The sequence below is a fragment of the Falco cherrug genome, chromosome 5 (assembly GCF_023634085.1).
Source record: "Falco cherrug isolate bFalChe1 chromosome 5, bFalChe1.pri, whole genome shotgun sequence".
Lineage (NCBI taxonomy): Eukaryota > Metazoa > Chordata > Aves > Falconiformes > Falconidae > Falco > Falco cherrug.
The window spans coordinates 42,533,503-42,677,681 of NC_073701.1; the positions used below are offsets into that span (position 1 = coordinate 42,533,503).

At 38.4% G+C, this 144,179-nt stretch overlaps 1 protein-coding gene across 2 annotated transcripts; it reads right to left on the minus strand.

Annotated features, from left to right (window-relative positions):
* Positions 1–21,236: 21,236 nt before the first annotated feature.
* On the minus strand, positions 21,237–76,346 carry KITLG (KIT ligand). 2 transcript variants are annotated; one of them, XM_055712336.1, is made up of 10 exons: positions 75,960–76,342; positions 49,790–49,903; positions 41,167–41,229; positions 36,351–36,530; positions 34,326–34,488; positions 33,336–33,431; positions 26,543–26,652; positions 25,973–26,049; positions 24,415–24,498; positions 21,237–23,010 (listed from the first exon to the last, which is right to left on the minus strand). In XM_055712336.1, the coding sequence occupies exons 1-9, from the start codon at positions 75,972–75,974 to the stop codon at positions 24,459–24,461; spliced, it is 858 nt and encodes a 285-aa protein (XP_055568311.1). In that variant the 5' UTR covers positions 75,975–76,342; the 3' UTR covers positions 21,237–23,010; positions 24,415–24,458. The 2 variants fall into 2 exon arrangements, with proteins under 2 accessions (XP_055568311.1, XP_055568312.1); XM_055712337.1 differs by lacking the exon at positions 33,336–33,431 and having other exon boundaries at positions 75,960–76,346.
* Between the last annotated feature and the right edge of the window lie 67,833 nt (positions 76,347–144,179).

A 144,179-nucleotide genomic window follows, 5' to 3' on the forward strand; every position in this document is an offset into this window, starting at 1 on the left:
AATTATGACAAATGGTGCAGACTGTGTTACACAATGCTAGGTTTTGGCAAGGTGAGAGACAGGTTCGCAAATCTTTGGAATTTGGGCTCTAGCTCAGATCGAGCAGATAGCCATCAGGGGAGAAGACAAGCTGACAGTAGTTTCACTCCGGTTTCTCCTCAGGTCTCATCTTCTTTAGCGCATAATAAATATGTTAGTTCTCTCCTAAATTCTTGTTCAGAACAAACTAGTCAGTTCTCCCTCTGTGGCACAGCTCAGGGAGTGCTTTGCTCCAGTAATGATTTCTCAAAAGTTGCTCTGGACAAGATGAGTCTCCCTGCTTTGCACTGCCTTTAACACTGCCCCAGCAGGTTGAGAGTCCTCAGCTAACTCTCCTCACCTTTACTCCACATTTCAAGATGTGCAATGTCTACCGTCAATGTCCTACCATCCTGTTGGGCTTTGCAGCATTCTCTATATTATTTTAAGTACTTTCAACAGAAAGACCACTACAAAATCATACCTTTTTCATGCTTCAGATGGGTACCACGTGAGATTCAGAGGACATTCAGAGGAGGGATTTGGGCCAAATGTTACTCAGTGTGCACACAGCTTCTGTGCTTCAAAGAACATCACCATCAGCAGTGAGAACGTGACCCATGCTGCGCAACTTGGCCTGTACTTCAGGGAATGTTCCCAGGGGACAATGTCACAGGCATCATAGACATGGTTACAATCTAGTAATGTGTTCTCTCAGTAAAAACTACTCCTTCAAAAGTTGGGTGCTGTTTCATGGGCAGCTTCAGAGTTTCAGCTGATAAGGGTTGGGGTTGCGTGCACACTATAGCACAGCTCAAAATGCCAAAGTCACAGGTTACAGAAGCCAGTTGCTGCAATGGACAACAACCCCTAAGCCTCAAACACAAACACAGATATTTGAAGACTGAACCTGGGATGACTAATTTTTACGACCACCTAATCTCTAGTAAGCACAAACCCTGTATTAAGTGTGGCTGAATTAACCAAGGCAAGGCACGGAATTCTCCAAACTCCCCCATGTTTTCCTACAGATTTTAATAATCTTTTGATCTCACACAAAGGAGAGACAGACAGAGAGACAGAAAGAGGGAAAGTTAGTTCTGACTGAACAAAATAAAGGCATGAGAGAGACAATTTTGTTCAGTGAAACATATCCCTTCGGCTAAGGTGAATAATTGCCTTTAATAGTCCCTTCCCTGGGCATTAATGAAATGGATTTGGGCCAGCCTGTTCTCTTTTCTCTTTCATTTTCAATATCACTGATGTGAAATTTAACCTTATAAAACTTCTATGAATGTCTGTTTCTTAGATTTAACTCAATGTGTATGTGAATACTTGATGAGAGTTCTGAGTTTTCCTAAGATTATGAGGGAATTATTTCCATCTGGCATCCTCAAACTAATAGCCAATATACTTTAACAGGAAGTACATTTCACATGTCAAATGCAGAACTGCTCAAGCAATGAGTGAAATATTGCTAACTTCATAGGCTGAGTTCATATCAAATTGTATTTCTGTATATTTCAATGCTAAGTTTCATTTAGTGAAAGAGGGTGTAATTTTTGATTAGTATAATGTGGAGATATTTTTTTTAATCAGATAAGATCCTGTGAAAATTAAGAGCTTCAACAGAACACTTATACTCGTTCTAATGAAAATGATCTTATCTAGCTTGTTAGCAAGTAATGCTTGAATAAAATAAGTTACTTGCATTTGAGATGTAGTTATTTTTAGTCTGCCTGCACTCTAAGTTTATACAGCTTCATTCACTCAAGCAAAGTTCTTAAAGGTTTTTCTGAGGGGGATGGGAACAGGAGGGTAGGAACAATGTTAGTCATTTGTGGGCTTCCTTTCTGACTGTGCAAGATATTTATACACTAGCTGTATTTGTCAGTTTAACACATTATGGATTCATAGAACAATTTTGATTTTAAAAAGGATCCAATTATGAAAGCTGGCTACTTTTTTATATATATATAAATGCTTTTATTTGTGTTGACATACCTTATCCTTGAGTTGAGCAAGGGAAAAATGAGTTAACAAGCTAAATATATCCGAAGTGTCTACTGTTGGCTGTTTCTCACAGTATTTCAGAAATGTTCCATATGGAAGGAATCAGATCTGATAAGTTTTTTTCAAGAAGGAACAAAACAACGAGAAGATGAAAATAGATGGAGAATCTTCTATCGTAATTAGAAGCATTTGGTCCCTCAGGTCTGAGAACTAGTCTGCCAAGAGAAAAAGTAAATTTCCTAGGGAGGGACAGTAGGGAAGAAATAGAGATAACAGTAACATTATTAGTCTTAGATATGAGAAAAGGCCATCAGTCAGAATAATAAAAAATGTTAAATCAGTCTTTAACAACAAGATTTTTGAAGAATAAATACTATTGTGTGTGAGTTTTTTCCTTCGTCTTTATTTATTTATTTATTTACTTTGAATAATTTCTCCACTGGAAGAATATAGATTTAACATTTATATAGAGAGCTTATAAATAACTGGGTAATTCCATACGTGAAAAATCTCCTACAAATAATTATTATTTGCACTAACAGCATATCTTAATTCAATTTAAATTCTACTGCAAAAAAGTTTGATTTGATTCTTAACAGAAGGCTATGTGTCACGATCTCAGTTAAAGGACCTGGGTATTCCTCTTTCACCTAACCTCTCATGGCTCTTTTTCTCAGAAATTTACCCTGCTGACCTGTTGATATCACACACCTCTTGCAGTCTATAGGAAGTTTTGTAAAAACCCACACTTGGACCTTACACCTGCATCCCCATAGGCAGAAGCTGTATGTCTGCAAGCAGCTGAGTACATTCTAGCAGCCTGCCAGAGCAGATGGACGTTGGCTCCTGCCTCACCCAGCCCTCATCGTTCTCAGCTCCTCACACCCAGCCCTGCCTGGGAAGAGCCCTTGTGCTGCTGCCTGTGGGATTTACTGGCTCCTCCTAGCACCATTCCACTTACTGACCTGGCTGCTCCACCACTGTGGAGAGGAGAAACTTTCTGGGAGCTAGAAAGAGTTAAGTGGAAAAACATAATGGAGACATTGAATGTTAAACAGCTTGGTGGGGATGAGCAAAGGAGAAGGGCAAGGGGAGGAGTGGAGATGTGCAGGACCTGGGGCGAGTAGGAGATAGGGGTGAGGGGCGAGGGCTGGGCACACCACCACTGAGGATGGGGCAGACAATGGTCACTGAAAGCCTGCCAGAAACTTTCTGAGATTCTTTCAGTATTGCTGTGGAGACTCTTTCAGTGTTGCTTGTGGAAGGAGTGATACTGGGAGCCTGGGGCACACTGTGATGCTGCCTGATGTCCCCACCAGCCAAGAACTGTGCCAGCTCTTTTCTACCCACTCCAATGACCTGATTGCTGTGGAAAGGCTTCATTTTCTCCCAGCTCTCACTGAGATCAGTGAAAGCCTGAATATCAGCTGAATGGATATTTCTCTCTTTCTGTTTGAAGTCTACTAACTGCTAAGCTGTCTGAAATGTACTTTTGATCCTGCAAGCTTGGTGGAGGCAGGAGACAGGGCAGGATTACAGAAAGGCCTTGATTTTCTCTTGATACTTGGGTGTTACCTCACTAAGTAGATCACCAATTTGTAGATTCCCTGGTCTGCAACCTATCTCACCTATAAATGTACTGCCATTTCAGAGTTTGCCCTACTTCAGTGCTTGTTGTGGCTTCTAGCAACAGGTGATTTGTACATATTTTTTATTTCAATCAAAATACACTTCTTGTCTGAAAAGGTTCTAACTGTAAGTGACAGGTGGCTTACATGCTTATAAATACCTTGAAATGTGAATAGGAGTTAAAGTACACAGCTCAAAATCTGTAACCTCTGCGTTGTGCCAGGGTCTGCTTTTCAGAAGTTATGTAGAAGGATGCTATCTATGGTCTTCAGTGGGTGTTTTTGATAGTCAGTAATTAAATAGGGGTTTAAGTATCTAAAGGATGGGTCTTGTGATCAAGTTTGGCAGTTAGGATGTGGCAAGTTTAATCACCTTTTAACCCAGATATTTTAATTCCCTATGTCTGTATCTATAGTTAAACTGTATCTATAAATGTGCTTCTAGTTCACTTCAGTACTGAATAAAATAGATTAATTATTTTTTTTTTTTTGCAAAATAACATTGCATCTGAAAACTTTGCTGAAACTTTTGGTTCTAACACAAGTTAATGTTTTAAAAATATGTTTACATTATTAAAGCCTGAAATGGTGACCTGTTACTTTTTTTTTTCAATTAGGACAAAATGTTTATTACACGAAACAACAGTGTTTTTAGTAAAATCTATTCACAATATAAACACAGTGTCTTGCTTGCCTAACCAGAGAAATAAACAGCAATCAAGTACTTTTATTGCTCAGAAATACTCAGTTATGTCACCTGAGTAAACTTCTTGCTGAAAAAGCTTTGGCTTCTTTCCTTCTTCCTAGCATCATGCTTTAACTGTATCTGCCACTTTGCTCTCCCAGAAACCCACAGCTGGTGTTGATATCATCACCCCTACACTGAGTCCTAGATTAGATTTGGAAAAAGCTCATGATTAGAAGCTTGAACAGTAGCCCTTTTTGTCTGCAGCTTATTTTATTCTGGGCTTGTTATACAGTCATGATGGAATACCAAACTAAATGGAGACATGAAAATCTTCATCTGAGTGTTAATGCCTAACCTCTCAGTATTCTGGCATTTCCTTCCAAATTAGTTGTTGTTTTAATATTCAGAAGAGCTTAGTTGATCTTTTGTCAAGCCTGATGATGTGTGGCTGGGAAACTCGCTGGCTGTATGAATTGTTCCTTTCGGTTCAAGACTCGTATCATATTGCAGCCATTTCCTCCCTTCTGCAAAACAAGACTTTGTAAATAAATGTAGCCCTGGAAATACTGATCTGAATCTTGTGTAACATAGTAAGATTGATCACAATATGAACTTTGGTATGAGGTCTTCCATGGTGCCTGTCCTAAAATGGCTTTCTATACAGACATTCTGAATACTGGAAACTCCAATAGTTTCCACTGAGGAGGCAGGACATTCACTTTTATATAGGACATATGGAATTGCTGATAGAGAAAAGAGAATTCTCCAGTGATTATTCTAGGAAAATTCCACTCCACATGAGCTATAAATTTTCTCATTTTTTCTTCATTAGGCATCTCTCAGCCCAGGCAATTTTAGTCTTTCTTGCTACTTGGAAACCAGTAAACAATTTCACTTAGCTTCTCCTTTTCCTTCCACATCACCTATCATAGTGTTTGTGCATAATTTTTTTTGGGGGGGGTTGTGAGGGCTTTTTCACGGTGCAGTAACTAATAAGGAATGCAATCCGAGTTCCACATTGAAATCATAGTATGTAAGTAACTTTGGAGTAAGGCAGAACATATATTATTGTTGTAAGGATACAGAGCTAAACTTTCCTATGTTTTCTACACTGCAATGGACCAGAAAGGAATGTTTGCTTCTTGGGAAAATTAAGGTAATATCTGGAAAAAAATACAGGCTCTCTAGGCTTAGGTTTCTGATTCATTGCGTGGCCACTCACTGGTCATAGAACCAGCATAACTGCCACAATGCCACAGTACCTCACTCTCTTAAAAGATTGAAAGCCCTTTCTTTTCTCAGTATCCCTATTAAATTACAAAAAGTATTGTATATCTCAGTGCCTATGCAAAAGCAAAAACACCAACCCCAGAAAACTGACTTCAGGATAAAGCAGATCACACATTGGTTCTGAGCCTCCCAGCTGTTCTGAAGGGTGAAGCAAAAGTATTTAATTTAGTGCATCATATTCCAACAAATTTCCTATTAAACTGGAGGAATGTAAATACTGAGTGTATTTATTTCATTATTCCACATTTAATGAAGGGCACAGGGCCACACAGTATGCAGCAAAGAGCAACAGGTCCTAAAGAAAACACATAATGTGGGTAACATATCCTTCAGAAAGTGTGAGTATTGTTCTGTATTTTTTCCTCCATCTCTTTCCATTTCTAGCTTCCTTTCACCTCTGTATTTTTCATTTGTTCTTCTTCACATCATTTAGGTGTGCCTTCCCCTTGTAGTCATCCTGTTGATGTAAGTCAGGTGCTATACTTACAGCTCCCACTTCCAACACCAAAAAGTACTCTAACCTTCTCTGAAAGGTTAGAATACTTCTATCACTTCAGTGGTGGAGGTGCTAAATGTTGGCAAGTGTTAGACCAGACAATCTCCAGGCATCCCTTCCAACCTAGATTTTTATCCTATGTTTTTTATTTGATACTGGGGTTTAAGCATGGACAAGGGAGCATGTACCAGCAAATTCTCCCACTCTGGGGACCAGATGCACCTTTTATGGGACAACTACTGGCTCTGTATTTTTTTAATGTGTGGTAAAGCATGCCTGAGAAAATAGATGTTAACTTCCTTCCCTGCTAATCTTTCAGATTTTGTAATGTGCTATAGGAAAAAAATCAAAAGCAAAATAATCCACATCCCAAGCACTCTGCAGTGCCTCTGCCAACAATGGACAACTTGTTCTTTCATCCTCCCCTAAAATCCTTCACATGAGACACTCAGCTTTGCCTTTTTTTTGCCTTCAGTTGAGATCAGTCCATTGTGTCCAGCCACTGGAAGCTGGCATCTGCACAAGAATATTTTATGGGGCTGTGCGTGTTCAGCTGAAATATGCTCCACTGTGCTCTGCTGTGCTTGTGTGTCTGGGTGAGCATGTGCTGGGGCAGGAGGAGAGGAGCAAGGCACTCACAAAAGGCAAGCTGGTAGTTACCTAACTGCACTGAGTCTGGTTGAAACTGAGTTAATTCTAGTCATAGCAGCCCTCATGGTGTTGGGTAGCTAGAAAGGTGTTGATAACACATAGCCAGGACAGCTGACCCAAAGTGACCAAAGGGATGCTCCATACCATATGACGTCTACTCAGCAATAAAAGCTAAGAGAAAAAAAAAAGGGGGGGGGGGGGGGGGGGGGGGGAGGGGCGGCAGTTGTTATTATGGCGTTTGTCTTCCAGAGCAACCACATGTACTGAAGCTCTGCTTCCTGGAAAGTGGGCTGAACATCACCTGCTGATGGGAAGTAGAGACTAAATCTCTTGTTTTCCTTTGCTTCCTTTCGCGGCCTTTGCTTTTGCTTTATTAAACTGCCTTTATCTTGAACCATGAGGTTTTCTCCATCTTTTTTTTCTCCCCTGCACATCCTGCTGAGGAGGGGAGTGATAGAGTGGTTTGGTGGGCAGCTGGTGTTCAGCCAAGGTCTAGCTACCACACTATGCTACCTGAGCTTTGGACACTGGAAGCTGTGTACACATGGCTTTAAGCTTGAGTTTGCTGTTGCATAGGCTGGCAACCTACAGACTATAGACTAATGATGGATTTGAAACACCTCCCACCTTCCTGTGTTGCCATTCAGACCTGAACTTGCTCATTCCTTATCTCCTCTCTGCAATGGAGCTAACAACAGCTTCCCAAATAATCTTCGTTGCAATAAGAGAAAGCCCTACAGTTTGGGGGATTGTGTTCCTGGAAAAAATGTGAAAAATAAGGAAGTCAGAAAGGCATGTTCTGAATCAGAGTACAGTCCTAAGAGACTGTCTTATTAACAGTGCTTGCTGCCAAAGGCTGTTTCACTTGCCTTCAGAACTGTCTGCATTAATGACTACTTCCACTTGGAAGTTATTTACATAAAGTATTGTTCTTGTGTCACTGCTACAGGTAGCAGATCCTAGCTAGTTGAGATGAAAAAGGAACAGCTAGAGCAGGCTGCAAGCAAATTCATAGAAAGCTGGGTTTCAGACAGTGGTGGGAAGGATGAAGTATTCCTCCCGTAAATGTCCCCACCATGCACAAGGGTAAATACGTCACCACTGGGGATGCCTTTACAAGAGACCATCACAGGTAGGACTTCCCAGTGAAGGTGATGATCTGTGCTAAGGCAGAGTCTGTTTCACTAGTTCCTGTTGTTTGATGTATTTACCTGTTTCCCAGCCTTTCCTGGCAAATGGGTGGGTCTATGGAGGAGAAAAAAAAGAACATCCAGGTTCTTGAGGAGAAGTCATAGATAAGTGGAAACTGCAGGTCTTCTCAGTGTCTGGGCTGGGCAGCACTTTTGCATAATCTCTGAGGGGAAAAAGTAGCATCTAACTCTTGTGACTGGCAGTGGAGAACTTCATACAGCTAGAAAGCTCACCAGCCTATCCGCCAGTTCTTCTATTGCCACACTGCTCGCACCCATGTCTTGAATCAGCTTTAGGTGCCTGGTGGCAGGTAAGCAAATACAAGAGTCTGAAACATTCTATCCCCTCTTTGAACTTCAGTGGCTTCCCAAAAAAAAGGAGACCATTAAAATACGTAATGATACTTAGGTGTGATTTAAATTCTGCTCAAAAGTAACTGCTTTTGTGGTTTTGGCCAGTGACACAGAATTGGCTAGAGATGTTTTATCTGAAGAGCAAACCTTATCGTATGCATGTCAGTTGGTAATACAAGCCATGTTTTTTGCAGATGGTTCTAATATACTTTGTATAGGCTAGTGCTTCAAAGGGTGTTAGACTGATGCTATCATTTCTTAGTGAGTGACTCTTTGTCTAAGCAAGAGAGAAACAGTGTAAAACCTATGTCTGCTGCTGAAACAGCAGCACCTATTGATCTCATTCCAAAATTACTTAGAATGCTCTTAATTGTTTTTATTTTTTGCCCAAAAAGATAAAACTTGATGCCTTAGAATGGCTGTAATGACTGGAGCCCAGAAGTTGGTGGCATTTTTACTTAAATGAACAGATATTTAGAGACAGAATTGCAATATAACTTATAATATGCACATTTATTGAAGGTGGTGGAATAATATTTACTAATACTTTGAGAAAGTCCTGTAATAATAAAATATAATTAAAAGTTGGGTGAATAATTAGTTCCCAGACAACGTGCATGTTCTAGCTTTGCACAACTCATTTGTCTAATGGGTTTTGACACTTTTCCATTGCTGGCATTTATATTGCACCAGAAATGTGGTTCAGTTGGTGACTTGTTTATCAGCAAAATTAATTTCTATCAAAGCAAGGTTTAAATTAAAGCAACCCCCCCCCCCCCCCGCCCTTTTCCTCTTTACCTCCATTATGCAGTTAATTTGTACATGGCATTGGACATGCTGACTGAAAATAAGACTGTTTGTACTAAATGAATTTAATCCCTTTTCAAAATGGGTTAACATATTTGGAAGCAGACAGTATTAGCTCACATTTAGAAGACCCACTCCTGCATTTAATCAGAAGTAGTTATTCTGGAACAATTCCCATGTAGGGAAACTTTCATCCTCCTTCAGAGACAGCTGGAATTTCTTTCTTAAGGTAAATGCTGTACTATCCAAAAGATGCTTAGGTTTTAAAGTCACATGCAATTACCACTTTTTAGAAAGTCTAAGGAAAACTTGTGAACATTTCTGTTCAGTAGGTATGATGGGTTCTTATCAGAAACTTCAGTAGCACATCAACTGTTCAATATTTGGAGAAGCTGCAATACGGCTGCTGAGGCTCACAGTGACTTCCTAGCTGAAAACCAAATCTGAAATGGCTATGTCTAATTTCATCATAACACACTCAAAAAAAGAGAGCTTCTCAATATAAAACAATTTTGTTGATTGAAACCACTATATAGCTAAACTCACTTGTTGACTGCTGATTTACTATTTTCTCATGTGCAAAGTTCCCAACTTGTTTTGTTCTGGAACACTGCTAGTTGTAAGAAAAAAAGTTTCAGTATTTTGGGTAAGAGTACTTCATATAATAACAATAAACGGGAAAACCTACTGCTGTGTTCTTCAAAAGGTGATAGAGTTCACAGAAAGTAGTCCGGCCCAGAAAATATATCAGGAACAGGAGCTAACTCATATCTATGTTGTATCAGAGAAAAGTAAAATCCCTGATGTATTCTCTTCTAGTGTTTTGGCATCTACCGATCAAGTCCAGAGGAGTAATAAATCCCTTCGTCCTATTTCAAATAGCAGCCGCTTCAAGAATGTACTGCTAATTTATGGACAACACCTTCTGGATAAATTTGAATAAGTTGGAGAGTCCAGAGGACAGCAGCAAGTGGAGATTGCTGGAAACATGGGCTGTGAAGAACTGAAGCAGGGTTGTTTAGTCTGGAAAAGGATGAAAAGACCCAAGTTGATAGACTTCAAATGTATAGAAAACTTTTGAAGAAAGAAAGGGAATAGTCTGTTCTGCATTCTTTAGGGAAGTAGGCAACACAGTGCAGCTGTAAGAGAGACACTAAAGGACATTATTTCATGAGTAAAGACTGATGATCAGTTAAGTAGACCCAGGGAGACCATGGGCTCTTTCTTACTGGCAGGTAAAAGTGACTTGCTTCAGGACTGACAAAGAAACTGCTGCCTCTGTACTGGATAGAAGGATGAGTTATTCTTCCATCCTGTTTTCCTAAAGTACCAGAGTCAGAAACTGATCAATTGTAAAGCTTTACAACATAGTAGGAACTTCTGAGAAAATAGTTCATATTTCTAGACCCATTGGAGAGGAGAACTTACAGATAGCTGTAAGTAGGGGGAAGAAACCACATGATCAAGCTGGAATGCCTGCCTTTTATTGCTATGAGGCTTATTCATCTTTTGTATCTTTGTCATGCTACCTACTTAATATAATGATGTTTATCTAGATCCACCTTAGCATGCTAACCCTGAGTTAGATCCATATAAGATGAAATACTGGGTCTTTCAAAAAATCGGTTAACAGTTTTTTTGCTGAAAATGCTTTAGTATTTTTTTTAAAGCTTCCATTTCACAAAATGTTCTAGTTTGTTGTTCCTAGGGGTAGTCAAAAAAAATCAAGTAAGAGTTGAAGAGAGAAACAACCAGAAGTGGCTTAAATTTAAGAGAAAAAGATTGCAAATGTTTGTGAAGAAATAAAAGAAAAATAAGAAGTACAATAGTCCTTGGAATAAATGATGCAGATACTATGCTTGGCTGAACTCTAAATGGAAAATTTTTGTAGACACTAATCAGTTTTGTACATGGTAAAGTAAATATTCCCAATAGACTGGTAAAATGTAACTGGCTTTACTTTTCTAGGGCGCAAACTTGAATCTTTGTCCTCAAGGTTACAGCGGAAAGTAAATTTTGTGCATCAGTGCTTCCAGCAGAGTGACTCAAAAACTTTTTTGGAGCCCAGAGAAGTAATGTTTTAGAAATTGCACTTTCAAACTCCCTTCCTTCCCATACTCTAGCTGAAACAGCCAGTGGATTTGGTTATTTTTGCCCCACTAGTGCTCTGAGGTCCTGGCAGTTGTTGAGAAACACTGCCTGGAATGAATATGTGCCTCATATAACTGGAAATAAGGCAAGAAGGGAGGGTTTCATCTTCCTGATTATTGTAAATGTAAGTTTCTAGGGAATAACTTCAAAACTGGAGTTTGTGCTTTGATGTTTCTGAAGCTCATATGGTACCACCAAGTATCAGCTTCTGTGTTGCTATGCTCAGTCAACGTGTTTGTTCTCTGGATAGATGATTTGCCAGCTCACTCTGTTGGCATGTTTGTTTGCTTATGTTTAGTAGCAGACTGCAGTCAGATGATTGCCACTGGCTATGGTGTGATTTTTCACATTTGCAGGTGTCCGTTAGCAGTCCTTTGCTGGGTGTTGTCTCTCCCTCCAGAGCTGGCAGAATATATGATGAAAGAAGACCTCAACCCTTGCAGTGCTGTATCACCTATCTCAACTTCATTTTTTAAATAACATTGTTTTTTGAAGTGTTTCAAGTTGGCCTGGTTGATGTTGTAACAAAATGGGCAAGAAATGCTTACCTGAGCTGTTCTGCTAGCTTTGCTTTGAAAGCATTAACCTCAGGCAGAGGAGCTGTGATGAATGGTGGAAAATCATAACACACAACCTCTAGAGACTTCTCTGCAGATAATTTTTTTCTAGAGTTGTAGTTTTGGTTGATTTCCAGATGTGCTAACAACTAAAACTTGTTGAAACAGAAAGAAATTTGTAATGAGACTGTAAACAATTAATGAAGAATCAGTCATGTTCAGAAATGAAACCATTCATTTCAATCATATCCAGTGACTCTAAAGCGAGTTTCATACCTTACCAATAGGGCAGAGAAGTATTTAAGGTCATAAAAATGGCTGTGAACTGAAAGGTATCTTATATTCTTCAAAGAAAAAGCCTTGTGTTTTCTTGTTTTGCTGCTTCCTCCTTGAACAGATTTTTAGATATCCAAGAAGAATAATGTCTTATCAAGTAGGTGTCGTGTTCTCATACTTCAAATGCTTTATTTAATTGCCAGAATCATATGATGGCTGCCACTGTCCCCTGCAGTTGAACTTTTCCTTTATTAAAGCACTGCTATTGCTTTATGAAACCACACAGAAAAATCTGAAGTGGAAATAAAATTACTTTTAACATAATGACAATTTTCTGCATAGTAAATTTGCTTTCATATCTCTCTCCCTTCAGAGTAAATGGATTTTTGCAATGTACAAAGTCCATATAAATCAGCAGATTAAATTCAGTAATCCCTGTGTGAAATTCTTTGGTTTATATGCAAGAGTTTCATATAATTAAGTGGTAAACATGAATTAATGAATTGCTATGTTCTCCTGTTCTTTTATGGTTATTCTGGCCTTCCAAAGACGTTATAGAGTTCTAGGACCTGGAAAAAAAAATTCTAAAAAATAAATTACCTCCAAACCTCTAAAACCTGATCTTTTCAGTGTAGAGCTACTGTGCAACATGACTTATTTTTTTGACGTTGCTTTCTTAATTTTTTGGGTTGCTCACTGTCAGTATATACAGAGCTAGGCGGATTTAGTAGAACTTAAAACATTACCATTTTTGTGAAGGGTATTTATCTTTTTTGATGCTGTACAGTTTCTCAGAGTTATCACATTTTTCTAATCTCAGAAATGTAGAAAAGTCAAATTTTGCAGTTTATTTTTAAGTCACTGTCATGATATTTACAAAACCATCAAGAAATTTGACAACTATCTCAGGCTGTCTTCAGTTATACTGACTCCCTGCATTGTTGCTTATCTTTAATTTTCTTCAGCAATGTTGCTTTTTTTTCCTTTTCTTTTTTTTTTTTTTTTTTTAATATAAGGGATCAGACACCCACCTCCCTGTCACTGCACATGATGACAATGATGGATATTCCTTCTATTACCCAGTATCTCAATCATTAAAGAGTTTGTTTGGGAAGGAGGGTAAACGAAATAAAGGGCTTCCCAACCACCTGCTCACCAGGCTGGGAGCATGGCCACACTCCTCTCTCCCTTTGAATCTGAGTTGCTATGTAAAATATGGTGCAGTGCTCCTGGGACCAGGGCAGAGGGAAGCTAAAGACAGGCACGGCGTGGCTGCCCACAGCCTGTGGAGCAGCACTGCTGGTGCAGGGTGAAGAGGTAATGGGCACTGTTTGCCCCCCCAAGGGCCATATGCACCTCTTTTGGAGTCTGACTGGTCACAGCATGCAAACCTGGCTACTGGACAGCCGTAAGAAGGTACAGACGTAAGAAGGTACAGATGGTGCTGGGCTGGGTGCGCTGCCTGTGTTGGGTCAGGAAACATGCACTGCTCCTCAGCCTTGGTCAGCACAGCAAGGTTTGGTAGCGGACAGAGTCAGAGGTGGGAAGAGCATGGGGCTTGAGTCGACTTGCAGTTGGAGAGGCAAGGGTCGCAGGAGGCGGTGGGGATACAGCAAGATGAAAGGCAGCAAAATGAGCTCAGGCTATAATGGGTCTGAGAAACAAGAGATTCATCAGAAGGAGAGGCTGGACTTCAGTCAGTCTGTTCAGGCAGTTTTATCAACAGGAACCCTATGAGAACCGATTGCACAAACAAGCATCTGATTAACTTGACCAGCTGTTGCTATCTTAAATCTAATAGGCAGATATTTTTAGGGGAAAACAAGGTTAACATATTTATGCAGCATAGCCTTTTTTTTATTTTTCCTCTGAGGAAAAAATCTTGGGGACTTTCTGTGCTTGCAGCCTGTACGCATACAGCAGTGCAGTACACTTCACAGTCAGACTAGCAGCACCCCAGTTACAGCTGTACCATGTGCATGTCTGGTGGTCCTGGTGACTTCACCCTTCATCTGAGTTACAAATATAGCAACTTTTGAGATTTGGCCATCTGGGAAAATTTCAGAAGTCCAATCTTTTGTTAAACAATTTGAGTGTTTTCTTCCTGAATACTAACACAAATGTTTACTGTCTACATAAAACCTGCTAATGTCAGGGCTGCTAAGTGCAACTGGGATACATGAGGCTTTAATTGCGGTGTATGACTCAGCAGGAGAGCACTGGGAGTTGGGGTAGGGGCTGTAGGAGGGACTGAACAGTGACAGAATACAAAGGCGTGTGTATGCAAGAGAGGAAACATGGAGCTTTGAGGAGTTTCCAGTTATCATCCAGGTTGGAATGCAGAAGACCTGTTCGAGTCATGAAACCTGGAGCCAGATTTTGACTCTCAGTGAAATAACCTTGGTGGCCTATGTAGAAATACAGAAGGATTCATTATAGTTGCCCCCAGGGACATGGTGGGTGCATGCGGTTTGGCGTGTGCAGCCACGGAGCAGGAAGGCTGATGGTGCTGTGCTGCCGATGGCTGGGGAGTACAGTGCAGAGTGGGGTGCCCAGTGAGCCTTTTGATCAGCACATGGGACTTGGCACTCCTGTGGCTCACTCTTGCCAAAGGCTGAATTTGTGAAGTGATTCTGTAACGCGCAACCATTCCTTCAGGGTGTATGACTGAAGCAGTGGTAGTTACCTGTAAAGTTTGCTAAATCCAAGCACTGCCCTCCTCCTTCATCCCCACCAGCACCCTCCACACCACACACATGCACACACTACATTACAGGTACATTAGTATGCCTGCTTAAAACTTCGCTGTGTGTCAGTGATTCTCTTTGAAATGTAGTTGAGCATCTAATTATAGCATGTAACAGCATCATTCGTGTGCACAACTCTTTGTTTGATCAAAAGGTTAAAACATTTTAAACAAAATCAAGAGAACTGGAAAAGTATGAAGCAGGACTTAATAACAAACTGCCAAGTGATACCACCATGTAGATGGGATACTTCCTTCTCAGCTTCTGGCAAAGGGGTAGTTGCCCCAAAAAGCTCATTGCATTATTTTCAGGGATGCGATTCAAAAGATTTAGATGCTATGTCTTTGCATTCACTGATGCTATTAACTGGTTTTGAGACACATCCCCATTTTTGTCATTTCTAAAGGTGAAGGCTGTTCTGTGTTTTGTTAGTGATGACAGCATTGCTGAGAAAAAGGAAGGTCTAAAATATTTAACTTTAAGAACATGACAGATTAAATAACCTGTGGGGTCCTAATAATCATCATTCACAATGTGGGAGATGACAAGGTGAAATTTCTAAGATGACATTTTGTCACTTGGGGTAGTCACTTAAACTGACAATAGCTATACATTCTTCTCTGCAGCTTCTTTACTCTAATTGGGCCAATTTTACTATCATGTTATTACCCTGCATGGCAGAACTAGTGACAAACAAAGAGGCTTTTGTGATCTCAGTCGAATATTTTTCCATGAGCTCAAGAAAGTATCTTATTAGCCAAAAAAGAATGAAAATTGTCCCTGTATTTTGTGACTGGCCAGAAGCCCAAGGTTCGTGCCTGTCTGGAAAAAGTCTAATCTATATTTTTAGATCCTGCTTCCTTATCGTGGGATCTTGCAGAAAAGGCCACGATTCAGGGGAACTATAATTGCATTTGGGATTTTTCCTGTTACATGTTGAAAAAACTTTCCTCAGGATATGGTGGAGGAAAAAGAGGGCTAAACTTCCATTCCCTGACTCTTCACAATTTTGGCAGTCTGCTTTAATTTAGCATTATTTTCTGCTATACACCAGCACATAATAATTCCATTTAGGCATATAACAAAAAAAACTTGACTGTGTTAGCACATGCTACAGTGTAGTTACTGAGAAACTTAATCTATTTTAGAAACATTTGAACTTTGGAAGAAAATTTATCATTAAGGGCTACATGAAGAGTAGTAAGGAAGCGGTTCTATAAGTTGTTAATGTAGGGTGAAATCCTGAAACAACCCATCCTGTTTTAGTTTTAAAACTAAAAACAATTTATGTATAACCATTCAGAAATTTTGGGCAAAAATATGTTTAGGAACACACATTTGTTAACATGGAATAAAATTACGCTGGAGTGTAATCTGGAACGTATGTGGAGTGGGCATATGTCCAGCTGATCTACAATACTGTCATTTCACAGAAGCGTTTATTGTTCAAATGTATTGCTATCAGGAAATAGTAGTTTATTATAATAAGCATTGTTTTTCTGCATGACAGAAGTAGGAAAATGCCATTATTAATGCTCTCCATGCCTTGGACAAAGATTGCCTTTGTTTTCATCCACTGAATGAGACATTTATAGTCATTGTCTTGGAGACACAGACATTGAAAAACGAACGTAAGTACTTCTCTTGACTCTTTAGCACATTTAAGACTCCAGCTTTGAGATTAAGTGGTGGTGATGGTGGGAAATAATTAGTCAGCATTACGTAAGGCACTAAAACCTGTAAGTTAGGCTACCAAAAACATTTATGGTGATGTCTCTTTGGCTGAAGGGTTACATCTGTTGTCCCAAACTTTCAGTCTTACCCTTTACTCCACCTATGTATGTTTCAATTCATAGAATCATAGATTCATAGAAAGGTTTGGGTTGGAAGGGACCTTAAAAGGTCATCTAGTCTAACCCCCTTCAATGAGCTGGGACATCTTCCACTAGATCAGGTTGCTCAGAGTCCTGTCCAACCTGACCTTGAATGTTTCCAGAGATGGGGCATCTACCATCTCTCTGAGCAACATGTTCCAGTGTTTCACCACCCTCAACGTAAAAAAATTCTTCCTTCTATCTAGTCTGAACCTACCCTCTCTTATTAGTTTCAACCATTACCTATTGCAACAGGCCCTATTAAAAAGTCTGTCCCCATCGTTCTTATAACCCCCTTTTAATTATTGAAAGGATGCAATGAGATCCCCCCTGGAGGCTTCTTTTCTCCAGGATGAACAACCCCAACTCTCTCAGCCTTTCTTCATAGGAGAGATGTTTCATCCCTGTGATCACTTTTGTGGCCCTCCTCTGGACCAGCTCCCACAGGTCCATGTCTTTCCTGTGCTGAGGGTTCCAGAGCTGAATGCAATACTCCAGGTGGAATCTCACCAGAGCGGAGTAGAGGGGTAAAATCACCTCCTTTGACCTGCTGGCCATGATTTTTATGCAGCCCAGGATAGAGTTGGCTTTCTGGGCTGTGAGCGCACATTGCCGTTCATGTCCAGCTTTTCATCCACCAGTACCCCCAGGTTCTTCTCCACATGGCTGCTCCCAACCCCTTCATCCCTCAGCCAGTATCGGTATTGGGGGTTGCCCCAACCTGAGCACAGGACCTTTCACTTGGCCTTGTTGAACCTCTTGAGGTTCACATGTGCCCACTTCTCAAGTTTGTCCAGGTCCCTCTGGATGGCATTCTGTCCCTCAAGTGTGGCCACCTCACCACTCAGCTTGGTGTCATCTGAAAACTTGCCAAGGGTACACTTGATGCCGCTGTCATTGATGAAGATATTAAACAAGTTCTGGTCCCAATACAGATCCCTGAGGGCACCACTTGTCACCAGCCTCCACCTGGACATGGAACCAAATTACCAATTACCAGCTCTTGACTTCAGTGAGAGTTGATTTGTTAGCTAGGAACTCTCACATCTCATTTCCAGGTACCCTGCTGTTAGTTCTGCCTTCCTGAACTTCCAGGTCAATCCTGCCTCCTCTTTGTTACATTGGTGCTGCTTTCCACACAATGCATGCTCATGTCCAGCCTCTGCAGCTACATGGTGCTCACCCAGCCCTAGCTGAACTGAGCGCCCATCATACCTCCAACCCACCTGAGCCATTGGTGCTGCTTGGCAGGACATGGCTTCTGCTGCATCATCAGCGCAGAGCTCACCTGCTCCGTAGCCGCCTTCAAGCCCATCAGCTCTGCATTTCTTGCTGTGTCCAGACCAAGAGTCACAGCTCTCATTCTTGCCCATGCCCTAAATACTGCCATCCCCGAGTCCTGTTCCCCTGTCTCCCAGCCCATTAACCCTGCTCTCTGCTCTTTCTCACCCATCCTGACTGTACCTTGCTCCGATTTGTAAGCCCCCTGGTATCTCCCTACTGTGGCTTCACCTCTCTTTCTTCCAAGGCTCCTTACCTCTCTCTGAGGTAGGTTAAAGCAGGTTTACCTCTTCCTCTTCAGCTGGTGTTCTTCCATTCTCTCTCAGCAGTGGAGAGATGTCAGAGCTCCCTGATCAGTTCATTTTTTCCTCTCAGGCTTGTCCCCTGCTTCTTACTGAAAAGCCACAATAAACTGTTGCTGAAACCTGAAAGGAAGGATGCCATCCTTACAGGATAAACTCTGGTCTCAGCTGAAAAAACCCTGTTATTTGTAATAAATGTTTGAGTTGGTAAATGCCACTCACTGCAAAAGAAGGGCATCAACAACATTCAGACTTTTTAGTGGTAAATTAAATTAAAATCCCAATATGTGCCTAAGAGCAAGAATGGGATGTGGAAAACTGCCTAAAGTGAGGCACCACCAAAAAAAAAAAAAAAAAAAAAAAAAAAAAGGCACTTATTAGGGAGCTACAGGAAGCTTTTAGTTCTAAGGTTGGAATAATTTTCAAAATCACATATACACTATGGATCAGCACTGAAGGCTGATAATGAGGACATGTACTTTGGTGGCACAAGACTTCAAAAATGCATGATTAAGAAATAGAATGTATTATGAAGAAGTCTGCATCTAGTAGCGTACATTCCAGCAGAAAATTCTTCCAGGAGATGGCAGGACTTAAAAAAAGTCTTAAATGGGACTGACACAATACAATATACTAATTATTTGGCAGTGCATAATATCTTTATTTAGAACAATAAAGTATATGTATATAATGTAAATTCCAAATTTGAACTAGTATAAAAAAGGATCTGGGAAAACATCTATCTTTAAGAGGACACATATATACATACACATCACATTTTATAAACTTTGTTGATTACCTTCAGTCAGAATGTAACTATGCAAGACTGTGCTGACATTTACATTAAAATAAATGAATTTGCCCATGATACAACCAGCAAACGTCTGTGTCTCTATCACTAAAGAGTCTGAAGTTTCTGCGTTCCATCAATTTGATAACATAATAGCAACATGCCACCATTACTGTAGATCTGCATTTAATAGAGTTGAATCAGATTCCTGAATTGAAGAATGTTGGATAGTTCTTAAATGTAAATCTAACTCAAAATACCTGCATTTTATGCACATAGTTAGCTTTTCAATTTAATAGTTGTATTGTGTGTACTGAACAGTTTCAGCATATTCCAAAGAGAGAGCAACAGAGAAAACAGAGCTGGTGGAGATCAGATTCTAAAAAATGTGCAGGTTGTACACATACTCCATAGTATAGCACGTTTCATAAGCTTACTTATAAAATGACCTTGTGATGAAATAAGTACCATTAATTTCTTCAAGTAAACAAACATCTAAAGTAGCACATTGAGTTACTCAGTATATCACTATCTGCTTTCTATTCTCACAAGGCCACTATTAATTGCATGCAAAGTTCAACTACTCCAAAGGAAACCTAAAAATATTAGTTTCTCACAAAACCACAGGTATCTGAAAACCAAATTTGGTTAACTTCTGTATAAAAAATACAACACTCACTTTTCCCCAGTTACATTTTAAGTGAAAGGGTGTTCATTTTCTAATTGTGTTAATGCATCTAATGCATTGGGTTCCATCTACCCAAAAAGAAGACTGAGAAATTGATCACTCTTGAGAAGTTAAATAGCTTACAACCAGGTAAACAAGCAATTGAGGGACTTTTTCTGCCATCTCTACTCCCACTGAAAAGTAACTTATTCTATTTCCATTGACTTCAAAGATTACAAGTCAGTAGTCTATCAGACTTTCGCTATGTTCAAAGTAAGAGCCTCCTCAGTGAGTAGACAAATTAGGCACAGAAACCTTCAATTATTTCATGATCGCATTCCCAAGTGCCATGCCATCCACTCTATCCACTGATGTCTAGAAGTGTCCTTATGCTTTGCAAAATGATTGAGAGCAACCGATGTTTTTTTCAGATCTCTCTAAAGGGGGTGCAGAGAAGAGGAAAACCATGGGCTCCAACAACAGGTCTGCTACTCCCTGTGTCATACTACTTTGGTGCATATTCAAAGAACAATGTTTGTGATGTGAAGCTGGAAGGTTTATACATGATTTTTCTTTCTGTTCTCATGTAGCCTTAAATTTGCCTTGCTCCATGGGAAAGATTGGAGTAGCTGACATTATTTGAAAGTGACTTAGTTACTATTTCAAAATGTTACTCTTGAAAGCGAACATTTTGCAGCAGTCTATCTGGGTTTAATGTATTTTTCAATTTAAGACTGATATTTTCTATAGTATCAAACACTAGACTAAGGAGCCTAAAACATTGTGCATTTTAAATATCAAAGTATAATTTGGGGCATACCAATGTCCAACATTACTTGATTTTCTGGAAAAAACATGTTAAGGAAAATGAACATTCTTATGAAAAACCATTAATAAATAAAAGATTTTTGCTTAATTGAATGTAGGAAAAATACTGTAAAACTTCAAATGTATAAGCTTGCTTTGAGAATGTATTGTATAGCAATATGAAGTATTAAGGTTTTTGTAGACTGTGTAAGGATAATTGCTTCCATTTACTGTGGATACTTTTCCGCTGTCAAAAACCAATACCCAGTTATTCTCCACATTACCAATAAGGTACAAATTTCCCATCAGTTGGGTCATGCTGACATTTCTTCCAGGGTTACTCTTAAACAAGTCTAAAACACAAAGTCTGAGGGCCTTGTGAGTAAAGAACTACGCAGTATCAAATGAGACTGAGCTGCAGATGGGAAATTCTGCTGTCTTGATTTTCGCAGAGGTAAAATTTGCAATGCACTTGCATTTCGGAAGTGATGAGCAACCTTGATTATTTCTTATTAACTGGTGAGTGCTTCAAGATTTTCTGAAAAAAAATGAAGGCTAAATTATTGCACTAAGCTTCTTTTGATCTAGTCTAAGAGAAGTTCCTCAGATGATGCAAACCCCAAAGCTCTCTTAATGTAAATGTAACTAGCTGAGCAGGACTTGAAGGCCCTTTTCTTACAACCAAGAAGTGCAAAAAGGCCTCAGTATAAATAAAAATAGTTCCATGTGATCAAATCCTTGTATAAGTGAATTCATGAGAAGTTTTGACACTGATTTCAGTAGGGTAAAAAATCTACGTGGCGTGGCTACATGCACATATAAGCTCTGTCATCAAACACAGTAAGGTTCTGAGTTTTTTTCTTTTGGTGAGTATGAAAGAAAAATCAGTTTTACCATTACTACACACACACACACGCACGCACACACACACAAGTATATATTATATGTATGTCGTATTCTTTTTATGAGTGGTTCTCAACAAATTCAGCAGATGGTTAAAATTTCCACAAGAATTCCTAAAAAAATTAAGTAACTATATAATTTAAAGAGAACTTCAACTTTATGTAAAATATTAAAAGGGTGGTGGGGCTTTTTTTAAGTTTTCAAGTTACTTAAATGAAAACTCTTGCTGATCTGGTTAGTTTGATGACAGACAACAGTTTGTCATCTGAAGTGAGTCACCTTTACCTTCTGCAGTACAATACCCTAATACAGATTAATAATTCATACCCATTATTTGGAAAGAGCCAAGATGAAAACATGCACAACTACACTTGTAATTTTTACCATGGTATTTTTAGGATTTACTTGAAAATGCATGTCTGCACATCAGTCCTGTAAGGATTCCTGGATGCTATAACAGCAGAAGACAAGTGGGAAACAAAGCCTTTCTCTTTTGAGAGAATTAACTTTAAGAGTGGAGATCCAGATTATTAATGTTTAGTGATCACTTAAAACACAATGCAAACATTAATCACAGCTGATGTAAGTAAAAGCTAAATACACTCTCAGGATCTTTCAGATTTTCTATGCTGTACATTTAAAGACAAGTTATCAATGGCATGAATCTTCAGCATTTAAAATGCATTTTGTGGGTCTGTCCTTATTCTGATGTTTGAACGCAATTCAGACTCTTTACTCGCCCTTCCCTTGGCATGGCTGGAAATTTCACCTGTGTTCACACACCCAGCAGTTACTCTTTATGCTTTGAAGCTCCATGAGGTACATTCACCTCCTGTTTACTTTGTCTTCACCCAGTATTTGCTTCTCCTGAACAGCGACCACCAACGCTGATGAATTCTTGAGGCTTTCTAGGGTGGGCATCCAGCCACCTGGCACGTGACAGAGACCACATGTTGCTGTACACACGACCTTTGCCAGGTATAAACACAGCTCCTTATAAGTAAAAGGCTAGAACATGGGTCCATGGCATGACTTTGCTTTCAAGTTTTATATACAATATTGAAGAGTATGTTAGCTGTATCCATTTCTGCATTTTCTGTCAGTTCAGAGAACTCCATCTGAAGACACCAAGGTAAGGTAGAGGACACAGAACTTAAATTAAGGATGTAAAGGTATTTATGACTTTTAGTGATTACATATGGAGACATTTGAAAGATGCTTTTTGTTCAGGATATGTACTTTGTTTGCCAGAGTCAGCTGCAAGTACTAACGCAACTAAAACTCCTCAAATGCCACACAAGGTAGGTATTCACATAAGATACAGTCCTGCTAAGCACACACTCTTCTTGTTGTTCAATTCAGTGTTGGTTTCACAGTGACAAATTGTCCTCATTTCTGTATCATGTCTATGGAGTCATGGGCAGCAACAACAGATGCAGACTCAGTCTGTCACTCCAGAAGGAATACGAATGTGTTTAAAGGTGCTTCATTTATGAAGCGAACATGGAACTGTTACCTGCCTGAAGAGAAAAACATAAATTATAATTTTGCTGATTAGTTTTCCTCTCTGTATTACTAAACACTAGAACTTTTCACAAACATAAAACATAGATATTTGTCCTTATGTTTCTGGCAATAGTTAAGTTCAACAACACTTGCATAGACATTCCTTTATTCTGAAAGAAAAAAATATTTTTACAAGATGTGCTTTCCTGTCCAAGAACACACTTGCCTGCAAAAGTTCATTGATGTAATCTGTAGTGATGAAACAACTCTCATGGTTTTACAGAACTGTTATGTTTGTGCATTTTGGTATCTGGGCAATCTCTGGCAGGAAACTTCCCATTGAAGTCGTCTGGACATACTAATATCACACTGAGTTTATATCTTTGGAAAAATCAAATGACTTGTCCAGTGCAGTGATGATTTTCTTTCTCATTGAGCAGAACAAAGCAGTTAAGGAGACTGGAAATCTCTCAAGCTGTAGCTAACTTGATCACAATGGACAGCCTGGAATACACCTGAGAGTGACTGCTACAGGATGAACTGCAAAACCCAGATTGCCTGTTACACTCTTATGCTGCTTTTTCCCCTCATGATATAAAACAGGGGTCCTCAAACGTTTTAACCAGGGGGCCGGCGGGCGGATGCAGTGGCAGGCAGTCATCTGCGGCTGCTTGGTTTCCCCCCCAACCCCTGGCAGGGCGGGGCAGGGGGGTTCTGTAAATACCGGGGGCCTGACTGAGGACCCTGGGGGGTCGTGTCCAGCCCGTGGGCCATAGTTTGAGGACCCTTGATATAAAATGAAGCATTCAGTGATGCCTGAATCTTCCAGACCCTTGCCAGAGATGCTGTGAGTTAAGTACAACACAACTCCTGTGGTATGAACTCCCTTGCCAGAGACATGCACCATTCTGTAGAGGACAGCTGGGACCGAGAAAGCTCACTTGCCTTTGCTGCTCACTCTTACATACTAAAGCAAGAATGATGTATCTGATAAGGCTACAGAGACTGCAGACTGTGCTGAGTAAGCAACAATTTATAGAAGCTCAGCTTTACTTGGCCTGTTCTCTTACACTCATTAGTTTAAGGATTGTGTTTTTTAGGTCACTCTGCATTGAAGCAGTTGTAGGACAACAGCTGAAGACTTCTCTGCATCAGCTCTCATGCCAAAAAGGAGAAGCAGTAGCTGCCCTTCATTTTGAAATTCTGGCATATTTCATTTTGTAACATTCAGGTTAAAAGTCAAATGCTTAAATTAATGATACAGGATTAATTACATTAACTACTGAAGACCTTAAGTACAAATTAAGCCCACTGAGAAGTTTTATTTTTTTTCCATCATAAGGACCCTGAATCACTTTTTATTTCAGCAGCCAAAAGTTATTAAGCATCTGGTAAGACCCTCAACTGTAACAACTTACCAATACATGAAACAGTAACAGTGTTGAGGGAGAAAAAGCAACAGCTACACTTGTAGATGTTCCTTTTCTTTTTGCTGCAACATACTGGGGGAAAAAAAAAAAAAAGTCTTTATTACTACAATGCTAGTGTTTCAAAGAAATAGAATGGAAGGGTTTATCAGTTAGTTACAATAAAGGGAAACTCAAAGTATTAGATTTTATGTTTGCTATTAGGCCTTTCTAGTTAAAGAAGAAAATTACAAATTTCTCAGGGAGGAGGGCAAAAAAAAGCCTACGCCATATATTTAAGAAGATGTCTGATGGAGAACGTAACCTGTTTAAATTTCCTGTTAAAGGCCATCTCCTGCATTTAACTGTTTCCTCTTCCCTCTTTCCTATTTTTCTTCCTATATGGCAATGTTTTATATGTCCTGTGAAGTTAAAAGGAAGATGTATGTTCCATTTCACAAGTTTTAATTTAATACCTGTGAGGATGAGGTGCAGGATGAGTTATTTGTAGCAACTTATACTTGGTGAATACAGTGTCTTCCATTCTATGTACTGTACAAGAAAATTTCTTTTAAAGAAAGTATTATTCTAGAAAGTTTAAATACAGAAAATTTCAGGTCCTGTGACCAAACTGATGGGTCAGAGTCACCTATTTCTGCCTTCAACAGCAGGCAGCACCAGGCATTTCACAGTGTGAGAAGCCTATAGAGTAAGATGTGTCCTTCTGCCATCTGCATCAGATCTTTCCCTTAATCCCTCACAGTTAAAATTTGACCAAACACCCTGAAATGTAAGGTTAAATAATACTCTCAAATGCTTTAGCATGAATTATTCTGACTTAAAATATGCTGAAGTGCTTTTCTGAATTTCAGACTTTGCCCAAGTCATGTCCAAGAAACTTTGAATGTCTTCAACAATTTCTAAGGTATATTTGATTGACTGAGTTACCCAGAATTTTTTCTGTGTAAAAATCAGATAAAGTAGTGTTTAAGTATGCAGTGAGTGGTGAATCATATCAGGACTACCTTAAGAAGTTATTAGAATTTGAATGAGTTCTCATTAACTTTCTATGAACATTAAAAAAGGCCCAGAAAACACAGATGCTTATATACACATACCCTGGGGAATGTAAAAAAGTGAAAGAACATAAAAAATATCAATGTAGAAAATATTTAGAAGGATTTAGGAGCACAGCCAGGAAGACACTGTTTTCTATTTATTAACATAATATCAGCCTAGCTTTACACCATACAGCAAATACCAAAATTAACTTTTTTTTGTTGCTTCCCCTAAAGGACTCAGCAATCCTTTCTCATAGTGGGAGTAAGGACAGACAAAGCAAAGGTAATGGCTCTTTAATCACATTTTGTACACAGAAATCTCCTCCATATAAATTTTTATACTCAAACTAGAAGCTTATTTAAAGGACACACCTTAAGCACAAATTTGACATCTACAGGATGACCTTGTGTTTGAGTTTTTCTGTTTGTCTCAGAGCTAGAGAGAAACCTTCAGGAAGTAGCTCTCAAAGATACACTTGTACATAAGAATATGAAGTGAAACAATATACCTTATCTCATTTTCCTCTTGACAGTCATGACACTGTGTAGTTTCATCACTTTCTGGTCTGGATTTGGGATGTGTTTTCTAGGAAGAAAATGCATTACATATAAATACTGTAAAACCTGCATTAAGAACTCCCTAAACATATGTTGTATATTTCAGTTTGCTTCAGATTTTCAGTATCAAAATCATCTTGCAACATGTAGGCCAAATCTTGTCCTCCAACATACATTTACTACTGGTATAATTTTACTATCAAAGCCTTTGTATTGTAGGCAGGGGCACAAGGGGCAAAACCAAAATAATCCTCTTCTCAAGATACAATAGGAGAACTGGCAAATTGGGGCAATCCTATGTTTTTAATTTCCAATTAGACAGCTATCATGCTGATTAGACAGAATTTGCACTTTGGTGGTGGAATTCAAGCATGTGACAATATAAAATTTACGTTTGCATGCCACAGTTCAGTGAAGATCAAAAGAGACATCTCGCTTTCAAATGCAGAATGGTTCTGTTTTCCCTGCCTCCCCATAGCTACAAAATGTACTATCCCTATGTAAACAAATGTAATTCTTACCTTCCAGTATACGGCTCCCAAAATAAAGCCAATAAGAAGAGACAGCAATGATGTCAGTGCTATGCTGATCCCTTGCAGGCTGGAGCTGCTAATGAAGCCAAGTGCCTCTTCTGTAATTACAGATGTTCTTGTTAGCTAAGACAGATTTATAGCAGAAAACTATCTTCAGGGCAACACTACTAGCAAGAGCGCTTTTATGCACTACCTGCATAACAGCAATGTAGATAGCATAAAAGATACTTCAAAGTGCTGTGTACATGAGGTGCACTTCATACAAAACCTCACAGGAAAATTTTGACTACAGGGAAGCTCCTCCCATTTCTGAAATAGCTGTGTTGAAGAGCCCCAACACTAATTCTCTTTTCAACATTTCTACAGAATTTTTTTTCTTGCCTGCACTTCAAAATTTTCCGTTTATCAATTTTTGAAGGTCTTCTTTTGTAACATAGTAATTCTTTGGAAGACAATACATGTGTCACTTTGTGCATTCACTTAAATTCCATGAGAGACATCCCACTGACTGCAGATAGACGCTTTGCCTTGCCATCAACGGACGACTAGCTATGAGGCCTCTTGAGGGAGATTATAACAAAATAAGCCTGACCACACTTCTAATGATTGCCTGGAAAGGTCGCACTGACTTCAGTAAGATCAAACCCTTGTACCTTGCAGTCTAGCTGTGTGTTATTATGTTGCAACTATTTCTTGCTAGCTTTTTACATTTTATACGGAAGAGCCCCGATCCTAGTCTTTTATGTACACAAACAATTCCATTCCGCTCACAGGAAGCTGTACACATGCTGTGACTAAAATGCATTTAATTTTAGTTATTTAATCCAGTTATTTAATCAGAACCAGGATGTGAAAAGTCCTACAGAGTCGCCCTGGGATCCACCTTCTGAAATGCAAAGTGAGCCACAGGAGACTGCTGGTTTAGACACCATCCACCCAGTTTTGGTTCATCTCAAGATTTGGTGTCTGCAACTCAAATGGTGGGTGTATGTCAGATTCCAGGAAAAGAACCAGCTGTAAGCACTGGAAAAGTGTAGATGATTAGATACAGAAATGAAAATGGACTGATAGCATCAGAAATTTGTGTATCTCATGCAAACAGCAAATGTCTAAGCACACACAGTATGATATACTGTGTCAAGTAATGTGTATTTAGTATATTACTAAACAGCCCCTAAGAAAACACTTTAGAAAGAAGCATTCTCATAATTAACTAGCAATTCATTTTCAACTCAGGTTTTCTGGTTTGACATTTTTACACAAATTCAGCTGTTTTCTAGAGTCACAATAGACAGAACTAAAAAGTAAAACAAAAATTATGTAACATATACTCATACACTACATATATCTCTGCATCTCATACACTGTTTACAAACTCTAGGTTCTGACTTCAGGGGCTTGAATTTTACTTAGAGCTGGTAGACTCAGCACACTAAAAGGAAACATTGGTCATGCAGAACTGACGCTATCTTACCACGAAAGAAATTTGTCTACAGATAAAGGCAAGATAGCAAAGTTCTACAGACGTGAACATCAGCTGAAAAGAGAGGCTACTGATTAGTCTGCCTCTCTCTCCTCAGACATTAAAGCCAAGAGCAGAAATTCACTGGAGGAGCATATTTTTTCTCCAACTCTCCATCCCAGATTAGGCATAGAGGAGGCTTGCTTGCAGAAATTATTTTCATGTAATCTGGACAAACTCAAGTGGGGTACAGCCAGCCTGAACATCTAAATAAAAAAATTATTGCTATTACTTAATCTGATCTGTGTTCTCAGCATATTCTCAGAAGAAAATTCCTACATTGCTCTTGTGCTGTAGTCAGGAAAAGTGCAACATCGATTTGACTAATACCATTAGCCATTCTTCCCAGTGACAGACCACAGAGTTATACAACTGATTTATGTACATCCTATGAGGATCATCATGTTTTCTGGATTCTGCCCTGCAAACTTCAAAAATAAATGGAAATGTGACATAAAAATAATAATAAAAAAGTCTTCAGGTCACATATAGAGCATAATTTATTTGATAACGTGTTACAGTGGAGTGTAAAACCTCAAAAATCCTCTGCCTACTCTGCAATGCTGTGCGGCATGTCATGGCAAGCATGCTGATTTTTACATGAACTTCTAGAGACATGATCTATATGCAGGGTGATCAGTGACAGTCTAGCACCCTCATTTTTATTGTTATTTTTCACGATCTTTAGGGAGTCTTAGACAACAGAAGAGTTCCCTTTACAATACGGTACCTAAAAGTGGAAAAATCTGATTTCTGAGAAGGTATCTCCAATGTGGATGCTTTCTTCAGCATCTATGAAGAACTGAAAGGAATGCATAATTTAGCTTTCTATGTGGGGACCCGCAACCCAGGGACAGAGCCTAAATATAGTCAAATTGTGACACTTCCCCTAGCCTACTTGTGAAAAATGACAACAGACTTTTTTCATAACTTGATAGTGTATGAATTAATTTGAAAGTTAAGTAGCCCACAGGTACCTTAAAAAGTAAACAACAGATTATTTAATTTCACTTTCAAGTCCAGAAAAAAAGTATCTTGAAAAGTCTGTGCCTTTTATTTATAGTAACATCTAAAATAGAACAGGTTGGAGAATTTTCAGTCTGGACAACCTCCTGGGCACCTATGTCCTAACAAAGAAAAGGGAGATAATGAAAGCAACCTGGCTGCCAATAGGTTTTTATGCCTTCCATAGGACCTTTTCTTCTGTTAGAAACATTAGAGCTGTACACAGAAAGGTTCTCACTCCCAATAGTTGTAAAGGCAGAGTAGAAGGAATAGGAGGAACCAGGTGTGTCAGGAACTTTCTGAACTCCTTGAGCAATGCCAGAGGAACTGCTGGTTTTGCAGTTAGTGTATTATTCACTTAAAATAGACTCTATCCAGTAAGGTGCAAAAGAGGAGTGGAAGCAGGCCAGCACCTCTCAGAACTCTCTACTCTGCACCTTGTGGAAGATCCTCTAAGGAAATGAGCTCATCAGATGTTGATTTATGTATAGTCTTCGTGGACTTTGGGATGTTAAACTGTGAACACAATATATTTACATTAAAAGCCACAGAGCTACACAATGAAGTTATTGAGTTGCTCTCCACCTTGAGCCATGTGTGTAGGTTTAGCAACCAATTATGATTCAAAGCACTGACTCCATTTTTTTTTCCATATATGTCTCAAAAGAATTTTCAGTTTACCTCTGCTCAGCTCCAACACAATTACCACAAGATCTTATCTAAAAAAATGCAGAGCAGCTCTCACCTATTCATTAGGGTTTTCCATTAACTATGAAGTTGGAAAAAGGAACAAAGGCACAGAAGGGAACGCTAACTGCATTAAGCCATGGGTGAACATTTTCAAATTGTTGTGCAATTACTAAATTAAACCTTGGCATTCTTTGCTTAATTAAAAAAGGAGACCTTCTTTCTAAAAACAGTTACAGAAATCTCTGTTTACACATTCTTTGAGCTGTTCAGTACTGAATAATAAAGCTAAATTATTGTGAGGAAATTATAGGCAAAAATGCAATAAAGTAACACTCAACTTTCTGTGAAAATATAAATGATACTATGCCATTAAATGGAGTGAGAAGTGTTAGTAACAGATAGTAAGTTCTAGTAAGTTCAAGCTTTAATTGGAGCAACATGAGATTCATCTCATGGTGAAAAAAAAAAGGCTACTATATGTTGTTTGGTGCAACCACTGTAAGAAAAGATCAGGACTCAAGACTTCTTATCCTGACACTTGTTATTTACATAGGAACCATCTCATCTGAATTCTCTAGACTATGCATGGTATAATGATCCAGACAAACATCAATAAGACTGGGACATAAACAGTTAATAGGAATTTAAATTGGACTACAGTCATGCAACACAAAGAAGAAAACAAACCAGCCTAAATAAATTGGAGGTAGGAGTGGGAGTGTTTTGAGAATTTTATGGGGGAAAAGATGGAGTGGGAACATGCCACAGATATATATTCAGTGTTACAAGGATGAAAACAACACTATTGTCATTCAAGAAAAGTTAGAATGAGATACTTGTTCTCTTTTACATTTAGTTGGGATAAGATCCTTGGTGTAGATCTACTCTATTATAGTAGTTTAATTTTATTGTCATGTAATAACAATGAAGTCATGAAATATGACTCTTTGAACAGCTGTAGCAACAACATGAAAAAAAACGTAATTTAGCTAACTGATATTAATACACAATTTCTGTGATAATTATTTAACAAATTATTTTATCAGATGATGTACTTCAGGTTTGCCTAATTTGAATTTAGAATTAAGCACAGTTCAAGTCATCTGACTGCACAGACTTTATTAATAGATTCAAAATGTATTATTAATCTGGAGGGGTTCTTCTGCAAACAGTGAATACTTCTAAAAGGTCTAGAAACCATTAATTTTAAATAGCTCAATTTAAAACTGTGTAAAATTAAAGAGGGTCATTTAAAAAAAAAATTGCAGTAGTTTGTGTTTGAAGAAGCTTTTTTCAGATTTTCCTTCTTCTCCAAATGTTTTCCTTTTGCTATTTGAATCTAGGGGTGCTGTTTTCAGAACAGTACTGAAGCCACCAGTCAAGGTCCCCTGTGCTGGGGAGTCTGCACACAGGAAGTAATAAAGTTTATTCCATGTTGTTTCTTGCAAAAAGGTGGAGATTAAGCAAAAAAGAAAACTTTCTCAGCAATTAAGCCAAGACAAAACTAAAATCAGTACTGAAGACCGTTTTTAGTAAGACAGAGATGCCAATAAAGATGCCACAAGTCTCTCCCTGCAAAGAAACCTCCAAATAACGAAAGTGCAACCAGTCAGCATCCAATGTCCAACTTAATGTGATTTAATCTGATTATCAGTTCAAACTGTCCTTAGCACCAGACAGGCAGTCCTCATGTCATTTGTACGTAAGGCTGTTAACTGATATCCAATTTTCCAGTAAATTGCTTAACTGAACGCTAATCAGTTAAAACACACCTGTACAGCATATGGCCAGCCAAGCAATTTCTTTGACTTACTGCATTATTTTAATTAGGCTTTTTTCCTATGTGATTATCAGTTCCAGTTATAAAACAAGATTAATAAACCCACTTCTGTACTCCCCTCCACAGTACAGACACAGGTGCCACACTTCGCTGCGCTCCCTGGCCTCCCTCCTGTTACTGTACTGGGTCAAACTCCTTTCATCTGAACTGCTTCTGTAATCCATCTGCCTTTCTTTTGGCTCCTTGATCCATTCCCATTGCTTCAGGCTGCAGCTGAGTTTTCTTCCTCTAGCAGTGACAGCAAAAATTATCACATGTTGAGACCTGAGACAGATAGGTATGCACTCTTTAGCCCCCTCCTGGTGCCTCATAATTGGCCTTGGGCTCATCAGGCTATTTACAGCCAGCTCTGTGACCTCTTGGCAAGGAATTTATGGCAGTGAGACTTTTCTTTTCTGGAGAGGCAGGCTGGCAGCAGGACTTGAAGGTGGATTTTTTTCCAACCTTCTACTCAGATGATTCTGGGGAATGATGACTTAAGACCTTATCCTAATTAGAAAGCAATCAGGAAGGGCTTCAAATCTGGCAGCAGCTGTGAGCCAACTCGGAGATAACGTGTGTGGTGATAAAACCCCAGAGAATAACTAGATTACACATTCCAAGAAAAGGAGGGTGAGAAAAACCTCAATCTTAGTAGTATCTGTACCACCATCAGGAGTTACCGTTGTGGCCACCAGGCTACATCAGGCTGATTTCTTGCCCATGTTTTCTTAAGCACAAGGAGTACCAGCCTCACACTTCATCATCACACATTTAGTTAACATGGAGGCTTGTGAAGTGAAAGGGGGAAATTGTGAAAGAGATACATATTGTCAACCTGATGCGTCCAGCAAACAGCAAAATGGGAAATAACAACACGGTTAGGCTTCAATCACCATTTAAGGAACCTCTAAGGAAAATCCCCTTCTTTTGTTCACGTGGAAAGCTCCAGAGGGTATTCACCTTGTTGTACACATGCCACTAAAAGCCCCTGAAACTTCAAAAAGCTGTTTCTCTTCATCTCAGATTCCTATACCCCTTCTGACCCCCTGACGGGAAATGTTGAGGCTCTTACAGCAACAATTCTGGGCTCTCTTATCTGTCAGTGGCCAGTCAGGTAACACACTGACCAAGAGAGATGAGAAACACGGAGGTGGCCCACCAGAGAGAATATTACAGCCTGGCAGAAGTGTAGTGACTTTGTCCTTGACCTCAGCTGAGAGCATGCTGACCGCGGGAGCTGGCCCTACTGTGACCACAGCAAGCAAATGTGGAGACTGTCTTCAGGTTTGGTGTCAAGCTTGGGTTTGACAAAACACAATGTACAGACAATCTCCTTGCCCACGTGAGTACCCTCAACTCCTCAACTCAGTTTAGGATAGCTATTCTGTTCATTTGGAGCAACTTCCTTTTCTGAGAGTTCAAACGAGGTGTCTGGGACAGCCAAGTCTGCTGAGGCTGTATGACTAGCGAGACCTCATGACAGCCAAAACGAAGAGACTTGCCCTCTTCAAATTGTAGAGAGCTGTCACATCACTGTAACTTGATAGCGTCTCTAAATTTTGATTAGATAAGTTCATTGCATTTCAGTATGACAGCTGAGAAACACATGGTACACCATCAGGCACAAGTAACTTCCCATTAATTTGCACAATTAATGACATTCTTTTCCTCTGCGCTCTTGTAACAGCCAGCTACCAGAACAAAATGGAGACACATATATTAATTCAATCACTTGTACTTACTGTTACTGTTAGTGTTACTGCCAATGCTGTCATTCCTAAGGGAGCTGGCAGCAACAGGAGGAAACAAAAATGTTTTTGTGACAGCGACTCTGGAATCTAAATAGAAAATGAGTGTGTCAGCATTATGTAACTTAAAATACAGTTCCCTTTATATAAGATGATGGGCTATAGGGCTCCTCTGATGTGGCTATAGGGCTGTTTTCAAAATCTGGCCACAGGGCTGTTTACAAAGTGGATTAAGCCAAAAAAAGCAGTCTTATTAAGAGGCAGATATATCTACACACTGAGCTGCTGCTGAGTAGCTATTCTGGAAGAACAATTGCTTTGAAGAAATTCCTAGGTTATGGCAGTGATCTACTAGTTACTACTGGTGTAACTGTGCAACTGGATACATTGCCCTAATTAAAAAGCTAATGGCTGCCACTAGAGAGAGAAAAAGAAAAGAGAATACAAAACCTCCATTTACTGGAAGGATGAGAATGATCTGCAGGAGCCTGACTTGAACTTGTTAAATTTTTAAATGAACTAAACATGGCCCTTTTCAGGAGGAGTGGGATGAATTCAGAGGTGAGTGGAAGCTGCTGCAATTTACAACTTGTCCTAACTTCCTATCCTTTCAGTAGTGCAATCTTAGGCTCCTTTACTGCCTTATAAAAATTGAATAGAGCATTAATGGAAGATAAGAAGAACAATGTAAAAAGATGATACAGGATATATTTGGGATGAAAAGAAACAGAGCAGGCATATTGTGAGATTATTTGGATTATATTAAGTAATGATTTCACTAGGAATGATGGCACTAGTTTTACTGCCAGATAGAACTCAACTTAGAACAGAAACACAAGCTGCGGTATTGGTAGTAATTTTAACTGGCAGTAAAAAGGAGACATGGAGGTACAGCATCAGAACCTTAGCATCTCTGAAATCAAAGGAAAATCACCCATTTTATACCTACTTAGAGTCTGTTCCCCAAAATGGCAGCCATCTTACCATTTTCTGGTGTTTCTACTGTTGAAGGCAGAATGCAGTCATTCTTATACAATGTGTCTGCAAACTCCTTGTAGACCTCAATGGTACTATTGAAGTGCCTAAAAAAATCCTCAGGAATGAAGCGACCTTCTTCATAAAGATGACCATTTTCTTTTACAAAATCCTAGGGTAAAATATAGAATTCAGCTTGAAAGAAGGTCAAGAGAGAGGCTCATTTAGCACTTCAACAGATAATGAAAATATCCAAAGATGACACAAAATGGTTTTAATTTTTAACCCAAAAATGACCAGATTTGCTGTATACGACCTTCATAAAACATACAAGACCTCTGATCTAAGGATTCCAAATTAGCTTTGCAAGTAGAAATAAATTATTAATCCAGCGTTGTAAAAATGCCAAGGAATGAAAGGCAGTCTGCATCCTTTGCTGAAAACTAAGAGACTTTTTTTATTTCCCTCATTAAAAAAGTCACCCTGATTTCACATCACTTTGCAATGTTCCACATGATCCTTTTAATCTGAACACAGGAACACAACACAATCATAGCTATTGTCATAAAAGTACAGGGAACAGAACACAATAGGTGGGATATGTTACAGCACAGAAGCAGGCTGAGATGCCTGATAATGTACCTAAAAATAAGAGCAGGACTATAAACAAGGAAGCCAAATCACTCAGGTCTAACAGACAAGTGTGTTATGCCAGACTAAATCACAAGATTAAGATCCGTATTAAGAACATTGATGGTTATCTTCTTTTCGGTTTTTGTGGGTTTTTTTTTTCCCACCTGACTGGCTTTCCTAACAACTGTTTCTTATGCCAGTGGGTCGAATTTGGCCTGAGGTTAGTTACTCTGTACTCCCATGAAGGAGGACAGTGGTAAGAACATATGTTAAATATGTACAAAGAAAAACTTCCTGGTTTTGGCTCAAAAATTATTTTATGTTTAACGTTTACTTCTTCATTCTACAAAATAAAATTCTTCTTCCCCAGCCATATACCAGCTGGGTTCTTTGAAGCATCAGAACAAGAATAGAAAGAAAAGAAAGAGATACAATAAAGATTGGACAGAATTCAGTTTGAAATGGAAAAGTAGAGAATGTCTAAAAACTCTTAGCAATCTAATGCCTATATATGGCAGGGTTACAAGGTTATGCCACTCTAAATAAGATTGAGTGTTTTAATTCATTTGATTAATTCTGGATGTTTAAAAGGTGCAATTATAATAGCTAAGGACTTACTTAGCAAAAATAAACATATACAGGAGATTAAATCCTTGCCCTAAATAACATGATAGATTTTGCCCATTTTATTTAGTGGGACCAAACTTTTCACTACAAAACTTAATTTTAATTAATGATAGACTGGTTAGAGCTGGGTAAGGGATTATAAAGTTAATTTTTTATTCCCCCATCATTTTCACACAAGAAAATCAGACGTCTCTTGAGTGAGACTCCTGGAATCCTTCCAGCTGCTGTTGGAATCCAGAAACACATGGAAATAGGCTGGTATCCTCTAGTCTTTGCTGTGTCTTTGTATAAAAGAGTTCATTAAACCATGGTGAAGCTTTCAGAGCTTCACACACTGTGATACATACTAACAATATATTAATAACTTCAACAACATCATCTTTAAATTTAAATTAGTATCACTAGCAAAATGAATAATTTAAGCTGAATGCACAAGAAAGATTTCTGCCAGTTTCAAACAAACCAGAATGAATTAATGACCCTAAAGATGACAGTTACATTTTTGACTACTTAAATAACTGTATACAGGTCATTGTATATACTGTAATCCCTTGTAAGCCACTTTCCTTTGAAATATGAGATAACAAATAGCCAACATTAGCACAGTTTACCCAGTGCACTTATAAACAAAGTAGGATTTCTGATATACAGGAATAGAAATGAGAACAAATCTAATGTAGCTTTGGAAACTTTTAAACTACTACTGAGTACGGTGCAAAAGGAAGTTCAAATAAAAATATCCAGCGTACAAGTAGAAACTCCATATAGGAATACCTTATTTTTATCAAAAGCTAGGCATGCCATAAGATCATTAATTATCCTTGTGAGATTATTGATGATTGAATAATTGCTTAAAACATCAGACATATCTGAAATATCTGAAAATTTCTGGAGAAGATTATGTAGACTTCTTGAAAATTCAGGCACCATCAAATGCAACCAGCAGTGATTAGGCTGTCAGGAGATAAAAAGAGAAACAGAGAGGCAGATTAAATATTAGAACCAGTTTTTGCAAAAACTGGTTAAGCAGCTCAATGTGCAAAAGTAGATTAGATTGTTCTTTCCCATTTAAATTATCTTGAAAGTCTAAATTAAAATTTGTCTTTAGTGTGGCCAACTTTCTCCTCAGTCCTTTTGGTAAAATTTCTATTCTCGCTGATACTAACATATTTATGGTTGTCTGTTAAATGCCATCCCTTCATTAAATTCTTAATGAATGCTAAGCATCAGTGTGTTCAGAATTTGAGCCTTGGGACATACTACTATGAACCCCAGTCCATAATTTCATTAACCTACTCTTTTTTTTTTTTAATAACTACTGCTTTAACAATTTTCTCCAGACTTTCTTTAAACCAATTGCAGTTTTCATTTTATTATTATTACCCTACATGACTCAGTGAACCCCAAAGATCCTTGATTTAAATCTCTTCTGAGGAAAATTTCCATAAACATTTTGCATGAAATCCATGTATGCTTTTATTCACCTTTAAACTAGTTAGCTTAGCCAACTCCTTCTCTAAATGCCATTCCTGAGAACAGTTTCTAGATCTAAGAGTTTTTCTTTTCCTGAGCTTTTGCCAACAAAAGGGTTCTGCACAGCTTGTCACAGTATCTGCCACATCTGCGCCAGTGGAATAGAGTTCAAATCCTTTCACCAACAACTATGCAATTAGTTTGCAGATAAAGTTTGTACAGCTGTTCAAGTGACTGAAACACCGTCATTCACCTTGCTGCCTTAGAGGCAGCCATTAACTTCCTGTACTTAGATTTACATAAGAGTAGCCAAGTAAATAAAAATGCCACCCAGTCCAGGAAAAACCCTAAGTTAATATATAGGTCTGCAAAAATACAGGTAATGCGTTAGTCATACTGCAACATATACCTGGAAATCCCTTCCTAATAAATGCTGAATTTTTAATGGTAAGTGTTACGAGAATTTATTCCATATGAGAAGCTATTTTTTCAATGGTTAAAAATGTCTCAGCAACATTAAAGCCTGCCAGCTATGAAGATCTTGGCCCAGCAGTCCCAAAGTACTCTCAGTATCACTAAACCAGTTTCCAATTGTTTCCTAGTGGGTGGGCAGCATCCACTGAATCCACCCACTCCACCTTCTGTAATGCACAGTAAATGTTTGGTGATGTATCTGCTTCTCAGTTTAGTCTCATTTTACTCAATTTCTGCAATAAACCTGCATACAGATTCTTTATTAAAAAAATAATAATAATTTATCCACTACTATCAATATCATCACTCAGCAACAAATGACTTTCTCAACATAGATGTTCTGTCTCAATGTGTAAACGTTTTTGATGAGGTAAAACACACTTCACGCTTTCAAAGACTAACCAGACTATCAAGCATCCACGTTTAGAGAACCAAATGCAAATACATTGTCCAGCTCCACCTGGCTTTTCATTTTTGTGTATAACTCTCACACACCGATAACAAGCAGCAAGTCAGCATTATCACCATTTGTAATTATCTCATCAATGACTTAAAAAAGAATTAAACAGAATGTGAAATGAATGGTGTTTGGCTTGATTCTATTTCCCTGTTTTCCTTCAAGCACAAAGGGAAAGGGAGAGACAGTAGCAAATAAAACAGAGAAAGCTTGTTGAAACGTACTTCGTTCTAGCAGCACGCGTTGTGCCACATCCCCTTGCCCTCACAAGACAGATAATGCATTTTCCTCTGCTTTGGTGTAGGAACATGGAGACAGAACAGCTGTGATTCCCCAAACTGCAAACCTGGAAACCCTTTTCCTCTGAGGTTTTTGTGGGTATGCACTTTCTTCTGGCAGGGATTAGCAAAAGCTTGCTGCTTCTCCTAGTAAGCATTTGTTGATTCCAGCAGGGAGTCTATTTTGTTGCTCCCGTGGTTTAGCATGTGCGTGGGAGTCTCCTCTGACTGAACCGTTCTGACCCACAAAGCTGTATTTCATGAGCGCTTTAAGTTTTCTTTTCAGTAATATCAAGCTGTGCAATCACTTGCTATCTCAATACCTACCAAATGCAGGGATGAAACTGCTGAAATTGAGAAATGTGATGTTGTCTGCAAGGAGAAATGGAGGTTTAACTCTGCTTTTTTGTGTAAACTTTGACCAAGGTTTATGCTTCAGGGCAACTGCAAACCTGACTTCCTTTGTACTCCCAGGTAGTCCACATTTAGCTTTTTCTTTCTACACCTATCTAAAAGTTTGAAAGGTATCTATCTCGTCTTCTGAGTTCAGCTCCTGCTGCTGTCATCTCTGTCTTTTAACCTTCAGGTTAGATACACAGTTCACTCTATGAGAGACTACTTTTAAGCCACTCAGACGTCTTGAGCTAGTGCATAATGCAACAACTCTTCTTTTTAATGGATCGGGTCAGTCTGTTCCTGTTAGGTGCACTACACTGGCTTCCCGTCTGCTTTGCATTCACCCTGCCTTCCTACCTTTAGTCATCTACATTTGAGGCTTGCTATCTTGGGTACATCTCCCACTTCACACACACACTAAAGATTAAAATCTATCGTAAAAAAATTGCAGGGCACCGTTTCAATCCTTTCAGAGCTGAACAAAGGGCATTCGCCTTATGCAAAGCTGTGGGATTCCAGCTTGCAGGGACCTTGTAGAACCCAGAGCAAAACCTACTTTATTCAGTCAGCCTTTGCTGTGGTATGTATAACGCAACCTGCAATCACCAGAGAGGAATTTGGCAAATTGTGATATGAACACCCCCAATACTTCCTCCTGCAAAGGCATGTGGCCAAGAACTGCACCTTCCATCACCATGACTGAAAGTGGTGTATGAGCAAAGGGAATATGGAAATCCCAGCTCTGCACTTCACCATTTATTTCTTGGCTGCTTGTTGTAAATGTAAACTGGATCTGTGTTTCTGGGTATGATGCGGCAAGACGGCATGGCATTTAAACTACAGAAAAGAAACTGTACTGGCAGCCGAAACTAAACCACAGGGTGAGGTCAGAGTTAAGCAGTGAGAACAATCAGGACTCATTGGTCAAGCAGGCTCCCTGGCCACCTTCAACTGCAGTGCCAGACTCCCCAGGAGTGCAGTGGAGGGAAGAGTCTCGATCCAGTCTGGCTCTCGCCCATCAGCTGCCACGCTCATCCTGGAGGCTGGGGAGCAGCGCTCAGGCTACGACTGTCCTCCACAGACGTGAATCTCATTACATCAGGCACCAAAATAAATGAATTTCAAAAAGCACCACAGTCAGGGGATGGTGGCAGCTAGTTACACTTCCTTTTTCTCTGGATATTGGCTATTTTCAGAAATTGAAAATTTTCCATTAGTTTTAATTATATTATAGGGGATCTAGTACCCAACTTCCAAAGCATTTGTTTGCAGAGTTTTTCTGTCTAAAGAATCAAGATTAAACTGGGTTTTCTACAGTACTCTAACTTTTAGTAAAAGCCTCAAGTTTCCAACAAAACCTTTAAAAACATTATGGCCAGATCTGCCATAATACCTTGTAACTTCACAGCTCGGGGCCCTTCACTATCCCACAGCCTCTTTTTTTCTCCAGCCATCTTGTTATTCAGGACTGAGAAATGTTGCTTCTGGCATCGTTCTCCAGTATTAACAGAAAATATTGCTAGATTTGTTACAGTGCTAGGATAGGATGCATTTTTATATGTTTATCACACACAAGTTGGGTTTTCATAATGAAAACTGTACAGACACAAACCCAACTTCTTACATCTATGAGATGAAATACAATGACTGATGATTGTGTACAATGAATCATTCTCAAGACAGGCACAATATTGTTCAGTTTAACGGACAAACTAGTCCTTTTCTTGCTTTTTTAGTTTCCTTAAAACAATATAGTACAGTATAGCATTCAGCATAATTTCTGCTTTCACTTTGTTCCCTTCTCTCCTTTTTCTTGCACTGTATGCAACAACCAAGAGAGCATTTTCAATGCATCATTCTAAAAATATGTTTTTAAAATTAAGCAAAAAGATCAAAAATACTTAGTAGAGTAAGCAATAAGATAATATGAAAAAGTTTTTAATACAAAATGTTTTAAAACTAAAGAAAGTATGTTCTGTGTATTAACTATGGGATTATATAGAAAGAATCATACAAAGCATGTTTGAACCAAATAATGTCCTCACTTTCTACCAATTTGTTTAGTTACTGATGTGACCATTTGCTGAACTTAGGGTTCTCTCGGGATCTCTGTATTTGCTGTGCTTTAAAGGCATTTCCACTGCTGAAATGAAAAGGACATGCTATAGTACATACCAAAGTACAATTAGAAAGAAACTGCTTCTTTAAGAAAGCAACAATTTTCCAATGACTTGATGAAATAATACCATAGTTTGACTTTTTCCAGAGAAAATGTTAAAAAACTCATTACGAAGAAACATTTTTCTAAGTTTCCTGTAATTAAAAAGGTTCTAAGTGACTGCAGGAATCTCTACCTTTCTTTTAAATGAATATTTGAGAAGTGTATCAAAAGTGAAATACCCAGTATTTAACTGTAACTGACTAAGCCACAGGACTAGGTACAAAACGATATGGCCATCACTGGTCCCAGTGGGCTATTTTATTGGGATAAACTTGAAGTGGTTGTACATACCAGACTATCCATCTTCGGGACATATTTAAGAGTTATCATATAATCATTTGGGAGATTTCCAACCTACAACAGAACAGATAATGATATGTTATTACTGACCACACAAAGTAAGACTTATTTTCCATCACTGCATTCAATATTCAACACAAATTTTCAGTAACCTACCAGGTGCAAAAGCTTACATATTCAGTGTCCTGTGGAACTACTATTGACTCTTATTTGCTCACAAGTGAAGCATCTTTCCACACCTCTGTAACATACCCAGCTCCAATCTGATCATGTTCAATGCTACCATTTCCCCACAGAATTAAAGTCAGTAATGTGGTGAGAAAAAGTGATCTGACGTTATTTATTACTGCAGAACCTCCACTGCATTTTTGTCTTTTAATGACATGCCTTGAAGTGTTTCCATGACAATTCCTATGCAACCCCAACCACTCCAACAGTAGAGGACCCAGTAGTCTCTAAGCCCTTTTCCTTCAAATAATTTCCAACTTCAGCAGGCATTTGAACCTAAAGAAATAGTTGTCTGCCTTGTGCTTAGTTCTGTACCAGGTCAGAACACTTGAGCACAACTTTAGCTTTGAAGCTGTGCCTCTTACTAATGATGAGCAATGTAATTATATCATAGCAATGTCCTGGGGCAAAGGAGAGCTTCTCCACATGTTAAGATGAGCATGGTTTTGCAGATGTGGGTGAGTATGGGGCGTGCTGAAGCAAAAGCACGGAGTAGAAGAAGGGTTCTCAGTGAATTATACAATGCAATCTGCCGCAAATGGGATCCAACACTACTGTGAGACGTGGTTGATCAGCTGGGGAATGTGGTGAGTGGGGAGATGAAGAGGGAGATGCTGCCATGATCCCCAATCTCTTGCAGTACTTTTTTCAAAAGGTTTACCAATACCCTGATGCTTAGTGATACAGCAAATGTATTTTCTTTTGTATCAGTGAAAGGTTCAATTGATACTGCTCATCCTTGGTTTGAAATCCATTTAGTCAAAAGACAGTAACCACATACATATTTCCTTTGATGAGCCAGAATCTATACTTTGTTCAGCAAAGCGTTTCTACTTCTTTGGGTTAAAGATCATTCTATTATGGCTGCTTTTGATTCTGTTGCTATAGCAACCAACACAGGGATTATATTTTTTTCCCTGTGCAGTTTTTAGGTAGTATTTTGTTTGACGCAACAGAACATTTTTTTGTTAATTAAAGTTTAGTTTCAATTAAAAATTAGAACAGCAATTTCAAAATGTTGTGGGTTTAGAAATTATCAAGGACAATACTTATGCACAGTCAGTCACTAGTGAATTCCAAACATTTTTTTCATTTACAATGTGGGCTGAGCCACAACCTTTCAGTTCAGTGACATCTACCTTTCTCCTACAGCTTTAAGATAGTTTTATACAAATGATCCTGGTAAATTCCTTTCCGTTGATCAATTTTATTTTTTATTTTTATACCTACACATTCTCAAAGAAGTAGTTGCTGAAGTTCCACTAAAATTCTCTATATCAATTCTATTTACCTGGCACTTTGGGGAGTTAATGCAAGATGCTATAAACACTGAAAAATATTGCAATACATTTGTTCTTTCTTCAGAGCATCTGAATTATTCTAAATCCTCACCTGTAATTTTTTGTGTATTTTTTTCCTTCCTCTAAAAACACCCTGACATCATGACACATTAATAGGTAATGCAGTTTCTTTTCCGGCTCCCTTTGCGTGCTTAGAGAGGTAGGATTAGCAGCACTTCAAGCAGCAAGGATAGTGAAGATGCTACTGTATGTGCAAAGTTTCCCATACTCACTCTAGAGGGATTCAATACTTAGCAATGTCAGCAAAAGCACTGTTCTTTAAGAAAGGTCACTGGAAGATTAAATTTGTTCCAAATCAACGAACACTACAAGAGTTGATATGCATTATGTATACAATCTACTTTACCGGCATCAGAGCCTGTCAAGCACTTTTCATGCACAGTTAAAAAAATTTAACTGCCCAAGAGTTCTTACAGCTTCTCAAACAAAGCTGGAGAATACAGCTCAGCCTCAGATATTTTTCTCCTTGACAGATTGTGAATCAGAAAGGATATTTAAGGATTTTTTGAATTTACTACTAAAAAGGAAGATCACGGGCGGGGGGGGTGGGGGGGGTGGGGAAGGTGTCAAACACAAAATATATGCCCTGCCTCAAGACACGGCTGGGGGGGGGGGGGGGGGGGGGGAGGTGTCAAACACAAAATATATGCCCTGCCTCAAGACAAAATAACTTGTTAAACTTGTATTGATGAAATTCCACATGCCAGATGCTCTGCTGATGGTAAATGATGGAGCTCAGTCAAAGTGAGGGAGTTACACTTGTGTCCCAGTTGGACTTCCCAACTCATGCACATAAAATAGGGTAAAGCCTTTGATGTAAGAGTGAAGGATATGTTTGTACTAAATCTGTGCATTTTGTACTCTCTTGCTTTGCTGAAACAAATCTTGACATTTCAGTGAAGGCTAACCACCAAGACTACGATCCAAACCAACCACTTGGTTTTCAGCTGCTGAAATGATTCTGAAAGGACAGAAAGGATGCTGCATACCTGCTCTGTGCTGGGTGCCTGACTGCTGCGGCTCCCAACAAGGAGCAGCCAAGACTGCTCTAGACTGCCTGAGCAAAGTGGAATAGGAAGGGACTGTCTTTTGAAACTCCCTGAGTCCTGGAATGGCTTTTTCGGTTCCTGTGTTCCATTCCTTCAGTACAGTGACCTATTTTGGGGCAACAAAACACCTGCCTGCATGATTTACCTTGGTTTAGACAAAAGTAGCAGTTCTGATGATTATAAAGAACGTCAACTGATAATCTTGGAAAGTAATGTATAGAACTAAAAGAACTCTGCATTGCAATTAAAATGTCAAAAAAAGTTTCTCTGATTTAGTGGGGGTGTGTGGTTGTAGAAATCTTATCAGGCTCTGAGAAGAGGTGAAGAACACTGAATCTAGATGCATGTCTTCAAATCCATATAAAATCCACATTAGGTGCTATATTCCCAGTTGTAATAAAATCTCAAACTGGGAAATATAAGATTCCTTTTGACATAGAGAGGTCTTAATATTTAATACATCACTATTAACATTGGATAACCCAAATATACTTTTAAAATATGCGCATGGTCACGTAGAGGGGGAGATGAAATAGGGTTCTTGTGAAAGTGATTTGAGTTCCATAAACTACTCCTTTATTGCAACAGCAGAATATAATAAAGATGACCTCAATCTGCAGCCAAGTGCACTGAAATGAGAGCTGCTGCGCTTGGAAATTCTCTTTATTGTAACTTCTGAACATTTTAAGAAGACAAGCATGGATATCATTATTTTTTATACCCAGATAAAAAATGAGGTAATCTAATAAAGTAAAAAAATTACTGTTTACCATTGTCAGTGATTTCTCTTCTACTCTGAGGCATATGATGGGAAAACCATACTTCTCTTTTGGCTACCATTTCTACCACCCATTTCTCTCAGTCATCCCCCTTTTCCTACTCTTTAATACTTCTGCATCTCTCTTCTTTACATCCTTGGCTTTTCTTTTCCTGCAGGAGCTTCCCCTTTCTGTCCATCATCTCTGCAATCTACTCTATCTCATCTGCTAATCAAGCAGTTAATAAAATCCTCATCATGTGGCTTAAGACAACATGCTAACGATTTCCGTTCACACTTCTTACAGCCATAGTGGCAGATTATTTGCAGGATAACAACACTGGATCATTTTTTATAACCCTTTCTCTCAGGAGAGTTAAATCCATTTAAAAATAAATATCAAATGTTGCAAAGAGTGTAAAGTACACATTTACAGCAAAGATGCAATGTGAAGGCAAAGTGTTTGAAACAGCATGTCTTGAACTAGCAACTTGGTCAGTAAGTGCTGGCTATTGTTTGGGCTTCCAACATTCAAAAGAAAAAAATTGCTTTAAAGAAGTACATACAAGGAACAAGAGGTGAGTGCCTTAGATTTTGTTAATGGATGAAACCAAAATACGCAGTTACATTCTTTACATACTGAGCTGTGCAGTAAAAATTATACTTATATGTAGGTTTGCTGTTCATATTTAACAAACATATATACAAGAGAGTCCTAATCCTTATGCAAAATCAGAATCACAATTACAGCAATGCAGCTTTCTGCTGACTTACTGTGCTGAAAAGAACAATGGGGACAGGCTTTATTGACAGGTGCTGCAATTACAGTTTCATAATACGGAACATTTGTTCATCAAGTAATGTGTTCCCCTCCAGACATCTTCATTAAAAAACAAGCAGGAGTTCAAGTGATTAGTAATGCAGAATTAATACTCTCTAAATACTTTTGTTCCCTATAGGTATGAATTTATGCTCTTTTAAAGTTCTCACAATTAAAAAACAAACATAATACAATTGTTCAATTGTTCTTTGTGTCTTAAAATAATTTTACTTCATATGAAAACTTATGTTATAAAGATTTGAATAAATTTAATCTTACAGAAAATACAAGTAATTTTTGTATAACAGATACCAGTCTGGTTTTCTCTTAGGTTAATTAATGCTCAGAAACCTTACTGAAACTTTTCTTCCACTTCTAGCTTCCGGTACGTGTCTAGTATGATGCTAGTGAAGATCCAGATGAACACCACTGAAAAGAGTTACACCGTACACCTGTCCTCAATTTATTACTCAGCACAAAGTTGACTAGGCAAATGACCCACATTTTCAGGCACTGCACAGCATGCTTTATTTATTCTCCAATAGCTTTTAGGCTTAGTAGACATCCCTGGTCTGTATTCACAGAAAGTGTTGAGGGAGGCACATTCTCATATTCCTAGAATACAATATAGTCGAGCAGATGACAACCACAACCATGCTCAGGGGGTTTCTACCAGTGATATAGGTGATTACAGTACTTGGAACAAGAAGCCCTGAACCAAATAAATGCAGGCTAGGTTGTATCAAGCTACAGGCAAAAGAGTTTGCTAGGGAATTGTGGCACTGTTTTGCAAGCTGTAGGTGAACTGCAGTAGAGGTAGGGAAGAACAGAGTAGGAAAGAGACGTGGATTCACACTACAAAGAAAATTTAGCATGAGATAGGAAGAGCATGACAATCTGTCTGGAGTTCATCAAAGAGCATCCTTCCTGCAGCCATAGACAGTGTAACAGATACCAAGGAAATAATGAGAAGAAGCTAGGACAAGAGAGCAAACTCAGCATGTGTTAGGATATCACAGGCAATGTTAATGGTGTCTTTGAAGACAAAACCAAGAAGCTTGCTGTTGATAATAAAAAATAAAAGGAGGAACAGCTTGCAGGAAATAAGTAGATACACAGGGTCAGAGCAGCAAATAGACAGAATGGAAAATTATAGAAGTCGAAGCCAGAAAAAGACATTTCTGTAGATTGGATTTTTATTCACCAAGGATTTGGAAGAAAAGTGAATATGTATGGACAGAGAGCTACAAAATAATTTTTTCCTGTTATCACAGGAAAAAAACATGGAGGTTTTAGAAGTGAACTTACAAGGGTCTGTAAAGTGTCAAGAGCCAAAATGGACACCTTTGTTATAGACCTGAATGGCTGGGGGGGAAAGGTGATATACCTTTACAGTGAGGAGAAAAGGCCCAGGGAAGACCAACAATTGGGGGAAATGAAGAGATCATAATCTGCCTCAGTGGAGGATTCAGGCAATATTGAATCTAAGCTGATGGCTGAGCATTTGTGAAGAGAGGTCAATATCCTAAGCTAAATGATGGGACTTGTGTACTACTGTTGAGTGGCTAGTTTATCGCACACAGATACAGGACTATCCTCATGACTGTGGACAAAAGGGCTTAAAGAACATGACAGCATGGTCAAGAATAAAGCCTTTAAAATAACTGTCATACCACTCTGAGCAAGTGTGATAGAGCTTGTGGATAACACCACAATGAGCAATAACTGTACACATAACAGTGGCTTCTGTGAAATCCTTGGTGCTACAGTTTGTTCTCACTGTGAAAAGGGAGGACATTTAATACAGACATTATGTCCTACTGGCACAAACTCTTTGGATTAGAGGAGAAATAAAACTTTTAAAGGCCAACAGGATCAATAAAGAATCCAACCACCTATGGGTGCTACGTCTAATTTTGAAGCTGTAAGCAATCAGAATATCATTGCATAATTCAATGAGTATATTATGTTTCCAAAAAGCAGAAGTGGTACAAAAACTTTTGTAGTAATTTGTAAGAGTTGTAGGGTCTCCTGAGCTATATTTTTAAGCAACGTCATGCTGGAGTCCATATAGCATAAACAAATCATACCTTTTAGCAAAGTAATGTGATCAGTCAGTATTCTCTGTGAATTTCTCCCTTCTCATATTCACACGGTCAGCTAATGGTATTTTGTTTTTAAAGTAATTTAAGCCTAATAATATATATTTTTTTCATTTTGTTCTCAATGTCAAGTTGTCATAGTGTAGCATTTCAAAAGAGAATGGCCAGCTTGCAATATAGTTTGTTTAATTGAAACCAAGGGTTCTTATACTAAGTTTAAGGTAATAAACTTATTTCCATGTTATCCTTTCAGTCCTCAAGTGGCTTTATAGAAATTATTTCCACAAATATTAACACAGACAGACAAAACAGGGATACAGACTTTCGCCAGAACATTCTCAGATGCACAGCTCAAAACAGAGAGAATCCAGGTGTCTGTGCTTTGTCTTTTCTGCATCTCTCTGTTATTCCTCCAACCCAAAATATCTTTGAACATGCTAGTTAACTTCACCCAAATTTTGCATCTGGTAGAGAAATGTGAAAAGTATAGGTGTAAGTCAGGAGAAGGACCATACAGCATCCTCACCGAGGACTGTCTGGAGGAGCTCAGCTCTACCCCACTCTGCTTAGGTTTGGCCGCAGCAAGGTGCAGTGCAACCTGGACAGTTGCCAGAGGTTTTCTTCTGTACATACACTAGAACAGCTGCCACACAAAGCCCTTCCTGCCCAGCCAGCAGCCCAAGCAAAAGGGGATATAAATCCAGCAAGCGCTCAAAACATTGCTCAGGTAGGCATCATGCTTATGGGGCATGGGAGGGAACTAGCAACGATGCTGCATGTGGAGAACTAAGAGGAGATGTGGAGGAGGGTGGGGGTATGGAAACACAGTACTGCAGGAATATATGTGCAAGAACAGCAGCTGCCAGACTAGTCTGGAGGAAGATGTAGGAACATAGTATGTGAAGTCACAGCCAAATTAAAGAATAACTTAATTTTTATGATAATAGGTTTCTTTCATAATTTATCTCAAAAGCAAAGTGTGATTGCTCAAGCCGCATGAAAAGTTTTGTAACAGGTATTTATACATTCTTGAAGTTTAAATTGTAATAAAGGGAAAGTTAAAACAGTTTTTCTGAGGATACATATTTGACATATAGCTACTGCTAACCTTGTGCTAGACAGTTTCAACAGCACTCATAGGAATTATAGGAGTTCTGTTGCTCTGTCATGCTTTCAACAGGTTTAAATCAAAACTTAATACTCTTTCAAGAGATGAAATATTATCTTGAATAAACATGCTAATACTTCAGGATTCTGCCTAAAGGGACTAATGTGAAGCACTAAGTACTTAAGTATAGAGCACCCCCAGAGATTTAAACCATGTGCCAATGTATATAACAATGCCTATGAAAACAAGTGGAGAACACTGCACTGGCAGCAAATGCAAGGGTATCCAAATTAAGTGTTTAATAATATTAATGCTAGTATTGCAGCCATTTTTCAGTAATGAAGCCAAAATCTTCAGCTGAATTCAATACTTAAATGAAGGTATGTTTGTTAAGTGTTCAGTATATATTATTTCTTAAAACCTTTGGTGTTAGGTCCTTCACTACTGCAAGTTAGCATAACCACTGACTTCAGTGGAGTTAAATACCAACTGACTGCACACAAGAAGATGCAGTTTTTCAAGTTAATGTAGTGTGTAATGAAGTAACAGCTAAAATGTACTTAAATGAATTCAGTTCTCATATGAAGCCAAGAGTCCTTCAGACAAACTTCTAGGTACAGCAAGTAGAGAGAGAAACATAATGAGCGTTAGCCCACTCCTACCTAAAGACTGTAAAAGCTGTTCAATTATTATTGCCTGGATTGCTACAATGATGTCTAGTATCACACTATTTTTATATATAGCACAGGTTTCCCATAAGCCTAAGGTAAAGACTTATGGTTCATTTCAGTTGTGTTTGTTGCCAGTCTGCTCCATGCAAACTGGTAACACAAAAGACAATAATCTTTCATCTGCATGGGAAGCGATCTGATCCCAGACAATGTTTGAGGAAATCAAGACTTTCGAGAGCTTTTATGGAAGCTGGAGGGAGGAAAACATTTATGTACATACACTCTAGCTTGGTCAAGAAGATCATCTCTTCAATGAACTCTGAAACTATTCCCCAGTCTTTGCAACAAAGGTTTTTGTTTTATTCAAATGAAAGATGTTGAAGGATTTTTTTAATTTCTTTATTTAATTATTCCCCTGGTTCTAATACAGATTTGCAAAATTTGCTTAAAAATGTAAGTGCCATTAGCCACTGATTATTGTTTAACATAAAGAATAATTTTAAATAAAAGCTACTTACCAATTTTTCAATGTCATTCACATCATCTGTCACTGGATTCCCGCAGGAATTCTGGGCTTTGACAAGCGGATTAAGTAGGAGTAGTTGAAGACAAAAGCAGGTGATAATCCAAGTCTATTTAGTAAAAAAAATAAAAGATAAAAAAAGAAACAAGAAACCCCAAGTAAGCAACGTCTAATGTAGTAATGTTTTTCATATATGAATTCTATGGGCAGCAATACTCTTCATCTTTCATGAGGACATACTCATACCACTATAGTATAATCTCCACAGCAGGGATTCACACAAATGCACTTAATTGATCTTTTCTGGAAGCGAGTACCTTTAGGGTAATAATGAAAAGCCTGGTATTGAGCCATCAGATTATTTGTGCAGGATACTGCTTAGGTGACTTTCTGCAAAGTTTACAGATACCAACAAGAAAGAGACAAACTGCAATATTCTTAACTATCAACATAAAGCTAAGTACATACGTGTAATTCACCTGTGATATTTGTGATACAAAATTGTGATAAACCTGTGCCTCCAATGTGGTAATGGCTGGTAAGGAACAAAATGATACCAGACCACAGCAAAATAAAAGGAGAGACTTCATAATCACAGCCATTAAATTCGGGTACTTAAACGGCACGCAAAACCACAACTGGACTCTGCCCAAACACTGAGATCTCAAGCAGCAATAAAATACATTTTCTCTAAGTGATCTGCTCTGGCCTCTCAGGAGCAGCAGCCTGGCTTTGGCACTACAGTCCTATCCTAAATCCCATTAGGAACAGCAATGCAATGTACTCACACAGGCTTGTGAGACTCAGCCAGAAAAGCACCACATAACTAGCTGTGATGCACCTGGGTGTCTCCTTGGCTGAACTTCCTTGCCTTCTGTGTTCCTTGTGCTTCACTGGTTTCCCACAGAGCCCTGTGCCAAGTTTGAGCTGCAGATCTTTATTTCCAGAATGTTAAAGCATTTAAGTTATGGATAATCAAAAGTTGCCTTGGGTTGTGAAGCTTCTTGTGCCAGCTGACTGTCAGCAAGAGCCGATGACAATGTACATTTAGTGCAAGTATGGAATTTGCCTGTGCAGGCTCCTGAGCCTCCACGAGGGCGGGACTGAGATCAGAATTTGCGTTTGCACAAATCAAGATGCATCTCAGCCCCGTCTGTTCCCCTGTGACAGGTAGAGTGCTCCTGTCTCCAGCCTTGCCTTCAAAAGATATCCAACCTTTCAATTTAAGACCAAAGCAAATCAAACAACATAGACGAAGCTCTCTAGGAAAGCAGAGAGAGAAAAATCACAGATTTAAAAGATTAAGTATCATTATAGTAACCTAGAGGGGCTAAGAAAGCATGATGAAAAAGAACACTTGGGAGCTACATAAACATGACAGAACAATGCTGGGCACTCTACCTAGAGCTGTTAAATGACAAGTAAACCTCTCTCGTATCTCCTGTTTCTTAAATCTTGTATGTAGCTTACATTTCAAGTAAAACTGCTCATTTGCTTTCTTAGAATATGTCTTCCTGACTCATTCATGTAAAACCTGTGTGTGCTGCTGCTGAAAGCCTCCTTCCCCTGCCTCTTGCACTGGCACTGGTGAGACGGTTCAGTCAGCTGTACCAGGCAGATAAACTCCATTTTTTTTTTCTGTGCTATTTTTCAGGCAGACCAGCTTTCTGAGACAGCAGAAATGTCCCATTACAGATGGGACAAGCCAGGACTGCCTGATTCAGTGGCGCCTGCACTTGACTTTCCCTAAACTGTGGTGTCTGACAGTACAGGATCGTGATGATGGGTAGACTAACACAAAAAGAAATCAAAAATATTCTAAGTACATATCCAAGGTGCAGCACATCTTCTGAGAATGCCTCTTGATTCAACATAACCAGCATTTAGAAATACTTTTGATTTAATATTTGTACAAATAATTATTGAGAATAATTTATTATCTGTGTGAAGAACAGAGAATAAGTACTTAACTTGACATTAGGTACTTATAAAACCTCTGTATATTATGCTACAAAAAGCTTTGCAGTTACAAATATATGAAGCTCTGGGGAGATGCAACAAAGATGCTGCTGGTCTCTGAAAGCACCTTTGAGAGCTTCTTGCAGTGTATAAGAGTTCAAAGTTATTTAAGAACTAGCTTTAAGTGATCAGAAAAACATCTCCCTCTCCTAACTTAAGCTCCAAAGGAAATCAAAGGGGACCTCAAGTTAACAGACTACTTCTCCACTGCAATTTTTGAAACAAAATTGTTATAAAAAAGGCAAGAAGTTGACAATGAGCTCCAAAATGGACTAATTATACTGCTTTCAAGAACTAAAAAAAAATTAAAAAATTCTAACCTCAAAGTTAAACAGTATACTAGCAATTACACTCATTGGGGTTCAGGGACATTTCCCTGACATGTCCTTTGGAGATGGAGTCCACACCAGAAACCACTGGTTTCTTCATTGGGTTCCTCAATATTGACTAGTATGTAAAGGAAGATGGGATTTGTTCTCCTACTTGTGTCACAGTCAATAGGATAATGTTTAACCTAATACTCTAGTCATCCAAAAAGTTACAAAACTGTTTAACTGGAAATACTTTTTTGCCAAACCAGCCGAGTAAATATTAATAAAAGCAGAAGCACATTCCAAATAAAACCAGAACTCTGATGCATCTTGTCAGTTTTCATACGTCTGGATCTAAAGAGAACCCATATATGAAGCTTAACATCACTACACATTTTATAATTATGCAAATCAGTAAGATTAGACTTTTTCCTATGTAAATAATAGTATTTAAAAGGATAGTAAGTTTTATAACTGCTATTAAAAACAAATGATTTGTAAATTTTGAAATTATGTGAGGGTTTTCTTGCTTATTTGTTCCTTGTGTGATCCAACAGGAAGTGAAAATCTTTAAAATACTGCTAGCTTCAACATGCCTATTATCCAAAATCTTTTAATTATTTGCACTTACAAAATATTTATATCACACAAGCCTACAGGCACATTGTACATAAAGACTGTATAGATCAAAGAGCTAAGCTATTTTTGTGTTATTTATTAATGACCAAACCTGCTGTTTGAGCAAAACTCGAATAGACTGAATTAAATCAAGGACAGAACAAAAGGGAAACTTAAACAACAGCTTCATAAATAGAGATTCCAGTTTTACACTTTACTAAGCATAAACAAAACCCACACAGCACTCGTAACAAATTTCCATATATAATTACTTCAAAGCTAAAACGGGATTTTCAAAGCTGGCCACAGGATTTATTCACATACCATCTACTAGCATTAAATTGAAGATATATGGCAGACCTGTATAGCCAAGGACTGCTTCCTATTTTTGCCTCAGAAATTATTCAATTGGGTTTATATTCTGAAGTCTCTTAAATAATGAATATTTAAGTTGCTTTTGTGAAAGGGAGAAAAAAAATAATCACTAAACTGGAAAGGACAATTCAAATTAAAGATTTCAATGATACACTTTTAATCATTGTGCAAATGATTCTTACTATTGCTTATAAACCACCATCTATAATTTCAGTTATCGCCATTTTAGAGGCTTAGCTAGCAATCCAATGTGCTCAAGGCCACCCTCTCAGTTGTAAATCAACAACTTTTTCATTTATGTTCTTCACGATCTGGAGTGTTGACAAAGGCTGCTGAATGAATGCTTTAGCATCTTTTTCACAGTATGCTATCAAAGATACTCTATCATGTTTGTTAATGTGCAGCTAATTCCTCAAATGGAAAGCAGCAAGGGGAATACCACATTGCTAAAGAAGCCAAATATTGGAAAGTCTGGACATTTCCAAATACCTAGATTGTACTGATAAGAATTCTAATCATAAGTGGGGAGAAATTATCCGGGGGTGGGGGAAGGCAAATAATAAAACACAAACAGCCATCAAGCATAGGGAGAGATAGTAACTACACAGATGAATGAGTTCTCCATTACAAAACTTCTTGTATCCAAATCATGTTAGCCACGGAACTTTTCAGCCCAGTTTCTTGAGAAAATCATCCAATTAACCACAACCAAGCCATGGCTGCAGCAGAGCTACCTGGCAATGTGGAACAATATTCACCCTGGGCCAGACTTCCCAAATCTGTCTTTCACTTCTGCTAATGCTGGCATAGGAACATCTCTCAATATTGGCTCCTCAGGCAGTGTTTGCATGCTGCTTTGCTGAGGCACAGCTTGTGGACTTCTGCCATAGACAACATTAGCTGGACAGTCATGGATAGCTAACTTAATGTTCATACTTAAGCTTTAAAAAGTCTTTTGTAAGAAGATTCAAGAAAACAAAAGTATCAACAAAAGATATTTCTTGCATTATTTTTTTGAACCACAAAGCCTTGAGAAGCATAAAAGCACAATAATTCTTTCATATGTCTAATTATCTCTATCACAGCTAAATAACTAACTAGATTATTAAAATCATGGAAGAATTGTCTTTAGCCAATTAAAAAACCTACGTCAGCATAGAAAAATCTTAAAATGAAAGACCATTTATACAGAATGTAATCCAATTCCCATTTTCATGGTATTTAGTGATACCTTCACCCATGCAAATGACAGCACTAACTTTAGTATTCCACATGGCTGTGCCTAAATACTGCTCAAATGCTAAATATTGCTCAAGTTCCAAAAAATTTTTGAGTCAAGTTTGGAAGAAAAGTCACCCACCCATGACCACCTAGTTCTGGAAGCAGTGAAGTATTTTGGCAAGCACATTTGGAAATGGAAAGGTCCCTACATGCTCTCAGGAAATAACTTCATTGTAGCTGGAGGAACCACTGTGTGAACCCTGAATAACACGTAGTGGGAGCATTAAGTCCAGTGTACACCCATCACTGTCCTTCAAAAGACTAGCACCAGTCTCACTAAATACAACAGCCTATCAGCTAGGGTGTTCGTCAACAAGTGACAGACAGGGGTTAAATTTCCTCTAACCAAGGTAATTCCAACTCATGGGACTTGGGATCTGTTCCTCTGACATCAACCTTGTAATTATCACCAGAGGTACTTTCCCATCTATGATGGCTTCCTGGCCAGAAGAGACGAAATGGGGGTACACTGGTATTCCTGACCCTTATTTTGCAGAACATCTATGCATTTTACACTGGCGAGCCACTATGTAGAGGAAAAATACCCCAACATGCTCACTGCACAGGCATCAGAACATTTATGTGTATCCTCCTCTTGCACATGCTCCTCCATCTGGGCACCCTAACTTCTGGGAAGCTCCCCAGTCGTCATGTGAGTTTTCCTGAACAACCTTTTGGCAGTCCATTGAACAAAATGGAGTCTAACTCCAGTTCAGTGAGTCACCCTGCCAGGGAGAAACACATAAAGTCTCTGGATCACACCCTACATGCTTTGTTATGATTACAAAAAGCAGATGCATACTTTTCTAGTGACTGGTACTATTCTTCTTTTTTTTTTTTAACAATGATGAGTAGTAGGGAGAAGGATGATAAAAGTAAACAAAATTAGTCAGGGAGTATCAGAGTGATTTATTTGGATTCTGATTTAAACAAAGACTACAGAAATGCTGGTCACTTACAGATTAAAATTTGGAGTGCTTTAGACATGAATTATTTGAACATGTATTCAGATATTTACAAAATGCAGAATACTCTTCTACCCAGTTCTGCATATAATATCTAAAATATATAATACAAGGGTACTTCTTGGGGTAAAGGGGAAGGAAATTGCTGAGTTATTGTTACAAACATAAGCAGGGAAAGGTGCCATTGCCCCTTACATTCAAATGAGTTCAACATGCAAGCTGCTTTCAACAGCTGTTTGATATTTTTGTGACAATTCTGTATTTGCCTTTCCATGATGATCCCAACCCTAAAACCTCTCCCCCCTAACCTTTGCACACTTGCTTGCTTTCCCATGGGGGACTTCTGGAATGACTAATGACAACTTACAGGAACAGGATTTTTCAGCTAATTGTCCGTTTGGTGGCAGAATGCTAAAACAGTACTTGCTGGACTCCAGAAGCCACGTGTGCAAATGAAAAGCCAATTGTGCTGTATCCTGATGCTTATAGACCATGTTTCCTTCTAAGGTATGCTGTTAATCAATCAGAAATAACTCTGTTCAGGTCAGTGGATAGAAATAGTCCCAAACCTGTTAAATGCTAATGCAGAACTATGTTTTCTTCACTACTTTTTCTTCAGCTGGAAGGAAAAAACACTCTCTAGTTCTGCCGAGTTGTGCACATCTTTTTCCTGAGGCAGAAAAGTTTGAGATACATGGTCTTACTGTGCTGAGAAAATGATGAATCATACTATTCTTTCCCACCATCCGGCTCTTGGGAAAACTAAGAAGCTGCTTAGACTATATGCCAACTTCATTTCATGCACCCTCAGGCCAACTGCTATCATCCTCTACCCCTTCCAGCTCTCCTTGACAGATACAGAAGCAGCAGTCTGCTCCAGCCAATGTGCTATTGTTGCACTTGGTAAGGTCTAACCAAACTCCTGCTGTGTTTCGTTTGCATGTTTCAGCTGGAACCACAATGAACATGATAAGCAAGAAGTAGTGCAAATTGATATAGAGATTGCCTTGCAACTCAATGTAATGCAGGTACTTTGTAGTTACATTCAGTAAACTACAAAAAAGTGGATTTAATGTGTGAATTGTCTTTTTTTCCATCCCTGTAAGGATACCAATGTATAATATTTGGCTGTTCTAAAAATCTTGGCTTTGGCTTCTTAAAAATGTTATCTGATCCATAATAAATTTTGTCCACTCTAATCTCACTTGACAATCAGGGATTCAGGCAGTTTCCATGCATCCTAAATCTGTCCTGGATGACAGCCAGTTTGTTCAGTTCCCAAACGCTGGGAAGTGAAGTTACCAAGAGACAGGTAATTATATATGGATGTTGCCTCTGGAACTTGTGTTAATGGCATCCAAATGAATATTTACTGATAACCACTCATCAGGGGGCATTCTGCTTCTGCAAAGAACCAGGAGTTTTATGGACAGAAACATTTCAATTGGAAGAAAGGTTAAAAATAAAAACCCCACATATTTTGAAAGAAAACTTCCTGTTCAGTCATAAACAGAGGTAACAAGGACCTTCAGAGGTCCTGCACTTAGCACTGTCTTCTTAGGATATCTGTACTGGCAGGAGATATTTTTTCCCCTCCTTGTAAAGTTCCATTACAATCATCCAGAATTGGCACTGCAATTTTACATTTTTCTATCCCACTCCAGAGTGACAAAGACCAATATTTAGTTGTTCTGCTAACAGAGACACTGAGATCTAAAATACCTACACAATAAAAATGGAAATACGCAGAAGACTAGACTACAGTTGACTCAACAAAACCTCCCACAAACTCCAAAGAGGAAGTAAGTTCTCTTTTTTTTTTTTTTTTTCCCCCCCCCCCACACCCCCTCCTGGGAACTTACAAAAGAGTTTTCTAGCATAAATCCAAAGGCATTTTTAAGTAATTGAAAGGGGAAGGCAGATTATCTTGCCATGGAGGACAAGATTCTCACACTGTATGGAGGTGGATGATCTGACTTCTTCAGGGAATGAAAAGACATTCTCTTAAGTAAAATACTTAATTAAAGATTATTTTTAAAGATCTGTTTCAGATGTCTTGCTTGTTTGCCAAGTTTGTGCAAAAAAAAAAAAAAGCTACTGTGTTGAATATTCCTCTGAATTATAATGAAAATGTATATAGAGCCACACTTTTTTAATCTTAGACCTTCAAGCACCAGTAAAGGAAACAGAGTAAGAGTTGCTACAGAAATTCTGTACTGGATCTTTAATTCTTGCCATCTACTACAAAGTACATGGAATTTGGGTTGGGAGAACTATTGCACTGATAAAATTTAATAATAATAATAATAATTAATCAGGAACAGCGAAAACGTCAGCTATTTTGCTACTTGCCATAAAATGAAACTCATGTACATGATGAAATGTCTCTGTCCTCCCTAGTAATTCATTTGTAGTGTGAAGTAAAACAGGCTAAGTGTATTCTTACTCTTTTGTGCACATAAACTTTGCTAGAAAGTAAACTGTATCATAAATCTGAAGATTTTTCAGTTCTTGCTTGACCCTCTGGAAAGAGAACATCAGGAAAAAATATTCTTACACCAAATTAATAGATTTTTAGACTTTTTTCTTTTCTTTTTTCTTGTCAATCCTTTTATACTTTCTTGTACAAGCAGAGGATGATTTTTGTAATATAAATCACAGACTGGTCAATTTGGTCTTAAACCAAAGACAAGTCCTCAAGAAAAACACTGTTCTGTCTGAACTCTGAATTTCTTTGATAACATCCCTGATAGGTCCTTTATCTTTATAGGGATATATATTCAGAACTATTTTTTTCTGACCTGCTCGATATGAGAGATTTAATTACAAAAGGATAATTGCTGAACACAGACTAAAACTAGATGCCAGTACAGTCGAGATTAAGTGTGTTTCATCCACCTACCTTTATTGTATTACATCCTTACAATTACAAGCTTAGATGTGATTAAAGAACACTGTTTGGATCTCTTGGATATGCCAACACCAGCAGAAGCTTTAACGGTGCTGAAGGATATTTTTTTACATCGGTATTGTACTATATACTGTGAGACTATTAATTTCCTGAGTTTTCACAGCTGCTGTCTGCATCGGTGATTTACAAAAGCACCCAGGATGAGGTGAAAAATAGACATTGGATAAACGATATGGTTTGCATCATGATAAAGATCATGGGATTGAGCTTCAGCAGCTTTCCTCAGTCCCTCTGCCATTGTGAATATCTCATGACCAACATCAGGCAAATGTGGTACTCTGCAGTCCACCCAGAAAAGCTGTGGCATCATCTACTACTAAGGCAAATTATATCAATAACCTAAATTCCATCATACAGGGATGGATCTAGGCAGTCCTCCTCAACAGGCAAAACACCGGTGTTTCTGGAGCATAAATCTCTTGACTGACGTTATTTGCCCTATTCCACAGCAAGTATCAGCTTTCAAAGTCACTGTGGGCTTCAGGTAACCCCTGGAATAGGTAGGCTCCATATAACAGTTCTGTTATATCCCACTCTTCTGAAGTCACAGACAGCTTACGTTTGTAACGAGACTGGATAAAACCAAATAGAAAGAGTGGAGAAGTGGGAATGGAAGTAATAAATGGGAATGGAGGGAATAATTGTTGAATCATTTAAGTTGGAAAGGATCCTTAAGATCATCAAGTCCAACAGTAAATCTAACGCTGCCAAGTCCACCACTAAGCCACCCCTAAGTGCCACGTCTACACGTCTTCCGAATACCTCCAGGGTGGCACCTCTAACCACTTCCCTGGGCAGCCTGGTCCAGTACTTGACAACCCTTTTGGTGAAAAAGTTTTTCCTTGTATCAAATCTAAACCTTCCCTGACACAACTTGAGGCCATTTCCTCTTGTCCTATGATTTGCTGCCTGGTAGAAGAGACTGACACCCGCCTAGATACAATCTCCTTTCAGGTAGCTGCAGAGAGTGAGAAGGCCCCTCTTCAGCCTTTTTCTCAAAGCTAAACAACCCCAGTTCCCTCCGCCGCTACTCATAAGACTTGATCTCCAGAGCCTTCACCAGCTTTGTTGCCCATCTCCGGACACGCTCCAACACCTCAATGTCTTTCTTGTAGTGAGGGGCCCAAAACAGAACACAGGGTTCAAGGGGAGTCTTGGGAAATTATTACAGATCTTCACTGTTCTGATGGTTAGAAGTCTTCTTGTACTGTCCAGCCTAAGTGTACTGATAGCAGTTTATATCAATGTACTCTCATGGCAACACTGCTCATTTGCTTATGTAGATATACTCCCATCTTTCTGGTTTGTTCTCTTGATGTATTTATGGAGATCAAGCCTCCTGTCTGAGTCTTCATTATGCCTAATTAAAAAGCCTATCTGACTCCCAGTGCTTCATGACATAGAAACAACATAAACCCCCAAAAACTCATGGAAAAGAAACAAAGCATTCCCTTTCTCTTACCTCCTCTCAGATTACAAATTGTATTTATTTATCCTCTATAGTACCTTAGTTACACAGGTTCTCCTCTCCAGCAAATGTAAATAGAGGATTACCCTACCTCTCAGTGAGCATTGTTGCAGCTGTTACAATGGATGCAGTATCCAGCTAGGTGGTTGCTTTTGAAGCGAAGAGCTCACAACTTAAAATCAAGACTTTAAGTCATGCAACTTTTGAATGGGATGGCTCCTCATTAGTCAGAGCAGTTCCTTCCATTGATAAATAACAGCTGACATAAAAGATATTCCCAATTTGCTCTCACAAAAGCTGTTTCTCTGGATATATCCCAGACAATAGCAATTGCATCAGCTTAAAAAGGCTTGAACATGAAATTTCAATGCACCAGAACTGAGATTTCACTCTGATCCCCCAAAACCTCAGTTGATAACTTTTCAAATTATGTTGTTCCACGTATTTTCCTTATGTAAAATGTTGGTGAGGAAAGTGATTTTGTATTTTGAAGAGTGTCATGGTTTAACCTCAGCTGGCAACTAAGTCTCACAGAGCTGCTTGCTCACTCCCGCCCCCCATCTCTCCACCCGCTGTGGGATGGGGGACAGAATTGCATGAGTAAAAGTGAGAAAACTCATGGTATAAGATAAAGACAGTTTAATGGGCCAGAAAAGGATGAAAATAATGATAATAATTAGAATATACAAAATAAGAGATGCACAATGTAATTACCCACCACTTGCCAACCGCTGCCCTGCCAGTTCCTGAGCAGCAGCAGCCACCAGCCAGCTTCCCCCCAAGTTTATATATTAAATATGATGTCATATGGTATGGAATATCCATTTGGCCAGTTTGTGTCAGCTGTTCTGGCTGTGTCCCCTCCCAATTTCTGTGCCCCTCCAGCCCTCTTGCTGTAAGAAACTGAAAAGTCCTTGACTTAGTATAAACACTACTTAGCAACAACTAAAACCATCAGTGTGTTACCAACATTATTCTCATACTAAATCCAAACCAAAGCACTGTAACAACTACTAGGAAGAAAATTAACTCTAACCCAACTAAAACCAGGAGAATGATGTTTAAAAAAAACCAAAACAACCAGATATTTAGCCAAGCCTATGGTCAAAGTTTTCAACATGAACTACAACACTGAAGAAAGGTCATTCAAGCATCTTTAAATCTTGGATCTTTTGGAAATACTTCATGGATATTTTAGGTTTCCTTCCATCATCTGTAGTGACACCTAACATTTTGAACATAAGTATAAAAGCTGTTACTCATTCTTTCAGAATCTAAAAGATACCGTTATAAGCACTATTCTAAAGCTACATTATTACCTTGGATTATGTAACAGGGTTGGAAACTATTCTTCACACCCTGCTCTACTGTAGGATGAAAGTGTGCCATTACACAACGTAGCTGCAGAAACTGGCCCAGGTCATGGTCTTCCATAGTGAAGCTTGAGTTTCTGCTCCTTCTCACTATTTTTCATTTCGAGATATTTACTATAGAGGAAACAATGTCTATTAATGATGTGCCTGTATACCATTCATGATTTAGAAATGCGGATTTACAGATTTAAAGCAGTGTTTTACAGGCATCTTGTATACAAAACACTATGCTAAGTCAATAGAAGACCTAGTACATGCCGTAAGTGAACATTCAGAAGAAAATCTAATGTAACAGTGCCTCGTTTGTTAGAAGGTTTGATTTTTAAAACAAATATATAGCCCTTTCCACATCATGTTCTGTTTCCAACAAAACACATGTTGTTAGGCAGTAAAGTCAGCTTCTGGTCCCCTAAACAGCCACCGCAGACATTGTAAAAATAATCTATAGTAAATTTTTACAAAAACTGTAGGAGGATTCTGGAAGACAGTTTTTCAGGGGAAAAGATTAAAATCACCTACAGGCAAGCCATTTAAAAGCCAGAATACTAAAAAAACCCGACAAAATTGAAAAATGGTTTTGGTACTAGGTTTTCATCTTCCTTTATCAGGAGACGCAGGAAAAACCCTGAGGACTTCCAGCACGTTGGACTTATTTGTAACAATAAAAGCTCTATTGTCCTGTGCTCATTCACATAGTGTTTCTTCATACAGTAGTTAGAATGCTGACCAGAAGGTCAGTCACAGTATTTCCCTGGGAAATATGAGTTTAAACTTTACCATTCAAAAACTTGTCATACGTGACATTTGTCAATAATCAAATGAAGTTTCAATGAGCCCATCAGAAACAACATTGCTAGGCTTACATTCTCCTAAACCCTATTTGAAACTATTAATTTTCAAGACTTCACTAGATCTTGATTTTGTACTTCTTATCACCATACCTGACAAGCTGAGCTGTATGTAATAGATATGTTTGCGAGAATAATGGTAGTTTCTGTCAGCTGTTTCTAAATAACAGAGTAAAACAAAATCAGATTGAAGTTGTTTTCTGACTGGGAAAAAAACAAACAACTTTTTCCAGATCCTGATTTCAACTCAGTTCTCTCATACTTATTTATGAAAGATACCCAGTGAATAATTTTACTTCCAAAAAAATGCTCTAAGCTCTTAGACAACATTTTATTTCCTACACAATTTTAATTGCATGCCTTCTTATCCATACTCAAAACCAAAGTGAACAATTTAGCTTTCAGGTAATGAACTGTGAAAGAATAGCACAATCTTAGATTTACACTGTTATTAGAAGACGGTTACATTAAGAATGGATCTATATTTTTTTTGTGGAAAGAGTATTTATACAAAGTGATAGACTGAGCGATGAGATTAATTTCAAATGCCTTGAAGTTACAGCTTGTGGGACTGCAGACAAATCAGGTAAATGACATCAAATTAGAAACTAATCTTCAAAACATTTAAGTATGCTTGCAAGACAACATACTGGGCAGGCAATAAGCCATTTACCTCAGCAAGCTGGAATTACAAGTATATTATGCCTTGTCTTACAGCAATTATGTTGGTATACGAGTAAGAAAAAAAAAAAAACTATATTTTTAATCAAGTTTTTGATCTAAATTGAAAACATTTTCATATGTCAAAAATACCTTAGTGATTATAGTTATTCCAAATGCACATTTTTTTACCATAGAAAACGAACACCAAGTCCTTTTTCAAGATTTACTAAAATGCATTGTGCCATTGTTAGTTTTAAAAGCTCCTTCTGAAATTATTTTCAAGACATATGCATTATTTTGTTTTAAAAGAAAGCAAATTGCCAGAATGGCCATTTTAGGAACTTGAAGCTATGTATAAGGTTGTTCCAGGACAACGTAAGTTGAAGATGGCAAAAATGAGACGGGACTGATCAGAATGTTTCCCATAACATAAAAAGCCAGAGACTGCATAAGTACATCAGAAACTCAAGTATATTTTGAATTCCTATGCACCCCTAAAAGGGGAAGACATACTTTTAAGTGCCTTTTCCTGTTGATACTGAAGTACTGTACAAGAGTATGTTTCAGGGGTGGCCCATGGAAACCCCACTGTCTTTCAGTGGCTAGAACTATGCAACATGTCAACATTGCATAAAATTTTATGCACTCTAACCATTCATACTCACATGCTAAATGAAAGATCTTTCAGTATAAATGTCTCAGCTGTCATTACTTTCACATGTAATTGGAGTTCAGCTACAATATATTTTAAAGTGTTTTCCTTTTCTCAAAACTAAAGGCTGAATTGTTACAGATGGTAATTTTGGCAGATGGCTGTATATGAATCTGAGTTTATAATTAGGCCAAATCTGACTTGTGTAATTAAGGCAATGAAGACTTGGAAAATAAGAAGTGCCAGAACGGTACATGATCAGTCTGATAGCCACAGAAAACTGAAGCAAGCTGATCATTCGCACTTATAAAATACACCATCTATATGAAAATTTCTTCCTAATTGCATGAATCAGAAGATAAGCAACCTTTCATGCTCAGAGTGTAAACTAAAGTAACCATGGCCTTTTACTTACTTACGTGTATAATCCTTTCTTCTTCAGTCGAGGTTAACGAGATGGTCTGAAGCAATCTAACAGCTCCCTGCTGCTAAGAGAGAAATCTCAGCATTTCCTTCTCTGCAGCTTCCCTCCCTTTGACATTCACCTGACCTCTCAGCAAGTCAGTAAATTCATAGACAGTGACTAGCTAGTTCAGCTCAGAGACAGAAAACTAATCCCTGAGGAATGAGTGGAGGTGGAGGAGAGATGTGCAAGGATGAGAAGACTAGGGCTACCCCTTTCGGTGGAAGTGACCTTTTGGGCTCACACTAACATATATCAAGCTGTATTTTAAGCCATATTATACGTAGTGTCAAAAACCTTTCCAGACTGGTAACTGTGTGTGAACGTTGCCTGTTTTAGTATCCTCTGACTTTCAATTGTGTTAAATATTTCTTTGCTCTTCTACCAAGAAAGGATCAGTAGTGTCCAGTAATCATTCTCTCTACTACTTCTTGCATATCCCTCAGTAGTTTCTTGCCCTCCGTTTTCAGTCCCCCTTCATAAGCACATTGTTTCCACATAATTTTTTTGCCTATTTTAGGACCACTGTTTCTGTTATATTCTTTTTTCCAATGGGAAAACCAGGACTTTTTTCCAAGATGGCTGATTATCACCATCATAAAAGCATTCTCCTTTTACACTTCTCTTTCTGCTCTTACTGCATCCCAGTATGTTGGTTGATTTGTTCTACTACAGGTAGAATACAGGGATCTTTCATCCATTTTTCCTGACCAAGTATTGTTACCAGAACATTTTTAAAAAGCTTATAAGTAGCTTTTATAGCTAATTAAAACTGCTGTTATTAATGTAGTTACAATGAGTTCAAAAAATTTCTTCCAAAATGCATCCCCCTTGCTCTTCAACACAACAAACTCCACTTGCCATCATGCCATCTGTTCTCCTATCTTCTCTAAACCTTTACAAAGTTCCCCAGAATCTCTTTTAGTTTCAATTAACCTGAGTAATTTATGTAGCTTGCACATGTTGCCATCAATCTGTGAACCCTCTTACCAGACTGAACTATGTGAGGTTGCTGACAATTAGAGAACATTACCTCTTAGGTTTTTGGTGTGTTAACAAATTAATGACTTATTCCTACACTTCACTTTCTGTCTCTAAATACTTTGTCTCCTCAAATTGTTATGATAAGGGAGATCCAATACAGGGCTACTTAGGTTTTTTCTTATACTTTTTTTAATTTAATCTAAATAGGTAATTTCAATATTTTTTCCTTATCCATCCATTTTGAAACACAAAGAGTTTTAGTAGATTGAAAGCATTTCTTTTACAGGAGCTGGGCTTTTCTATTCCTTTCATTGGAGTTCCCGCCTTCCTTCTACCAACCAATTTAAAGACAGCAAGATCTGCTGACAACACAACAATAGAGGCAAGCTGTTAAGAAAAATTCTTTTTTAAACTCTGGACATATTCATTAACTCTAAAGACAAGAATTACGAGTAAATGTGTTAAGACTTATCATATATTTAAGAAAATAGAGGAAACACCACGATCATCTATTTTTATCAAGTTATACAATGTTGCCTTTATTGTAAAATTAACCTGATCTACAGTTTATATCCTGCCCTGAACTGTAGTCCTGTGCACACAAACTGTAACTCTAATATCCTGCTTGTTTGTGGGTGGGTTTAGGGTGGTGGGGGTGAGGTGGGTTTTTTGTTTGTTTTTTGGGTTTGATTGGGATTTCTATAGCCTAACAACTACAAACTCCCTCAAAGTGTTTCTAGTACTTCAGTGTTTCCCCATAATTCCTCTATGTTTCCAGGAAGAGAATATTCCCATGATATATATCAACATGCAAGTGTTCTCAGCTTAAAGCAGAGACATGGGGTACATCCTATGTAAATATCTAAACTTAAATCTAAAGGTCCACTTGCAGCTTTCCTTAAAAATTGCAGAAATTATGGGATAAACATACTGAAAGAAGGAATTGAGTCAGTTCATTTGTAGCTCGGTATGATGGAGATGCAGATACAACTGGGAGCAAAATAATTAGAGAAAAAAAGCTCCCCAAGTCTGCACAATTTGGAATAAATACAAATGCCTAGGTGCCTACAAAATATAATTCTAAAGATACCAGTAATGCAGTACTTTGAGTTTATTAAAGAACTGATAAAAAATGTTAGGTATCCTCACAATATCTGCAATGAAACAACAGAACGCAAAACTTCGAAAAGAACATCTATTTTACTCTAATTTTACTGATGATTTTCATGGGAGTTACTTATTAAAAAATGTGGTTGTAAATTATGTGTAATGTGTTTACACCCTATAGAGCTTCACATTTGGTCACAAGTATTCATGTGAATTAGAAAGAACCCTAGCTGTCAGTAGTGAAACTATTTTGGTATGTGTTCAACAGCACGCTTGTTACGGGTAGGCTAATACAGAAACTCATGCAAATATTGACAGAATATAATATGATTTCTTGGATTATTTTTACATCTAGTTCTCAAAATTTATATAGGATTGCTCTTCTTAAAGACGACACATTTACGTTTCCTGGCCTATCATGAAATTTCTTTGGCTTCCATAGTTAATCTCACAGAAAATATAACCCATTGAGAAGATTAGTCCAAATCTCCTCAGAGCATACACTTTTTCAATGTCTGCAGTCTAAAATTCCAGTAAGACTAGTTAGGTATTTTCATAAGTGATGCAGTTGTTTCACATGTTTACTTAAGTGATACTTGTCAACTTGTACAGGAAAAAAATTCTTCCCAGTTTTTTAAGAATTGTACCATTTACTCTGAAATAAGTAACGGAGTGTGCATGTTAAGAAGAAGAATCTATCATAGTGAAAGCCAAAAAGCACATCATAGTTTAACAATTAGCACTTTAAACAGGTACAAATTCAACAGTAACTGACATAATGTTCTTGGATGCAAAGCAAGTGGGAACTCATTTTGATAGAAATAAATCAGTAGGCTAAAATAAAATTAACTTCACATACATCTCAGACCATTTGTAAATGTCAACAACATTGTTACAATGGGAAATGACCAAAAGTACTGTAGACAGCCTGACTATTACTGGCAAATATCTAGTAAATCCCTAAAACCTATGTGTGAGAAGAGATTTGTTTTTTAATCTGCTGAGGAGAAATAGAAAAAAGACAGGAAATTCACTCCAGTTGATTTTAAGAACATTTTAGGCCAGAAGTTTTGTAAAGGCCAAATGGAAACCCCAAACCAGGTATTTCTAGCTTGGTTAGGTAACAAAGCTGAGAGAGACAGGAGAAAGCAATAACAATTACTCCTAAAAGGATTTCTTTTGTTTTAAATAAGTATTTGACCCTTAAAAGAAAAAAAAAGCAGCAAGGAATTTCTTAATGCGTTAAGAAAGTTACAGAGGAGAAGGTATTGTCACTTCTATACATGGCAGACCACTATTTCAGAGGGCTCTTCATAACTGTAAGCTTACGAGTGTCATCGTATAAATAAACAACCCATTCCACAGAACACTGGATTCATTCTAATCCTGAGACACTGTTTTTAAAAATGAGACAAAATACAGTTAAAACAGGTTTTTCAAGATTAATATTTGAGGTGGGCCTCAAAAAGGTAATAGGAAATTAAAATGGCCACTGGAAAAACTACTACCAAAAAATGTAGAAAAAATTCAACAGAGATGAAGCTTAGATTGTGTGGCAGGCAACAGGATGGTGACAGACACACCTTCAGTACTTTGGATGCTAGAATCAGTATTTTGGATGCTAAAAGTGCTGAAGTTTTGTTGTCAGAGGTGAGGTTGCTGACTTAAACACACTAGTGGCCAGGAAAGGTGCACAAAGAAATGAAGGTTGTTTTCTGTCTGAATCAGGAGAGGAGAGAGAACGTTGGAGGATGAACAATCATTTTTAGATGTGGGCTTGGGACATGGTGTTAGAAAATAAACAAATCCAGAAATTTTGGTCACAGACATGGGGGGAAACAAAATCCTCCCACACCCCTGGCAGAAGAAAATCGATGGGGGATTATGAACACCAACTGGCTTGAGAATGGAGTCTAATTTTAAAAAAAAAAGCAAGATCTTCAGTGATTTTAGTAGCCTGAAAAAAAGAGCTTTCACTACCCAGCGTTATGCTATTAAAGGAACAAATATTGAAGAAATTTGTCTAAACAGTTTGGAACAGACTATGATTATGGTCAGAATTTTTAAAGGACATAGATTTAGAGACTGCATGGCAAATCTAGGGCGCATTCCTTGCCAAGGATTATAATACAGAAGGTCAAAGCTGCTTCAATGACAGTATTTAAACTTACAGTTTATAAATAAGGTTCGTATCTTCTTGAAAATAAAGCAATACTCATCACAACCATTTAAACTGGTGTCAAATACAGCACTGATAGTTTTTGATATTAGAATGGAAATGCAATCCACACACTACAGAACCACAGTAATTTGAAAAAGACAGCAGTTATGACTATTTGAGATATACTTTTTCCTCCTTTTTAAAATAACCACGAAAAAGCTCTGTTTATTCAGGAACATATTTTTTAATCCAAACGAAAGAGTGTGCCAAGCAGTGTTATACAAGCTTCCTAAATTCATTTGGCTGATTAATGTTCCTATTCCTGTATGCTTCAAAGTAGTAAAAGAAAAACAAATCTGAGGAAGAACTGACATTCAGATCTATATCAGCTTAAAGACATAATGCATAATATTGTCTGCTTGCCATTTAATGCAAAAGACAAATTTTGCTGAGTTCACTTAATAACAAGCAAATGGAGGCTGGTAATTAGAGGGCTGCAAATTAGGCCTTCTTTACAATAAACCATTAGCCTGTTTAAATTTCAACCTCCCTAAATTTCTAAGCACTTCTTTTCATTTAGCAAATTATTTTGCACATAAGCAGCATATTATTAATTTAAATGTATCGTGCCTGACTCCTCACTGCCTTACCTCAGTCCATCACTTCAGTTAGACCACAAAAGTCTGCACCTTGGTATCCTACTCCCATTTTATACACAGTTATGAAAAAAATTCCTCTCTGTGTATGGAGATTTCATCAACGTGAAACAGAGGAACAAACTTCCCTACACACTTTAAGCCCTCCACATTTACAGGCACTGTTTAAAAATAACACTTAAAAATGATGAACCTTGTATATCGCTATTACTCCACATTTTCAGTATGTGCTGTAGACATAGCTAAGTACATTCTCTTGTCCAGGAGCAACTCTTACAAAAAAAAAAAAGTTGCTGTATGATTTGCACAGAGTTAATTTTCTTTTCTAAACAGAAATAGTTTGTCAGGACTTGCACAACTTAGTTTTACAGTCTGACTTATATTGCCAGAATAACTTTTTTTCCAACAGTAATTAGAGGTCATGTGTTACTAAACAGACCAGAGAATCCATCCAGCAATGACATATCATATGGCAAACATAAATGGAAGACATATTGGTCTGCTGCTACCAAGCAAGAACAAGGTAGCAAGGAAGATTTTATATTTTTTTCTCATATTTCCAAATTCATATAAAATATATATACTTATCACATATCATCATAAAACTCCTTTCAAAAAAAATAATTGAACATTATTAAGTTCTTCCTCAAAAACCAAGGAATTAACTTTACCTTTCACTGAATTCCGAGTTTCAGAGTGAAGAACAAAAATGCACAAAGAAAAAGCTATAGATCCATTTCACAAGAAAGGTTTAAGATCATCCTGCACAGGACACAGATAAGCCTTTATTCCAAGGAGGTTCTATTGTGCTAGCCTCAGCCTTAATTCTTTCATGATAAAGCATGGTGTGAACTCACACACAGATTATGTCTCTACCGTAAAGGAAACACACACCATTGGCACATATTTCTGTGCACGTTATTCGAGGCTGAAACTGGACATTCCCGTGGCTCAGCTGTGACCATGTTACATACAGTTTTTCAAACCTCTCAACCAGAAAGCTTGCCCACCATGCTTAGGACCTTCAGTGCATGCAAATCTGTGCACAAACATAAGCTAGCATCCAGATAAAGAATACTGGATATGCACAGCTGGTTTTGCACGGTGTGTATTCCTCCGTATGTATGACACTGATTCAGTGGGGTGAGATATTTGGATTCCTTCTCAACTTCTATTAGTTGCAAGGGAAAAAAATAATAATTAAAATAGTGTAATTCATTTAGGAGGATAAAGACTGGAAGGCTATCAGTACAAGTGATCCTGCCTACATCAAGTAGACAGATTCCAGCCAAATCAAAGGCAGAATGTAGGTCCTATCACACAAGAAATAGACTGCATATACTTACCGTATTTCTAAAGCTGTATTTAGAGTGCTTCCAGAAACTCCTAAAGGTACATCTAAAGAAAAGATAGTAGAGCTAACTGGACTAAACTTATCCTTGGCCTTAACTGTCAGTGAACTGATGTCCCTGGAGCTGATGGCAGCAGAACAAATGAAAGGCAGGACATCAGCTGAAAAAGACACTGGATGCAGTTTTATTGTCACTGGAACAGTTAATATGATTGCATTGAAGCCAGGTTCAGCCATGTGGGATTGGCCCTGTACACAAATAGATAGGACTGGCAGAGTGATGTTTTCAGACTCTCGTTTGTACACCTCTGAATGGAACTTCAGAGGGTGGCACAATTCACAATCTGTGAATTTGAACTTGTGGCACGAAACACCAAGACCACCAGCACACACCATTCTCTGACTTCCCAGCTCTGCTGCCCCAAATCAGTGAGAAGCAAGTGGAAGTGAGGGAGTACTGACATACCCAGCCTGACTCCTAGAAACTCTTCACTGGAACATTAAGAAATATCATGTGAATGGTTCTTATACAGGTGTCAAGTCACAGATGGGAGAAGAGGTAGCTCTTGAGGCCGGGCTAAATATGATCTTGTGGGTTACTCCTGAACCTGATCTTCTCTATCCAGTAGGTTTTGCAGCAATGACGAAGGAAAAGAAAAATACTCAAGTATGGCAGTCCTTGCATGCTTACAAGTGCTCTTTATCAGCGGTGAAGATTTGGTGCTAGGAGGCATCTGAAAGGTGGTTCTGCAGCTGACCTGCTTGAAAGATCCTTCCAGGAGTATTGACAACTGTCAGCTAGTGGTCAACTATTGACCCTCCAAGGGGGGAGCCTGCACTTGGCCCCCCAAGCATGAACCACCTGGTCTCACTAGTGTCACTTCAAGTGGTGATGGAATAGCTGGAAGCTCAGGACTCACCCACTTTGCAAAAGAGTGTGCTCCAAAGCATGGCTGCAAAGCAGTGAGTACCACAAGGGCCTCGTTCAGGCAATACCTGCAGTGACATTTTACACCCTATGCTATTTTCGCCTTGCACCCAAACTTAGGTCTGCTCCATGCAGCAACGATAACGCAAAAATATGAATAACATAGAAATTACCTATTCAGACTCAAAATGGTTATTGCATCCACCTAACTTGTATAATTTAAACATTGTTTAAGCAGGAACAACAGACAATCATTCACGCAGTGGTTATTAGATAACAATAGGAAATTAGACGATAATTTATTTCCTACATTACTGTGAATAAAAGTGTCCATTAATCTGAACTCCTAAACTGGCTTTTATTTAGACATACAGCAGAAATAATGTCTTCATTAGCGATTCTACTTCCATTGACCTCCAATATTATGCATGCTACCAGCTTTAATCAAATAAAATATTTAACACTATTTTTTTCTCCACTTGTAACATATTTTCATTCTCCTACTATTAAACGTCTGATGTTATATACATTTTTTCATTAACTAAAACCATCCAGCAAATAAATCTGTATTTTACACGCTCCCCACAGTCACTTATTTCAGCATCGGTAATATTTACGAACATCAGTTTTGCAGTTTTACATATGACTCAGTATGCAATGCAAACATGGGCCAATCAACAAAAATAAAGAGGAGCACTACCCCCCTCCACTCACCTTGCGTTCATCCATCTCCTTTTTCTGCAAGTGCACGGGGGAAAATAAAACAAAGCAAAACAAAAAACAAGCGGATTCGCAGTGTGTTTAAAAGGCTGACTAACCTCAGGTTTGGCATACCAAAGACCAGGGCGAGAACAAACACTTTCGTTTTCATCTGTCAGCTCCCACACCACTCAAATGGAATTGCGTAGGGAGATTTTTCCTGCCTTGCCTCAAATAAATGGGTGTTGTGTTTACATACTGCATACTGAGCATTGCCCACTCGAAGCCAAGGGCTGCATCTTGCCAACTCTTAACTTTCGTACAATATGGCGATTACATGAGCCAGCATACCATTAAGTCACATAACAAAACTTGGAGAATGGCACTGTCAGCTTGCAGAACTGTACCTGAACGACTGACATGCAGTGCACAAAAGGAGAAACTAGATTTCAGTGCGACGACAGAACTGGGTCAGAAGCAGACTGGGTTAGAGGCCTCAGTTTAAACTACAAAGCCAAGTGCCGCATAGTTCACAGAGATAAAGACTTACAGGAGCGCAACACAAGCAGGCAAAGGGAAAAAAAGTAATAAAAAGATCACTAAACATGCCTTACAAACTGCTCCCCCACCCTAGAGTCTTCCAGGTCATCTGTGTTTATTCTCCATATGACACTTCATTCCAGGGTGTTCTTTCCAGCTGCAGTACTTGCAACCTGGCTTCCCCTAAGCTGAGTCAGAACCAGGGGGAAAGAGAAAGGCACCTTAGTCCATTGCTTGATGTGAATAGCACAACATCTTTTTGGCTCCAGCAAGTTCTCTTTTTCTGTCTGATGAGTAGCAGATGTATACTCATCATGAGCTCCAAATGTCTTCAAGTGCCTAGTGTTTTGTTTTTGGGTTTTTGGGTTTTGTTGGTTTTTTGTTTTGGGGGTTTTTCTGGTTTTTTTGGTTTGGGTTTTTTTTTTTTTGTTTTTTTTTTTTGGAGAATGAGCAAGAAAGATTGGAGATCAGAGCTCACAGTTTCCCCTAAAATAATGACTCTGCAAGCTCGCACCAAGGTATCAGATATGCTTTGCATTTCTGAATTAGCCTTCTGATATGAGACTGGAATGGGCAATTCTGTACTAATGCTTTTTCCAGGTACTGTTCCATAATAATCTCTACAAAGGCTCCACTTCAGTGACACAAACATACTATGATAGGACAACTTGAGAAGGTCATTTAACTACCAGTAATAGTGTGCACGCTCAGAGGTGAAAAGCTGAGCTGAGATCCAAGACTCTCCTGATACTGAGGTTTCTAAGAGGTTGTGCATCTCACCCACTGCTGAAGATCAAGTGCCTGAACCAACTATCTGTGATACCTTAACAGCAGCCTTGTCAGCTAACCCCATGGGTGACCCCTCCTTGCAGCATATTTCTTAGTAACTTAATCCTGTTTAGATTGTCTTCAAACAAAGAACAAGCAAATCAGAAATCTGCTACATTTTTGCAAGATTGTATCACACTAGCACTGCTCATCCTGTTATTTAAAATGTAAAAGTCTGTCCAGATATCAGTGATATTTTGTTGCAATATCATCATGCAAAATCACAGAAACTCTCTTCTGATAACAGTTTTAATTACTAAGTATATAAGCCTGCAAATCTTCTCACACAAGTAATCCTTCGATGAGATTAATTTATGGAAATAGTCCCATTGAAAAAGGATTTGTATGACTGGACCTAAATGCTTAATCACATTTTAAAAAGCATTATTACTTAGAATAAAAAAATACCCAGGAGCTGTTGGTAAATTTAAAACAGGGGGTTAGATACTTATCAAACTCTGTAGTTTCAGAAACAATCCTTTTAGGATTAACACTGTTGGGCAACATGCTTCTACAGTTCTTGTAGTTTCTCAGGTTACGACTGTTTTAAATAAACTGACCAACCTGCTCACTTTGAGTCTAGCGTTTAGCATGACTCTTCTCTTTCAGCACTGCCGCTGCACTGACGTATGACTCAGCTACTCCTTCAGCTGCACTAGTTATGTATTATCCCTGTGTAACATTACCTCAAACATCAAAATCCCCAATTTATTTTAAGCACTATCCAGGTATTACCAAGTGTTTTCAAGGCTCAGTGATATAGTCGTTCTCACTTTCTGTACTATGTCTATAGTAGAATATTTTATTGTAAGAAACATTAACTTCTTTCCTGGATTCCCATTCCTGTCCTTTTCACTATGTCAGTTACCAGTCTAGACAATGGCAAAAGTAGCCACAGGAGAGCATATAGATTAAAATTTACTTTAGTGCACGGAGCGCTCCAATATGCTTAAGTCCTCCTTCTTGCATTCGCTTTACTTGCTCTCTCTTTGCACAAGGGTCTTCATGGTTTCAGTGGAAAAATCTTTCTTGAAGTATCTGCTTCTCTCTGATCCCCTCAAAATGATTAATGGTTTGGGATCACATTTGTTTGCTAATCCTTAAAATATATGAAACAATGCTTTGGAGAGCTAGGAGTCTGTCACTGCCTCCAAAAAGCAGGAAGCACAAATGCCTGAAGGCTGACAGATGCTTCACCACCATGACAAGAAGTTGTTCCACAGGCTACAGCTCATGAGCCCCTGAGTCAAGCCATATGGTCCTGAATGCCAAGACTGCCTGTCTTTCCCAGTTTATTGGGAGAGAGGGATTGTTCTGCTTTGCTCTGAATTTGTGAAAGTACTCTGCTGGTTTTAGAAGTTTACAGTTCATATGAAGCAAAACACTTGACCGCTTGCACCCATAAATCCTCATTTGTTTGCTGAACATTTTTTGCTTCTCTGAAGAAACAGCCTTATATGTATGCTTCCATGAGCTAGAATAACATCTTGTGACTTTATTGCTATCCACTCCAGTATAAAATTAAAGCATATAACTAAAGCACACATAAATATGGCTCTTACACTTTAAGAGACCCTTCCCAACTCATAACCTATTCAGCATATTTGACCAAGTTTTGTCTATAAGGTCTGAAACAACAGCTTTGAGGTGCAAGGCATCTTCAGTCATCTAAAGGGAGTCACAGCAATGGACAGATGCTGTTAGAATTCAGAACTGATAGTTAATACCTCACTGTACTTCAGCATCACAAAAATTAAGTCTCCAAGTTTTAACTTCTTAAGCATGGGTACATTCTCCAGTGCTTTGGCCAGCCGAGAGTCAAATATTTCAGAGTATTTCTAATTCCTGTCATCTCCTGAAAAACTATGTAACTGCCCAGAAGACTTCAGTAAGGTCTTTCCCTTTTAAAAAATATATTTTACGCTGCTCCAATGAGTGTAGGCTGAAGTGTCCTCAGGCTACTGGTGTGTGGGTGACCCGGCAACCACCAAGGAACAGACGAAAGCAAAAAGTATCTTGCTTCTAACGAAGGGGCGGAGGGGCAGGCAAAGCCCCCGCGCGGGGCCAGCGCTGCGCGCCTCCCGGCGCTGCTGTCGCAAAGCCCGGCCTCGGCGCTGCGCAGCCCGGCCCCCTCGGCGCCCAGCCAGGACGGAGGGCACCGGCACCTGGCAAAGGCAAGCCTTAAACTTCCTCTCTTTAAAGTTTCCCTGAGCTGCTTCTCGTTACAAGACGATTTTCCTACGTGTCTGTCCCCATCCCTCCTTTCAAAAAAATGCACTGCACAACGACCGCAATCTTTACAGAACTTGGAGCAATAACGGCAGGGACCCCCGCAACGGTACCGAGCGGCTTTGCAGGGCGGGGTGAGGGAGGGCGAGGGGCGGAATGCCGGGGATGACCCGCAACACCCGCCCGGCGCCGCACGCCGGAGCGGCTTGAATGGAGCCACTGAGCGCGGCAGCCGCGGCACTGCTGCCCCCGATCGTTTCACGTTTTCGCACTCAGCTCGTCGGTGTAACGCAGGCAACTGATTTACTATGGCGATTTTCCCAAGTGCCTCCCGAGATCTCCCACGGCTCAGCCGCCCATCCGTCCTCTCGCTGCAACTTTTCCACGGGCTGCGGTCGCCGAGGGCGAGACCGGGCGGTGATTTTTTTGCCCCCACCCCCCATCTCCCGCTTCTCCGAACGGCTCATCAAGGGCAGCGGTTCCCATCCCCGGCGCCCCTCACCTCTGGGGCATCCCCACGGGCGCGCGCTCCCCGCCCGGCGGCGGCCCCGACCCGCGCACTCCGCTCCAGCAGCCCCCCGCCCGCAGCGGACCCTCCGCCGGGGAGCCGCGATCCAGCCCTGACCGGCAGGTAGGTCGGGACGCCCGCCGCCCCCGCCGCCCGGCCTCACTCACTTGTGCCTTCTTCATAAGGAACGGCAGCGCTGCAGTCCAGCCCAGCCGGCGGTGTGCAAACCCCCTTCAGCGGAACTGTAGCTCCAGCATAATGCAGCAACGGATAGTCCACGCATTGGGGTTGCCCTCCTCTTCCACCGCCGCCCTGCGCGCCCCGCTGCGCCTCTCTCCCCACGGCGTGAACGCCCGCACGGACTAGAGCCGCAGCCGCCGTCCGGCCAGGTCTTTTATATCTCCGATCTGCCTCCAGCAGCGGCGGCGGCAGCCCAGGCAAGACACGCCTTTCCCCTCCCTCCCGCCCTCCTGGAGGACCGGGAGCCCTGGCAGACCCGCAGGGAGGGGGAAACCCGAGTTAACTTCGGGGAAGTTGGAGGCAGGAACAAGCCGAGCCTGCCCCTCGCCAGCGCAGGAGGGAGCCGCTCCTGCCGCGGGGCCGGCGGCGTCCCGGGCGCTGCCTGCCTCGGGGGGAGCGGCGGGCCGGGATGCGGGGGGAATGCGGGGCGCCAGGGGCCGGCCCCGGGGGGCTGGGGCAGAGGGCTCCTCCCTCCCGGTGCCCGGGGGCTCGGCCGCGACCGAGAGAGGCGAGCCCGGCCCGCCGGGGCGCGGCGGGGCGGGGGTCTCCGGCCTCCTCCGCGGTGAGCTCTGGCCGGTCGGCACACGCCTCCCGCCGCCACGGCAGCCAAGGTCGGTCGGGCAGCCGGCGCTGAGCCAGGCCCTTGGGTTGGGTCCCCCCACCCACGCCGGTGAGAAGTGGGGGGCCGGGGCGCCGCCTGGGCCCGCGGCGGGGAAGGCAGCGGGCTCGGCGCTCTGGCAACGCGCCCAGCCGGTGCCCGGTATTTTCAGCGCAGCACCTAGCAGCGGCGGCGGCGGGCACACCCGGCAGGCAGCTCCGGCGTTGCCGTTTCCATTACAGCGCTGCCTTTCCATAATCGGCGATTGTATTTCAGCCAGAGCTTGAAAACTGCCTTTACCTGCTGAAGCCACAGAAAAGTTGTTGAGCAGTGCCTCCTAATGCTTCTGCAAAGGTGATCCTGCAGGTTTTTTACTTTTAACACGCTACTACCTTTTGCATCCTGTGTAAACACCGTGTTTAGTCTTGGGCACAGAAAAACGATGCTTGATTTTTACTGCTTGGAGTCCTCCTGGCAAATCCACCCCAGCCGTAGTGACAGCATTTGAGTCCTCTTCAATGAAGACAGCTGTCAGGTTATTACAGACTGAATCTTGGAGTGTGCATTAAATGGAAAGAAAAGCTGTTTATGGAACTAGCATTTCCCAAGACAGCAATCTTTGATGAAAATTAAAAAGCACGTTACCATGGAATGAAGAAAGAATAGTCTGTCCATGTCAACGGTCATTTCCTAAGGGATATTAGATATGCTGGGAGTACACAGTAAGATACTTCATTAGAAAAGTTTGTGTGGTTTTAACCTAGAATTAATGGTAAATTTTTGAAAGGCTAGATTTTTACCAAAGTAAAGGTGAGCTGTTCAGGTACAGAAAGATTTTGAACAGATCCCCAACTCCACTTTACATTTGGGTTTCAGTGTGGGCCAGATAAACATATAATCTTTTTGTGCCTCTGCATCCAGTCCAGAAAAATGGGTTGATAGTTTTCTTTTGCAGCATGACACAGCTGATGAATTCCTTGCAGTATTTTTGCATTTCTTGATTATTACCATGCTGAATTACCTTGGAGTTCTTGTGTTACTCTCTGAGCTTTGTCAGACTGTTTTACAAGCATATAGTCATAGTCTTTTCCTCTAACAGGTTATGATTCGAGCAATAGACAAGCAGTGAAAGGGAGGAAGTCTGTAACAACAAAAAAATCCAAGGACCACACTTACTGAAAAGATAGTTTGTGTATCACCTAGCGGTGATTAACCAAAGCTGCTTCTACAGTCTACCCATTTAGCAAACAGGGCCAGGAAATTAAAATGTTATGGCATATTTCCTCCTTAGAACAGATGATAGGTTTAGTCTCCTGGGGAGAGGCCCAGGAAAGTGTGAAAGAGCAGTCTGTCATAGCAGTTACTTACCTTATGGAAAACACTTCTGGTCTTCCTTTGCCTTAAGCTCTGTCACAGTCCACCATTAGATGTGACAGGAAAGATTTAGTGGATGCCCTGTGTCCAGTTACCTTACTGATAGTTGTGCAGAAAGGATAAGACTCTTGGGCCTAATTAAGTTTCTTTACCACGCTGGCACTGTGCACCTTTTCTGTCTATCCCTGATCTGAGTTCTTGAACCTGCCCTTGTGTTTAAGCTAGCCCAGCTGTAGGGGAGTAATGCCCTTTTCATCTCTTCCTTTACACTGGCATTTTGCACGTGTAGTGCTGCTGACATTGACCTCACTATGGTTTAGGAAGTCTTTTCTATGAAATTCCGAGTTTAATATTTAAAACTCTTTAATAACCTGTGTCCATAACCTGTAAGAAAGCACGTTTTTATTAGTCTTGCCCATTGTGTCCATAACCTGTAAGAAAGCACGTTTTTATTAGTCTTGCCCATTTCTAGCATAGTACCACCTTCTGATTTACCAGATGAGAACTGGTTAGCCATGGACCGTTAGCGCATTGAGTGATAGGTTTCCAAAGCACAACTTCAAACCACATTCAGTCTTTTATGGCCTACCTCATTTGCATTTGTAAATGCTTGAGGGTGAACATAGGCTCCTGTCATAGTTCTGTGAAAATCTGTTTCTTCACAGGGAAGCTATGGAAAATAGTATTGGTCATCCCAGCTGTTCACAGGATTTGGTTCGACCCACTCAGCAGGATTGTCCTTCACACGGAGTACTGTTTTGCATATATGGAAATAGCAACCATTGAAGCATAAATGATATTTTTCCAGTCTAGTGTGAACAGAAGAGTCTCACCATCTTCTGCAGGTGAAAAATGGCTGTTAATTACTGTTTATTCTGGAATTTTATGGAATATCTGCTGTGCTTTCTATAGCTCCAGCTGTGAGGAGAATGACCCCACTCAGCAATGTCGACATCTTGGCTGCTGGCTGGAACAGCTGGGGTTCAGGAATATGCAGAATGAGATCCAGCCTCAGCCACTGAGGTTCCTGGGTTAAAAAGTGCTCTGCACCAGCTTGGAAAATTTTAAAATTTCTCCTATGAAAGCCTCTAAGCTGTGAAGGCAAGCACTGGTGTGTACATATTAGAAAGATAACACACTCATTCCACCTCATCTCTTACAGACTCTGAGCATGTGGAGGTCTTTGATGGCACAGAGACCCAGTCTGTGGCATTCACTTAGTTAACTCCTCTCCCCCTGATCTTCCTAAGGACACAGAGTAATAGGTGCAAGGTTTCTTAACCTACTCCAGGCACACAGAAATAAAAGAGTTAAAATTATGATATATAGAGCCAAGAAACTCAAAAGGTGCCCTCAAGCTTCTTTAGGTTTTATTTACAAAAGTACTTGATCATAGAGGAATCAATTCTCTGAAAAAAAACCCCCACAACCTTGCATGCTTGCAAGTTCTACAGAAAATTGTACTAATTACTTTGATATTGAGAAAGTACATTGAGATAACTATCTCCTTAAGAGGCCTTCCCTATCTTCGATACCACAAAGTGTACTAGGTGTTATTCTGTGATTGAGAATTCATATATTCTAATCTTGGAGCACAACCACAACTGAGTATTAATTCTTTAATATTGGATCAAAGTACATATTTTGAATTTCTAATTGAGCCTTCTTATGCTTAACTGTTACCAAAGTGACTGTCGGTTTCTTTTAAGCGCCAGGCATCCTTTGTGCTTTATACAAATGACAAGGAGAATATTTGTGGTTATTCAGTATTACTAATCAGCAAGTAAGTGAATGACTCAATCAAGACTTAGGCCCACAAGGACACCTACACTACTGTGGAGCCACTTTTATTTCATAAGAACACAGGATTCAGGTGCAGTTTTTTCATTCACAGAGTCTGGCTCTAAGGATTAATTGCAAAAAGTAGTTTCTGTGTAACCGATTCTCCGTAATATGTTAGCACAGACTGAGATTTTAGGGATAAAGTTGTTATGTGAGAAAATCACTAACTGGCCAGTTCATTTGGCAGACTGATTGGCAGATCAGCTGGGGGTAACGCAATGTTCTGGATGAACAGAGATATCTCCAAATTAAAGAAAAATCAATCAAATTGAAGTTCAATTATTTATTGAAATGGCAACAGAAGTAGCTCAGTAACTCATTATGATGCTCCCTTTAAAATCTGTGCATTCCAAAAGCCATCGAGATACAGGAAAAAGAAACAAGCAGTGCAGCATAGAGTAAGGTGGCTTCAGACTACTGAAAATCTGTTCAAGAAGTGCCAGTAAAGGAGACTAGAGTTATAATGTTGTGTGTGGAATCCATTTGCCCAGAAGGAGCTATGGAGACAAGCAAGTAGACAAAGCTAGAGTGTGGCCTTTGTTTTCACGGAAGCAAAGTGAGCTTTGTTCATCTGACTGCCATCCTGGTCCGAAATATGGATGGAGAGAAGGAATGACAGATTTTTTACTGAAAGCCTAAAATATCTTCTATTAGTGTCTTTGCTGGTTTACTTTGCAGTAAAATGACAATTTTATTTCCATTGGGATTTTACAGCAGGATAATTAACATGCAAAAGATACTCTGTTTTACTAAGAGAAGTTTTTGGCAAGGAAGACAAGCCCAAAATAGGAAGTTGAACTGATGCTGTTGAACCTTGATTAGAGCCTGTAAAAAATAGTTACAGCTGCTAAAAAGTAAATGTCCATTTCTTGACTTACATGAAAGCTTCTTTCTACTATTCTTTCAATTAATACAGTTTTAAAGATATCTAAAATGAGCATCTGAAGATCTCACTGTCATGAGGGAATTCTCAGCTAGAAAAAACTGGTACATGGAAAACATAACTTGGGAAGCACTGGTGCTGCTGGAGTTCTGTCTTGGCAATCCCCCTTTGGCTTCTGGTGACCCTCTCGATGTTAACAGACATTAATAGAAATGTGAGGCTCCTTGAAACTCTGTAATCTTTTGCAGCCACTAAGATTCTAAGAAGATCAGAGGACAGAAGCGATTCAAAGATTGTTTTTTGGTCATAACTCACTTTTTTTTCATGTGTGCTGAGGGGTCTGATTCATCTGGGATTGTACTCAAAACCACTACGTCTGCTTTGCAGGAATTACTTACATGTGTGATCTTCAACTCGGTTGTCCAGATCAGGGAGACCTGCTGGAGTGCACTGTGATTACTCTGATGGCATGCCTCTGTTTCCTTCTATTGTGAGGGAGGTTGTAGGGATAAATTGTGGTCATCCAACTCTGGTCTTGGCATACAGTTAGAAAGAGACCAGAGTACATATTGGGATGGACAATTTGGCTGTTCTCCAAGCCCTGAGTTTGCATGTTACCATGCTGTGGTAGTTGCTAGTGGTTATGTTCAGCAGTGTTCAGCATGGTTAAATTTACCAGAGTCCAAACAACACTTGGTCCTGCTTCTGAAGCGATGGAATACCCAGCCCACGAGGACAATTTCCTCCTATTTGCAGAGGTTTCTTCACTGGGTTTGGTTGGAGGGTTGGAGAGCAGTGCTCAACGCTCTGTTCAGCAGATGCAATTAGTAGTCCTAACTCTGAAGAATACTCTTCTCCTGAAGTCCACCAGTCACCTACTATGAAGTGATGCCTGACATGCTGGATGAGAAAAGGGCAGTCATTTAGCCTACTTGTTTTCTTCAAGATCCTGTAGTTGGTATGACTTCTAGGGATGAAATTCTATCCCCACATTTATACCAGGAGATATTTCAGTATCCACAGGCTTCCAGTCATGAAGTAACAGGGAGATTTTTCATTACTTCTTAAACAGGAATACCAGAGGCACTGGCATGACTACTCAAAAGTACTAGAGCTCATGCTTCCAAGGAGCACATTCACAGACAGTGTAAAATGCACTGCCTACAGCATTACAAGGTATTATAGTTACTGTATTAAATAATAATTATTTCCCCAACATTCATATGATTTTTTTACTTTCCTCACTTGTCCAGTTTTCCACTTTGGGAGAAAAAGCAGATAATTATACACTACAGTCACCAAGCCAGGCAGCTTTGAAGGTAGGCAGATTCAAGCTGATACATCATCTTGAGCAACTACAGTACAACTAGATGTTTATTACAGGACAAAGCAACCACCAGTTATTATGTCTAAAATTATTTTTTTTTTGCCTGTCATGAGATCAGTTTCTGTAGACTAATGTATTAACTATAGAAGCTCAAAACCCTCCATGTTATCTTGCTTGTACAATTCTATTTCCAAAGAACATAACAGCTTACGATTTTTACCATATTTAAACAGCTTCTTCTTATGTTCATATTTTGATTCCAGTAATTTAGAGTTGATAAATGTATAAGAAATAAATATTTCTGTTCCCAGATTTGTTGTCTCTCGATTTGCATCAGTCTATGTCATTCTAATCACAGTAATTACAACCCTAGGGAGTTTCATGATAAAACAAGTTCATCTGAAAACAAAATGCTGTGTAAGTAGGATTGGATATAAATATTCACTGTTTACAGGGAAAACTGAGACTATTCCTGTTGAATGAAAAAATGTGTTTGTTTTTTTTTAATAGTGCATTTAATCTGAAGAGAGGGAGAGGTACAATATCAGGTACAGTGACTACAGAATCATATTATGTCATCATTTTTCACTTTGTTTGATGAAGTCTGATTGCATTAGGAGTGTAGAAAGGACTAAAACATAGATAGGAGTAAAAGGACTTCCTCAGCTGAGCACCCTGCCATCAACAGAAACTATCATTCAATCCTTCTGAAGGTTTCTTTATTTCCAGCATAAACTGAGTTAAGTTTCTTACTCCTGCTCTTCTGTGAGAATCTAATTTTTGAATTTGACTCACTTCATAGCTGGAAACCTTCTTTTAATTTGAGGCTTAATATATTCATTGTTAATTTATACAGGTTTGTTCCTGGGCCGAAGTTATCCATTACCATAAATAGCTCTTTCCCTTTTGCTTTTTGATCCTCCTGCCTAACCTGCTGGCAATATGTACACTAATAAAAAAAACAAGAGATGAAGGAAGAGCTCAAGTACTAGCATACAATGGTCTCTGGAGTTTCAGTTTTAGCACTTGGTTTGGCATGGTTTTGGTCTAGGCAACTGGTGTTCTCCAGGCCTGAGCTTAGCCAGAGGAAGAGTACGAGCCAGGACCTGCTTCCAGCAGGCAGTCACCCCCTGTGCTGGGGAAGGAAGAGAGTTTTGCTGCATGGATGTAAACCATCCTCTGCCCTTACCCAGGGGCAAGAAAATGGGTCCAGGCCTAAAGCTGTGGTTTGAATTCCCTTTTTTAATGCACACACTAAAAATAGGATTTGAAAATTATACTGGGGGGGGGGGGGGTGGGGGGTGGTGGTGTTAATAAAACAGGTGTTCAGGAAATACCCAACCACAGCACCTGCGCAGTAAAAGTCAACATTAATTCTGGAATTTCCTCCCTTTGGAGGTTTGGAAATTCAATCAAAGCATTCTATTAATATTAAAAAAGGTAGAATGCAGAAATTACCTCAAGCTGAAGTATTCTTTCCTTGACTAGAAGGTCCATTGCACTTGGAGTTCACCAAGGGAGTGAGATCTCATTAACAAGAGGCCATGGTGCAGTGAGAAATTCTGTTCTTGTTAGCCCGATGTACTAGTGCAGAGAAACACTCAGCCAAAGCTTTTAAACTGCTGAAAAGGGGAGGATGGGGAGACCAGGCAGTGAGTCCAGACCTTTTGCAGGAGACCGTGGATTTGCTTTAGATACCACTTTAAAGATAAAGAGAGAGGAAAGGTAGAAAGATATTTTTCCCCATTGAAAAGGACTTGGTGTAACTGGGTTTTTTTCAATGCAGCTGTAGAGAGAGGCCCCGTTCAGAACAGGAGTCCTGGTTAGAATGATAACAAATGTTTGAAAATAGATTTGTGTGATAGTTTAAATTCCCCAACTGACTCTTCAGTTTACTTTGCTGTGCATTTACTTGCATAAGACAATACAGGATTAAACTATTTTGCTTTGATTTTCAATTTCATTAAAATGGCAGTACCAATCCATGTACAAGCCCTGAGCTCTGACAGGATAGATAATCAAGGAACATGAAGATTTGATTTCCCCCTGCCTCCCAGCTTTGGAAGTAATCCAAAACAGAGCGCTGTGGCACATACATAAGCCCGAATCATTCATCAGACCAGTTTCATGTGGGTTAACCACTACATTGCTCTTCGACCAGACATGAGAAAAGTGCCACCTGTACGGTGAAAGGATGATGTATTTCCTGTTCTTTTTTCCTCAAGATTTTGTAAACAGTGGTGATTTTCATTTCATGTATTCAATCTATTGTCATTCACTAGCTTTAAAGAGTAGATATAAAAAGGAAATGTAGTTCAGTCTGTTTTAATTTATGAAATAATATGAATTCAAAGTATTGTTTTTAGAAGTACAGATTTATGTGACAACTCTTTTCCTAGTCTTATTTACATTTTCTCAAGTTATTCCTCAGTTATTTTATTGCTATGAATTTCACAATCTAACTATACATCTTGTAAAATATAAATACTTTTTTATTTTAAACAAACTGCCTTTCAATATGATTTGGTTAACTTGTGTTCTTTAATTATTGTAGAATTTACAAAAGAGTACTTAGCATACTTTTTGGTGCTTCATTATTTGTTACATATCTAACACATGTTTGCTTGTCTTTTCTCTAGGCTAATAATTTAACTTTTTTAGTGCCTTTTTATAGGAAAATCTTAAGACTTAGATAAATTCTACTTCCTACCTTTTATCATAGCTCACCCTGTTAAAAAGAGATTGAAAGACAGTGTTTGTTCTGATGGACAGGAGCTGAGCTTATGTAGTGATGTGGCTAGCACACTTCAGGCTGGTACTGGAAATGATGTGGTTAAATCTGACGGGATCCAGCTGCTAAAAATTGCCGTCAGCAGATTCTGCTGTGTCTAATGGCAGCCTTTCCCCAGGAGCTTTGCTTTCTGTGCTTAGATAGCCCTTCCTCCTCCTTTCTTAGAGTGAGTCTTAGCCATCTCTCCTTCCCTGTACATTTGTTTGTCTGTGCAGGAGAAGTAGGGGTGTATCCTTGCCAACTTCTTGCCTCCTGGCCCTGATGTTAGTTGCTGTTGCCCTGGCAGTGTGTGATCCTGGAGCTCTAATAGCTGTATGCTGCCACTAGTGTCAAATAGACAGCTTCAAGCTGGCTGCTTCATCTTCTCCAATACATTAACTTTCTCAACACATTCATTTTCTTTCTAAAATGAAATAGTAAATCCTGTTCTAAAAGGCAGAAATCACAAATGTGGAAAACAGTGGTTTTCTTTAGTGTTTGAAATAACGCTTCTTCAGTGAAAAGAAGCTTTGCAAATGAAATAAAGCAAGATCAGCTGTGCTTTTTAATATTCCAGAGACACTTGTACCTGTGGAAAAGGTAGGTACGGTAGTTGGTCCACAATACACCCTGCACAATAGAGAAGTGTCAAGGCACAAGACCCTTCTCAAGTTCTCACCTGTAATAATGGATGAAGAATTCTGTTAACCCTGGTTTAAGAAAAGATTATTAATTTTTAACACCAGGAAAGAAGGATTATTTTGGAGGATGGAGTCTATTTCATGGAAAAGGATAAAAAGGTCTTGGTTGTCTTGGGCTGGTAGGCATAAGGCTGAGATGTACTTTTTGGTGGATGTCAAGGAAATAAAGAGATAAGGCAGGAACAATAAGTTAGTAATATTCACACAAGGATGTGTAGATATAAACTGGCCAATAGCCACCTTAACCTGGAAAAGAGCAAACCACACGTGACTGATATTCTGGATCAGACTTCCGAAAGGAGAAGGGGGAAGTACATGCATGGAGTTTAGTCAGTGTATGAAGGGGATAATGCATTGTGCTTGTAGGAGAGAATAGCAAGTAGTAAGAGCTGGAGACCAAGGCCATCTTTTGCTGTCCTGTCAGAAGGGGGATAGTAATCCTAACTGTCTGGTGAATGGTAATGCATGAAATTCTTTAATCTCTGGTTTTCCCAACAAATGAATGTCCAAGTATGCCCCTATAGACAGGTATGTAGTTCCTGTCTCCGATGATGAGAAACATTTCCCTCTCAAGAATTGTCACCGATGTCCTTTATAATATCCTGTTTATTCTTTCAGCCATAGAACCACCTGACATAATTTTTGTGTGGGATATCGTGGGTGATACAAAGGAGATAAGGACAAAAAGAGTTTTCCCTAGCCTGCACAAGGTAGTGGCACATCTCTTCATTACAGTAAGGGTGTTGCAAGTAGATGCTGTAAGTTCTTCATAAGTCATGTGTTACCATGCTGTGAATCAGGGAAAAGACCTCATTACATAGGAAGGGTAAGCTACAGATGGAATATGTTATGTTGGAAGGAATTGGGAATATCTTAAACTTGTCTTTTTACAAAACAATAATTCCAACAAAGAGTGATCTGTCAAAACATGTATGAATGTGTTCATACATTTATAATAAGAGAGACTGATCCTTGGCTGATGCTGTGATGTAAGCTAGATTCTCAGCACTTGAAAACCCTTCTCTCTATGCTTTCCCTTTATCTAGGGGAAATATGACGTGTCAGACTTTGGACTTTTCAGACATGTTCAGATATCCTCAGGCAGGCCTGCCTATCTCAGTGCCCTGAAAGGGTGGAAGGGTACTAGAAACAGAACTAAGAATGGTCTTGGAAACAGATCCTACATCTAACCCCGAGGTGGGGGCGGGGAATGTTATGGGACAGATTTTACAAAATGTGCACTAACTCTTGGCCAAAACATGGGATTAAAAAGGAATGCACGCAATTTTAAGAAATCTGTTTTCACAATTGCCAGTTTCCCTGAGGTAAGTGGAGTAGTGAAAAAAGGCTGCAAAACTGAATGGGTTAAAGCAAAATATACTCCTCTTATCGAAAAATTCCTTTAGCCAACTGAAGTTCTTACTTCAAGCAGTTCAGGCTCCATATTGGATTTTCACGTATGGTAAACCAGTGGAAAAATCCTTCATATTCTTCATCTTTTCCCATTTGCTTTTTAAGAGAAATCTAAATGTACAGAGAGATAATATTAATATTCTATTCACTGTATGTATGTCTGTGTATTTATTTCTAATTGCTATTTTTGTGTGCCACAATAATAGATTAGGTCTTTGGCCAGCTATTCCAACAATTTCATTTTACTCAGTGGAAATATTCTTGATTTATATACATAGTCACATGATCAGAATTTGACCTTCTGTTTAGTTTTTTGTTATGCTTTATGTACAATAACAATATAATGAACTTGTGCCATTTCAATGGCTGTGCTGACATTAACAAATGGCCCTGGAACACAGCAAAGATTCCTCGGCAAGATAAGATACTATAAATTTAGCTACTAGAGCACTGCAAGTGACGATGCTGAGGTTTGATTTTTAAACAGAATAGTTGCATTAATCCAACCTCCATTGAATGCACAAAGGAAGAATTCATGGTAATTAGGAAGAGACAAATGGCAGCATTCACTTCTGGAATTCTGGGCCCACGTAAGCATCCAGTAACCACTTTAGGTCTTTAGGTTTCTTACTTGACCGAAAAGGAATCGTACACAAGGGGAACTTGCATACTGGAAGGAGGCTCCGCTCTGTCTCCAGACATACAGAACATCTACAGGATGAGTGGAAACAGGTTTATCATAATTATACAGGGAGCTGGAAACAGCCTCATTGCCTAATATGTTCCATTTTCATTTTGCATTTTTTTTAATCTGTTAAATGTTCTAATACCTCGTCAAAGGCTGCTACAAATCAACAATTTAGCCTAGAAAAACATGTTTTCCTTTGTGTTATGAAACTCTGAATTTGTCTAAATTAGAAGCTGAAAAAAAGTGCAGTTTCTGTTCTGGGACTTGTATTCCCCAGAAAAACTATCAATCTGCTAAAATACTAGCTGAATGTGAACAATCTGAGAGTGAACCTGTTCTGCTCTGTAGATGTACATGCAGAACTGCAAATGCCCTAAAGCTTTCCAAGCCATGACAGTGGAAGTGGAAGGTGAAGGAGAAAGATAGATATAATGTCTCTGCTTTCTAGACTCAGCAAAGCACAAGCTTCTACTGATGCAAAAGAAATGGAAACAGGACAGACTTGGCTTTCTGGAACACTGGTGGTGATGGCAGCTTATTTTCTGCTGTGGAATAAAAGCTGGCCTTAGCTGCTAGCCATTCAAAGGAATTTGGCAGCTCAAGCTCAGTTCTGCTTCTATACTGAAGAATTTTTAGGGATTTTCCTTGAACATGTTACTTAATTTGCAAATCAGAAAAATCTCTACCCCCTCCCCCTTTTTTAAAAAACGTAGGAAATCCTCTACAGAAAGTGTGTTAGACCATATTGTATAAATGTTCCAGAATTTAATAAATGATACATATACTGTGTCTATTAAAAGCACACTTACATGTATTTGATGAATTAATTAAACTGAATGTCCAATTATATGTCCGTCTACTGTTTCTCCTTTCATTTAATGTCTGGGGCAGGTTCATAAAGAGAGAAAATGCCCTGACTAACCAGTGCACAACTACACATTAATTTGGCATTTCCTCAGATTCTTAGTCCTTGCTTTTGCATCCTAAAAATATTTTCATATAATCAGGATATCATTGGGTTTAGTATTTCATAGGCTCCAAAATGTATGCCAGAACAGCTGTAATCTCTGCATATAGTTTAAAAAGATAACTCAAGCTGTATAATTCTGGAGGTTCCTTATATAGTGACACTTTATATTAGTGTTTCTTGAGGGAGCAGAGATAATAAAGATGATTCACCCAGAACATAGTTTGCCTCTCTCTGTGTGTATTCATAATATTTAATCCAGTCTTTAAGTGTGTATCACTCACTACAAACAAAAAGCTCAAGTATGTTAATTATCGCACAGATATATTAGTGGTTTCGAACAGAGTGAAAACAGAGGAGAGGAAAACAGTCACCTTAGAATAGGTATCCCCAGGAAGGAAAGCTAAGCTCCATAATTTTATAAATTTTGAAACTAGCAGCATTTTTACCACATTGGGTGTCAAAGAGCAGAATATGAGAACATAAATGCACCGAAAGGAGTTAATTGCCTTGTATGTCAAATGGAGTTTGAAATGCATCCTGAGCACAGGAGTGCTCTTTTGCAAAAGATCATTAAACTGATATATCTTAAGTCTTGCTTGTATGTTGATACTCATATCTTTGTTTTTTGAATCCTATGTAATGTAAAATAATAAAACCTGACATTTTAATGAACTCTATTCAGGGCTTATATTCACATGGCCTAAATTCCAGTACCCAGCCTCATGCATATCTCAGAGTGCTTATCTACTAGGAAAGACTCATTATATGTGAGGTATAAGCCAGCTAAATGCTTGGCCCTGCTTGCTGTTAAATTTGGAATTAGAAACCTCTCAGACAGTCAGGAATGGGGTATGGGTATTTGTCCCTATACTTCTCAACTTTTATTCATTGGGAGTAATATTTTTGTACTCTTTTGTTACTATTCAGCTTATGTTAAGAGTAATCACATAAGTGTTTATTGTGTTAGATCCTTGAATTGTGATTACAAGTCAGTTCTGGAATAGAAGTAAATTAAAAACTTACTACAACCTAGCTGTTATTTACATGCACTGTGATGGGAAAGCGAAGGTGAAGGAAAACATGTTTCTTTTGACTTAAGCCTATAATATCAGACCTTCTGAGAAGGATCATATCTTTTCAGAAATTCACTCAGAAAATAATCACCTGAACACACCAGTTGTCCATATTTAGAAAATAAAGTGTTCTCACATGAATATGCTCTTTAAACTCTGCAGTGATTACAGCATGGGAGTGGAGAAGAAAAGGCAGATTCAGCAATACTTCTCATAGATCTGCAAATGTATTCTTGTGAAGTACTGGGAAAATGAATAAAAGCCTGATTTTATTCGCAGAATTTTATAATAAGGAGCTACTAATTTTGTTCAATCTGCCTTGCAAGATGCTTTATTCATGAGGAATTTTAAATTAAATAGTTCCTACTGAAATTACTTTAGAAATATTCATTTAAGGACTAAAATGAAGCCCAAGTATTTGATGCTGTTTCCATTGAAAATTTACTTCCTTGACTTCCATGGAAGCAGGATTAGGCTGATAATACTGATTTTGCTTGCTCTAGTGATCATGTATGTCTCTGATTTGACTGGCCTTTGGATCAGGTCTTAAGCAGCTTTCAGATCTGTGCTAGCTGCAGATCTGGAAGGAGAGCTCTGGAATACCACTCTGCTCTTTTTTCACCATCATGGCAAGAATCAGCAAAAAGACACTTCAGAGGTGTATTTTAACTCTTTTTAAAAAGTGAAAAACCTCCTCTCTGATATTCTGAAAGAAACACTTTGTACATGCTATGATGGAAACAGTGTAATTAGTGTCATGTTCTAAAGTCAGCTTTAGGAAACTTCTGATTTAGTTCTTAGGAACTCCAAGCTGCTGACTTGCTGCTTCTGTCAAGACGCTTACTGGAATTAATGGAATGGCATCATCAAGCTATGGTGCTCTTTGTGCCTCAGTAGAGAGCTCCTGCATGCACATCCTGGCTTTCTGTTCCAAAGTTAAAGAAACAGTATACCTGTCATCGCAAGAACTGGGCTTTAACTGCCTGTTTTCATTGTGTTGATTTATAGTGCTTAGGAGTTCATTCCCTCTGGCAGAGACTCAAGCAGGGAAATCTGCATCTCCTCTTTCAGAATGTATTTCTTTAAAAACATTGTAATCTTTTTCTCCTGGAATTTTACAAAACAGCAGCCAGAACCTCAGCCAGTGTAAATTGGCCTCCTATATTGACTGTGATAGATCTCTGCTAATTTACATTCACTGATTATCTGTCCTGTGTTTTCTAACCTTCAAAAATGCAGAGAGCTTTTTCAGGAACCAAAAAAGCTGTGCTTGACCTTTTACTTACATGCAAGGGAGATGAGAAATGCCTGTGTTTGTTCTTAATCCCTTACTGCTTTAAAATTTAAACAAGTGCTTTAAAAATAGTTTAGGCCAGTGTTAAGCACTTTGATTGGAGTAACAATGGTCTCACTTTTTTCTTTTTCTTCTGAGACCTCCTCCAATTTCATTTTAGCCAAGGATAGACAAGTAAGTGTTAAGCTGACTTTGCACAGGGGAATAGAGGAAGTCATATACTGAGAAAGACATTTTGGTGTTTATGTTATTACTGTCTAAATAAGGCTGTAAGTGAAAAAAGCATTAGAGCAGTTGACCTGGAAAAAGATTCACAGATAAATTCTAAGTTTATCTAATCACGATACTCACCCTGAGAAACAGAACTGCTCTATGACTATGCTGTCTTTCCCTCTCCTATCTTTCATTCCATCAAGTCTAGCAGTTATAATCATTTTATCACACAGCTGGCCTTTAGCACCTGCCTGTCTTCCTTGACAGTGGCAGTGTATGTGTCTTGACGATTTTTATTGGCCATTAACACATGATGAGTTATCTGACTTGGAGATTTGGGGCTTTCACTTCATTATCTTGTAGAGCATTTAAATTGTCCTCTTGATTTCCACGACAATCCTGCTTGGCTAGGATCAGTTGTACCCCAGTGTCCTCGTTTCAGCTGGGATAGAATTAATTTTTTTCTTACACACGGATGGCTTTGGTTGCTGCTGGGTGATATTTACACTGAGTCAAGGACTTTTCAGTTTCTCGAGCCCTGCCAGCAAGAGGGCTGGAGGGGGCATAGCCAGGAGAGCTGACCCAACCTAGCCAAAGGGATATTCTGACATAATGCTGAGTATGTAAGCTGGGGGAAGAAGAAAGAAGGGGGGAACATCCAGAATTATGACATTTGTCTTCCCAACCATTACATGTGCTGGAGCCTGGCTTCCCTGGGAATGGCTGAACACCTGCCTGCTGATGGGGAGCAGTGAATGAATCCCTTGTTTTGCTTTGCTTGCATGTGTGGCTTTTGCTTTACCTATTAAACTGTTTCTACCTCAACCCATGAGTTTTCTCACTTTTACTCTCCCGGTCCTCTCCCCATCCCACTGTGGAGGGAGTGAGCAAGCGACTGTGTGGGGCTCGGTTGCTGGCTGGGGTTAAACCACGACACCCAGATTAATTCTGACTGTGCCTTGTTTCCTTGGCATAGGCAGCTCTCTGTAAGGTGACTTCTGCAGTCCAAGAAGCACAGAATTGTATCACACAATAAGTTAAGGAGAACAGGGGACACCCTTCCAGTGGTTTTAGGGCTCTAGCTAATAGAAGAAAAGTATTATGGCTTGCTACAGTGGAGTGATTCTGCAGATATTGTCCTCCTTAAACAGGACCAAGTGACTTTTCTTGTTCCAGACTCAGGCAGCCATAGCCCTGCTGCTTGCAGGGATGATCTGGCACTTGTTTGATCACTCACTTCTACACTGTCCTCTCTGTACCGGTGGGGAGGCCATGCAAAGGTGGGGAGTGCCAGCAGTGGGAGGAGGAACATGAGGTGTGGGAGGCCAGGTGATTACTGCTCATAATCCCTCTCCCCTTCTCCTCCCCTGCAGATGACTGCATTGCGCCACGCCAGCCCTTTCAGCAGGGTTTAGCCTCCACTCTCCCAGCAGGGCAGTGCTAACAGAGTATGTCCATTTCTCATATGAAGATAAATTTCGCTGCTGTGAAGCTCTGAAGATGAAGGTAGAATTTGGTTTTACTTCCACAGCTGAAAGTTTTGAGCTAGTTTTTACCAACAGAAATTTTACTTTGTGTACAGTCAGATGAAAGGACCATTGACACTTCTGTATTGAACGTAGGCTTCATGTGTCTGAATGTGTTGATTCAGTGCAGTAGTGTAGTTTTGAAACTAACCCTCAGTCACTCCCACTTAGTGCACATTGACTTGGTTTCTAAAGCACCTTTAGTGCATTTGTGCTAGTTTCTACCTGTGTGAAATTAAACCAGAAGCATTTATCCAGGAGATTACAGATGTGCTCTAACCCCTAGTGGGGGTCCAAACCACTGACTAGTCCTTGGAGCAGCTATGAATTATGTTCATGATGATGTTCAGTTTAAGGCATCAGGTCAGACCTAGTCTGAAGGACAAGCCCTGAAACACGTAATGTGAATGCAGAGGCATCAGCAGCTTCAGTCTGCTAATCTGCTTTTGTTTGCTGAGTTGCATGTTAATGTAGATATAGCCTTAGCTTCATGAGGAGAGATTTATGGGCTCTTAAGACCTTCTATGAAACTAGCTCAGAGCTAGAAGGAGAACAGGCTAAATAGTCTGTGGTAGATGATGTCTGTGGGAACACCTAGAGGCTTATATTTTATAGAGTTGTTTGGCGGGAATGCATGCTTCATGCAACCATTTCCTGGGAAGCAAAAAGCACTCCACAAAACAGATGCATTTTTAGACACTCTTCCGTCATTGCATAATTGGAGCTCTAACTTTAATCAGTTCTTGAACTTGCCAGTGGGAATACAGAGCTTAGAGGCATAGACTTTATGTACCTTTTGAATATTGTTTATTGGTTGAGCTCAATGGAAGTGAAGAAATTAATGTCACAGAATATAAAAGACAATAAGTTCTAAGACAATTTTTCTATTGACTGGATAATTAGACTCTGCTGTGTGGTTCCTGAATAACTCTGGTGCTTCACTCCTGAACAGTTATATGAGTAATGCCATTTTTCTGTCTTCATCTAGAAAGTAATTATATTTAATGTTATACAAATGTATTAAACATATGCAGGACAAGCAAATAGAATTTTTTGCTTACATTATTTCTGTTACAATTATTTTATAAAATTTTGATTGCATAGCCCATAAAAGAAAAAAAAAAAAAAAAAAAGATATGACACGCAGATGGGGAAAGAATAAATTTACTCTTTTTAACTTTCTTCTTTTCTTTTGTTTGTTTTGATTTTCTCTTGTATCCAGTGAATGAATTGCAAATGTTTTCACATTCATCCCACTTATTTCTCACACTATGATGTGCATATAATTAGGCAATGTTTTATATAATTTTCATCATTACAATCTACACACAGATGAGAAGAGAATCACATACTGTAATGCCATGTATCACATATGGCATAAAATTTCAACCAGTGACATGACTATAGCCCAGCAAATTGTGTTTCCTCTAAATGGATCTTTTTGATAGCAACTTCATAGTGATCTGAATATCACAAGCCTTTTGTAATCTGTTTCAATGGAAAAATCTCACTGTGTCCCTAGAACAGTCAATCATTTGGGGAAAAGAGGTACTGCTCTTGCATGTTTTTCATAGTGTTTGACAGCATCTGGTGTTTTTTGTGAAATGAGCAAGAGAACATGAATGCTATCTATGAACACCTAACTCACTGGAAACAGAAGAGCTGTATTCCAATGCATTATTGCTTTCTCTATTTGAACATTTACTATGCGGATTTATCCAAAGTAATGCAATTTTTGAGTTTATGAAGAAGCTGGTGAATTCCCTGGTAACATTCTCCATCACTTGACCACTCAGTGCAAGTGTAACCCTCAATGTAAACTCCTTATGGATAAGGCTTTGGGTTTAGGTCATGGTGAATATTTCACTTTCCTTTTGAAGAGAAGCACTCTTTGATGCTGGTGACATGCATACATTAGTATGCCTTCCAGAACTGGATACACAGTCACGAGGGCCACATTAAGGCAGGTGAAACTACTGGAGTCCTACTTGTTGCACATTTTCATTCTCAATAGAGTTCTAGCCGAGAGGTAAGACAACTCTTTAATTTTTTTAAATTATCACTACAGTAATAGAAAGACTGCAGAGAAATTACATTATAGAAAAAGAACTGTATATCTTTATTTCTAAGTTCTAAGTAAAAAGGCTTAATACTTTAATGTTCTTTTATATCAAATTATTTTTTACACAAACTCAGATTTGATAGATTTTGTCAAGAGTGTTTTTTAAAAAGCATTTAAGCAAGATAATTATTCATAATTAGCATTAATTATGAAATTAATTACAAAAAAGAGAAATAGCTACAAACTTGAGTTATAAATGTTGACCAAAGTTTTTGACAATACTCTGATTCCTGTATTTTTAAATGTTATTAGAGAGCTCAGAAAAGGCAAGGACTAAGAGCACCTGACGCTGACAAGACCAGAAGCCTTTCTTTTCCTAAAAAAGTGTATACAGTACTGCAAATTTTATATTTAAAAGACCTGGAAGGCAGAGTAATGATTTTACACAATAAGTTAAGATTTTACACATTGAAACATTTCAATGGCTATCTTCAGACATATCAAGGAGGTATTCGAGATTTCAAAAAATACTCAACTTCCATAAACAAAATGTGAATGAAAGACTTGTATGTGCCTACACATTACTGAATCATATTCATGGATATGAATATCAGTCTGCAAAAAAGCCCCATAATTAATAGTACTGCAGGTAGAAACAAAATAAAGGCCACTGGATTTTGAGTCGTTCTTGTACTGGGCTGGAGTAACTCTAGATGCAGTACTGCTGCATAACTGAGTTGTGTGACTTTCCTGTAGAAGCCATACGTGTGTACAGAAATGTCTGCTTTCTGCTGTGATGTGGCAGTACATATGTTCTTCAACATGTGAGTGGAAATCACATCATTGTAGCTATGCTGTTGTCATTCCGGGGGGCTCCAGCCTTCAGCCAGGAAAGGCCCAAAAGGCTCATCAGGCAGCGCAATAATTTCTGTGACAAACATACCCTTCTAGGCACTCATCAGTCCAGATACTTTCAGCAGATAACTATTCAACAGAACTCTAGCCAGATTATTTAATATACTGTGCCTTATAGTCATCAAGTCTGACTGGATTCTCTTTCTGGAAAAAATGGCAGAAATGCCTGAAATGGCAGAAAAGCAGCATATCCTTAATATGGCCCAGGTCTGCTGTTTCTACACAGCTTCTGAGTATTTTCCCAACCCAGCTCTAATTCTGCACACACAATTTTCTGTAGGATTGGGGGTTATGGGATTGAAACTCAGGCAGTCCTCTGCTGACCTTGCTTTAACACCACGCTGTTCTGTCTTTTAGCACTCCTGCTAACTCCTTTCTGTTCTCGTCCAGCTCTCTTCACCTGCTGCTCCTAAACGTCTTAACAATAACATTTGATTTAACCCATGCACTTATGCTGTTCCTTTATACTGGTTCTTTCTGATGTGCCTTTTGTCGTGTTCCACCCGTTGTATGATTCATTTCTGCTTCAATTGCAGCTAATGAAGCAAAAGCCATTCCTCCTCTCATTCTTTCTCTCAGACTAATTGTGTGTTTGATAAGGTTTCTTTCAGTAAGTACTTGTTTCCCTGCTTTACTTTCCCCTTCCTGTACCTTCCCAGGAGATCAAACCCACACATTCTATCTGTCTTATTGTCATTATCTGGATGCTTTCACTCCTTCCCTTCCTTGCTCCTTTTAGAGTGGTACTGCAGTATTTTCTGATGAGCTGCGTGCAATGATTGTCCATTTTCATATTCTCAACCACTTCCTCTATCTGTTAGTCTCCTCTAAAGCAGTAGCCCCCTAATAATTCCCTCTGCTTCCGAGATAAAAATGCATGCCTGAGTGTATTGCACTATCTCACTGGAGAGTCTGGGTAAAAAAAGTTCTTTCAAATGGAAGTAGCTATTGTAGTCTCATGTCCTGACAACATAGATATTCTTTTTTCTCTTACTTTCATTTCTGAACATTCTTTCATTCAGCTTCTCAGCTCTTCCTATATATCAGATAATACACTTCTAACATTTTGTAAATCTATACAACGTATAGCAGTCTTAATTTAAAGTGTCTTATCCCATTTTTCCTTGCTTGGTCTTCCTGAACATTGACATTTTTGGCAGTAATGTCAGTCCTGTGGCTGGCTTTTAAATGACCAATTAAACTGCTGTCTTCCTTATATACCAAAACCCAATAAACATTCATTTTATGAATGAGTTTCTCTCTAATACTGGTTTTCTCTTAAAGGACTCAAATATGATATTTGAATCTGTATTATCCGTGAGGAATTCAATGTTTTTTTTCTTTTTGAAAGCATGAAAGTAAAACTCAGAAAACCAATTACTTGAAGCTGCAAATATAAGTGACACTTGCATCATTTGGTTTGCAGATATGGTGCGCTGCTACTGAGCTTGAATTTGACCTTGAGGTTCTAACTATGTTCTAATGCACACCTTGCATAAAATGAGAATTGGTATACTGGATTGGACCAAAGACCAGCTACCCTAATAGCCTGTCCCCAGCAGTGCTGAAACTTAATGAATCATAGAATTACAAAATCATTCAGGTTGGACGAGACATCAGAAGACCTCTAGTCCAACCTTCATCTTCTCAGTAGCCTCTTCTTAGGTACTGGAAGACTTCAACTGGGTCTGTCCTAAGTATTGTCTTCTCCGTGACAATAAATACAGAAATAGAGAAAGCCTACAGTATTAGTTACACAGAATACTCTCCTGACTTCCAGGAATTTGTGGCTTAGTGCCTAATTTTCTGTTTCAGGAATGATGACTTTTTATAATAGCCCTTGATCATTTTGTCTTTCATGAACTCTTTGAAAATTTTGTGGCAAAAAGCGTCATAATTAAGCTGTGTTACCTTGTTTATTTTGACTCAGACAATCACCGGTTTTATTTGATGACTCCTACTCCTTCTATTGGAAGAATGAGGGTACAGTCTATACAGTGGCATAACGATGCTATCTGTTTTCTTCTTAACAATTTTTAAACACTGTTTCTCTGATAGTTACTGAGTACTGAGCACAGGAACACCTACTATAATCCTTGGGCTCATTCCTGTGGGGTACTGGTCCATTAGCTTTTGCTTTTTTTTTTTCTGTTGTGCAGCACTTTATCTTCACTGAATCTTATTCACCATTTTAATATCTATCTCATGCTTTCCTTCTACACCTCATAGCTGATTCTTGTCTTTACTATCCTTTAATAATGTAATAGTCACAGGAAGCACTGTCACCTTGCTATTTTCTACAATTTGGAGCAGCACAGTCCCAGCATGCATACAGGTAGACCTTCTTCCAGGGATCAAATGAATTCTAACCAGTGCTTCCTATTTTTATCCTGTCTTTAATTCATGAGTAATTTTTCTCTCTCATTCTAAGTCCCCACAAAAGCTTTTGATGAAGCAGCTTGTTGGATGCTGTTTGGAATCAGCAGCTGTGTCGTGGTTTAACCCCAGCTGGCAACTAAGCACCACACAGCTGCTTGCTCATTCCCCCACAGCAGGATGCAGGGGGGAAGAGAACTGTAAGGGTAAAAGTAAGAAAATTCATGCACTGAGATGAGAACAGTTTAATAACTGAAATATAATAATAATGACAATAAATAAAGTAGTAGAAGTAGTAATGAAAAGAAAAATAACAGAGAAATAAAACCCAAGAAAGACAAGTGATGCAATGGAAAAGAATTGGACACCACCAACATGCTTAGCCAGTCCCTGAGCAGCGGCCCCCTGGCTAACCTTCCCCCTAGATTTATTGCTGAGCATGACATCATATGGCATGGCATAACCCTTTTGTCACCTGGTGTCCAGTTGTGCCTCCTCCCAACCTCTTGTACATCCTCCAGCCTACTTGTTGGTGGAGCAGTGTAAGAAACAGAAAAGGCCTTGATGCTGTGAGCACTGCTCAGCAGTGATGAAAATATCCCTGTATTATCAACACCGTTTCCAGCACAAATCCAAAACAGAGCCCCATACTAGTTACTATGGAGAAAATTAACTCTACCACAGCTAAAACCAGTACAAGCTGTATGTCCCCTGCAAACAAGCTTGTTACCACCTTCAAAAAATGCCAGGAGACTTGTAAAGCAAAGCCTCCTTTCCCAATAATGTCTTGCACTCTTCTGCAGTATATTGTACTTGTTCATGTGTCTGCTGATTCTGTTTTGTTGTGATTACCACCAATTTATCCAGTACAGACAATAAATTTACTAGTCCCAAGCTCATTGGGTCTGTCCTGGAACCCATTTTAAACACTGGCATTGCATCTGTCCCCTTCCAGACCACAGACACTCTGGCACTTCTAATTCAAAGGCTGCAATTCACATGTACCAGCTGAGCTATTTTATCCTTGAGTTGCCTGGTGAATGACATCTGGTCCTGGCTATTATCATTGTTTCTTTATCTATTTCTTCCATAACCTCTTCTACCAACACCTAAATTTGAGTCAGCTCCTGTAATGAGCTCCTGGTAAAGGAGGTGTCTGTCTGGCCTGAGAGCCTTTTCATGTACATTCACAGTGAACACAAAAATAGAGGATTAATTTTGTTTCTTTTTTATGGCCCTGTCTTCCCTGAGTTGTCCTTTTATCCTCTGAATATCTGACTTCCTGTGCCTGATAGCTTTGAAGAAAATATTTATCGTTGTTTTCTGCAGACTTTCTTCAAGTGATCTTCTGGTTTGCCTTACTGTGTTTTTATATTTAACCTGCCAGAGTTTCATCCTCTCTGGTTTCCATATTTGGACACCACTTCAATGTTTTCAAACTTGCCCTCTTGCATTTACTAATCTTTCTTGCACTGTTGTTTAGCCATGCTGGCTTCCTTTTGCTTTTCTCAAATCTTTCATGACAGGAAGCATGCATATCCTTTCTACCTTCAGTGGAGTCTCTAAATTGTGCTCGTGCTGTTAGCAGAGATTTAACTCTTTTAGTCAGCTTTTTATCATCATTTAGTTACTCTTTTTTGCATACTTTTAACAGGCTTCATTATTCTTAGGTAATTCTTTTTTTTGGAGTTGACCACAATCATAATTACTTTTTTACTTTGTTGTTGTTGCTGCTACCACCAGTGTTTTAAAGCATATTGTGGTCACTTTCACAGAGTTGTTCTTTGTCAGTAAATCATGATGAAGACAGCTGAGTTGAATTGAAATAGAACATATCTCCGGAAGGTAAAAACAGACAAAACTTTTCTCCAGTTTCTTAAGTACTATTATTTCCCCTAAAAACTTTCCTAGAATTCTTCATTTTGGAATAGAGCCTCCCTCTGAGCTCCAGGCTGGAGACAGGCTAAATGATTCTGTGTAGTGCAATCTACTGCATCAGTGTCTCATATATTTAAGAATGTGAGTGAAGCATACAGGCAATTATTTTTAAAATGCTTTAGTATATCTGGTTAGACTCTGTTGCAGAAGCATCCTGCCAATGTCTTGGCACAGTCACATGGTAATAAACGTCAGAATACCAGAATGAAATGGCTGCTTGGACCCTAGGGTTTCACATAACCTGGCAGAATCTTCTTTAGCCTCTTTAAAACACAATTATAGCCCTTTTTGTCTCACTGCATTCAATCTGAGTAGTTTTATTTTAGTATAATTAATAACATATATTCAAAGTACATAAAATAGAGTGTACATTTTCCAAATGGATTGATTTTGTCTACCTTTACCCTCTCTTGCTAAATCTTCTCTTATGTCTCATAATTGACTTGGTGAAATAACCTGCTGATTTTACTCTAGGAAGCACTGTGTTATCCACCAAAATAGCAATTTTCACCATTGTCTCTAATTAACCAGAAAACAGTTGTGTTGGCAGTGGCGGCCACCTCTGAATTTTTGATTAATATGGGATGTGATTCACTGGTGACTCAGCATATGGTACAGAGTACATTAACCTGTTTTGCTTGTTGTTTCTGACTGAATTAATAACCTCTGTTATTTTTCTTTAAAAGGTAAACTGCACAGCTTCATCTTTTTCCCAAATATGTTCCAAGTGCATAACATCAAAATGTATCCATGTAGGAATGTTAATACTTTCCTAGTCCTATTGCTCTAAAAAGCTGCTTCTTCAGCTAATCAAAATATGACTGCACATTTTTAGTAAGTCATCTTCAGCCCAGCTGGAGCCCTTGCTTACATAATACTGTACAGCTGCAGAAAGGGACAAAAGATAGAGTGTTTAGTCTAACTTAGACTAGTTTAGGCTTTTCATTCAGAGGACTTCAAACAGGAGCATAAGGTTGCAACATAACTTTTAACTGGGATTGTCAGGATCCTACTATTCGTCCTTTCCAGATCCATACTCTACACCCCTCAAGTCAGCATTTGCAGTCATCTAACTCGGCCAAAAAAGTAATTTCAAAAAGCTACATTGATAAAAGGACACTTCATTTAAAAAAAAAAAAAAAAGTTACTTTTTCTGCTGGGCTGTCTCTCAGATCACCACAGAGTTAGAAGATAATAGGAATTGGTGGTAAGGACAGAGGAGGAAACAGCAAAAGCAAAAATTTCTTAAGCTATATCTGACATACAGACATTGACCTCACTGTTAGCTTTGTGACAAGCAGCATTAGTACAACCTCTGAGATTGCTTACTACCATCTTCCATGGCACTATCTGTCCGTCCTTAATGGCAGTTGCTACAAAGGAAGAGAATCTGCAACAACGAAAAATAACTGGGATGAACAGGAGAAATATTTGCTGCAGTGACAGAAAAATATATTCTGAAGGGTGGAGAAAGAGCTCTTTTTGCAAAAAGAGGAGAGGAGTAAACAAGAGTTTTCAAAAGTACCCTACCTTCAGTTATGGTTTTTTCCTACATGCTTATTAAAACTAGAATCTTCCAATTCCCACAGTCTCTTAACAACCTGGCTAGAACTGATATATTCACTGAGACACCACAGTTATTTTCCCTGTAACTGCTGTTGACAGAAGGCATTTTTAAATAAATCTGGGTGAAGGGATTGGCACTACAGTGGTTTACACTGTGTATTATATTTTCAGAAAAGAAAAAATAAAATCTTTTTTTTTTTCAATGAAAGAGCAAGCTATGAGAAAACCACCAGAAGTTGTGCAATTCAGATGATTATGAAATCTTCACATTTTTGCCCAAGATGTCATGAATCTAGCTGCCAAGTATGGAACTCATGTCTTTTTGTGTCACAGTAAGCTAACTTATTTACTGCAGAGAAAGGAGCCAAAGCACAATTGTATGATCTAATGCTGTCAGCTAGGGGATGGGAAGCTCAGTGCGTAAATATCAAAACTCTCTTACTTACTGTCATGTACTATCTTTGTAATTGCCCATGGCAATTCTCTGAGTTTTACTTCAACTCATTGCCTGTTGATTTGACTCCTCCATTTTTAGGTGGGGGGGAGGGAAAAAAGATTATTTTTTTCAGTGACTGGACCACATTGGATCAGAGCCTACTGCAGCTGTAGTACTTACCTACAACAGAGCAGTATTTGAGAGAGCAGCTTACCAAAACATCCTTCTTCCTGCTATTTTCTCATGAGAGTCAACACTTAAGGAGTAATAGGGCATGTTTCCCCTGCTCTTAGTGAACAATTCCTTTCTCTTTCTTGATGAAAGAGGCTTCAGCCAAAGAACATTCTAACAACTGAAGAAAAGGATGTAAGCTGGTTGCATTCAAAACACCTTTGGCTGTAGTTGTCCCTGGTTGAAGTATGGAGCCATTAAATAGTAAGCCTATGTAGAAGCTTGTTAACTGCTGGTTTGTAGCATGTGTATCTACACAACTGTTCTTTGATTTCAGCCGCTCCCACCCCCAGACATTTTGGATTGGCTCTTCATATGATAGTGAAAAGAGAATATAGGTCTTTGGTTCCACTGGTCTCTTCCTTCCTTCTCTTTTTCTGTATAATAAAACAGCTTGCTTTAGCCTCTAGATTTAAGTGTAAAGGAAAGAAGGCAGTGGGTTGATTAGCATTGTTAATAAAGGGTTTGTCTCTCCATTCACTTCTGATTGTTCCAGCAAATCTATGAACAATCTCTATGTCGTTAATAAGGCTGTGGCAATTTTGTCTCCCCTCTAAGCAGCCTCAAAAAGTACCTTTCCAACACTTTGCCATGTCTGAACGCTGAAAACCTTTTTCACTGTAACTGGAAAATCATACTTTTTACACCACACTAGCAGAATTCTTATTGCTGTTTTATCATACTTTACACCTCTTTTTTCAAATATATCCGTAAGCATTGCAAATATAGAATTTGTCTCCCTGTCCACTTTTAATTGTTCTAGTAAATTCCATGTTAGCAATGTTACTGCAATTGTATCCCCCGTCCCGCCCCAAGGCAGCCTCAAAAAGTAATTTTCCAGCATTGTACCACATCTGAACACTGGAGACATTTTTTGGCATAATTAGCACATCATTTACTTTGCATCACCCTAGCAAAGTTCTTATTGCCTTCTTGTTATACCATTTCTTTTTTCAAATATATCTATAAGCATTGTTGACATAGACTTTTCTTCTTCTGCACCCATATCAATTAGTCCCCATCTACACTGGGCACCAAAAGGTGTCATTTGAGTTAAGATGGACAACAAATATTGCAACACACCCATATCAATTAGTTGTCAATGGCTCACTTCCCACAGTGTCTGTTATAGGTCACAGGTTCTTCTGCTTCTCTCAGCTATATTGGGCACCAGTTGTTGTAGTCGGAGTCAAACAGCCTCACACAAGGCACCAATTGTTACAGCACAAACAAACTAGTAGGCTACAACAAGGCTTTTGCCATCAGTCAGATTCTACTGTCCATACTGTTTTGCCTTCCTCCAGAGGTCAGACTTTCACTCCTGCTCCATCCAGCCACATATCACATCATCCTCAGTGCTATTTAAATACTTAGCAGATGAACTACAGCTGTACATCATCCATGTTAATCAACCCATTGCCTTCCAGGCAAGGCCATAGCTGCGTATTATCAATGCTAATCAACCCACTGCCTTCATTCCTCTACATTTAAGGATTTGGAATTTACATGAGACCATTTTGCTATCAATATGTCTATAAGAAACTTTTGAAATGTTTTAGTTTTATTAGCTTCATGGCTTATTCAAAAATATATTGTAATTTACAACTTCAGTTTGTGGTGTGGTGCCAGAAATGAAAGCTTTTTGCTTTTTAGCTCTCAGCTAAGCTACCTTCCTGTTACTTTAATGACTGCAATGCAAGGAGCCTGAAGGTGTTAAGTGAAGGAATATAATGGGGAGGTGCATTAAAAATTTTCAAATGTCTTAACATGATTAGATTTAGTTTTATTTTGGAAATGGGGCAAAACTGACAGAAAGAGGAACAATATTTGACAAAACACATAAAGGAATTGTAAACTCCAATAAACATTAAGTTTTCTTACATTTCAATCAATTAAAAAAGGACTTTTTTTATTTTTATGAGATACCAGATAGTGATCATATTTCTCTCACATTGTGTTAATACTGTTAACCTCATGATTTTTTTTGTCTAATTCATTTGAGATGAAATAATTGTTTCAGCATCCTGTAATTCCCTGGCTTGGCCAAGCATCCTGCAAGAGGGAGCAGGCTTTCCCATAGCAACCCCACCTGTCAGCAGGTGGTAGAGATGGCTGTTGTCCTCAGTGGTATCCTAAGAAGCCCTTGTCTTCTGCTGCTGCAAGCTGCATGCTTGGTTTCAGAGGTTCATCCAGACCTCTGCTGGAGGTGAGGACAAGTGGAGACCTTCCCAGGTAAGGGCACAGCAAGTGGGATTTCTGTGGTAGGCAGGAAGAATTTGGGAAGTGGCGTGGTAATTCTGAGGAAACAGCTTGAGAGGAAGGGAGCTGCAGTGCTAATGCAGAGTCTGGGGCAGACCTGAGAAGCAGGAGCCTGGTAGATGAGAAGTGTGACTCCTGATATCGTGGGGAGTGAAAAAGGGGTCAAAGAGGAGAGCCTGGGTCTTGTGAGAAGCATTTTTACAGCCAGCTAATTACATGACAATTGTTGCTAGTGAACTGGGCTTGAATTTTAGTTTGATGATGTCATAGCTAATGATCCATCTCTACCGGTGATGTCTGTCAGCATAGACAGAGAGGGATAGAGAATACATAACTAATGAGATGCAGCACTGTAAACTGATAATTGTAGGGGGGGGTTCTGATTAAGCTTAGAAGCTTGTTCTTGAATTTTAGTTCTAGATTTCCTAATGTTACTGTAGGATTACACTGACACTAATTATGTTGTTTTATATAGCCATTTTTAAGATATTGCAAATCATATATTTTGTTATTTTTTATAACTCATGGAAATACAGAGTCCTGGAGACTGGTGTTGGAGAGACTTCTAGTTAAAATTAGACTGTAAAAACAGCACACTTACTCTGTGCATCTGACCTCTGCACATTAGGAGCTCATGTTTATTTTAATGTCAAAGCCAATTTTTTACGTGTTTTTGTAACTGTTGCTGTGCAAAATAAGTATCCGGTTGTAATTTCAGTGATAAAAAATTGAAGATAAATAATATTTTATGTCTATAAAAATATATAATAAAATAATATTTTATCATTTCCTTTGCCCTTCACATGCTGATTTTCTATGATTATAAGCACTTCTACAGAAGAGCTATGGATTGGATTGCACCTCAGACTGAAGTGCTGTGCAAGGACAGCATAGACAGCTTTAAAGAATACCAGCAGCAATCTGGCAAGGAACTCGGGGTGGTTAAATCTCTGATATAAAAACTACAGTGGTTTGCACTGGATCTTATGACTGTGGCTAGGTATGTTCTGAGTCTTGTTTACAGCTAGTTCGTGTTATCAATCAACATACAACCATCTGTGTTGGATGTCAGGCTATTTTTCTGTGTTTATTCTGGACATTTGGACAGCTCATTGAGATCTAATTAGGTCCTAACGGTATACATAACACACACGCATACATATTCAATATTTCTCTTGTGCATCATGACAAAAAAAAAAAAATTAATATGTGTTCCACTGTGAAATTCTGGGATTATTTAAACCTATATACTCCACCAAAAACACTGGGATTTAGACATAAATATTTTCATTGGAATTTCTAGGTCTAGTCTTAAGCCTGTTGAATATATTTCAGTGGATATATTTCTACTAAATTCAAATCATGTTTGCACCAGTTCTTTGACATATGCATGAGAAAGTGTGACATTTCAGAATGAGTATGCAAGGCTGGAACAGTTACGAGAACAGTTATTATTTGTAAACTGAACAGATATAACACAAAGAATTAGAAGCATAATGCCAGTTTCACAATTTAATTTTTAAGAACAAAATCATACATTTAAGACCAAAGATCCGCCTTTATAAATAGATTTAGATAGGAATAAAATAGATGTTTCCTTTTAGATTTGTGCAGATATCTGAGGTGAATTTTAAGAGCTTCTGTCCTTAACTTTCTTTTGGAGAGGGTAGACTAAGATTTCTGATGCTATCAGTATAGGGAATTACTTCAGTTCCTTCCTCCTCATACAAGAATGACAAAAATATTATATATAACCTCTAGATATCAGAGAAGGAGGAAGTTACACCTATTAGTAGTGTGAAGAATAATATAATCATCCTTGGCTTTTCCTCCCTGGAAATTACTTCAGGGACAGAAAACTGTAAAAGTACTTATGACTCTGTGGATGTCTCCTTTGGCCATCTGAGAAATTAAAAAAGTATTTAGTTCTACCTCTGTTATCATGCTGCTCACAGAGAGCCATGCATTTTGTAGCAAAACTAAAAGAAACCTTTAAGATGCATACTAGCATTTATTGTATAGCTACCAGAGCTGTGTTGCTCAAACTGAACCACTTCATTATGGGATTTTATTTAACCCTGGCCAAGAGTATAGCAAAGCAGATTGTGCAACATTTTGTTTTTATGGTTTCTGTATAAACATGTTAAATAGATTTTTAATAAGAAATTCATGATACAATCATTTATTAATTACAAACAGAGAATGTATAAATCTCTTTTCTTAGGGACTTTTAGAAATTCTGATTATGGGAAACACGCAAGATTAAGCCTAAACATTCTAATGCTGCACATTTACCAAGGATTAAGTTGAGTGAGACTCAGACTGCACCAGCCCCACATCAAGCGTTCAAAAAAGATGTCTGTTGTGAATACATATGCTTCTGAGCATTCATTCAAAGTATGGTCTCTTTTCTTTTTTGTATGTTCTCTAACTTGAAGCCAGAACCATTCCTATCCCCCACCACCACCACCCCACCCCCCTTTCCTGATTTCTCTTCCCAGTTTCATTTTTCTGGCATAGACAATTTTATTTCCTTCTTTCTGTCTTCTCATCTACATCTCTCTTCCTTACAATTGTCTTCTCCTTATAGTCTTTCTCTCTTGACTCCACATTCCTTCTCACCAACCCTTCTTCAACTCCTCAGATGACCTTCCTAGTCACCATCACATCTTGCCTTGTTCCCACTGGGTTTGAGAGAGTTGTCACTCTTATTTCCAGGCTCTCAAACATATCCATCTCTCTGTGCCACAGTCCCCCAATTGCAACTGTAGATCTTGCAACCTGTCCCAGTGCCAGACTTCCAACAGTCCATAGGTCATGTTTCCATTTTTCCCTTTTTTACTCTCCTAAAAGTTCACAAAAATGTGAATGCTTGCTCAGGTAATTTCCCAGTAAGCATATAACCTGCATTACCTGCTGGTTAAGAATTTGGATATTTTTAAACTGTGTGTGATTGCATTACCCCTTGTCTCCTGAATAAGGTTCCTGGGTACCAGAATTGCCAGTCTAGACAAGGCTGAGTAGCTAGTTGCTGTCCTCACTTGAGACAGTCTGTCAGAGTGTCCCTCTGCACTTCTTCCCTGCAGAGTCCAGCTCATTACGAGTTCCCAGACTGTGCCTATTGAATTTAGCCCTGCACACAATGGTACCTCCCTCATCTTCTTGCTCAAGGGCTGAGTAGTCCATATTGTATTCCAAGATGTGGGACACATGGATTTGATTCCCACCTCTTCTTGTAGCCAACATCCGTAGAGCACTATGGAGTAAGGCTCTCCTTACTGCTAAGCCAGCTGGCTAATGCTAGCCTTGAGCTCACGGTGTGATTCAATCCTTTGCACGACGGGAGAATTTGAATGCAAGTGTGAGCTGGAAATCTGTGCTACCATGGCAGTGTAGAGTTACCCTCTCAGTCTCTCCTGTTGTGTCTGTTCTGTTTTGTAGGGAACAGTTACATTTGACAAGGGCAGAGATGGAAGAAAGTGAGTGAGAGTCTTCCAGACTTGTGAGTCTGCCAGCTGGAATGGCAGCACATCAAAAAGAACATAATACATATGCAACACAATATAAATGACCAAGTGACATGACTGCCACAAGGGGAGAGTGTCCTTCTTTCAGTACATGTCAGAATTCAGATTATTGCAAATTATAGTGCTGCTGCAGAACACTTCTTACAGATACCAGACAATTCTGTCTAGTGAGGTTTTAAAATATTTTCATTGTGGTTTTCTAAAGCATGATCATCTGTTATTGTTTGTATAAATGTCAGAATAATAATTCCAGACACCACAAATCTGTGGTGTTTATTGCCATCTAAAAATGCGTGTAAAAGTCAGGAAAACACATCACAGCCTTAAAATCTTCAAATTCAATTTTTTCATTTGATAACACAAGTTTGAAATAGAAAAGAAAAAGCCACAGTCACACTGATGATGGTCTTCATCTGTGCCATTAAGCATTACAATTTATAACACTTTTCACTTTCCTATTCTTAGTGGTCTCCGTTGTTCCAGTTCTTTTGGGACTCTGCTCTAAAAAGTATTGGTTCTTTACAGTTCTTTTTTTCTTTATACTGTACTTAAATTCTCTTACTACAGCCTCATATCAACTTTAATTTTACTTCTGTTCTTAGTGCCTTATTTGGCACTAATATAAATCAGCATAGCTACTCTGTTCTCAAATAATCTGCACAGATTTATATTACCTGAGGTTTTTTTTCCCAAACATTTGGACATAATTAATAACTGTGAATAACAGTCCTTTTCTCTAACCATATCTTCATAAAGAAAAAACAAAAAAGCTTGACTAATTTATTCTTGTAAGTCTGACTCCTTTAAGTACTTTAAAATTTTGTGGTTCTCTGAACACTTTCTGGTTTGTCCATGTTTTTATTTTTCTGACATATACTTTATTCCACATGTAGTGTCACCACAGTAATGGAGAAAGTAACTTTTACAGCTCTGTAGTGTGACTTGATTCTTCTCTGTGTGAAACCAAAATTCTGCTAGCATTTTTGCTGCCAAATCTTTCACATTTAATTTGTTGAATATGGTGTCTTTCAGACATACAGCACATCTTGACAAGTGTCTTGCTTCTACATTTTCTCCTCCAGAATTCAAGGTAGTTATTTGCCTTTGGATTAGATTCTGATAGTTCTAGTAAAGCTGGAAAAATTGGCATTTTATTCCATGAGTTTGATAGTAATATAAGATATATTCAGTGTCAGAAAGTCTAACAGTGTTTCTTGATATATTGTGTCCATGTTTCTACCCTTACTCAGGTTTTCATAGTAACCTATTACTCTCGAATGTGTTGGAATTCCTAAGTGAGTATAACCTGTGACTTTTTTATTTTAGCATTTATATATTGATATTCTAGTAAAATTCTAGTAAAAGGTATTTGTAGAGAGGTCAAAAGACTGAGGATGTAATACACAAAAGCTAGAGAATACAGATAAGTTAATAGATGTGTGATTATGTGTTTTTATATGTTGTCTTTACATATACATGACAAAATAATGATATGTCTGCCCTTTAACAGCTTTTGAGTTGTCTGATTTCTTAAAGATATCATGAGTAGTCTTAAGGAAAACACTGATGGATTCTTTAAATAATATTTGGGTGTTATAATGAGTTAAATAAATTTTAAAAAAGTCTTGTATTTTTAAGTGAAACTAGAAAACCAAAAGACATCTATAATTAAATGTTGCATTTCTGGAAGAGCAGGAGGTGTCTTAAGGTATGGCTCAATAACTCTGAGGACACTAGATTAGTAGAGAGAAGTAAAACCTTTGATGCTGAGAAGCAGCAGCTTGGATTTTATTCAATGAAGAATTCAGAGTAGGCATAAGAAGGTCAGAATGGTAGAAAAAATACGTGTCTGTGTATAGTGTAGATTGAGCAAGGTAGGTGGCAGATAATTCAAAAGGAAAGGATGCTTGTTTGAGTAAAGAAATTCAGAGACAATATTTCATCAAACCTCTGTGCATTCAAGAAGAAATAAAAAATATCTTCTCTAAGGTAATTGATACTACTGTGCATTAGAAGTACAAGAGTTTTTTCATAGAGAGCAGTGGTTTCAGTTGGTGTCCTGGTTTCAGCTGGGATAGAGTTAGTTTTAACTAATAGTGATGCATTTTGGCTCTGATGTGAGAACAGTGCTGACGGCACACTGATGGTTTTAATTGTTGCTGGGTGATGTTTATACTAAATCAAGGACTTTTTGGTTTCTTGGGCCCTGCCAGCGAGAGGGCTGGAGGGGCACGGGAAACTGGGAGGGGACACAGCCAGGGCAGCTGACCTGAACTGGCCAAAGGGATATTCTATATCATGGGACATCATGTTGAGTATATAAGCTTGGGGGAGAAGGAAGGGGGAAACATCTGGCATTATGGCATTTGTCTTCCCAAGTAACCGTTACGTGTGCTGGAGCCCTGTTTTCCTGGAGATGGCTGAACACCTGCCTGCCCATGGGAAGTAGTGAATTAATTCCTTGTTTTGCTTTGCTGGCATGTATGGCTTTTGCTTTACCTATTAAATTGTTCTTATCTCAACCCTTGAGTTTTACATTCCTTTCCAATTCTCCTCCCCATCCCTCTGGGTGAGGGGGGAGTGAGCAAGTGGCTGCGTGGTGCTTGGTTGCCAGCCAAGATTAAACCATGACACATAAATATGACTACAGCTTGTTTAAGGACTCTTTATAAGGAAACAGAGGGGATAGATATTACTTCTGAGCCGATTATAGAATCATAGAATCAGAATCATAGAATAGTTTGGGTTAGAAAGGACCTCTAAAGGTAGTCTAGTCCAACCACACTGCAATAAGCAGGGACATCTTCCACTAGATCAGGTTGCTCAGAGCCCAGTCCAACCTGACCTTGAATGTTTCCAGAGATGGGGCCGTCTACCACCGCTGTGGGCAACGTGTTCCAGTGTTTCACCACTCTCATGGTAAAAAACTTCTTCCTTCTATCCAGTCTGAATCTACCCTCTTTTAGTTTAAAACCATTACCTCTTTTTCTATCACAACAGGCCCTGCTAAAAAGTCTGTCCCCATCCTTCTTATAAGCCCCTTTTAAGTACTGGAAGGATACAATAAGGTCTCCCTGGAGGCTTATCTTCTACAGGCTAACCCCCCTCAACTCTCTCAGCCTTTCCTCATAGGAGAGGTGTTTCATCCCTGTGATCATTTTTGTGGCCCTCCTCTGGACCAGCTCCCACAGGTCCATGTCTTTCCTGTGCTGAGGACTCCAGAGCTGGATACAGTACTCCAGGTGGGGTATTGCCAGAGCAGAGTAGAGGGGTAGAATCACCTCCCTTGACATGCTATCCACAATTCTTTTTATGCAGCCCAGGATAGGTCTGGTTTTCTGGGCTGCGAGCACACATTGCCACTCATGTCCAGCTTTTCATCCACCAGTACCCCCAGGTTCTTCTCCACATGGCTGCTCCCAACCCCTTCATTCCCCAGCCTGTAACTGGGGGTTGCCCTGACCCAAGTGCAGGACCTTTCACTTGACCTTGTTGAACCTCCTGAGGATCACATGGCCCACTTATTGAACTTGTATATATTGATAAATAGGTTGTTAAAAATCTCTGGATATTGATCAATGGAGGGAAAAATGCATACTCATGCTCAGGACTTCTACTACACCTCCCCAGATTAAGAAGGTCTTTATTTGTATGTCTGCATGTAGCACACTTAAGACATGGTGTTCATGTATAACTTGAAGATGTTTGCTGTGGAAGAGGCACTGCCTGGAAAATCAGTCTATGCCAGTGTTACTAAACTAAACAGTGCCAGGAGCACTCTGGGACACAGGGACCCAGTCACCTCCTGTGTAAAATTAGAAAGGTCTTCCACAAGGCTTTGATCCAGAGTGTGGCTGGAAGTGCACTTGATACCTATTGGAGTGGCAGCCATCTGGTGACACAGGTCACCACTGTCCTGAATCCTTTAACAGACCTCCATGGAGTGGGAAAAAACCCAGACCATGGCCATGACTATGGGCATATATTTCCTAGTGAGGGAAGGGAGGTAAAGGAGGAGGTCACACGCTTCAGTCAGCCACTTGCTTTTGTGAGAAAAGGAAGAGACAGACAGGCACGAGGACCGTGCTGGGGAAGGACTGGGTTTACAATCACTGAGGTGTAGCATCACCACAGTAAATAGCATTCTGTCAAGACTGCCATTTTGGAGAACAGGTAGTGCCATTGGAAACCACCACTGGAAGTGGGTGCCCATTGACAGGATGAATCGTTGACAGCTGCCCAAGCACACTTTGATGGCGTCCCTTATGTGTGGATGGTGTGGCTCGCAATTGACCGGCAGCAGCTGGAGATGTGGCATGTTTAGTTGCCAGGAGGAAGAGCCAGGTGGTTCCTGTGCCCCAGGCCCTCTTGAGCTGGGCCTGAATTTCCCCTCTGGAGGTGGCAGCGAGAAAGGAGTGGCAGGGAGAGGTGGAGGGGAGTGTGGTGTTCCTGAAGCTTTCTCCCTCTGCCAGCATGTTGCTCTTTTTCATCTCCTGGCTGCCAGATCTGTTCAATGACTCATTTAGTGGGTGTCCATGAAGCAAAGCTTACCTGCTGTCAGCTTTTTCAGCTTCTAATATCTTTTTGCCCCAGTACAAGAATATTTACTGCAACGTGTTCACCAGAACTCGTTTGGCAAGTTCCACATATCTGCACTGCCCTACTTAACTAGAACCCATTCTTGAGAGCAGAGTCAGGTGAGGGCCCCATCTGGGCCTCTGGTCATCCCAGTCTGCAGGCGGTGAGGAAGGCCCATCCCTGGTGTCCTCAACCCTTTCTCATGCCTTGTCCACTGGTCTTACTGAAGAGTGGATAGGGAGAGGGCAAATTAGGATTTTAGGAATGTGTCAGTAAAAGGGGCAGGTGTGCTGTGGGCTGCCCCAGTGCAAGTGGTGTTGCACAGGCAGTGGTTCAGACTTCCTGTCTTTGGTTTTCTAAAGGAGCAGTGATGTTCCCTACTTCATCTGCTCTTCCACTACAAACGGGTCCCAGAGACCAGCTGGCAGTGCACAAGATTTAAAGAGCAGCAAGTCGGGAGGCAGGAAGATTTGTCAGTTGTTAAAAATATCTAAACAATGGGGCTGTTTACTAGCAAAGGTAAAATGTATGTCATTGACAATTCCCCAACACAGGTTAGAAGAATATACATCAAGAATTTTTAGGTATGGTAAATAATATTTAGAATTTACATCAAGAAAGTTTTTAGGTATGGTTGGTTCAGCCTTGAAGCAGTGGACTGAGTTAGATGATACTTCAGGGTTCCTTCTCTTGTTTCTTTGATATTTGTTGTTCTATTCTAAATACAATGTATGGAAGAAAAAACACCATTTTGGTCTTAATTTTAGCATTATTTTATTTACACAGCACCAAAAAGTACTAGCAGGGAGCAGCAGCTAAGAACACCGAGTCCTTCCAGAAAGACCAAGTCCTTGTGTTTTACTTAAAATATTTAATGTGCCCTTATTTTAGACAACCTACATGACAGATGTTTGGTGTTTTCTTTTTTTATAGCAAAATCAGGATCAAGATAAGTGAATACAGCTCAAGATGACATCATTTCAGTTGTTGGACATTGCCAATTCCTGGTAGTGTGCCGAAGAAGAAGAAACAGCAGCCAGTTATGGAGACAAGTGATCCAAAACTATACTGTTTGATTTGTTAACATTTCTCAATTTCTAAGCTGTCCTTAAACAAAATTATATATGGGGTGACACGATCCTCACAGAAATCCAGAAAAGCCACCATGCCATCTGGATTCATGTTCTTTCCTATGAAGCAAAATGAAAAGAGGCAAAAAGGTTATAGATTCATTTAGTATCAAAACACATAGCAAAATAAAAAGTAGAAAAATTACTGGAGCAGCAGTTACTATTTGTTATCAATAAAAACCTGGGAAAAATATTATGAAAGAAAGCTCTGAATTTTGTTTGCATAACCAAAGCTGGCTGTCATGTTCAGGATTATTAAAGGAGATAAATCTTTAAAGTATATAATACCAACACCCTTTTTAAACAAGTTCTTGCAGAACGTTTGATAAAGAAGTCAATAAGTCTGTATAAGCCTCTGGATATCTACCATTAGCTAAACTGAAGAACTTGAAAAAACTAATAAGGAACAAAACATTGGAAGTATTTGTATATGCTTGAAAATTAACTCCATGTTTATTTAGCATATACTTTTGATGCTAGACTATTACTGTTATCATATATCTAACACTTACCCAAGAAGAACATATTAAAACACAACAGCATTTATTAGCCTCTGTATGTAGTAGCTGGACTAAGGAGCACATAAACGAAAATGAATTTTTAATTGAAAAAACATTTTTTTCAACTTCTTTGGTTTTAATAACTGAAAAAGTAGAAGACTTGTAACATAAGTTTTGTGGAAGTGTGATATGAATAGGCACAAGCTAAAGCTTCTTTTCCCTTGTTTAATACAACAGTTTCTATCCTGACCTGCAGTAACCTTGCTTTCACTTTTGACTAATTCTTGCTTATTTGAGGAGAAAAAGCCCATCACTGCAATCAGCAGTATAGTTTTGTGAATTGGACAAAGATGATGTAAAGCAAGATCAGGGCCTCATTTGTGGTACTGAGTAAAAACAGAGCTAGCTTTCAGCTGGAAAGTTCAGTTATGACCACTATAAACCTCAGGGCTACAGCCTTCAAAGTCCTCCCTTTACATTATTTTTTAAAAGTACATGGGCGTGGGACATGAGGGCATTTCTCAGTCTATGGCTAGCAACTTGCGTATGGTAAGACATATTTAATTTCTTTATAATGATGAGAAATGTATCAAATCAAGAAATGTCAGAGGTGAAAAAACTCTTGTATTTGTGTTGCTTATGAACATTGTAGAAAGAGAAGTGTTTATATTCTAAGAAAGAACTGGATTTAAATTAAAAATATTTTCTGGATGCAAGTCTGAAAAGTTTTCACAAAGGTGTACTTTAAATAAGACCCTCAAATATAAATATTAATGCATTAAACTAATGTGTTGTCTACTTCTCTGCCAAGGAATATTGTCACGATGGAAAGTAGATGGTTCTCCTTCTGCTAGGAACAGACTCAACCAGAACTCTCCAAATATGAACACTAAGAGGAACCGGGAGACAGAATGGCCTTGAAACCCTGGTCATGACGCTGTTTTCTCATGTCAAGCTGGGCACTGTAGATCAATGTTGTTGGCCTGGGGTGCTGTTCCCTTCATCTGAAGCATATCTGGACTAAAAATGGGGACTGCAATGTCCGACCCTTTTGTGACTGGATTAAGTTAGGGATCTTTAAACTAAGGTTTCCACACAAATTCTTTTGGTTTCTTGGACAGATATCCCAGGGAAATTAGCCTCTGAAATTAGGAATCGGTGTTAGGTATTTAAAGGTCAGCATTGTAAATACCTCCATTATAAGCTACTGTAAAAAGAAAGCACAAACAGGCCTATTGAGTTTTTTTTCATACTTGTGAATGAGTATACATAAACTATAATTCCCATATATTTGGTTTAAAATGTGTTAAAGTAGTTTCTGTTTACAATAAGTCTGAGTAAATAGCACTGGCATTGTCCTTAAGCAAGGAATTTCTGAAGTGCAAAGTCCTGACCTATGCTTTAAAGCTAAATCCAACCCAAATTTGGTACAAGGCTGAGTTCAGCAGTCTGCTCTCATATTGAAGGTGACAAAAAGAGAACAAGGCAAGAAGTGTTGCTCATCTTGAACTATATTTCTGTTGAAAAGCCATCCCTGCTGATCAGCACCTGCTCCCCCCTGCTTTGCCTCATACAGAATTACTTTCTTTATTTAAACAATTTGATTTAAGAGAAGAACAGCAGATGTTCAGTGAATTACATTTTCTGTCTATGAATAATTTGATTTTAAAAAGGAAACAGGAAATATAATCTTTTGTTTAAAAGAAAAATTCTGCTTCAGCGTCCCTCTCCAGCTTTTTATTCAAATGCCACAGATTAGAAGTCTTCCCCCCCCACCCCCCGGAAAAAAAAAATCTGATGCATATTTTCACTGATTTTTTTTTTGTCTCCTTTTGTACTAGGACAGTTGCATACATGTACTTAAAGACCTAAAAAAATTAAAAATGCCCAGAAAAGAAAATGCTAAGATTAATAGTTAAATAATTTATTAAAAGTTTTGTCTTAGAATGAAATGAAAGGATTTGCAGTAGGAATCTGGATAGCATCACCTTATTGTTTTTATAAAATAAGATTTCCCATTCATTTTAATGGTTTCCTCTCACTAAATGCTTAGCCCTACATTCCAATGCTTTTAGATTGAGAGAACAAATGAACCAGTCAATTTTGAAACACATTAGTGACTGCCAGATTGACATAACTGTAGAAAATGCTATTTCTCTGTAGTTACAATGGAAATGTAAGCACATTGTCAAATTTATATCTGAGATCATTTCACACATACAGAGGCTCTAGACTGGTCTGAATTCATGAAGGGGGTATAATTAAGTGTAGGCTTAAAAAGTAAATAGGTTACAGAAATCACTACAAAAGTAAATGTAGAAGAATGACTTTTAGAAGATCGTCAGCATGGTCTTTTAAAAAAATCTACCTGTGCTAATAACTATCGATCACATTATAAAAAGGTAATTAATTTGTTTTATAGCAAGTAAATATAATATTGAAAATTCTACTATGGTTGAAATTAATCAAATCTAGAGACTTTACTATAGACTTAGCTACCTAAAGTCTACTGTATGTCTCAACTTGCTGTGTTTCATGTGATTTTAATGCAGCAGATTAAAAGTATTTTTGCAGAAAACTAAAGTGAAAATATCTTTGGTATTTGAAAAGTATAATTTGCATAGTTGTCACCTATTTAAACTTAATCAAAATTGTAAGTCTTTGAGAACATAATCTAAATAACAAAGGGTCTGCCATCTGTCTTCCTTGTAAAAATGATGAGTTAAACACATGAATCCTTCTGGGCAATAACATTTTCTCTATGAGGTGGGAGGCCAAATGGGAAGGTATGAACTACTTTGCAGGTTGTCTAATTTTATGTTTATTATTCAGGATAAAACTCCTTTTTCACCCTTGACTGGATATTAAGTATGTTGGAAAGCTTAATAACCTTATAGATGAAAGGCTTAATAACTCTGGAGAGCGGCTAGCATGTATGATGATACAAGTAGTTCAAACTTGTTAATGTTCCACAACTTCGTCTAAACCTTTGTCCTTATCGTATAGTGATGGTACCTGCTGCACATCTACACAGCTGACTTTTCCCTGTGAACCCATAAAATGTTGCTTAAAGAGAGTTGGTTCTGACATTTTTCAGAATAGGAAACTGGACAAAGGCCATCAGCTCACTTTACACACAGCCCATTGATGTTACTTGTGTATTCCTCCCCAAATGTCTTTCTATCCTCCCATCTTCTCCCAGCTTAGTCTTTGTGGAACCTTATTTTTACTCTAAGCACATGTAAAGAATACTTTCCCAGCCACTTTGATCATATTTATATTTCCTGTATATACATTTTATAGCTTTCTTCTCATAGATCATATTGATAAATGGTTATCAATATGATGTAGAAAAAGGACCAAATGCTGACCAAAGATCTGCATGGGCTGACATCACCTTGTTAGTTATATACTATTTAGTCCTGAAAAGCTGGTTCTTCACTCTGGGCAGTTTGTTCTACCAGCCTTCATTGCACAGTTGCTTAGTTTTTTAAGAAGTACTTCTATTTTTCTTGGCCAGTCACGCACACACAGATGGATTGCTTCTCTGAAATTTCTGAATATCCAACCAATTCTTCCCCTTCCCAATTCTCCTCCAAATTCTCTTTTGCTGTATGCAAAAATGCCTAGACAGACATTCTGGAATGAGTTGCTAGCATGAATATTAAGGGGGGAAAAATCTGTATCTAGATGTAAAGACTATATAAATAAAACAGTATTTAGTTGAAGAAGGAATTATGTTTATAGCATGGTTGTGCCCCATAATGAAGTATCATATTCGGTCCTGTTAAACATTTTTTAAAATAATTTTAAAATACTGTAAAAATTATAGAAGGGTATAACAATGAAACATAAAAAATATTCTAATATCAGAAAACTGCCCCATACTGAGAAGCTCAGTCTGTTCACATTATTAAAAATGAGATCAAACAATAACTTGATAAGACCTCCATCACGTGGAAGAGACTGGTTCATGCTATGCCTATGACAGAAACTTGAAGGGATACGTTTTCTAAGAATAAAACCCATGTTTTTAAAAGATAGTATAATGAACTACTTGAAATGCTTCCAGCTCTTAAAGTCTTTATTGCCAAAAAAGAGTATCTATTATACTCTGGATAAATGCCAGTTATGGTACCTGTAATGGAGTAACTAGGTCTGCAGTCTGTAGGACTCATTGATCTAATAAGATTGTGTCATTTAGTTAATTTTTGTAACTGAAGTTAAATATTTCTGTAGGAAACATGTAATGATATCAAGTATTTATTGCTCATCACTGCAGTTTTCTTTGTGTCCCATTCATTTCCATACGACAAAATGGTCAGGGTATCATTCTCTTAGAAGACAGACATTAATTCATCTGCAATTTTGTTTTTCTACATTAGCTTCTTCTCTGCTGTGAAATGTGTATTTGACACCTTAATTCTAAGAATATGGGTGGAGGTTGTTTTTATTTTTCAAGTGAAGCTATGTACTAATTTACAAGAGGGCCTCTCCACAGAAACAGTCTACGTATTCTCACTCTGTGGAAACATGAGAGAGCGTATCCTTTGGAAAGAGAGAGAGAGAGATAACCTCCCTAGCATTTACCAACACATGCCTCAGGGTGAGAACATTGCATACGGGTAGTTCCTGAAGAGAAAGTGATGTGGCAAAGATTCAAACATTGGTATACCTTAGAATAACGTGTGTGTCGTCCCTAATTTCAAGAATTTTTTAAAATGGTTTTGTTCACCAGCAATATGATTACTACATTTATGTGAATTTGAAGAGGATATATAGCATAGGAACTATTTCTGAGAAAATGAGAGAGCAGTTTTCATGAGTGTTATCAACTAGCCTAACTTAAGACTGCAACTTTTTTGTAAAACAGAAAAGAAAAAGAAACCAACTTTCTCCTCATTCTCATGTAAACCTCAAAATCAGTGCAAAAGTAGGTGTGAGAGCAAGATTTGCTCTTCATCCTCCTGTTGCTCCTACAGTGCTACTAGTAAAAAGAAGCATCTTCATTTCTGTTCATGAATTTAAAATTTGTGCTGCTATCTTGCAGTGTTTCATCTGGTGTAATAATGGCCTTTCAAACATAAAAAAGTTCCTGGGGAAATTCCACAAATGTTGCAAGAGTTGAGAGCTCATGGTTTTCTTTGGTGTAATGGAACTAGTTTGTAAAGAGGTAGAGGGAAATGTTTAGTTTGATGGTTCAGTGGAGGCAGTAATATAATGAATATCTCTCATAGGCTACAGGTTTTGTGAAGGCTCCACTGAACAGATTGGGAAATGCATTTTATAATGATGTTTTGCTTTAATAATTCATGTAACTGTATACTGTGTAAGAAATACCTATCTAATTATTACTTTTTTAACAACTTTGGTTTTGATAAAGTGTTTTGGTAGCATATGAATTACTTTTTATAGGTAAGGAATGAAAGTAAGTTGTGATTTTAGCAATTGTTTTAAATCAGCAGGAGGGTTTGTTAAAAGCCACTGAGAATATTTGTCTGTGATCTAAAAGGGAACACCTGCTTAGTCAAGGCCATCCAAGCCTACCTTCTCTCATTAAGGAAAAAAAAAAAAAAAGGTCTTTGTTAAGCTCTTATGGACTATTTTAGAGTTATTATTTTTAAAAATGGTTTCTAGTACTGTAGTCTAAAACTTCACTTACCAACATGCATGGTCTAATTTTTCGTTTTTAATTTACTTTTTTACATTTAGTTAACAATTCTGTTTCCAAATGTAAGCTTTTTCATGTTAATTTTTTAAATGTCAAAAAACATATAAACTTCTTTGATGCTATTTGTTTATAAGTGGTTCATATGCAAATAATCTAATACTTACTGTTGGCACTGCTGTGTAAGCACTATTTTTTCTAATATAGCAATGGTAAATCGACTGACATTTAGGTAACTGTACAGGAGATTATAACAGCTGAACAGATAAGGTGTCCTGTTTAAGAACCCCACATGTGAATCTTAACTGCTAAATCTGTCTCACGTGATTAGGATAAGTCACTAAAAAAACTTCCATAAAGTTTTAGGGGTTTGTCACTAAAGAAGAAAATGAGTTGGAATGGGCTGGAAAGACTCGAGGAAAGACTTGAAGAGAAATGGCTGTTAACATTTCAGGGCATCTTGTTGCTTTAAAGAAGCATGGTAGTTCTGGCCTGGATGTGAAGTCAGAAAGGGAGCTGAACGCTTTTCCAAAAAGTCTGAGCTGCTGAGGTCTAATGAGGTGGCTGTGGGAAAGGCACTGATACCATAGGATGGTTCATCTTCCTGTCCCATCCAGGAAAACAACTAGCTTTAAGCCCAGTTAGTCTTCAAGGGAATAGCAAATAATTCCTCTTATCAGTCTTGATCAACTCATTCATTTCCTGGAGGGGCAGGGAAAGCACTAGCAACTGCCAAAACTTTTGGAGCATCCTGGAGAGAAAATTAGCTCTCCAGGGTATAAATGCAAAATCTCAGACTGTTTCAACCAAATTAAGGGTTCAGACTAGCAAAGTAATGAACAGTTGCCTATGATTATGGATAACAAGTTAATCCGTTTAGTAGTACAAGGAATTCTCACCCCACATCTTCATTACACTTTAGCTTTATTAGTATTTTAAATTCAAAATTTATTTAACTGTTTTTCTTTTTCATTTTGATCAAAGGACATTAAAATATTTCTCTTAGCCAATAATCCTGTGTCTGCATTCCCACGCATACTAAAACCACCGTCATTTAGCAATGCCTCTTCTATGTTGTTATTTACCTTAGATACCATTATATCCATGCCTGCCAATGCATTTTGCAAACTGCCTTGGAAAGCATTTTTCGAACTTCAGCCTTAAAATTATTTTTGGCTGTGCCAGTAATAAATCTTATCCCATCTACTCCAATAGGTATCCCATCCTCAGCCCTAGTATAGCAGTGCCTGCTGCTAATAGCTGCAGCCATCAGCTGGTACAAATGTGAGTTTACACATCTGTGAAAACAAAAACCTTAAAAGGCAGCGAATACCTTTTGAAAATTTAAAAAAGAAGATATTGCACCTATCTTGGCAATATCTTTATTTGACTTTTTGAAATGTATTTATGTAGACAAATGGGAAGAATGAAATTCTTGTGTAACTTTTTTAAAAAGTCTTTCATAACTATAGCGTGACATGCCAAAGGTGACTTAGAAGGAAATTCTTTCTTCTTCAATATCAAGAACTGCATCAAATATTATTTTGATTATTGTATCAATTATAACAGTTTACATGTTAACTAGATCTAGCTCACCAAAGAAAGTATGTATTATACCCTTTCTGACTTGATAAGGAAAATTGGGTGTTACCTAAGTCTAAGGCATAGCAAGAGAAAACAGAAATGTGATAGGAAATCTGCAGGTGGGGAACTTTCATATCTGTGCTAAAACCTGTTTTTCATTTCAAATCTGACCTCATCTAAGGAAGAATCACTAAAAGCATCACTAAAGTGTTCTAAGGATTGGGGAGAGGAGAGGAAAAAGATGCTTTAAAAACAAAGCAGTTTACTTTGGATTAAAAAAAAAATCAGATCACCCATAAATTAAACTTTTCAACATTTTTAAAATTTGTTAACTTTCCCCATTTTACCTTCCTAGTTCAATATGAACACACCATTGAATTCCTCTTTATTGTTCTGAGATCTCTGTTCTATTAGTGATAATGCTGATTTCTTCTCTTTTTTAATGTCTGCATGCTCAATTTTAAAGTAAAATAGCCAAAGCTAGATGTTTATGTTTCTTTCAAGGTCTTTTTCACTCACTTTTCTCTGTAGTTGTTGTCATTACTACTGTTCTTACATTCACACATACCTTTAGTTAAGGTAATTTTTATTTACTATAGAAATAGGTATACAAACTTTATAGAAAACTTAGGAACTTTTTCAATAATTTATTTCATGTATCTAAATTTACCTAACTGCCTGACTCTTATTCTGATCCTTATGTACTGTTACAGCTGTAGTTGCCTCTTGTCCTTACATAAATCTGTTAAAAAAACTATTACTGTTGTTTTCAAAACTTACTATTTTCACCTTTAAAATTCTTCCACGAGTTGCATTATCAGCTCACTGTATTTTAGAACATCAGGAATAAGCTTACAATTCTTATTTTAAATACTCTTCAAAATTGTGATCCTAATTATTAAATAATAAATCTTACATCTTGTGAGGTTTCCTAGCCCCACTACTCTGCAAGTGGTATTACTTTGACTCCTTGTTACACAGCTTTCCCATCTACTTATAATTACTCCACATGCTTTCTCAAAAAGTTATGTTGCCCTGTTCACACCAAAAATTACCCAGTTCCTTAATATTATATGCTTGTCTGTATCTTAAAAATTATATTAAAACTCTGTCAAGCAAAGTGTATGTAACATTATTTGTAATGTAATCCTTGAATTATAAGGGCATATTATTGAAAGTGAGTTTTGGCAGAAATGTACTTTTGTCTAAAAAACCTCCATAAAACATATTTGGCTTTTCCTAGCTTTTTTGTCAAGAACCTGAACTCTTCCAAATCACCCAAAATTAAGATGAGTATTTCAGAATTTGAATGTCTGCTCATGACTAAGTAATCACTTTACATATTGAATAAGATACAGAAGACTGCAAAGTTGGACACAAAATGAAGTTGTTCTGATTAGGGTCTATTTGTGTTCTCTTTTCCTCTTCACTATGGACAGTGGTCCACTGTCTTCAGAAGGCTCCTGCCTGCATAATCCTCTTGCTTCTGGAGATCGTTGCCAGTTTTTAAGATCAAACTACAGAGGAAGATAACTAATAAACAGCTATCAGTTTTGAAAGTTAAGACAGTGTAAAGTAGTCTTTCACTGACCAAGGTACGTTTAAGAGGAAGAAGGGGAAAGTACCAGAAACAGAAAACTGGATACACAAGTGAGACGGGATCAGATCAGGAATCATGAGCTACAGGGTCAGAGATCAAAAACACCCTAGGGGACTCTAATCTGAGATCAAAGAAGTGTTTCAAACTGCTGAGGAAACTGAGACAAGGGAAAGCATGTAGGTGTTTTATCTAGATTTGTATACTTACCCTGATGTTGAAGGTGTAGATATTTGGTGTCCTCATACAGCCTGTAAGGTTGTTTGCTGTAGCTATCATTTGCTCTGAAGAAATGAACTATCCCTCTTGGGGTTGTTTTTTTTTGGGTTGGTTTTTTTTTTCTGTTTTTCTTTTCTGTGGGAAGTCAGTCCTAGTCTAACAATTGCAGTGCTGTGGGATTGTGTGGTCTTTGCTCTGTGAAGAGTAATGATGAAGGCTGCATTTCACGATATCCCATGGTGGTGGATGGAAAAAAGGAGCCATCAGATTAAACACTGTGGAAGGAACTTTAAAACTTAGTGTGGCAGGACCTAAGCAGAGCAGTCCAATGAATATCCTTTTGAGAAAGCACTATAAAAGCTCATTTGTCTCTGCATGTTTGTGGTAGTCCTTTACCCACAGGTCCCAACCTACATGGCTGCTGCCCTGAGTGTTATTGCTATACTTTTTTGGGGGAGGAAAAAATGGAGGGGAAAAAACCCCAGCAACAACAACAAAACAAAACAAAACAAAAATACCCAAGCCACCAAGCCTGGGCATTTTGCTGAATAACTTTAATTTCCTTGACATATTATTGAAGCAATATCCCAGAAAGCTCCAGGGGTGATGCAATGCTTTAGTTTCCTCTTTTCAAACATAATTGAATTAGATTGTTCATTCAGCATGTCCTCCATCTTATTTGAAAACATATACTTTTTAAAAAAATCAGATATAGTTTGTCATCATTCTTTCTATTTGCAGGAAAGATTTACTAGCCCTCAGGAATTTCATTTTAGCAGCTGGCAGATATGAAAGAGTAAGAGACTTGTCAGAACAGGTGACATGAGGATGAAATTCCCTAAATCTGTTTTAACTTGTGGAATCACCTTTTGCTTGATAGTAATCTCTATGTGATTTAGAAAGAGGTTATAGTTTGTAATAGTTTGAGCCCCTTTCCAGTAGCCATGATCATCTGAGTTCCTCCCAGGCTGTAAAACTGACTTGCTGTTAAGTCTTATTTAAGTCATTTCTATGTGTTTCTAGATATAAAGTCCTATATCACTGGAATACTATAAGACACATATAATGTGTGTTTGCAAACTATCCTGAAACTGCAGAGGGGCATGTATATAATCACTGTGCTTTATGATACATGTCAGCTGGCAGGACCGGCTTAGATGCATGTTTTACAAACACTTTGTAGGTTTTGGAGCGTGCGAGTAGAAAAAAATGAGAGTCCCTTTTTCACTGAAATAGTAGCATGATTTTCTGGGAAAGATTAATTTTCTTAACTACTGATGTAATTGACATTTCTACCTTAAAAAAACTATTAAAACCAACAGCGTTATGCTATATTCTGTCTACTGATACTGAAGATAGCCTTTTGTAAGTGATTTCATTGAGAAATGTTTATTTGAATAGAAAAAGATCATACATATCAGTCCAATTACATTCAAGAACTTGCATGTCATAATTTAGTATGTTATATGCAACCACAAACACTGCAGCATTTCATTTTGGTGTGATATAACACCATTGCTCTTAAGGGAACTCTTTTAGCAATATCTTAGAAGAGGTTAGAAAATCTTCAAATATTTAAGAAGGCCACATCATGATGCTTTGAAAATGTTTTGTTAACTGCTAAGTTTGTCGCCATGCAGAAAAGCTTGCACATTTTTATAAAGGTTTTCTCTTCCTTTGTATTTAATTTATGAGCTTGTAGTATTATGAGGGTTTATAATGAGAATTATAACTCCTTTCTGTTATGATTTCTTTCTATTTCTTTATAACCCATGTTACACTGCAACTGTGTAGAGCAAAGTTGTTTATTAGAAATTCCAAACCAACAGAAATGTGTATCCTTAATGCTGGAGTTTATTATATCAACATTAAAAAAAACCAAGTACTGGAACTGTTTCCAAAACAGTTCTTTAACTACAGCCAGAAATATACCCAGTACCCCAAAATTACAGCTACGTGTCTGGAAGAATGCAAAAACCTTTGGAAGCATATATGAAATAATTTCTTATTATTATCAAATTATTAATTTATCATCAAATATATTAAGTGCTTTGAGTAAATCACTTTTCAAAATTATATGGACTAGATGATGGCATGATGTTTCAAAGATATTCCTGGAGAGATCAACTGCTTCACACGTTAATGGAAAGCTTCTGGACTAAGATCAGAAGTGAAATAAAGAAGATCAGAGGTTTCCATAGTTTAATATTGTGAAGATACTTATCTTCCAGCAACACATTCAGATCTCTCATGGCGTTCTGTAGAGAGTTCTCTACAAGTATATCACCCTTTTATTTAAAGTATTAGTGGATGTACTTATACATGAATTTGACAGTCTTGATGTATTGCAGGTAAGTGAAATAGTTGTTGAAAGGATGATTTCTGAATTATTGATTATCTAAATTACTCCAAAATTTAACCATCATTACCACTCCTTGTTCAGGAGAACGTATTAGTACAGAAGCACCCTGCAGATTTGGGGTGTTCTTAAATACCCTTACCCCATTCTACAAAAAGAGTAAGCAGTAGAAATCAACTCTTTAATGATTAAAACCTTTATCTGATTTGACAGGCTGTTCTCGAAAAATCTTTGTGATGTGTGAATGGGTGGCTCTTCAGAACCAGACGCCATTAATGTTTTACAAATCAGGGATTAGTAGTGTGCTAATCTGTATCTCTTCCTTTTATAGGTAGTATAAAATGTAATGAGGAACACTGCTGATTGCTGAGTTTCTGTTTGATGCCTGTGGAAGTATGTTATGTGTTAGTAGGGAGAACCTGCACAATTGTTTGATTATCTAAATTTAAATCACCAAAAAATAGCTAGGAAATTACAAATAAAGTTGATAATTAAATATCTTTTTAATATTAATATTTTATTATTGCTTCTAGATTACGATGTTAGGTTTGTATTATATACATGTGTTTTAAACTATAGACTTAACTTTTGATATCATAATGATTCTCTTGCTGTGAAAAGATTTTTTTATAGTGTTTTCACCATTATTATTTTCTTCAGACAGCTATTGAAATAGTAAAATGTGTAATCCCAAAATATAAACTTACATATATCACTTGTGGCTTCATTAAATAGCTATCAGCTGAAATGAAGACCAGTAAGAAGATAAAACTTTCTTCTTTAATCAACTGTGGGCGCTTTCTTCTCTTTTATACATTTTCTGCTTTTAACTTGTCTGTTCCTTCTGCTTCCTGTGTTGTATTTGTATTTTCTTCAAGTGTCTTCTCTTGCACAGTGCAGCTTCTCAGCTGCAAGTTCTCCTCCTATTCCTACAATGACTTCTAAAATTGACTTGTTCTTCATTATACTAAGAAATCAGGAAACATCGGACCAAGATAGCTAGTTCAAATTTAATTTATCCTCCCTTCCTCCTCTATGTATATATATTAGATTATGTAGTCTTTAATTAGCTGTTTAAATTAGTTTTTTTCCATATTTTCTGTCTTACTTCAGTTTGTAGGATGTCTGATATCTCTAAAAGTAGCCACTCAGTATTTTATTCAGTATGTGTTTCATTACAGTAAATGGGACTACTAGGCTCCCTTCTAGAAAGGAACTGAGAGTTCTAAAACTTGATTTGTGTATGTGCCTAAACCTGACATCCTAGAAATCTCCCTCAGGTGCTAAAATACTCCTGGAGCACCGAAAACCTACCTCAGGGAACTCTCGACAGAGCATGGTGGTTTTCAGGGCTCCTGAAGGAGCTAATCTTTTGCTTTTATTCTGTAAGGCATATTTACTACAGCTGCTACAAGAGACACAAGCTCACCCTGCTCCTGTTCCAAAGGAAGCAAAGCCAGGAGACTGTGTAACTAACTGTACCACCAAAACCCGATTAGCCTTCTGCAAGGCAGTTTGTTACCCGAGCTCTCTGCCTTTTTCACAAGGTCACATGCCTCCTGGATAGCTCAGGGCAGTTCATGTTGTGTTTGCATTTGCTGAGCGACGGGATAGCTTTTGAATGCCAGCACTATATTGTGCAAGTAGAAACTCAGAGACCTGACTCTGCTGTGAGCGTCCAGCAATTTGAATTTACCTGGTGTGGTGTCCCAATGCTCAGTTCCTTTTGATTTGAAAATGTAACTTTTTTTCTCACTCTGATTGGAGAGGCAGACGTGATCCCTTCCATCACCAATTAGCCTATGATCCTTTGCCTTTTAATGATACTAATTCTGGAGAAGGGGAAAGATTTGGAGTATACCCTTTAGCTTTAGGTTTTCTGAAGGTTTCTCCTTACTGAGCCTGCTGTTTTTATAGATGCCAGCCTAGAACACCTAACTTTACCTGTGCATTGTTTGGGGATACTAAACACAAATTGACTTGCATCACAGAAGCTGCAACTAAAGCATCACACACAAGAAGTAGAAATTTGCAGAGAAACATGCATCCTCCTAAAACTCCCTTCTAACAATACATAAATAAACTACATTCCTTGGTCAGTCCAGCTGTTTCTTAGAGCATGCATATTTCTCTGATAATTCCATCCAGTAACTTTCTGAAACTGATCCACGTATGGTAAAAGAAATAAAATAATGATTTGTGACCCAGCAGAAAAAATGGTTTTCAGTGAAAATACATCTATCATTCTGCACGTTTAATTAATGCAAATATTTTAGTCTATCACGCTTTCATACTGTCTTCGCAAAAAACACCAGTCAGATGCATTATGAAATCCAAATTCTAAAATTATACCTAGAGAAAAAATTATTTTTATTGATTGAGGGAAACTTTGGAGAGTAAGATACTGTCATTTTACTGGTACATGTTATGCTCAGCTTTTGCTGGAGAACACTGGATTCTCATTTCAAGAGCCACTGTAAAGGTGTCCTTTTAAGAATTTTGGAAGAAAAAGCATAGGAATCCTCTCAGAAAGCTTCTGCAAGATGAACTTTCAGAACACAAAAAGGTCAAACATCTTAAGTAATGCTGTAGACCCACCCTCTGTTTCCACAGGACATGTTCTCATTCAGGAAGTCTGGTGCTACTTTGAATCAAAGAGCCGGACAAGCATATCCTTCCAGTTTGGAAGACACACATCTGGTGGGGTTAAGAAGGGATTCTGCTAATGGTCGGGTAACTGCTACATGGGAAAATACTACCACTCATTCTTCACACATTTAGCAAAAGTTATTACTCAAATGTGAGTCACAAATAAACGGAGAATAAAAGGATGAGACAGAATGACCATTTAACTCTTCATCTTCTTTTTCCATGTATTTGTCTACAAAAATTTTCTGGGCTGCTAGATGCTGTAGCACAGGTATAAAAAAACCTCAACAACAAAAAAAGGAATAAAAATGCTATTTTTAGGTATGTTTGTTAGTGATTTGAATGACATTGAGTTACTTTGCCAAATAATAATAAAAAAATGTGGTCAGGATCTTGTGGTTAGTCTTTAGGAATTCCACTGTGAGAGGCCAAGAGGTAAGTCCTGTATTGTTCTCAAGTGGTCTTTCTGTTTTTATTTTTTGTTGTTAAGTCTTCAAATGAAAAAAAGAAACATTTCATTGTCCAATGTTATCAAATGCTTGGTTTTTTTTCTATAAGACCTTTCCTACATAGCCACACCATCAAAAAATTTATAATTTCACATCAGATTTATTACAACATCTTTTTTTTTTTTTACATGGACCAATATAAATCTGTGTGTTTGTATAAATATTGCTTGTGTATTGGGTGCTGCTTTAAAGGCTATGCCCCTGCCCGTGTCACACATTGCTTTGCAGACTGAATCCTACTCTACTCTCCTTCACCAAAAGGAGATACTCGGGTTTACTTTCAACACTACCATCGATTTTATCCCATTGTTCATCTGTCATTAACAGAAAACATCATTTTCCACTTTCAATCAGCCAATACTGCAGCTTTTTTTCTCATTTAGAATCACAGAATCATAGAACATCTCGAGTTGGAAGGGACCCATAGGGATCATTGAGTCCAACTCCCTGATTCTCATAGGGCTACCTAAAACTAAACCATATGACTAAAAGCATTGTTCAGGTACTCCTTGAAATCTGGCAAGCTGGGATGTCATAACCACTTCCCCAGGGAGCCTGTTCCTGATGTCCAGCCTGAACTTTCCCTGATGCAGCTTCATTCCCTTTCCTCGTGTCCTATCACTGGTCACCAGACAGAGGAGATCAGCACCTCCCCCTGCACTGCCCACCTTGAGGAAGTTGTAGACTGTGATGGGGGCACTCTTTAACCTTCTCTTCTCCAAGCTGAACAAACCACGTGACTTCACCCACTCATAAGTTTTGCCCTTGAGTTCTTTCACCATCTTGGTCACCCTCCTCTGAACACATTCTAGTCTTTTGATGTCCTTCTTATATCGAGGCACCCAAAACTGCACATAGTACTTGAGGTAGAGGCACAGCATTGCAGTGTGGAATGGGAAAATCACCTCCTCAACCGGCTATCTATGCTGTGCTTGATACACCCTGGGGCATGGTTGGCCCTTTTTGCTGCCAGGGCACATTGTTGACTCATATTCAACTTACCACCAACCCAGAACACCAGATCTCTTTCCACGGGGCTTCCCTCCAGCCTCTCATGCCCCAGTTTGTGCATACAATCAGGATTACCCCATGCCAGGTGCAGAATCCGGCACTTGCTCTTCTTAAATCTCATATGGTTGGTGATTGCCCAGCTGTCTAGTCTATCCAGATTTCTATGTAAGGACTCTTTGCTCTCAAAGGAGTCCACAGCTCCTCCTAGTTTAGTAACACTGGCAAGCTTACTTAATGTACATTTTAATCCAGCATCCAGATCTTTTATAAAAACAGTAAAGAGCACAGGGTTTTTACTAGGTTTTAAAGAAGAGTGTTTGTGGTGTCCTGAAAAATCCCCCAAGTAATTTAATTGTTCTCTTTAATGTTTTCCCTTAGAGAATTCTCATTTGCCATGATGGCTTCAACACTTGGCAGCAGTGGAGACACTATTAGACTTGAGTAATATTGCATGACCTTATACTCATACATTTATATCCATATGTTGTATCTTATGTTTATACCACAAACTCCCTTGAGGCAGGGCCCATTGTATGTTTGTGAAGCCCCTAGTGAACAAAATTTATTCCTATGTCACTGTAGGTCCTAGAAGTTATGATATTATAGCAGTAGCATAGCAACAATAACTTGAACCTTTCTGTTCAAGACAACTCATGTGTGACATACAGTTTTGCCAAGAGTGGGGCTTTCGCAAGTTGCTGGGTGTAACTTAAATACAAAGTGTCTGCTGAAAAAGAGCACAATCTGTTCTCTGTATCGACATTGGATGGAAGAAAAAAATGATGGATATAAGCAACAAGAAAAGGTCTGATTCAAGTTAGGGAAAAATCTTTATCAATAAGGAGAGTGTAATGGAGGAGCATAAAATCTGCATTCTCAAAACTATGTAAGGAGAGGTTAGACAAAGATCAGTTAGAGGTGACAGAAAATAGGCCTCTCAGGGGCCCTTCCTATTTTTACTGTAAATTTCACAGATAAGTAAGTATATGTTATTGTTTGTGTGACATGGTTCCACATTTCAAAACAGCAGGAAAAATACATATTTTTTTTTTAAAGGGGTGTTTAAGACGTGAAATAATGATGAATCAAGCCAACTTCAGAGTCAATAAATGTTATGTAAATGATTATTAATTTCATGTATAATATTTTTGAGGTCTTTAATTAAGAGGTGTTGTTATTTTTAATATTTATATGTTGAGTCACATGGAGAGGTCTGAAAGATTCTATTTGAACAAAGTCTCTCTTTTTCTACCTATATGTCTATTTTCAAGTCAAATTCGCATTTTTTTATTAGACAATTGCCAGTCTCAAAGAACAAACTGGGAGTTTTGCAAGCTTTATACTAAAGGAGCAGAAGCACAGAAAACTTTTACATAGATACCTTTATTTTTGAGACTTTTATTTAAATAGGGTGTAAGCAAAACAAAAATGAAAGACTTGGGTTTATAAACTCATCTCTGTTTGCTTTGAACATCTGAAGCTTCACAGAACAGGTAGAAAAATGCCTGAAAGGATGAGAAGATTAGTTTGATGAGAGTCATGTCAGAAGATGAAGAAACCACTTCCATTTGTGAAGATCAGTGTAAAAGCTAATATTAAATTCTTGGAACGTTGGCTACATCAGTTGTCTGCAATAGTCAAAGCAATGTGGATGGAATTAGTCAAAGCAATTAAATGTAATTCCTAGCCTGCTATACTGCACGCACTGAGCTGTTGGACCTTTGGTCAGCAGTGGAATTGAAATGTGGTCTGGACAACTGACCTTTCTCTATGTTCTTAGATAAACTGAGGGCAAATGGCATAGTTGATTTTCTGAATCAAATGATTTTACTGAACTGAATAAAAATCTCTTCAGTTTTCTTGTAACCAAATTTCAGTCAGAAGATGTTTTAATTTCTCAAACAACATTTTGCTCATCTTCTGAATGTTTCTGAATCCACAGTAGCTTTATTTTTTGTGAAAAGGCAACATGGAGATAGAATTAGGGGGTTTTGTAAATCAAAAAGAAGAAATTTATTGCACTTCTATTTGAATCACGTTCATATGGCTTTCTCTGATCCATATTAAACACTATAAGCTGGCACTGAGACCGTGGGAGAAGGAAAAAAAAAAAAAAGAGAGTATGTTAATTATTTTTGTTTGATCTAGAAAGCTTTTACAATGACAGGATTCCTATCACCACTTTCTTAATGAAGGGTAAATGACAGCATCAGCATTGCTGTAGTGAAATTTTTTAGGGGCTTATGTTTTAAAAAAAACTGTCAAAGAGATGATTCTAATAGATATTTTTTCTACAGTTTGTAGTATGTTCTTTATCTGTTGTATGTCATATTAACTCTTTAGCTATTCTATTTCCAGCAGTACTGATAACTAAAAGCTTAGACAATATCTGCATCTCACCAGCCTCCACTAGCTCCCTGATCCATTTGGAGAAATAAATAATAATAATAAAAAAATCCACTTTATTATAGCTGTTTCATTTAAATGTTTGCATGCCTCACCGAGGCAGTGTGGGCAGAGTCCTTCTAGTGTTGGCTAAGCAAGAGTACGAGTATTTAGAAGCTGAAATTATCCTTACTTTATTGTTAGAAAGGCAGAAAGGTTGAAAAAACCAAATTTATTAAGTACTTGGCAAAATGTTAGTTTAAAGCTTGTACCTGGTATTGGTTTTTATTTATTACATAATATCCATTGTAATTATTTGGGGAATAATATCTATATAACTTAAATAATTGAACCCATAAATTTGGCTTATGATGTACTATTACTAAGCAGGTTTTACTGCAAAATTTGTAGGTTCTGCTAGGGAGGTGCTAAACCCAGCAGCCCAACAGAAGTAAGGCTGTCACATCTCCACACCCCCAGATCCCCCCAATCAGTGAGGCTGAACACATATTCCCAGTAGGCACATACAAAACCACACATGTACAACACCACAAATGCACATGCACGCACAGCCAGAGACACATATAACACAGGCAGACATACTCAGCACTCACACAAACAGGACCGATAGCCTCATCCAGTTCCCCTCTCTGTCTGAGCAGGATGGAGGTCTGCTAGCAGGAAAATATGTACAAGGTGAATACACCTAGCCACTGGATCAGACATTCAGTCAGCTCAGACACGGTCTCTGGATCTCAGTGCCCTAGCTGCTGGCACCTGGATATACAAGCCCGCTAGTCTGCAGCCCCACTCTGCTGTAACCCAACTGTAGTTGCTGCTACAGGTACACACACACAACCACACACCCCCTCCATCTGATCTTGCCCTCAGACCCCACCAGACCCTGTGGTCCCTCCAACAGCAGAGACTCCTCTGGTCCCTTCTGTAGCCAGGTCCTCCTGTGGTCTCACCCTTGGAGACACACACACCCCTCTTGCTCCCAGGCCACTTCACCTACTTGCCAGCAAGTCCAGCTTGATGTCTGCTAGTGCCCACGCACCCACTTGCACACTCACACTTGCTCCAGGTGCTGCTCCACAGGCACATGAGCCTCTGACCCATGGACCCACTCCAGAGGCTTGCACTGGGTTTCACTCACATTGCTCCAGATGCTGTCACCCAGGTACATGAATGCTTTGTCTAGAGTGTGACCAGGCAAGCCCACTGACCACCCACTGTTTATGCTCTGACAGCCCAGTTACCACCTTATCCCTTTATTTTCCCATGCTTGTTCCTCCCCAAACCACATTGATCCCTCCCTTTCTGTACCCCTAACATCCCATAATATGCCTTGTGCAATTTCCAGATGCTCTTTTCCTGTATCCCATAGTGTGCCCCAGACCTCTAGGCAGTAACCCTCCTGACAGATGCTCAAGACTTGCTTCTGTTGACTGATTTTGATGGATTTAACACCTGGACACTGGGACTGGTGCTGTCCTGGGACATCCCTGGGAGGGGCCCAGGCATGTGTCTGTTCACTTAAGTCCGTAATTTGGGTTCCTCTTCCTGCCATCTTATCTCTGTGCTCCTCTGCGCTTGCGTACGTGGGCCTTTGATGGGCTGAGCTCTCCCTGTGGGTGGCTGGGGCTGGGTAGGATCTGGGTTTCCCTACCTGCCATTCTTCCTCTGTGCTTCTTGGTGTTTCTGGAGAAGAACATTTTACCACATAACCTAACAGCTTTGTTGCTTTTTATTTTTCCATTAGATATAGCTATAGTGGAGGAGTACAATGGAGGCCAACTATCTGTAATATTCATCAGCCCACGGTGGTTTTATTAAGAACAGAATTGGGAAAACCGGATTTTCCCATCTCAAATGTAGGGATTTAGGAAGGTAGATTGTTGGACCTGGCTGAAAAAAATAACTTGGGGGTACATAAACTAGGCAAATCCTTGCCAACACATGTCAGAAACTGAGGACAAAATGCTGAAAGGCAACAAATTTCAGCAGTAGTGAGTGGCAAGCTGTGGGAGAAGGCTGTCGAGACAGTGCATACGCCCATTACTGGGTGCCCAAAAGATGATTCTCTATCATGTAATACATGATTTAACAGTGTGATTTTAAATGTGATATTCTAAGTGTAGATAAAATCTAGGTGTAGAGGAAGCAAATATAAAAGAATATGAAAACTCCTTTAGTAAAAAAAAGAGGCAACCTAACTGAGTAACCATGCTAATTTGTTTGAAATTAATTTTAATACATTCACTTTAGTATTTTGTTATTTTAATATTTTATAGGCTCTTAGTATTTTTTAAATACTTTAGCATTAGTCTACTAGAGTGAATTCAGAAAATTAATCAGACATGAACCTTTATGTTAATAAGTGGCTCATTTTGACTCCGATGATCCATTTGTTCCAAGAAAATGAGTGTAACTAATTTTAGTTGATCAAATAGGACATATTTCAGAATAGATTAAGACAGCATTACGATATCAGGATTACATGTAACGGAGCTTTGCCTGCCTATTTCTTTACTTTTTAATGAATTACAGTGAAAAAAAAGCTAATCTGCATGAGTGATACTTGCTATGCTAGTTCAAATATTTTGGCTATTTTTTATTTGCTTAATTCATTAAGGTTTTGGAGGTAGAAGTAAGAAAATTCTGTGCAATTAGTGAGCAACAGAACTGACCTCATCATAACCTTAAACTCAGATATACAACCTAGAGCAGTGGATGCTGAAGTGTTTGATACTACATGACTTTTATCTTGTATGAGAGAGTCAGGTCCCTGCTGGTGTAAGGGTATGAACCATATGTGAGTATAAGCCCTGCTCAGAATCTAGCAGCATAGTTAGAATAATATTTTAATTAAAAGAAAATGAGACTACATAGCATGATGTTAAGTGAGAATGGCTTCTGAACCAAGCTCTTTTTTCCGACACCCATGGTTCAGTTGGCTGGGATACCTCTGGGTTGCTCACATGGAGGCAACAATTTTGTGCAAAGCTCTTGTGCCTGTGTCATTGAACAGAGTTGCCATTGTGAGTAAATGCAGCAGTTGCATAATGTGATATTGCTAGGATGGTGTGTCTTGTGGTGAGCGTTTTCTCAAGGGAATGAATGTGGCCAATCGCACACTGCGTCTCTGAGACATTAAGTGCAATTCATATGCTCTGAGTGTGATATATTAAAAAAGTGAGGAACATTCAAGGAAACAGCTGTCTACTGGGCATGGAGTCTGGAAGGTAGGATACCAGATACAGTGGATTTTGGCCCAGGACATCACCAGAGTGATTATTTTGTTTGTAAGATAGATGTATGGTGAACTTGTTGTCTTCAAACATAATGCTCTTGTATTCTGTTTCACCAAAGTTGGTTTTATTTATCTACAGAAGCAATGCTTTTAAGAGAGGATTCATAGCTTTGTTAGTGATTCAAAAGAGAAGTGTGTGTTTTCCCAGGTTTCTGGGTAGGGCCTCACCCACTGTTTCTGCTAATTTTAGTCCAACCCTAGATACTTAAACCCAACCTTTGTTACCACCGTCGGTGCCTGGCAAGGAAACCACAGCTATACACTTGTCAAAAGGATTAAGCAAACAAATATTAAAACTCCAAAGGCAATTATTACATGTCCTCAAGGAGTATGGCAAGAATAGTAACAAGTCCAGTGATGCCATATTGTATGCATAGTTTTAGATCTATTTCATGATACTTTAGAAATTAAATGTGTTGGCATCTTTTGTTCAGCTAATCATACTTTGTACCGTTTTGTTATCCAGCCAAACTGCTGAGCAATCATTCATCAGAGCTTCACTCATGAACAATTTATTATTTTACCTGTAGCAGTATTGTAAAATAACAAATTATTTTTAAAAAAGCCTTGATCTTTGTTAAAATTATAATAGCCCCCATTATTAGCTTGTCAACAATAAACAGGAGCTGTGGCTGTTCAGTGTATGGCCATAGCTCTTGAGCTTGTAGTGACTGAACATCAGTCAGACACACCTATGTTTTAGTTTATATTTAGAAGATTGCTTACTTGTTCAGAAATTAAGAATTGGGTTTCCATACAAAACACTTATGTCAGATGGACATGTAAGTTCAATGGAGATTTTCCTCTGGGAAATAGATAATGATCAAATGTCCACACTGATGTTTTACGAAATCTTCTGATCTGCTTATGAATTTCATGATGCACCTGAAGACCTTGACAAAAGCAAACAGAATAGTTCTTCATTCTTGTCTTTAGATAAAATCTCAGCAAGTAGTCTCTGCCAAGAGAGGTCTCAAGCATAGATTCCAGTTTTCCTCTTCAATGTGTACTCCCCATTGTTAGGGGAATTACCAGAAGGCAGAGGAAATGGTATTACCAGTAAGTTGCTTGTATGCAGGCCTATGCCTGGGGCTTGGACATTGCAACAAAGGACTGTAATCATCTGTGTGAGCCAGAGGTGTGGAAGGGAGTGACTTGTCTGAAATTTAGACCAAGACTAAGATTGTGATAATGAGTTGTGGAAACAGACGCAGAAAAAAGAAACAGAAGACTACCGAGAATAGAAGTCTGCCATTGCTTGCTAAAATGAATGAAAATAGGAATTTAAGACAATTTTAGGCTTCCTGACTTCTGTTTGGTGATCTTATTTTATGAATTACCCAGTAAGCTTGTTATGATCTGTGCTTGGTTAGTAAGCTGCCATCTTTTGACAACAGCTCTTTTTGTTACTCTTTTCTATTCTTCTGTTACTTTGAAATCAGACTATTGTACAAAGCTGATACAGGTAGTGACAGACTGAAACTGATAATGGATGCAGCAGTCAATTTAGTGAGCTATTGAACTGCAGGAGGCAGGAAGTACCCCATCTTCTAAGGTCTGCACTGGCTGCTTAATTGCTAACAGAAGCTGTTTAGGATGATATAAATCATGTAAGCCCACAAAATACTGTATTATCCAATGTCATATTACCACAGCTGCTGCTAGTAGAGAACTCAATACTGTTTTCTTTGCAGTCTCTTCTCCCTTTTTCCTTTTCCTTTCTCCACGTGCACATACATGCAATCAGGCGTGTTCTTTATAAATGCTCTAGGACTGTAAATACTACCTCTAGCACCACCTGAAGTGGGAAACTGCCTGAGTACAGTAAACTTTGTTTCAGGTTGCAAAAGACATCATTTTGAGAGGGTAGAAAAAAGGTGTTGGAAACCTTACATCCCACAAAGATGAGCAGTTGGAAAGGAGTGTCTGTATATTCCCTGTTTGCTGAGTTTGGAATTAAGTTAATATTGATGTTATTTTATGTATTGTGTTATTAATAGTTAGGCTACTTAGAGCTTTGTATAAGTATATATTATTATTTATATTAAGTAAACATACCTTAAATTCTGGTTATAATGGCAATGTATAATACCATTCATCCTTAAGTATTTCCCTTGAGCTCCAGACCCAGTGGAATGAATTCTAATAGTTGAAGAATAAACAATGTTAAATGTAAATTTCATAGCTTGTACTAAATTATAATTGCCAGTCATGTCCTACTTCTAAAAAAAAACCAAAACGTACAGAGTATTTTGTGTTTGAATTTCCCTAGCTGAATTTATTAGGCACAAGAACTAAGTGGATATCATTGCACATGAAACAAATGACATATGCAATGAGAATCATTCACTGTTTTTCTTATATTTTTCAGGTCATGGAAATATTTAATAGTAGAATTCATTATATATAAAAACAGAAAGCTGTTATGAAATTGCAAAATAAAACATATTTATGGTTTTTTCTCATTCTTTTCTTACATTAACATTCCTTTAGTGTTGTTTGATAGCATTTATTATAATTTTATAACAATAATACATTAAATGAGCAATGAAAATTAAAAATACAAAAACGTAATGTTCCATCTTGCAGGTTAGCTTATTTTGTATGTCAAGGTTTTTGTAGAAAAGAGATGGCAATTTTTACAGTGAAATACATCTCACCTAATGCTAGCACCTAAAAATTAGTTAACTTCTCTAAGTAAAATGTCCAAGCTTCCTCTACAGTTAATGGAAAAGGATAAGGAATTGCAGCAATTTCAGGTTTCGTGTTTTGTTTGTTTCAATGTCCTTATGAGATTTCCACTGGTGTTCTCAATGTGATTTGAAGGGTAAGAATTAAAAGCCAGATTTGATAGTCCATATTTATTATTTGTTTTTTTTTCTTTTTTTTTTTTTTTTAACAAACAATGACCAGGGAAAGATACTATTTGTTTACATAATTTATAGGAAAGATTACAAAAAATAACAGTTCTATAATTTCTACTTGCCTGTAAAATGTTTTTCAAAAATATCATAGTGGAAAGGAATATCATAGTAGTTTCAACTGTAATTGAATACAGCATGAGGGAAATATGTAAGGAGAAACATTGGGTATGATGATTTTCCTTTAGTGTGTTTAAACTATTTTCTTCCAATTCTTATTCAGATATGCTCTAATACTACCAATCTCACTGCTGTAGCCCAGGTGTAACTAAAAATGTATAGTAATGGTAAGGCATAAATTTTAGGAGTTGCAGAGGAGTAATCATAAGAAAATACTGCAAATACATTGGAGTTGTGAAACTTTCCAAAGTGTAGATATTTTAAAAATAGAAGAATGAACTTATTATTATTATAGTGAGCAGCGAGCATGTATAATTTTCTGTGTCTCATGTAGTTTGAATAGACAAAAAGGTAGCAGAATATTAGAAGTATATTATACTCATTTTTTACAGCTGACAGCTGCTTTCCAAGGGGCAGTGTTTGTACAGTCTGTTGTAAAAGTAATGTAAACATGGTATAATGATCCAAAAACATTTACATGATATCAGAATTCTGAAGAAAATATAAAAAATGGAACACTTCAGTTAGTGATGCACCTTCCAGAACATGCTTTGCCAGTACACAAAACTTGTAAGTATGAAGTGCTACAGTAGACAGACCACAGGAACTGTCTAAATAATGGTTAATGGTAATTAACTACAGGACAGTGTGTTCTGCTCCTGAATCTATCACTTATAGACTTGTTTAAAAAATTATGGCATAGAAAGAATTTTATTACATATTGGACATTAGAAATACCATGGACCCAGACTAAATTTAGATTTATACACCATCTAAAATGCTGACCCAGCTGCTAAATTTCAAATACGGTTATAAATTAAGCAGCTATGCTCTGGTTTCTACTGTTTAGCTATGAAACAAAATTCCTATGGAAAGATATAAAATTATTTGGAATTGCACCATTCCAACAACTTCCAAATGTCTCTCTAGATATGAGATTCTTTGTTATGGAAACAAACATTTTGTTATGTATATTGCTGACTATACTTTAAAAGCAAAATGTAATGGTTGAATTCTTATTTGAGCAAAAAACTTATTTTGAACTTTTAAAAGATACAGCTATGTGTTGGCTAAGTAGTTATGCTTAAAACTCAAATTGTGGCCTGGGAAAATACTTTTTCCAATATAGCAGATGCCTTTCAATGTCTTCAGGGGAAGTTAAATGATTTTACTGACATCAAAAGGATGTAATTAAACACCTATGGTGGCTAAACAAAATAATAGCAAGTAGAGGCTTCTTCACATTGCGTTAGGTAACTATACTTTCACAAATGGGTTGGGCATTTCCTCTGACAGCTCATATATGAAATTTGATTTGGATTAATTAAAATTTGTGGTGAAAATAGCATGTACATTTGTTCCATATTAGAAAAATTAAAATAATTAACAATTTATCGCTAAGTATGGGCTTGCTACTTTGAGCAGCTTTCTAGTATAAAAGGTGTTGCCTGTCTACTAAGAAGTATACTGTAATTGAAAACACAAATTGAGAACATAGAAGAGAATGTTGTATGGCTAATCACTACAACAACCTGCTAGACTTCTTCCATATAGAATTTAAGTAGAGAAGAACTTTAGGAGTCAAAATTTGTTTGCCTAAAATTTTGGGGCCTGAAATTTGGATTCCTCAGCTAATAGTAGATACGTTTTCCATCTTTAACTTATATGATTCTCTAATAACCATGTTACATGTGTCTTTTAATTTCTAGTTTGTCTCTAAATGTATCCTTATGCAGAGATCCTCCTTGTGCATATCTAACATGGGATGTGAGATGCATCTACTTCTCCTTATCTTTCCTCACTGTTTGAAGAGAAGGACTATGTGTAAGACAAATTATTTAAATGCCTAACTTTTAGGTGGCTGAAGTTACATAAGACTGGCATTGTTTTAATATGATTGGAAAATGTACATCTTGTCTACAACGACTTGATCAGTTAGCAACTGCCACAGGTTAACTAAGACCCTTCTTTTTCTGTACTGTCATGATATCTTCATTGGAGAGGTAATAAAATTTCATCTAATATATGAAATAATTTTCCCAAATTACTTTTTTGATTTTCCAGTCTTTAAACCTCAGATATTATTCCCTTATAAAATCCCCAGACACCATAAGAATTTAAGACTTTTGCAATTTTCTGCCTCTGATAAAGGCCAGAAGATATTTAGAAAAAAACAATATACAGAGGAGTTGGATGCAAATTCTTTCTCCCTGTCTTCCTCCCCTCCTCCCTTTCCAAGGCATCTACCAGTAAGTAGGTTGGCAATTTCCATTTAGCTGAATCAGATGGTTCTGATGATATAAAAATTATTTTGCCTTGCATAACAAATCGTGTTACCTAGTATTGTTTGATGAGATTCAGAATGAAACTAATTCCTTGAGTTTGAATGCTTTGAGAACAATGCAGCTATGTAGATCTGTATCTACTCTGTGCTAAAGACATTGCAATCCTCCTTTCCCACAAGTGAAAGTAGTGGTTTATGTTTTTCCATGAAGTAGAGGCAAAGATATAAAAGAGTGGCTGAAAAGAAGATCCATGTCAGGAAACAGAAGGACATGACATTAACTAAGGTATCCATGTGCATTTAGAAAGTGCTGAGGGCATGCTTTTGTGCATGCTGTGACAAAGACACTTTCTTGTGTCATACTTAGGTTACAGTGTAAGATTTCAGCTATATGTTATAGCTGTATTCTCTTCACCTTACTTCCAGGGTACATATAGAAAATATATACTGAGTGTAGACTTTGAATAGCAAAGCCAAACCTGGTGAATTAATGACTACTTTAGTGATGTATTGTGGACAAAAATTCTGCAATATCACAGGCCAAGTCCTGCCAAAAATCTACACTTCAGCCGTTGGACCATGTAACAGGAAAAATTTTATGCTTCAGTTGTATGCAGCAAGTTCTGTCTGCATTATGTTAATAGAGGAACACTAGCCTATCCCACTTTTAATCCCAACTTCAAAATGAGATGGCTAGTGTGATTGGTTTTGGGGGAAGAGTTACCCTACAGGCATATTACAGAGGTTGTTTATGGCAAGGAGTTGCAAATTCTGACATGAAAGCAAAGGAATCCTCATTGGCGTGAATATTTAAAGTCACTTTAAGATGTCAACATTAACACCACATTGAAAAGGTCAGTATTATGGCAATAATGACCTTCAAGGTGTTAGCTTTGGATGTAATCAAAAGGTGTGCATGCCCAGACACTTTTCTGAGCCAAAAAAGACGGAGTAGAACACCTGTTACCAGGCAAAAGTGACCATTTGGAGAAGAGGCAGTTTTGTCTTTTTTAATCATCATTTATTATTTAGATCCTGAAAGCAAAATTCTTTAGTAGCACAGAGAAGTGATTCTGGACCACCTGGGCCCTCATTGTGTCAGCAGAAAAAATTTGTATGTGTAACATTCATGCGAGAGAACACTATATGTGCTATGTTGAGTATTGGCCAGCCTGTGGCTTACAGGACACAGAAAGTAGACTTCAGCCAAGTGACGTAAGTATTAAACAACTGTCCTAGGACTAGGAAACCAAGCAGTTTGTGTCAACAGAGTAGTCCTCATCCTATGTTACCCTAGCTCCTCTGACACAGTATTCTCACAACTGATAAATACTACTTTGTGACTCTACCACAGCTTGCTATTGGCAATTTACACACTTTTTAAAGTTTTTTATTTATTGTTTGATAAAGACCTATTGCACATGCAATGGTGAATTTATAACACCGAGAATAGCCTGTCTCCTATACAAAACAAACAAGAGGAAGGCTGGAAAAGGCATTCACATGTTTAATGAACTGCTGTTATCATAAGTAATCGACTCCTAATGACAAGAACTAGAGGTCTCATACGGGTAACTCTAAAACATCTTCAGAATTTCTAAACATCTTTGTTTTCTAAATATCTAAACCTAAAGCATGATTATAACCAACCCAGTGGAATGCTAACATAAGCCTTGTTCTGACAGACAGAGGGAACTGCAAACAGAATTAAAGGTAAATACTGGCAGAGTTATGAGTGATCTTATCACAGAACTGGAATGATTCAGGCCTGATAGGACTTCAGGAGGTCTTTAGTCCAACCTCCTGCTTAAAGCAGGATCAACTCTGTGATCAGATCAGGCTGCTCAGGTCTTCATCCAGTCAGACAAACCTCCAGGGAGGGAGATTACCCAACCTCTCTAGGTACCCCGTTCCAATTCCTGGTTAGTGTCATAGTGATTTTTTTTTTCCTTATGTAAAGTTGGCATCTCATTTTTCCTTGTTCTCCTACCATGCACCTCAGTAGAGAGTCTGGCTTCATCTTGTTAGTAACCTCCTGTTAGGTATTGGAAAGCTGCTATTAAGTCCCCGCAATGACTTCTTGTCTTCATGCCAAGCAAGCTCTTTTCTCAGCCTCTTCCCTCATCTGTCATTATGTTCCAGTGTATCACATTTACAATGCGCATATAGAATAGCATACATAAAAGTAAAATATACATGTAATGATTTACATAGATCCTATCATAAAGCCAAAAAACACTTATAGCTAAATCAGATAATAGGAAGAATTTAGCAAGATACGAATGACATTTGGATACTACTTAAAAGCATTTTACTAGGGGCTGTCAAGCTTGCTATCACACCATTAGGAAGACTATTCTTATAAAAAAAAAAAACACAAAGAAATGAAACTAAATAAAAACACTCAGCATTTAGAAAGGGAATGAAGAAAAGAATAGAAATACTCATAAGAAGTGGAAGATGGGAGAAACTAATGCTACTACTGAACGTCAACCAGAAACTAGGAAATATGAGAATCTTATAAAGATAAAAGGTACAAAGAGAAAGTTATAACAGAAAGTATAAAGGACAATAAGTTTCTAACGCATAGTAGGAAAGAAAGGATTCATAATAAGCTATTATTTGTTCTCTTAGAAAATAAATACTGGAAAAAATTGTCAGTAAAACATTCAAGAATCACTGTTCAATAACTGTTGAATAGCTAAACAAAATTATCTGAGTATTTCCAGGCCTGCCTATCCAGCTTTGATTAAAGACAAAGTAGAAAGTGCTTAATACTAGACATTATTAATAAAATATTGAAAGGGGGTAACCTAGTCAATACCAGTCAGAACTGGTTTGTAAAGAATGACAGTCATATAACTACCTCGTTATCTTTTCCTTATGAGGTTAAAAGCATAATCTGTAAAGGCAGTGTTGCACTTCGCAGAGATCTATGAAGAGATGTACTGCACTAAATTTTCATTAGGTGTATTAATGTTAGAGCAACACCAAGAGTTCAGTGGCTTATATATTGCAGACCTGCAATTGCAGGCATTGCTGATGAGGTTTTACATGAGCTTATTCTTAGTCCAACACTTTCAACATGTTTTATCAATTATATGGTATGAAATTACCACTGACAAAGTTGCAACGGTGACAATAGTAAGCACTGAGGAAGACAAATCAATGATACATAACAATTTAGATCACTTAGCAAGCTGGAAGCTATCAAAACATACATGTGAAATACAACCAAGTGTAAGATTGTGCTTCTGGATAAAAAAGGCCATGTGCTAGAGGTAAAAGGTGAGAGTATATTTACCCAGTATGAAGCACAGAGGCTTAAACTGATT

Bases quoted from the DNA above. Each gene is read 5' to 3' on its own strand.
- KITLG (XM_055712336.1), bottom strand. The intron at 41,230-49,789 runs GTAAGTAGCTTT...GTTCTGTTGTAG, and splicing joins TGAATGACATTGAAAAATTG to GTTGGAAATCTCCCAAATGA. The intron at 34,489-36,350 runs GTATTCCTATAT...ATTTTACCCTAG, and splicing joins TAGCTTTTGATAAAAATAAG to GATTTTGTAAAAGAAAATGG.